Consider the following 138,941-nt stretch of genomic DNA (forward strand, 5'->3'; position numbering starts at 1 on the left):
GTACAAATTGGCTCCTTTACTGGCTTTTTTGGGTGCTTCTAAAGCATAGAGAAGCAGGGGAAAGCTGAACAAAGGTAATAAAGAGTGAGCAGAAGCAGAAAAGCATGGTCTCTGAGATAGATAGAGCGTCGGGGTGTGAGCATGAGCATGCAAACACAACCACCTCTAGCCTGTAGTCTGGGCTCTGCAGAAGGCAGCTTTCCCCTGGGAGGCAAAGCCTATTGATGCAAAGCTACAGATTGGGGAAAATAAAAATCACAATTTGGAGTAAGCATCTGTTAAATTTTCCTCCTAGGATTTTCCTGGTGCTTCTATTAGCTTTGTAAGCTATTCCCTAGTAGAGCATCTAATTTCATGTCTCTGTATATCAGTCAGCTGTCACTTATGAAAGGGCTGCCTTGAGTCAAATCCTACAATTCTGTTCCAAAAGTGCTCCCAAAAAACCAAAAAGGGGATAGCTTTGATGGACAAGATAATATAAGACTCGAGCCTTGGTTTATAATCTTCAACCAAATTTGTTTTTCCCCTTGATGTCAGCCTAGATTTTTATCATTATCCTGGTTTAAAGTATTTGGCTGAAAACAGGTTATATTTACAATTCAAAACCACCAAATCCTTAGTTGTTCAGTCCTGTTCTTAACAGTTGATATCATTACAAAAGACTGACTGTAGCAGTTCAGTCTGCTTTTATTTCCTTTTGGCTTTGAAGTGTTTCAATTAAGTTTTTCTACTTCATTAACAAAAAACATTTCCTTAGTTTGCTCTAGGCAAACCGAACTATGTGAAATAGTAATGACATGGCTTAAGATTGAAAGTCTAATAAAATGTCTTCAGTTAAGTCTGAAGTATGCCTAAAGTAAAGCAAGAATGTGAATGTAGTAATCAGCACACCTCAGTAGGAGCTTGATTTCCATTAAAGCGTCTCTATGTTCAATCTTTATTCACCACTGAAACAGGTTTAATTATTTTTACCATGTTTGAACAGTTTATGGCTGTTGCTCTAGGAATTGCACAAAGCAATTAACTGCTTTCTCTACTGTTTAGGAACTTGAAAAGTGGTGGGAAAATGGGTGTCAAGCATTCTGTTACTTGGTTTCATAGAGAAAATCCTGCTGCCATGTGGATCAATCTGACTGTGCAACTGCAACATGCAATCATGCAGAGGATTCAAATTAGCATCTTAATTTGCAACTGGTAGGAACAGAAAAAAATACAGGGGAAAAAAAAAAGCAAATTCAGGAAAGGAGTGTCTATTGTTCAGTGATATTTGAAATCAAACCAAAAAACCCCACTAAAGCACTCTGAAACTGACTGGCAAGTTATGCAACAAAAGATACAGATAAGTAAAAGTTCAAGAGATTTTAAAAATTAGAGAACTATTTTCTATTTCTTCATTTTAGACTGAGAAGAGAAAACATTCTGGGCAAAAGATTCCTGATGTGCATTTGGAGCAGACAAAACATTGTATCGTAGTTTATGCTTGCTTTAGAAAGGCTGTATGCACAAACTTGCCATAAAAATGATTAATTGGTGTTTCTCAATGCTATTTTTAAAGAAACTTTCAGTCTCTTAGTAGAGGCAGAAGTAGATTGCATGAGAGCAGATGCAATTTTTTTCAAATCAAAACAGACCTCTACACATTGTTTGGTGCTGAGGCAAGACATAGAAAATCACCTGCAAAATTTAAATCTGTTCTGGTTGCTGGCCTGAGATGCAGTTTTTCAGTTCTGCTTTAAGAGATACAATAATTGGAGATTGAAGTAGATAGTCAATGCTATCATTGGACTGGATTTGTTCTCCAACAAAAGTGCAAAGTGTTCCAGTGATACTTCATTGTAAATACTGAAGTTTTCCACCTGAAGTTATTTCCAAAGGGAACCACAAAGTATTTATTGAAAGAGTTGGTTGCTCTAAAAACTTCAGTGTTTGGAAGGTTGACTCTTTCTATTTCTATTTTCCTGCAACTATCCTAATGCTCAACTCTCCTACATCTAAGGAGTTTCTCTAGGAATGGGAATGGATTTCCCCAGGAATGCAGGAAGAGGTAGTTGCTCTTTCATGAGTTAGATGCCACACTCACTTCCCATCATATTTCCTAAGTGGAATCATACTATTGGGATGGCTTCATATATCAAGATCACAAAATACAGGGACAAAGTATTGAGTGGGATACACCTCACATAAATCCATGGACACACTTTCACACATTGTAATATAGCTGTGAAGTAGGCAAACACCATAGTGCTGTGCAAACACTGAGATATCTGATTTTTCACTGGTGGTGGGTGTGCAGGAAAGAGGATTAATAATATGAAAAGGAAAAGGCAAGAAAAGTTAAAGTTATCTTAGAGATTTCTGTAAAGCTGCAGCTGAAGTTATCCCTCCTAGAAGCAGAAATAGTAAAACCAATGGGTTTATGCATTCTGTTGTTTTATGCAAAATTGGCTTTAAAAAGTTATATAAGTCCTATGAACCAAAGTGGAATATATCCTTCATGGAATATAATCTCACTGAAATGGGATGCAATTTCAAAACCTTTGCGAAAGGTTCAGCTTTGTGTGTGTCCAGCTAACTGAGATCAAAGATCAGAAGATAACAGAACCTCTACTAACCATTGAAACAATATGCTCAGAAACAATGATGATAATTTGGACTTCTGCTTGCATACCATGTCCTTCAGAAATGCACACTGAGAAGCCACTCGTGCAGTCAATAAAAACCTACACCAACCTTTTTTAGCTGAATTGAATGTTTTATTAATCAGTATTATAAGGAAATGAAAGAAAAATAAACAAAGAGAATCACTCAGCTTTGTCCAATACCAGAGAACAGCCCTGAGAAGGTCCCTTTGAACCTCAAAAGATCATCTGGTCAAATCTTAATGGCCAAGAGAGTCTAAGAGAGTTTATTTAGCATCATGTCCAGTCCTGTCTTGAAAACCTTCAGTGATAAGGATTCCACCATGTCCCTGGAGAGGTTTCTTTTCAAAATTTTCTTTTAAAATTTCTTTTTTATACTGCATAATGCAAGTTGCACCTGGAGTCTCCTGTTCTTTGTATGTTTCCTTGTGAAGAGATTGTATTTCTTTCCTTTTCAGTCATCCTTTTAAGTACTGAAAATCTATGGTGAGCCCCCTCCACCTGAGCATTCTCGTCTCCAGGGTGAAAAGACCAAATTTCTTCAGTCTTTCCACAGAATGCAGCTGCTCCAGTTCTTTGATCTCCTTTGTGCTTCTCCTTTGGACCCTCTGAAGACTGTCTGATATTTAAAGATTCTTCTTGTTTTGACCACTTGTTGCATAACGGACGCATGAGAAGTAGGAAAATGCAAGCTTATTCATGACTTCCTCAAAGAAATTGTTCTTTATCCCTAAGAAATTGTTCTTTATCCCTAAGAGTTAAATTCCATTTACCATAAGATCAGGATTATTTGAAAAACTTTGGCTTTTAACTGTTACACCCAAATTGAAAGTGTCCAATCTGTTAGGAGCCTCAAGGCAGGTACAGCTGGAGACAAGGCTTGATAGCCATCCCAAAGCTTTAAGTCAGGCAAGTCTCTCAGCTATAGAAGCTGCTGCCAGTAGGTGCAGTATCTACACAAGAAGGGGCTAACAGTGTCAGGAGAATGGGACAAAAGGAGTTGTGCTGCCAAAAGAGAGGAGGGCAGGGAAATTTATTCAGTGCATTATGACTAATGGAAGATCTTGTAGTGGAAATGAAATTTGAACATTCTGATCAGGACACATGTGGCAATTAATTACCCATTTAATCTGAATACTGTAGAGCATAGAGTCTGAAACCACAAGATTCTGTATTTTGCTAGGGAATATAATGGCATGTTGTAACAGCAACAAGACTTAATGCTTTGTCAGAGTTTGTTACAGCTTTCCTGACCCCAAAGCTGAATGAGACTGTCACTGAAATTCAGCTCTTACTTTATAAGCCATAATTAGCACTGGTGTTTCCAGACTGCAGCTGCTCTGACACTAATATATCCAGGGTTACAACTCTAAAACACCCCTTGCCATCAGACAGTGAATACAGCTCCAGAAAACAGATAAAAAAATTGTTTTAAAAGCACTCTTCTCATAGGCAAAGCCTTGTTTTGGAAAATGTCTCACTTCATGGGGAAAAAAAATAAAAGATCTGGCTGAATATTTCTTATTTATTTTGAGTTTTCCAAATGTTACCTGGACTAAATCCTATATAAATGGAAAAGTTCATATTGTAAAAACTGCTTTGAGGGTGCTGAAGCATATTTTTTTATGTTAAAATACACTTTTGGCTGGAAAAAAGGAAGATTAGCCTTTGAAAGTTTTGAAATTTTGACTTTTCATCCCAATTGAGAATAAGGGTATTCTGAATTTCAGTAGTTTTCCCATGGTGAAAAATTGTTTGAGTATTGTTCAAATATGAAAGGAATAGTGAGATTGACAGACTTTGTAACTAAGTGCTTCAACAGTAGGTAGTAACCTCCTGAAATTGAGTACCATTGAATTAGACTCATTGAGATTCATTCCACCGTTATCAGTAAAGAATTACATCATCTCTATCCCCAAAAAATTGCAGAGAGAAAGGTTATGCCATTTTTTATTGAAGTAGGTCAAAGCTTAATAGGAAAGAAATAGCATAATTGTGCTGATACCTACATTCATAATGAGCACCCTAAAATTCTCTAAGTGATCCAAGTTATGAAACCTTTATGGTGCCAAGAGATGAAAACAGCTCATTACAATGTTTGAGTTATTTTGATTAACCAAGTGTGGAAAAGCTTCTGAAAAACATTAAAGCAAGCACTCGAGGAAGGTGAATAGGGATGAAGATGGTATGTTGATAAACACATCCTGAAGAGTGAATAAATGGACTTGTTCTTTAACTTTGTAGGGTTGTAAACTTTTGGTATTAATTCAGTAAAGGGCCTGGGCATTATTGCAGGCTGCTCAGTGGAAACTACAGCTCAGTGAGCAGTTTCAGTCAAATGAATAATCAGGTTTCATGAATGCAGGGTGTAGAAGGTGATTATGCCATGAGAATACTGGAGATGATGCAGGTCTGCTTTCTCTCCCTCAAAGGAGAGCTTGAGTTTGGATTAGAGATTCAGAGAGGGCCAGTGAGGAAGAACAAGTGCACAGAGCAATTTCCCGTGAAGAGAGACTGAAACTACTTGATTTGTTTACCTCAGAAAAGGGATAAATGAAAGTCTATGTGCTGAAAGTAGTTAACATTTCACACACATTCTCTAGCAACAGAATTAAGATGACAAACACAACCACTAGGAGGTCGGAAAATGCCAAAACTAATAATACTTTAACAGATGTGTCTCAAAAGAGAGAGAAATAATACTAAGAAAAATATTTTGTACAGAGTTTCTTAGTTGCTTTCTCAGAGGTAACAGATTTCATTCTTTGAAAATATATTTTATTTCAGGTCAATTTCTGAATCCTCTTATCATAGTTACAATTTAGAATCCTCTTACCAGAGTTACATTAGGAAAACTCTTTCTAATGATACTTGTTTTTACAGGCACCAGAGACTAATTTATGCTGCATAATTGATAAATGGACCATAATCTGTCTCAAGGACATGCACCTCAACCTTCATGTTCTTTCAGGAAATTAGCTGTTGGGACTATTTAAGATTAAATGTACCTCCAGATAATACTGGAAATTGAAATACCTATTTTCAAAACACTCACCTATAAAACCTATCTTTTTTTTCCTGCTCTTGTTTGCAGTAGCAATAATTTTATTGGTTACAAAATTTTGACATATTCCTTCAAAATATTTTATTAGTTATATATTCCATATAGAGACAGTTATATAAATACAGGGAGGATATATAAAGCATAAACATTTTTAATGATTGCAACCATCTTTGAGTCATAAAAATATTTTGCTAGCATGTTAACCAGGGAAAGCAATCCAGTCCTGATTTGTAGCTTAATCTAGTGAGATATGGAAACATTGAGATTCTATCAGTCAATTTTGCACTACCAATGACTATTCCTTACTTCAGAGCCATCCAGTGAAAACAACATAATTCCCATTGAGTGGTTCCAATATTGTTTTGAAAGGATTCTAAGATGTAATGTGTAGTAGTTTCTGATTATTAGGCCAGGGAGAAAACATTTAGGGTGAGTTTTCTCAAAAACATAGACATGAACAAGATAATGGAGATAACTGATAAATGGGACTAAACTCCATATGAAAATATTGATAATATAATATTTAGATAATATGTAATTACCTAATTATGTAACATAAACATATTTCTATTAATGTCAAAGTCTACCAATATGTTCACTATATGAATATTAAAATCTGAAATTTAAACATGTCCTACATCCTGCTGTTTTGGTATATACAATTTAGTTTTGAATACGATCAACAAATGTTTTACATATCTTTTTAAAAATTATTTCTTGTGGAAATAGATGACAGGGTGGAGGTCTTTCTATCACACTCTGTGATCTGCCTTAGTACTGCAGAGGCAATCATCTCTACAGCCTTGCAGAATGATGACCTTCTGAAACTGCTACATTAGCATACAAAATATGTTTTCCTTGCAGTTATGCAATTCCCACCCCCACACTATCTCAATTATATACTTATGGGTAATAAATTATCTACAGACTAGGCTTACCACATACAGAGTCTATTTGCTGATTGTATTCTGAATACTCAGTGGTGATTGGGTCAAGCTGCATTGCATCCATACTTTCTACTGGTGCATCTAACTACTTATTAAGGACTGAGTTTAAATTAATTCTATTTCAGGCAGTCTGTTGGTAGAACAAAGCTTGAAAGGGAAAAACCAGTGGTACATGCAAAGTGCAATTTTCTCCTGCATGTGCTCATCTTCTTTTGACATAAATTTGCCAACAATCAAATTAGATTTTCTCATCTAATTCCACAGGTCTTTTCAACAGACTGAATCTGTATGTTTTAATTGTAAAAGTAGTTATTCAAAAGATTTCCGTAAGTATTCACTACTGCTTTTTTTCATCTGAGCATTAGAAGTAAGAGATTAAATTCCATTGTTATTTGGCCTGATTTGTTGTTATTTTTTCTGTAAAATACATGGACTCCTAAAAAAAGTAATTCCAACTGCAATAATAGAATGGCATAATTAATAATAGGCAGATAGGGATTTATTTCTTATCCTAATTAAAGATGGTCTTAATTTGCTCTCTCAAACAAGAATAACTCCAGAAAGTCACTGTATCTTTTTTATTTAATGTAAAACTAGTAAAGTAGATAAGACATCAAGTGTAATACTGTATGTACTAAAATAAAAAATTGGATAGAGCAACTTGATATCAGCTACTGAATCCTATTCCTCAAAATATATGTTTGTGTTTAAAATAATTATCACAGTAAATAAAGTAAATAAATATTTACAATACAGGAGAATACTTAACAGTAAAAACATTACTTGCTTGCTTTTTGTCTATTAATAAGTCACAGCATCCATTCATTCCATTTGTCATAACCTTCATATCAAAAACACTAGGGATAGACTGTGGATAAGTACGTATATTTCCAGTTTCTACTTAAAATTAAATTAGGTAAATTAGGAGTGCACTGTCCCAAGAATCCTTGCTTAGCCAGGGAGTTTCAGTAGCATGGCTTATCTGAATGAGTAACTGAGCTGGGATCTGTATCCAGAGGAACTTCTTCACTTTATAACCTGTGAGGAGGGTGGCTGCTTTCTGTGTCATATGTAAGAAAAAGTGATAAGGGAAAGAGAAAGGAAAGACATAGCCACCTTGGCTGTGTGCAAAATGATCATGTTCCTAGAGACCAAACTGTATCCGTTTTAATACCACAACTATTAGTAACTATCTCTTCTGAGTCCATTAATGGATACCAGCTTGTTTTTCTAGAGAATGACAATTCTCTTTCTTCCATATTTCTTTGTCATAGGTTGTTTCCTTGAATGATGCTGAGCTTCCTATAACACTTTACTGGGAATCTCTTATGATCTTACTCTTTTAATCTTTTACTCTTTCACCAACATTATTTCTTCATTCTCCGCTGTAGTAATAAAATACTTCATTCCCATTTTGAAGTAAACTCAGGCCTCTTTCACAGTCCTCCTTCATTCTTAGTGACATCTCCTTCTTCCACCAAATGCCATTACTGTTTCTTGGGCTCTGAATATCACAGGTTTGTTCCTGTCTCTTCCACTTCTCCAAATTAAAACAAAGTGAAAGTTTTCATTAACATAAGTAGTCTCAAAATATAGTTAGAAATGTAGAGAACTAGAGCCCATAGTCTTCTGTATATCCCTGAAAATCTGTTAGTAACACAAGACCTATGAATATTTGGATACCTAAGTTTCATGACAGTGTTACCTAGTTATAAATGAAAGTAGGACTGCTGTGATCTGTGAGAAAGAATACATAAATAAAATTAGCAAAGGAAGGGATAATACATCTCTGTAGTTCAGCAATGGGGGTGGATGGAGCTCTGTGGTGGAGGGTTAAAAAGCATGTAATTTGAATATGTAGTGTCTGTATCACAGACTAGATTTTCCAGCCACAGAGTTCACCCCCATTATGTCACTAAGTTGAAACAAGCCTAGAAAATTTTGAAACAAGCCTAGAAAATTCAAAAAGTGATATGGATTTCAGCATGAAAAGTAACACTAATAATGTGCACTATACCAGATAGTATTTCTGGGACTTTCTGGTAAATTTGAAAGACATATTCCATGTGAGAGAAACAGGAAAAAAGTTTCCTGTTACTAGTAACAGCAGTGAAGCAGTACTTCCAGCATCAATGTGTATGACTGCCTGGGGAATAAAGAACAGAAGATGCTATTTCAATCATATTTATACAAATCTGTATCATGTTAAGCATAAGTGTGATCCAGAAAATATCCTGCTATTACTGAGTCAGCAGTATGCCAGTTTCTGTTATCTCTGTTCTGGTCATGTATAAAAGCTTTAATCAAGGATAAATTTTTAATTCCCTAAGGTGCTGTAAACCCATTGATACTTAAAAATCAGCTGTTTGACTAATAAGGTATCTGTAGGCATAACAACTGGCAAAGTTCAAGTAAATTAATATGTGATGTTTTAATCACAATTAAATTTAGTTTTGTTCAATGCTGTACAGACACACAAAAATCATGGTTATTTTTTTTTCACATCAAGAAATTCAGATTTCAGGCAGTACTTGATGCAAGATACCTGAGCTAATTAATCTGTACTGATATATCCAATATCATTAAACAGAGTTATATGTCTGTCTGTACATGCCTGTGGAAAATAATAATATAATTGAAGAGATGTGGATGATGCCCTGTGAAACAGGCAAATCCACAAAGACACTAAAAGGGCAATTAATGAACCCTTGCATAACAAAGAAAGACTAAACAGTGGAAATTAGATAAAAAATGTACATTATACAGAATAGTAATTATGTTTAGCCTGAAAAAGTACAGGAGAGGAGACTGGAAAAAGTCTGGTAATGAAAAACTACCAAATTTTGATAGAGGGAGTAAAACAGCTTCAAGAGAAATTACCACATACAGATAAGATATCTGAAAAGATTAAGAAACCTAATAATGGCTTTGAAAGCATTAGAAGGTGTTAAAATAGAAATTGGATCATCATATTGTTAAGGTTGGAAAAGACCTCTTAGATTTCAAATCCAACGATTAACCTAGCACCACCGTGTTCACCTCTAAACCACATCTAGTGCCAAATCCCTTTCCAGGAATGGTGATTCCACCACTTTCATGGCCAGCCTGTTCCAATACCCAACTCTCTCAGTGAAGAATTTTTTCCAAATATGAAATGTAAACCTCCTGTGGTGCAAGTTGAGGCCATTTCCTCTCATCCTGTCACTTTTTACCTGAGAGAAAAGACTGGTAACTGGAAGATATTGGAAGTCCTGTCATTTAAATGCTCAATATCAGATCCTATGTATACCTTAGTTTCACTGACGTGTTTGAAAACTGAAAAACCAAACACGTAATTTAGGTGATGAAATACTATGTCTTCACAACCAAATGTGCCCAAGTCTTGTAGAAACAGCATTTATGTTAACATAATCCTATTACAGCATTAACCTTATCTAATTTATCTGAAAGTAGGAAGTAAACACAGAGTTTAGCAAGTTGCTAAAATTGTTAGTGTACATTCTACATTGTAGCATGAGATAAGATGGGAAAAATCTAAGGAGAAACTGAAAAGCTGCATCATCAGTTCAGAAATGCTTTTAAAGCTTTTAAAGAAGAGAAGGAGAGCCAGATCTAAAGCTTTAATATAATTTGACTTTGTGCCATATTTGTTTTCTGTATGACAAATACTCAAACTCATGTGTAAGCAATGTAGAAGGATAAGACAATGACACAAACCATGTGGAAAAACACGAACTATAATTTTGAGGAGATTTGTGTATGAAAGTAAAGGAATGGTAGTAAATATATGGAAGTAATATTGTAATTTTCTCATTTAAAGATTTAACAGAGAAATTAATCAGGGCTGCCTTACAATTATGTCACAAGATACAATATACTTCTTGATAAGATTTCATTTTCATTTTTTATCTGAGTCAGTTTTGCAAAACTCCTGATGTTCATAACTTGCAATAAATTACCTTTTAAAGTTTTCTAAAAAAGATGAAATGTGGGAGTTGCAATTTTTATTGTTCTGTAAATAGCAGTACATAATGTACAATGAGTCTGAATTTCTAACGTTTTGTAGGCTTTGAAAAACTTAGATGAAAAATCCCTCTGAAAGCCAAAAAACCATTCTGACATTGTGAATTTGAAAAATAAAAAATAAATACTTAAATTTTACAGTAAAAATTATAAACATTTGGAGGTCTTAAAATGTTTCAGTCTGTACCATTTCATTGTGTTACTTTCAATAATTATAATATACCATATTATGCATCATTAAGATTAACTTGCAAAAATGCTAGTTAAAAAAATATAAAGATAATTACAACTAATCAAAACAGCAGTTATTCTGATTGAAACACTGAAAACATATCTTTTAACTGTATTTATAATATTTAATTTTAAATGTGCTAGGTTGTATGAATGAGAGCTAATCACAGGCAACAGACCTGTCCTGCCAGGACTGTGGGAAAAGCACAGGCAGATGGGCACTGCAGACCTGATGAGTGAAATGATGTTGTAGAGCCATCTTTTCCAAAGACCATCAGACACCATTGGCCACAGTGGACACCCCACCAGGATTAGTCAGCTAAACTCTCTCTCTTCATCAGGATATCTGTTCTGTCGGGGCTGATTGCTGAGTGGGTATAGAACTTACTACTGATGCAGGAGGAAGAGTATTTTGGGGTGCTAAAGCTTCTGTCACGGCTTAAAGGGACTATGGGAATAAACAAGGCTTATTATGGGATGCTGTACTCAGGCTGGCTGGACTGTATTTAACTTCCTCCATAGTGGCCCATGCAGTGCTGTGGCTTGCATTTGTGACAAGTAAGAGCACTGATAAAACACAGGAGTTTTGGCTTCTGCAGAACAGTGCTCTCACAGCACTAAGGTTTCCTCTTTTCTTCATCCACCAGCAGCCTTCATTACTGAGCAGCCAGAGAAACTGGATATTTCAAGTTCTTGCTGTTCAAGTTTATGTGAGTGCCGTGTCCTGTGCCATGGGTGCTCTCCAAGGCACTGTTTTCTCTCTGTGTTGACCTGTCCAGCAAGCTGTGTTAGCAGTGTGGGTGTGCTAACAGGAATGCTTGACACAGACAGGACCTGGGGACATGGGGCCACATCAGTCCTATGTCTATGAGGCTGGGACCTGAGGCTCACTTGAGCCCTGAAGTCCACCAGACGTGGGCTCTAATGACTTAAGGTTCGTGCTCTTGACACACCCATACCAGGGGACACTACTGAATTTCTGAAAATCTGGCAGTGCAACTGTTTACCTTGATGTCCTTGGTGCTCTTGAGTATTCTAGAAATGGAACACCATCCTTCTGCAGCCTTCTCTCCTGAACCTGATTTAAATTCCTTATTTAGGTACCTCTTACAGATAATACAGTCTCGTCTCTGACCTGTACAGCAAGTTCCTCTCAGCTTCAGCTGATGTGGCAACTAAAGATTTCCTCTCTGCCAGGAAAAAATCCTTTGTTCCTTCCTTGAATTAACCTCTATTTTTAGAGGTCTTCAGCAGCCCTTTGTGTGTTTCTTCTTTGTCTCAAATATTTTCCCTTTCTAGTCTTCTAAGTCTCTGAAGAGAGGTACTTTATTTCAGGTACAAGGTTTGCACATTTATTCGTGGATGTTCATCATCCTATCTGACAACCTCTAGAGATGGCAGTCACATCACTGTTACCTGGCTTACTGTCACCATTAGAAGTCCAGTGCAGGAATCCAGGACAGAACCATGACAAAAACTTGAATGGGACTCTTAATCACAACATTTAAAATAAATGGGAATTTGTCAACCTATAGAATAGGGTCCTGAATTTTATTTTAACCTGCACTTGCTCATATCATGCTAATAGATGGAAAGATTTACAAGTAAAAAAAAAACAAACATTCTAAAGTATCTGTATACTACAAGAGATCTCTGACTCTTTAGAGAGATTAATTAAATTCTTATGCCAGGAATTATGATATTACCATTTTAAAGAAGACTGTAACTTCAGTCTAAAATTTGTGTATGCTCAGTTAAGTTAATGATTTGCTACCCTACTTTTGCTTTAAGAAAGAAAAACAGTGAAGAATATATTTAGAAGGCTGTACAAAATAACACCATGAGTTAGAAGTGTAATTTGTGGTAAATTTTGGGAAAGCTTTAGTTTTCAAAAGGAAAACTACTGAAATATGTTCAAACATTTTTAATATTTCTAAATGCTTTCCAGACTATATATCAAATACTCTATGTTTAGAAGGATAGATTTTTTGTGCTTGAAATTTTTTTTTCCTGAACTGCAAATGAGGATGAAAAAAATTTACTTTTTTCCTATTTTGTTTCAATTTATCCTATTTTATTGACACCCAGAGTTGTTCAATGAGCAACTGAGTTTAGTAGCTAGCTATAAGTAAAAACAATTCAGAAGAATTACACAGGATACTAGGAAATGATCTGAACTGATTTAAAAGGTCTGTTGCAATCTGTGGATACATTACTTTTTGAAAGGTGGGAATCAACTGTGCTGTAGAGTAAGTGAACCTCATGAGGTCATGCTGTTTCTATGCTGAGTCTGATTCTCATCTGAAGCTATTTTTTGATGGATTTTTTATGACAAGAACAAACAAAGCCATCTTGTCCAGTAGTGGAGCTGGAAGATACACATATTTCTATTCATACTTTGTGACAGCTGATTGGCAAAAGTTGCTTTTCTGTGCAACACCAAAGTCCTATTGAAAAACTGTCAGGAAAGTTATACATTCTGTTCAAAAGTGCTATTGAAGTTTTTTTGTCATATCTTTTATTCTGTATATCAAGAAAATTTTTGAATTCTTTTTAAAAGACATAATTTAAGCTATTGATAGAGGTCATCAAATAGGATTTAGGGTGCATGGTCATAGGTCATAACTTTCATAGGTTTTTTTTCCTCCTGTTCAGAAATAGTGTGCAAAATAACATGATTTTAATGAAAAACAGCAAAATAATCTATGTGTTGACTTCACAATGTTGAGTCAGAATGAATTTAAAGAAGAAATAAGGAATTTACAAAGAGGGAGACAATCATTGATGTACTAAAAAATGTTTTGGTCACTGGCATTACAAATTAATTTATATAATAAAAGAAAGTTCTCACAAAATATTCTAGAGAGAAACTTTAGGTTTGAAAATAGGCTTGAACTCATTCAGGTTTCTATCAGCAGTCCCCTACATGCCTTTGACAATCCATAGCACCACTGTGGTCACAGTGCAGCAAAAAAATTCCCCACTAGATGGTAGTGGCACCACTAATTCCTGGTCCTTCATCTTAAATCTGTATTTTTCAATTGCGTTGATGCTTGTACCTTCAAGATCATAATTAAACCATGCTATCTTTTAACCCAATTAAAAACCTACAAAAGATACTGATAAATTTAACTAATACTGAAACTTCCACCCTGTTGGTAACCATTTTACTAGTACTTATTGTTGGGCAGAATGGAATAAAAAAATAAATATGAAAAAGGAGCTGCAAAATTCTGGAATCAATAAATGACACTAAATAAATATAGGGAAAAAAAAAGCCAAAATCTTTCACTTTGATTCAATTAAAGATTAAACTATAATTTTCTATGAGACCCTGACAATCATCATTTGAAGACTTAGGAGAACAGAATGGGTCTTCTGTTCTCCTAAGTCTTTAGTCCTTTACTGAATTATACTTTTCAAGACTCACTATGGTTATTTATCAAAAAAAAAAAGTTGCTGTGATTTAGAAGAAAAGGTCATCCTAAAAAGCTCATGAGAAAATTGTTGTGAGCCACAATTTTCCTAAGACTCTTTGCCATTAAAGTGAGGAGCACTCTTTATAACTAAATGGTTTCAAACTGAAAATTTATAATCAGTTCAATAAATGATAATACTTGTCATCCATCTGTTTTCAGACACAAAGAAGGGGTTGAGCAAAAATGTATACAAATTTTTTTCCATGCAAACAAATATTGCCTATCAGGGAATCATTTCAAACAACATTCCCAGACTGCTCTGGGGGATATCAGTCATATGTTATGTACTTTGACTTGCCCTAATGCTTTTCTGCCATTACCATTATATTGTGTGTGTGCACTGGCTATCTTGCTTTGCCCTGTTTTAAGAAGGGTGTCTGAGCTACTCTAGCCTCTAACACAGCCTTTATAAACCTTTTTAAAGTAGCCTTTTTTTTCTTTATGAAGTACTCCTATTCATAGTCCATTTTTTGCAAAAAATCTATATTAATCTGTATCTTCATGCAGTCATATTAGTCTGGTAATTTTAGAGAAGCTTTCAGTACCTCAGGGTTACTGCTTCTAGATTATTTGGTTCTTGAGAAGCTAAAAACAAAGGAGCCCAGAAGTTAGCAACAAGCTAGAAATTAATACCAAGGAGGAAACAAATGAAATTAAATATGTTGTGCCCATGCCTCGGGCACAATCTGAATAGCCTAAGTTGAGTAAAACTCTATTCACAAGTAAATGTAGTTCCCCAATACAGCTACAGATTAAAAATGTCTTCTTCTAGAAATTCCACTAGTTGTTTCCTGAAGGAGGATATTGATGTTTATATAAGCTGTTATGTGTGCAGGCAGACATTTTCTTTAGTGGAAGAGACTTCAAGGAAACAATTCTCTTATCCTGGCTATAACTATTGAATACCATGAAAACCAAGTCCAGTAATCTGTCCTGCCAACTTTTGTTGTATTTAATGCTCATTTCAGACTGATTTATACAATTTTCCCAGGTGTAACACATGGACAAAATGAGTTCTCTACTAAACATCCAAGACTGCTTCACAGGGTTTTTTACCCTTGGAAAGCATACAAAACCTAGCCAGGAGATGTAGAGTCTTCAGACTTCAGCTGAAATATCTGCAGTGTGTAATCTGTGAAACACTTTGGTTTCCCTGAAACACCGAGAGATATGGGAAGTTCTTGAGTGCACTTTGTTGAGTTTCTCTTTTTGAGAAAAGGACACCCTGTCATTATCAGCTTTTTTATATTTATATTATTCTGTTTGTTTTTCTGTGATTTAGGTGGTCAGAGCATACAATCTAGTGGACTTCAGGAGCCAGTTCCAACTTCATATGAGGCTGCTACAACTCTGGTCCAGCCAGTGGAAATTTCCTCGGTCAGATTTTAACACAGTTAGTGAAAATAAAAGGTCTGATAGATCATCAAAAGCAGCCTTGGACTTAGGCAGAAGTCTGAAGTCTGAAGTATGATTCTTAATTCTCTGTTTAATTCCTGACTGGTTCTTGAGGTCCAGAAACTCAAATAATGGCTCAGGTTCCCTTGGCATCTGTGTTCCATTAGTGTAAATGACCCTAATATTTCAGACCTGACTCTGTGGGGATATTTAGGCAGCATCTCCTAGATGGTGTCTAAATATATAGCTACAAACTGAAGGGTACAATGCCTATCTAGCAAAGGACAGTAGAACCAGTAGTTGCACTAGCTGTTGGATGGAATATAGTTCCTATGGAATTTAAAGGATTTATGTTAAACTCTTGGCATCTCAGTAGCTACAGCTCTCACTTGGGACCAAAAGACCAAGGTTCAGTTTTCCCCTTTCTCTGGGGGATGTGACTTCAAATCACCTGCCTCCCTGATCAGAAAGTCAACTCCTCCTGTTGAAGCCATTTAATCCAAAGAAAAGCCAGTTGGGCCAGGAGAGTTGTTATGTGTTTTTTCATCCCTATGGCAGTCTCCTGGACTGTGGCATAAACCAAAGGAAGCTCAAACCACACTAGCTTTAGCATGAGTTGTAAGTTCTATGGCTCTTTTCTTTCTCTCAACCACGTCCTGAAAACAAAGAACAGCACATTTTATTTTTCAGAAAAAGTCACAGACTTAGTCTTATGAAGAAGTTTCTGCAGACAGTCCTGCAAGGAAGTATTCACCTTGGTGAAATAAAGCACCCTAGTTCAAAAGAGAAAATTTGTAGAAGCTTATTTCAGCTTTTCTGTCTTGACATACTCAATACCTAGGCAGTCCAGTATTTAATTGCCTTCAGGCATCACGCTGAATGGTTTTATCCCTAACACACCAGTCTGTATTCTACTTGAAGAAGTAGGAACTTTTAAATTACATATTTAAAGTCTCTGCATTGTGGTACACATGTAGGGACTATAGCCCTTTGATCTTTTATTATGAAGAGAATGTTCTAGTTATTCTGAGACCTCAGTTGATTCTATTTTTTGGAGTATAGAAAGAAAAGTGCAAATTCTATCCCACAGTGATCAAGTTTGGAATTTCTCAAATTCCAGCTGCAGGTTTTAGATATACATATATCTACATATATCTACATATAACTGAAAATCCTGCTGCCATGAAGAAAGGCTGGTCATCTCAGGAATTTATTATAAATACTTTTAATCCAGGAAAAATTAATAGGGAAATTAGGGAAATTAGACAGCTTCCTGTAGTAATTTCTAATAAGCAACATTACATTATATCACATGCCAGAGAGGCAGAGAGAAAGTCAGTTTTGTTTTATTTTGTCTGGGGGCTGGGCTTTGTTTTGAGTTTGCTTTCTGTTTTTTAAAGAATCTCTTCTTTCATACACAGACAGGTTTATGGACAATGTGTCCTGGAAGGCAAGATTTTTACAAAAAACATTAATATTTACAAAATTTTGTTATTTCCAATTGAAAGACAATAACAAGTTTGAAATCTATAAGAAAGACAAGCTTGAAATCTTTAGGTTTTAATATTATCCTGGTTTAAGACCAGTTAAAATACTTTAGACAGGAATCAACCCCTCATTTTCCTGAGGATAGGAAAGTGTATCTCCCACACTCTTCCCACATACATCTTAATGTTTATACTAATCACTGACAGCAGGGTTTGTGCCAACAACACTTTTTCAGATGGCTGTCATTTTAAGGTAAAATGAAAATATAGATCCCAGAGGCCACTAGCACCCTCCATGATTATTCTTTTGAAAGTCCTCTGTGACGACAGTGTAATCACTGAAAGAATAGCAACAGGGACTCTGAGTGACCTTGAGGACTCAAAAGACTTCTGAGTTGTGATGACTTCCTTAAATAACTCTTACTGCTTTCTCTTGTTGCCACAGAAGAATCTTCTCCTCTCATATCACAGAGTATTGGAGGTCTGGAAACATAATGTTTACTGAAGACCTTACTCTGTATGAATCCAGTCCTAGTTACTTTTTAGAAACAGCATAGTAATGTGTGTGTATTAGCAGATGATGGGGTGATTGTAAACTGAGGAGCCATGATATTGGACTGGAAATTCAGATTCTCTCTGTTTGGACAAACATTGTTTTCTCCTAAAAATATATTTTTTGCACTTCTCTGACATTCCTTTCATGTTTGGGATCTGAAATTACTGGAGTGTATAAATAAGATTATCCAGATTTTTACAGTCAGAGAAACTGGGGCACTATGTGGGTAAATGGCTTGCTTAGCTTATGGCAAAGTTGAGAATTAAAACAGCATTTTATAACTGCTGCTTTCAGTAGCAAATATTATGTCCTGTGTTTGGTACCTCTTCTGGAATTCGGGGAGTTGGGATTCTTTGACTCCGTTAATGTTAATTCCATTTTTGTTATAGTAGTTTAGTAGCCTAAGGTCTAGTTTGCACTAATCCAATAGCCATTTATCACAATTTTTTATGTGTAAAGAGTTAGCCTATGGCTGTCTCATCTACGGAAGAAATGACCAGACCTGAGAAGTTTCTGATTAGCAGCTGCATACTATGTTGTTTGACTGCTCACACATCCTTGAGTTTAAAAGGCACTTGGAAAAACCTTCAATTTTCATCTGTCTTGGCTAAAAGAGTTAACTTGTTTTAAATCATGGCTTGCATAATCCTGTCCATAAGACAGGTTTATATTCTCAAAGTCTACTTGCTGAAGAAGGAAGATAATACATAATTCTTTTAATTTTTTTGTAAAAATGGAGGTTAAGGGATGTAACTGATTTTATTAACAAAAATGTTTATGTTCTATAATATCTCGCAGTTCTAGAAGACTGTTTAGTTTTTCTTCAACCAGGATGTTTGAATATACTATCAAAGCAGCTAAATAATCATTAAACTTTAGAACAAAAGAACCATGCAGCCAAGTGTGGAATTCAGAAGACATGCAGGGGGGAAAAGAAAAACAAGGAATAGAGAAACTTGATATGTCAGTGCACCTGAGCAATTAAGCAGGTAAAAAAAAAATACTGACACATCAGCCAGCTTCATATACAGATAGAAAAAGACATAAGCCTATGTATTATTACTGTAGGATAGAGTATTTGGGCATTTTACTCTGCTCTTTTCCACCATCAGCATAGCAACCACATTTAAATGACTCTATCATTTTCTGGACATGGGGGATTCACACCTCCACTGAAGTGTTTTCTCACTTATATTCTCTGACTCCAAAGGCTACCTTTTACTCAGATGGAAGCTGGAATACTTTGTCATTCCCTTGAAGTCTTTTTTTTTTTGTCCAGGACAGCTGGTGTCTTAGGAGAAGTAAAACGCAATTCTGTGTAGAGAAAACCTTTGTAAATAATTGGCTTAAATATTGTCATGAGCTGGAGTCAACCTTTTCTTATTCATGACTACATAATTTGATTTTTATCACTTTTAAAATCCAAAATATGTAAGTCTGGTGTAAGTTATCAGAGGTGTGATACAGACCTGTTCACCTGGCCAGCTTTATTTGGCTGGATATGAGCCAGCAATGAGTGCTCACAGCCCAGAAGGATAATTGTCTTCTGAGCCGCATCAACATAAATGTGACCAGCAAGTCAAGAGAGGTGAAACCCCACCTGAAGTGCTGCATCCAGCTCTGGGCTCCTCAGCACAAGAAAGGCATGGATCTGTTGAAGTACATCCAGAAGAGGGCCATGAAGATAATCATGGGATCACAGAAAGGTTTGGGTTGGGAAAGGGCCTTAAAGTTCATCTAGTTCCCTAGTGATAAGAAGAAAAAATCAAGAATGATTCAAAACACGCAGACAAGGACTGTGGTCTACATTTTAAATGACACTATCATTTTAGTGATGTCTCTATTGCTGTTTAAGATACCTTGAATTGATTTGATTTTTTGGAAAGTAGATTACTGCATTTACAATGCTGCACGTGAGAATGCTAGACATAATTGATCAATGTAAAACCTGTAATTCCTTTTTTAAATTATGGTTCCCATGCTGAAAATTAGGACAAAGAGGTTAAGAATCTTCAAAAGATTCTCTGGCCATGCAAGACCTGCATCACACTAGGCAGATCTTGGTCTTTGAGATTTAGCTGAAGCTTGCTGTGGTTCTCTTAGACTTAACACAAAGTGCTTTTCTTGCCAGGGAAAGGAATGTATGGATGGGAACTTTTGTGCATCTCATTCTGATATCAGATTAAAATGTGCCTGGAGCATTTACAGGGGCCTAGGTACTAAAATGTGCTCATGGATTGTACTCTAAATATAGCTCATCTGTCCTAAAAGAAGCCACTTCACCACTTTGCAATTCCATCTGTTTGATGGTGCCTCATCGGAATTCTGACAAAATTTTCTGGGGACTTTCTCTCTCCCAGCTGAGTCTGATAAAATGTTGGCAGACATTGGTGAGAACTTAAGTGAGCGATGAGTTAATAAGAGATCCATGGTGATTGAGATAAAAAGATCTTTTGGCCTCTATAAGAACACTGCTTCCTTGTCTGTACCAATGCACCACTATATTTAATTAAAATAATATTAAATTTTTTCTGGTATGGTGTTGGAGAGTCAGTTAAATAATCTCAAGTGTCCTTAAATGATAATTGATCAAGCTGCTTGGAAGTGAGTTTGGTTGATTTAGCTGCATCATGTCTCTTTCAAGCTCATTTCTCTGAGCATGGGATAAAGATCCCATAGCTGATCTGCTCTTGGTTTCATAGTGTGTTTGTCTTAAAAATATAATTTTGTACGTACATTTCACCAGCTCAAATATTCATGTGGGCTCTTTATTTAACAACATCCCTGACATTAGAGGAAATTATTCTATAAAGGAGATAGAGACAGAATGCTCTAAATTAGTGTTATGTGGCTGAAAAAATTATATGGAGAGGAATACTCTATTAATTGGAAAGCCCATGGGAATATTCAGCCAATGAAATGCAGTGATTGACTGCATGTTGCTAACTTACTAGACTTAAATAGATGTTGACTCATCGCAACAGTGGTCATAGCAACAGATCATTCCATTTAGAGGGGAGAGGGATGTAGAGCAATACTGTGCTTGAAATATGTTTGTGTTTAAACAGACACAGACATACAGAGAGATACAGATATAAACCTCTAAAACATGCTTTCCAAGAGCCACATAATCATTTTACAACCTGTTAGGAGCTTTGCCCTAGGCAATACTTGTAGTCGACACACTCAAAGATATAAAATGAGAACTGAGCCATTTTGCTGCATCATTTCATATGCTGACTTTGTTCTGCTTAATCTTAAAATCAATTGTAGATTAATCATCAAGCAAAGAATATGAACTGAATTAGATGAGAGTAGGTTAATACAGTTTATATTGATTTGAAATAAATGATGTTTTAAGAGTGAAATCTGAACTTGTAAACAGAAAATTACTTAATATTTACTTTCACTCCAAGTTTTGTTGGTTTTTTAACAAGAAGGACTTGTGAGAATTGTAAAAGTAACATGCCAGAGTACCACCCACACAGTGATATTTTTAACATTCACTACCACAGGAACATATTGCCCTCATCATTGATAAGTTCCTGAGGAAAAATGGTTCCAGATGCTTCATTTATAACAGAATCAATTTTTTTGGAGAGAATGACACTGTAGTGGAACCACACTCTTGTTATTGGAATAATTGTACAAGAAGCTTTTATGCTTCACCTAGTTCAGATGTTTAGTCTCCTGTAGAATCTAAATAACTTGATGTCTTTATTATTCTTGTGATAGTATTATTAATAACTTTAATGATTTATGATAGCACCATTTTACACCTAGTGATGTAAGAGTACAGATAAATGAATTGGTGGAAGACACAGTCAGCATTTTCCCTATCATAGCCCTTGAAAAGTTGGACTATTTTTCATCTGAACTGCTGCTGGGAAAATGTGGGTGTAAAATTTTTACAGGAATTTACTACCTTTTCCCACTCACTAAACAGGCTTTGCTTTAACTGGACTGCTCCTAGCAAGTTCTTAAACTGCTGCCCAAAATCCCTCTTTCTTTCTATGGAAGAACTGCCTCAGCTTACTAAAATTAGTAAAAGAATATGTCAAATACATGCTCAGAATATTTATATTTTTAGACAGAAAATGCATATTGTAGGCCAAACCTCTATCCTATGAGAGAAAAAAGAAAGGGGGGAGAGAAAAAAAGAAGAAAAGTAGCTGTAGATCTCTGTATAGAGTTTGCTTAACAGTTATTCTGTATGGATAAGTACAGCTCACTGCAGGGGAGAATATTACAGAATTTGCTTACTCAGAGATAGAGTTCAGAAGTTCTCCCAGAGGGAAAATGACTGCTGAATAAAAAAATGTCACTTCTTACAATAGTTCCCCTAATGTTCTAATGAAATTTGAGACCACATCGCTTAGTCAAATATAGTTTAAATTTATATATATATATAAAACTATAATATATAGAAGAAATATAAAATATCTAGAATGATAATTTAGAATACACATATTAAAAATTTGAACAAATTTTGCTATTTTGAAAATTCTGAATATTGCTATTCATCCCTAAAGACTAACTTTTGCTTTTTCATTTATTAGTATGCATTCCTACATATTTTTATATCTGAGGTCACCTTGTCATAATTTCTAAAATCTCTATTAGTGAATCCTGATTAGGTAAGATTAGGAAACTTTTGGAAACAGGTGGTGACAAGTGTGAGAACAATTTTAAAACATTAGTTCGTAATATGAATATGTTTGGCAAATTTCTATAATCTGATTCTATGGATAGAAACAAGCACAACAGAAAGCAGTTACCTTAATTTGTAGGCAGATGCTCTATGATTAAACCTGGGCAAAATTACACTAGAGGAGCTGGGAAACAGCAACAACATTGCCCAAACAAATCACTGATTGCCTCTTGACATTCAGACCAAGAGCTTCCAGAGATTTCTCAAAAGGAACTTGGAAACAGTGCTCACATGTGGGAGTTTTAAGAATCCCTCTGTGTCTTTATGTAGATCCTGTTCTCTTAAAGGTAAGCTTCAAACCCAGTATCCAGGAATAGGGTGCACTTTTAAAACAGTTGAGCCTCCTTTCCAGTGCTGCCAGTGTTGGAAACTACAAAGCTGCTAGGCATGCTGAGAACTGTCTACACAGTGATGCAGATTACAGCAAGCAATAATGCTTACTTCTTTTTCTGAATAATTTGTTTTTATGTGTCTGAATTGTTCTGTATTAAGAACTTAATGTAATTCTACAGAATTATTTATTGAAGCTATGTCTTCATGTAGAATAGCTCTATCCATTTTCAGTTAGAGCATCTGAAATGCCAAAATGCTAAAATGATAAGGTGCTAAAATGATCAAATGACAAAATTAAGTGGAAAAATAACCTCTAGAGTTCTAAACAGTTATAAATAAAAAATACAGTTGATGGACATGAGTTGTATCTTTCCACAGGGATGGTAATTTAGAAGAATCTGTGTTGAAGTAAACGGAATTAGAATAAAATAAAGAGTTTGAGAAATCAGAATTTGGTTAAATCCATGAAATGAAAACAGAAGAAAAATCTCAGATTTGTCTTTCAAAGTTAAAGCAAAATACAGAAATAAGTTAGCAAATATGTTGTGTGGGACAGTGGTACCAAGAGCTATGGTGTTTACATGGGTATGTGACAAAATTATACAGTACTGCAAGGAGGATGTGTGGTGATTGAGGGACACAGACCATGCTATGCAAGCCAAGCCAGTTTATTGCACTAATCACCAATATTTAGAGTTCTCTAACATCCGAACAAAATTTTCCACTTGGTCCCCTTTGCCTCTGTTCCCTTGGCAACAAAACCTTTTCGGTTATCAAGTCCCTGTTACATTCTTCTGCGCCAGCAAGGTCCTTGTTACATCTTCTCTCGTCAGAGGGGTCATAGTGACCGGACGTGATGTCTTCACTTTGGTTCTTGCCTTGAGTTAATCTCTCCCACGGCTTCCACTGCACCAGGGCCAGGAGGTCTCCGGCGCTGCCCAGCTCAGCTTCTGTAGCTCCGTGATCTTACACAAAGATGTATTCTTTTGCAAGCAATTGTTCAAGCAAGATAGGAAGTATAAAAACTGATAGTCAAGAAAAGCCAGTTGCTAAATATTGAAAAGTACTATTTGATAGTAGTTTTTGATTGTGGATTTGTGTCAAAAGACAGCGGGCACAGGATGTGTCACAGGACAGTAGCACAAAGACTTCTTTGTATAAACATCTGTAAAAACTAAAAAGCATTTATTGCTGAGTAACTGGTCTTCTGTTAGTTGGTGGCCAGTTAATTGGAAGTCAGACTATCTCAATATGAAATTACAAGGTATTAATCTAATGCAAAAATGATACTGCATGGTGATAAGGATAGGGGTGCATGTTTTCTTCATTGAGGTAGGGATTGCATGTGTTTGAACAGAATACACCCCAGCTGAGGAGACCAAAGACCATTGTACTCTCCATTATTCAGCATTGAAATCCTATGGTAGAGTTTGGATTGTTTTTTCAGAAGTGTCTTTCTCTTCCACTGACTCTCAGATTACAAGCTTGCATCAATCTTTCCAGTCAACTATGTTTTTGAATAAAAAGACTATCAAAAGGTCACGTTGTTCAGTCATTTTGTCCAAGAAATTGTAGGAAAAGTTCTGATAAATTGAGACTAAACTTCTTAAAAATATTTCTCTCTCATGGTAGATAGGTATCTGCCCAAAATTTTAGGCAAGTAATTGAAACACACAGTCACAAAGGACAATATGTAATGCAGTATAGGATATAGTTTCAGTAACAGGATGAAGCACTTTTTATATTTGAAATTCTCACACATTCCTACAGCATGATGATGTACTAATATCATCAAACATATGTCATTACACTGCAGTAATAAAGTAAGACATGCTCATACATCATAATGTTAAACACTGTCATCTGTAGAGGTATGATGATTTATATGGTTTGAGAATAGAGTCACATAAAACTTGATGTGAAAATGTCTGAACCTATACTCCATCTAAGCAATTGCACATTGAAGATTCAAAAATAATCTAGACACAGCCAATGAACGTAATTATCTTCCTAATTTAAATGCTATAGAAACTGCAGGATATTTCCAAATAAGAACAACTTTATTTTGTTAAAACCCCCTAGATCTCCTTGGTTTTTATCTGTAGATTTTAAATATTTTAATATTTAGAAGTATTCAGAATTCAGAGATAAGTACTTGATAAATCATTAGCAAATGAGACTAGAGAATACACATGAATGTAAATACTGGTGCCAAAGGCAAGTGCTTATGTTCTGCTCTGCACAGTGTAAAGCCTGGCACATTCTCCTGGTAGTGTTGTTTACTGGGCTACATTGGGAATTTATAGATATTAGTAGTTAAGGTGATTCATGGGAAAACCTGTGACAAGAATAGAAGAGCAAATTCATGCAGTTCATAGCTCTGTTCACAGCTGCTTTCTTGAAAGGGAATATACCAATTTTTGGTTTAGCCCTAGTTCACTCTTTTGCCCCTTTTATTTAAAACCACTTGCTTACAGATGTGAAAGAACAGCACCAGACTTTAGAGACTAGGGTAGAATTATTCTGCACATTCAAACAAAACAGCCAAGCACTGATTTATAGGTTTTCTGATTCTCCACATAATTGCATTATGCATGGAGCTCTGAGACATAAGCAACCTTGGCAGACTACACATTACCTAGTAATTTTTCAGCAATAAACATTAAACATAAAGTATCACTCCTCATTCAAGTAGTTCATAATGTACCAGTGCCTCAAGCTGATGAAATAATCATGTTATCAAAGTCAGCTATCAAAAAACCATGGTACTCTCTCCTTCATTAATGGATTGAGGTGAAGACAACTAATTGATGTATGAACCAATCTAAGTCACTGGTTTTATTTGCTTTTCCAGAACATCTGAAATCTGAAATTCCCTTTAAAAAAAGCAGATATAGCCAAGTCTCTCTGGACTTCTTTTATTTTTCTTTTTGAGATTGCTGGGATTTGTTTAATGCATATTGTAGTCTCCAGCCTCTCTCCGGGTTCTTATGTGTATTATAACATCTAGAAATAAAAACCTCAAAAGTCATGACTTTCCAGTAGAATACCTTAATTAAATATTTTTTCAAGTGCAAAAGCAGTAAAAGAAAATAAAAATTAATTTATTATTTTAAATCAGTCTTAGAAACTGTTCTTCAGTCCTCAGTTTATACAGTCTAGAAAGCCCCTAATCTCTTTCAAAGCTTATAAAAACAAAACCAAGAAATATTTTTATTCCACGCAGGACAATGATATATCCAGGCTCTTTTTAGTTCAAAGAACCTTTGGAAGTCTTTACTTCTGGAAATTATCCTACAAGCAATCCCTTACCATCTGATTTTAATGACCATGACCAGATATATTATCATAGATGTTTTAGATCTTTTTGCCATAAATCAAACACCTGAAATTCTTGCCAGACACTCTCTCTGAGATAAGCACATGCTATTTCTGCTAGTTACTTTCCTTAAATAACTGGCATTATTTGTCAGGTGACTAAAGCCACATGCAACTATACTATATAGGATAAATGGGATAACACAGAGGATTGGTGAATTTTATTAAATACTATAAGAAATGGTAATATAGAATAATTGATAATATAGCATCCAGTATTTGCCACCATTAAACTTTTTAACAACCTGCAATTGTGCAATTGTACAGAGATTACTTGCCTTCTCAAAAGGAAAAAATTGCTTTTGTTCTTATGGTTTTGCTGAACTTAATATAGTAAATAACGACTTAAGTTGTCATTGTTCACTATCGAAGTATGAGAAACTGAAGATCACAAAAGTTTTAGCCTTTAGATACTGCAAAGTCAGTGGAAGATACTTAAAATATTCTAGATCTAGGCTCATCAAAATAAGAAGATTCAACTAGACTTGTAAGGACACTAACTGGAGAATATTTTGCTTGTGTTCTCTAGTTAGTGACTTTTTTTTAATACAAAAGGGAAATTTAATTGATGAACATGCTTAAGATAAAATGATCAATTGTCTCAAAGTCCCTTCAGTCTTCAATCACTCTTCAGTCATTTAGTTTGGATGTTGAAGAGATGAATTGAAAAGTAGCTTCAAAACAAGTCTAATCAACAGTCCCCAGGTAATAAACAAAGTGCAACCTCAGAGATGTGTTAAGTACTTAATTATGATTGAAAAGAAATCTATAACACATATTGAATTATAATAAATAATGGAAATAAAGAGGTGATAAAAATGCAAGAAAATGGAAACAGCCTTGATGATGATTTAGAAAAGACTGAGGGAGGATAGAAAATTCTGTCACAAGCATACTGTCCTGATGAGCAAAAAAGAGTCATTAGGTTGGAACTTCAACTATAGCTTCTGTAGCCCTGTAGAGTATCCTGAACTAACTTAAAGAACACAAAGTGTTTTAGAATAGGTTACTAAATAGTTAAATCCTGTCTAGAAAAATTTCAAAATAAGAATAAGCTCTATGCTTTGAAAACTAATATAGCAAGATCTTCTGTACTGAAAAGTGGAACCGCTTTCTGTGTCTCATATTCCCTGTCTGTAACATAAACAGTGTTTATCATAATGATTTTGTCGATATATCACTTTAAAAATCTATGTTAAAAAGCCTAGATATTTCTAGTAAAAATTGAGTAGACAGCTTTCAAAACATGAAACCTAAATGTTTTAAAAATATTTAAAGAGAAAGGGAACTCTGGAAAAAAAAAAACAAACAGGGTTTTTTCTTTCAGTAGGCTATAAAGCAGTAATGAATTGAATAAATTCTCCTTCTCATAGACCTTGACACCTTCAAAGTGTCTGATGAGTTCAAGTAACTCTAAAAGAAAAAAAAAGAATCAAGACAGTGAATTGTACATCCAAAGAGAGTAACAGAAGCTGCGGCTATCAACAGATTATTCCCTGTAGGTGAAAATATCACTCTATAGATTAAGAAAGGGATTATTAAAATTACTTAGCCATAAAAATAACTCCTTTGATTATGGATAGTAATAATTCCTTTATCTCAACTCTCAGAGTAACACTTCTCTATTATTGGATCAAAGTAGGTAGGTACTACCTAAATTTCAAGGAATTACCTATATGTTTTTAGAGCAATCATCAACAAAGCTAAGGTAGGTGGAGATCACAAGATAGGATGAAATGAAGGGCAGTAACCTAGTGTTGAGGGTAAAAAGTGTGAGACAACTGCAGCCAGGAACCAGGCAGCACAAGTTCAATGGTGGTAAATACTGAATGCTATATTAACAATTATTCTACCTTACCATTGATTACACCATTCATTGAAATTCACCAATCCACTGTGTTATGCCATTTGCCCTGTATAGTACAGTTGTACTGACTTATGTCAACAACTCCTTACTGCCTGCTGAGTATATGTGCTCTAATTCCTCTTTTTTAAGTTACCTAATGAGTGTGTAGCCAGCAAATTGCTAGGCACAATTTTTGATGCAGGTTGGACGCAACAATCTGGAAGGTTATTTGCTCCTTAAAATCAAAGATGAGCTTGCCAGATGCATAATAATTGATGAAAGTTCTTACTTAAGGGACTGTGAGACAGTAGAGATTTCACATCCAGGGATGTGAGACAAGAGACTTCAGCACAGAAGGCTTTGGCATTGTCAGTGCACTGACAGGCAGGAAGCGATGGGACGCTGACGGGCCGGAGAAGGAGGTCCAGAAACAGTCACTTCATTTTCTAGGACAACCTTCACAAAGAACTCTTTAATGGTCTGTCCCAGTGTGCAAGAAGCTGAATAGGCATGGCAGGTGGCCCAACTGGTTAAATAAGGAATTGCTGACTGAACTAAAAAATAAAAATATCCTTTGTGGAAGGTAGAAAAGGGGGCAGGCTACCAATGTGAAATGAAGAAACATCACCTAGATTTGCAGCAGTGGACTTGAGAATGGCAAGGATATGAAAGGAAACTGCAAATTTTCTTATATATTTAATGAATTTATATAAATCTCACAAGTGTCCCCCAAATCTTTATTCTAATTGTCATGAAACATTGCTAAAATTGGCAGTAAGACTGCTCTCCATCATATGATGAGCATTTGGGACACTGAGTGTTCAGAAGGAATCAAAAGCTGTAGCAGCATAATCAAAGACTCTAAGTGAGTTGTGTTTGTTATATTTTCTGCAAAATATAATGAGGGGAAAAAAACATATGCTGTGATGAAATGAAGATGAGTTACTGAATCACATCATAAGATTTAGAAAGATTTTGTGATTTTTTGATACAAGAAAGCATGCATATTTTGTATGCATATTCATTGATATAGGCAATGATTGAATAGCAGTTCACATAAATTTGAATCTAAGAGAACTGCAGCTGAATCCAGGAGGGACAAAGGAAAGTTGATAACTTGACAATCTGTGATAGTTTTATCTTCTGAAAGTGCTTTAAAACAGTACTGCCCTAACCTGTCTGGACTTATCTCTCTACCAAAGGTTGCCCTGTAGAGACAGCACAGAACAGACTGTGTGTTCTTACAGTTGCTTTGGTTCACAGTCTGGCTGTGACACTCCAGCTCCTAATAAAAGGAACTATTTATTAATATGTCAAAGTGCAGCAGCTGACAAGCAATCTGTCCTACTGTAGCTACTGAGGTGGTGGTGATCTCTGGCAGAAGGGCAAGGAAACATCTTCAGCTAAATCTGCAGTAGTGGATCTGACAGAACTTTAAATTAGTGTTTCCCATTTCAAACTGGACAAAAATTGGATTTTTCTCTCTTCGAATTGTGCTCTAGATTTTTTTTCCCCCCAGATTTGTCTGCATGAAATTTTAAAAGAAAAAATGAAACATAACTGAGGGAATAATTTTTAACTACTACCAGCATTAAATAAATTTCCAATCTAATTGTTTGTGCCTGTCTTACACTTACATAATGTTAAACTTGCTGTCTTTTTTAATGTTTCATCTCCAAAGTTGTTGATACAGGCTTTGAAACAGTAGTTAACTGCATTTTGGTATTTAAATGAGCTGTGACCTATTTTATTTTTTTTTTTCTCCGAATGCCAAAAGCACTGTGTTTCAAAACAAGCTGCATCAAATCAAAGATCTGATGAAATTTATTAGGGAAAAGTGTTCACTTCTAATCCATCAATACAAGCACAGTACTGTAGTGCATAATAATGAAGATGAAGAGATCATGGGAGACTCATTTGTGAATTTGATGGACATTTTCCACACCCACGTGATCAACTTGATGGTACATAAGCTTATCACCATCCCATTCATTTTAGAAGACTTAACTGCTGCAGAGGAGCCCTATCCTTGGCCAACAAATGTAGATTTTGTAGGCAATAAAAGTGATATTTTTGTTTGTTCATTTAAAACAAACAAACAAAAAAATTCCATGGGTGATGTTTCATTTGTGAGAAATCATTCCTAATTGGGCACTGCCTTTCAAACAGAAAAATGTGGTAATAGTGATGGATTTACATAGTCATGCAGATCAGCAGGTATTACTACATATTTTGAAGCAGTTCTATGGCTGCACTGTCTCACAGACTGAATTAATGTACCAGTTGAAAGGAAGGCAGTGAGCACAACGGTATCCAGGAGATCAAGCTCTCCTCCAGGATTCCTACTGGCAATTTCTTGCAGCAAATTCTTTTCTGCATCACTTTGGTAACTACAAATATGAGATAATACCTGTTCTTTTATTCTGCCATCCTGTCTCCTTTGTTCACATTGTAAGCCCTTCAGGAGAGCAATATGCTCAGATTGATCTATTGCTCACTGTGAAATATCTTTATCTATATCACCTACACCTGTACCTATATCTATCTACATCCATGTGTATCTGTCTACATCTATAGCATTTATATCTAGATAGATAGATAGACTGATAGTAGATGATCGATAGATAGATGATAGATAGATAGATGATAGATAGATAGAGGTGGTAGATAGATAGATAGATAGATAGATAGTGATGATAGAGATAGATAGATAGTAGATAGATAGATAGTAGACACAGACTGTGTCCAAGAACTGTGCTTCTTTCAGAGTAGATCCTTTACTCACTCTTGAACTTCAAGAAAAAGGTGAATAAATAAATTAGTTTAAATTCTGGAAAAGTATGGGGATTAGAAGTATTTATTGCAACTGTAATGCAATAATAAATTTGAAATACAGTTATAAACACCTTCTGTATGAAACCATGAATTTTCAACTAGAATTTCTAGTAAGAGAACATACTTTTGGTAAATGTTTTTCCCCAAAATATTGATCAAGAAAAACAGAAACCAGAAGAAATAAACAAACTAACAATAAGATAACAAAAGGTACCCCAGTAAATTAAGTAAAAACACAAGAAAAAAAATAGATTTTGCAGAGAAAAATTATTTCAAATACATTTTAAATGTCCAGTACCATTTTATGTAAATTTTGGATTGAGATTTGTGTAAAAGGCTCTTAGGAAAAAAATAAAACAAGGAGACCTGATATTTGTATTAAATAAAAAATGGAATTTGTAATAGGTTTTTAAAGTGGATTTATAAATATTTAAAAGATCAATATAATTTTCAGGTACTGATCTGAAGGGCTTTGTATTTCACTAACCAATTTCTTCTGCCCTATCCCTGTTTTTGAAGAATTTATATTTAAGACATAAATTTGATTTACTTTTCTTTTTGGGCAGTTAATTGTGTCAAATTTTTAACTCTGGGCAGTAAACTTTCAAGTCCCTGGAAGCATGCACACAGAAATCTTTCTGCATCTCAATGAAAAATTGCTTTTAAATAATAACAATGAACATTATTTTATTATTAACAAGCTTTCTGATTTTCTGATTCCTGAGAATTTTGTTCCATACTACAGCAAATATGTATATAAGGAATATATTTGAATGAGTATTTTTGAACACAGACAGTTGCACAACCACATTGAGCTTGTTAAAAACATCTAGGTCCTTTCCTTACACTTGAACTTAAAGAAAAAAAAGAAGAAATAAGTTTAAATTCCATTTGTGGTCATCCTTGAACAATAGCAGATAAAATCTCTCCAGATGTTCAGCCAATTAAAAACTTTGGGGTTCATATTAAAGATACTCTGCAGTAGTCTTTGGGAACTTTAACATTGTGTCCTAAGGAAAGTTCACACTGCCACAAAAAGGTATGAAGCAAATACTCTGGAAATTTGTATTATAACCTGTTCATGAAAGAGCACTAAACTCACAAAAGCAGCACAGGAAAGAAGGCAGACATCTAGGTAGCACAGGGATGGACCTTCACAGGAAATACTATAAATTATACACAGATTCTGATCAAAGTAAAAAAGTATTTAAAACAGACCCTTTATGTGATAAGCATGGAAAGCATCAGTTCTGTCACTTCAAAATACATGGGCTCCACACTTGGAACTACAGCTCTTTTGATAAGTACTTTTGTTATTATTCTATCTACATTGATCAGAAAAATGCATGACTTTAATAGTTATTTCATAATTAAAGACTGTTATAAAAGCATAGGAAAATTATGTTTGTTTTTGTGAATCTGATGAATCTGTCTTTATTAAATCAAGGACAAATCTTCCTGTTAAATTTTTAGAGAAAGCACTCAGATCATTAGGAAAATTTTTAAATATAACAGTAGGTAATTGTATAAATTCAATAGTCATCTTCTGAATGTACATTTTGTTGGACAGAAAACTAATGAACTTCTGAGGAAGTTAAGCTTTAGTCTGTCTAATATACCTTCTAAATATCTGCAATAACTACTTCTGTAAAGAACTAACGTGTATCCCTCTGATGACTATTCTGTCAGAGTAATGTCAAAGACTTAATTAGTTTGCAGGATCAATTGGTTATCAGTCTTCTTTTCAATATCTCAAAGAAAACTTAGAGATAAGTAAACTCTACAGGGAAGAAAATGAAAACTTTAACTTCTTCAGTCATTTTTCATAGTAATATCTTCTAGACTTGCCAACTACAATAAGTACAAGATTTTAAGGAAGTTCATGTTATTTTTACTGATCATCAGCATCACTATATGACTTTCAATTCTGCTTTTAAAAGTTTCTGGCACACTTGAGCTTTGTACCTGTTTGGTAAGGAAATTCTCAAACTGGTGAATTCTCCTGTGTATGCCATTATGATGTAGAGTGCGAAAGCGAGAATAATTTTCCTAAAGGATTTTTCACTTCCCAGTACTGCTTTCAATTACATCAGCTTCTATCATCAGAATAAAATTTCACTGCAGAAATGCACACATCAGGAGAAAGGCAAAAAACAGTTTTCACAAGCTCATAAAACCACTTGTAAACGTCTATGTTTTCTCTCAAGGGAAACCCAGGAAAAATATAAAGATGTTTTTTTTTCTCTTCCTCTGTAGTGTCCCTGTATCATCTGCATTTGGACATGTTCCTTTATGTTGTCACAAAAGCTAAAAAAGAGCAGCAGCAAGGCCAAATGTTTCTCACAAAGATCCTCACTTCATCTCAGGAGCTGATTCTTCTCTGATGTCAGCATTCAAGCATATCACATCCACCCTGTAATTGAAAAAGCTTACTAAGACATTTTTTAAATGATTACTGCATCTCTATGATTTCAGACATTACAAATTAGTTACTCTGCTTCCAGAGATTTTACAAGTATTAAGGTTTTATAGTTGTCAAAATATCATATCTTATGATAAGATCTTTGAAAGTCATTCAACCTGCACATAAGTTGTGGCCTCCATGGGCCATATAAGCTTATTTTTGAACAATAAATGTTGAGCTTTAAGAGCAGTCACACATCTTACTCTGGCCATCGAGGAAACACTACCAAAATCCCTGGGGAAAGTTTGATGCACTCATTTGCCCCCCAAGGGCCAACACACCTTTCTGAGGATGTTGTGCTATATTACAATAATCTTACTGAGGCCAAACCTACAGGGTTTTATCCATTTGTAGCACACAAAGGGTGAGCAAAATTCTCTGGAAAAGGCTGTGAGGACAAACTGGATCCTAGCACTCCATGACACATTTGAGTAATGGCTGCACCTGAATTTAAATACAAACCATGAGGAAGAGGGAAACACGTAAAATAGCAACACTGATCTGTTTCTTGATTTTCAGCTGCTACTATCTCAGAGAGGTTGACCAACCTTCAGTAATGAGATCCAAGAAGAAACCTTCAGAAAAAAATATATCTGGAATAAATATCAATCCTCCTGCTTGAAAATGCTGCCACTCATTAAGAGGAAAAAAATATAATACAAAGGCTTTATCTTTCATTGCTGGCAATCAATGTGTTTTACTAGAATAGTTAAGTTGCCCCATTTTTTACACCTCTAGATTTTCATAATTTCCAATATATATTAGATGAGCTATAGAATTTTTATATTGGTTGGGCAAAAGCAGTAGTCCTAGCCAAAATGCAGTTATCCAGAACTGAGGGGTGGCTGGAAATCCCCGGTCCTTAGTTGCATGTTTTATAATCTTCCATCTGCTGTGTACAGTCCCATTAAATTCCACTGATAAACTTTTACCAGACCTGCTTGCAGCCACAAATTATATTTTGTGCTAGGTAATCAGATAATTTATATTCTGCTACCACATGTTACATCTAAATTGCCTCTTCTCGCTAAAAAACAATCCTATGAGAACAACTCCATATTTCCATAAAAAAAAATTGTAGCAGAACACACATTATACAGAATAAACTTCACAGCTTCTGAAATAATTTGAGCATATTTGACATCAGTATTTCATAGTAAAAATAAAGCTTTGAACCATCCAAGAATAAAACGAATTCATCAGAACAGTTTAATTTTAATTCAGAGAATAATAAAAAACAGCTACATCTGGCTCAATTCCATATGTCTTCCATAAGACCTGCAGCAACAATCAAAAGAGATGAAAAATATCCATTCAAAACGGTTTTCATAAAGAATGTGTGTTTTAGCAGTTTCTGTTCAAGATCCAGGAAACTCAGAACTGGCCCTCAAATATGACAATTTTAAAAAGAGAAATGTAAACAATATTTTAGTCAATATTATATTTTCTTGTTTCTTGTCCATACTCTCTCCTCCTTCTGAAACTTTTCCCAACCTTCCACACCAAATTTTTATCTGCTTACTGGACATATTAACTTCAGATAAATCTTGCAGTGGGAGACTAGGATGTAGTGTGTGTGAATTTGCTTTGCACATTAAACCATGACTGGTCCATTTATTTACATTTTCAGAGCTTTGAACTAAAATATATCTTGTGTTTGTTTTCCTTAAAGAAATTAAATAACTTACTGTTTTCAAGCACTTAATTTTACGACCCAAATAACTTTTATATCATTCAAATCTTCACAGTTCCTCCTCTGCTTTCTTCCTTCCCTTTCTCCTCACTCAAAAAAAAAAAAAAAAAAAAAAAAAAAAAAAACCAAAAACAAAAACGCAAAGGAAGAGAAACCATATAATTGTTTTAGGGGCTTATTATTTTTTATACGTTTTATAAAGTTTTATAAGTTTTATAAAGTTTTATCAGTTTTTGAATTGTTTCCAGTATTTTAGTACAAGTAAAGTATACAATTAAAGGCAAAAACATTTTCCATTTAACTCCAATTTCACAGTCTGAAAGATCTGAAAGCTTCAATCTCATGTCTTTTCCCACCAGATAATAAAGACTCTTTTAGTGCACAAAATAAATTCCAGTCTCAGAACATGAGGGAAACGATATGTGTTCTAGGGACAATATCTATTCCCATGTCAGCACAGACAAACTGAAAACTGTCCTAGGATCCTTTTATCCTATAAAGACATACCTGAATCTGTCCAAGACAGGGAAAAAAAATAATTTCTGCCTGCCTAACGCTAGTTGGACCTTGTTGTAAATGGTATTGAGATGTTCACCAAAGCAAGAGATATTGTTAGCAATCATACTACTTTGTTAGTGTGCCCTTAGGCATACTAATATCTACTACAAAAAAAAAAAAAAAAGACTCAATGAATTATTTATAACAAGAGATTTAATTAACTAACTTCCTTGTCCTTTCTGCCTTAGATTTGTCTAGGAACAGATTGCCACTTTCACACATTTGTTTCTTACTCAGAATAATTTTTCTTAATTAATCTTTGGGTGAGTAGTTGTTCGTTAAAAATTCATCATAAATATCTACTGTTTCTCATGAATTCAAATTAGCTTGGCTTGTTTTGGTTTTTTTTTTTTTTTTTTTGTTTTTTTTTTTTTTTTTTTGTGGCAAGAGCATTTGGTTTCCCTTCTAGAGAGTAATTTTAGAGTATTTGTACCAATGTATTTGTTAGGTAAGGTTTTCTATTTGGCACCAGCCTTAACAGTATCTGTATTAGACATACTTCTATAAATAATGCAATGACTGCATAGAAATGGGTGCCTAAATATCTAGACACCAAAGATGAAAAATGAGCAAAGAAAGTCAGAGGAAGTTGCTTTGACCACAATTGCATCCCAAAAAAAGAATGACCACGACTGCCCTTCTGTGCATTGTTTGCCTGCAATGGCTAGACAAGGTTCAGAGGCAGCCCCCACTGATGGCCTCTGTGCCTACGTGTCGTCATATTCCCTGGGAGCCAAGGGAGAGGAGGTGTGGCAGGGAGGGACCTGGCTGGGCTCTGAGCACAAAAGATGGCTTAGCATGAGTAGCCCTGCTCTCTCCAGACATATTGGCACTGCCAAACAATCTGGCTGTGATGGTCTACCTCATACCAAATCACTGCCTTACTTAAGTAATTCTGTGAGATGGCAAGACCAGCCTCTTGTGGGCCTATAGATGCAGGTTTGCTCCATGGTCCCTGAGCCAGACTCAGTGTATGTATCAGAGTTTTGTAGGTGATTGTCCAGATTTTTCTCTGCTGGGAACTCAAACTCCATGCTAAGCTGGGATGTACTCCTGTCACACAGTGATCAAGAGTGCAGAATAAATATTAATTAGGTTGCAATAGACATGACTCCAGCATCCTCAGTCTGAGGTCCTAGAATTGCATATAAGTTAATTTGATTAAGTTGTCAAGAATATGACTGTAAGCACTGTGAGATCTACATAAACATATATACATGATCCAACACATATAATGGAAAAACTGGGTTAGTGCAATTAAAAATCCTAGAAATCATGTAAGTATAAAATAGGCCATTTGCATTTTCATCTTACACAGTAATCTTACACTGAGCTTACTAAAGATTCTACCTTCATATGTGAGTTTGACATAGGATTATTTCACTGTTTTTAAATAAAAAATACTTTTTCCTGAAATAGAGTGACAAAAGAATAAAAATGATTCCATGATGCAAAGAGTGGATGACTGCTACTGTACTTATTTACAAGTCATAACATTTTAAAAGTGGCCTTTCTCTTCCAGTTTGAACTTCCTTTCTTTTTTCTTTTAAAATTGTTACTTACAGATATGTTCAGTGTCCTGCCTGTTATGAGAAGACAGCTTTGTGAAACATTATGGTTTTGATAGCTGAAGGAATTTAACATATCCTAAGTCTAGAAAATCAATTTATAAATTATGTAGTAAAAAATAAAATGAGATTTGGTGTAGGTAATAGATACTATATTTTACTACTGTGCTGTGTTGATCTCTTTCTTACATAGCAGACACCCAAAATACATGTTGTGCAGATTTAATCCCTGAATCATATATTACAGAAAGAGGAACAACAGAGAAAAATGCTATGTATTTTTTCTGTAAAATAATAAACCATAAAATTTAGTGCAACATGAATCAACAAGAATGCTTCTACATTGCAAAAGTACCATATGCCACTAATTCTTCTCCAAAAAACAGAGGCACATTTAAATTGCAATGCAGAACCAAGCTGTCTTGAATGTTGCATCCAACTGGAAGAAAAAGTAGACCATCTCTATTTTCTGAAGTTTTGGAAAGCAACATCTCACATCTCACTGTGGCAGAGCCCTCTCTTGCTCAGCATCCAGTGTGCAATAAGGGCTTCCTCAAAGGATTCTTGGTACAGCAAGTTTCTGGCCAATCTCAGTGCGGACTCTGACTGACAGAGCAGCAAAAGTGGTAGAGCAAAAAAAAAATAAAAGAAAGGAAGAAATAACTGCTAAAAGCAGAGCTGTACAATGACAGTGCTGAGACCACAGGGCCAATTAAGACTGCTGCCAAAATATTCCTCAGGAGGTTGGATAATATCCTAGAACCGCTGGCTCCCTTGTTAGCAAGATCAGTTCAATCTTCTTTTACAATCCAAAACATAGCACATCCACACACGGTATAAATCTGTATTATGTGTGCAATTCTCATCAATAAAAAAAATTAAGTGAACTGACGTGTGCAATGACTGAGAAATAATTACCTTTATGGACTGGCTTCTCTTCTAGTTTGTCTAGTTTAGGCCTCGCACACACTTCAGAGCTACAGGGATCAAAAGCCCCATTTTAAATCCCTCTTTCACTTCTCTGAAAAAGAACCTTCTTGTTCTCTTCAAATACCAAATACTAGCATAGGCATTACTGAGCAGAATAATATTTAAAGCAATCAAAAAACCTGAACACCTCAAATATCCAAAAGAGGACATTTTAACTCCTCCAACAAAACTTTGTCTATATACCACAAATATAAGAAGCATCTACCTAACGTGTAATTTAAGGACCAAACCAACATTTCCTAGTACTGTTACCTCTTTCCTTTTTTATTAATAGCTGCACCATTTAATTAACTCCATCCTGATTGGCTATGACCTTCTTTAACTCTTCAGAGTAATAGTCTTTGAACTCCTTTTCTTCACATTCTGCCCAGTTGAAGGTTTTCTGTGCAGTTGAAAGTTCTCTGTGCATGGTTAAACATTTCCTCCATTATCAGAAAGACAACTTTATTAGCCTCTTTTTGTGACAGAAATTTTAAAACAGTCTCTATAAGCAAGTTCTTATACCTTCAGAAATTTTCAGGATTACACAATCCGAAGTCTCGTAGCAGGACATATTTGTGAAGGCTGTGATTAAATATGTCTTTGTAAATGCAAGCAACACACCAGATATTGTGGTTGTAAAATATTTCTACATGCTAGAAATTAAATGCTTTACAACAAAGTTTTTGCTTCGGTGTTAATTTCAGAACTGTGAAACAATATTACTTTACAAGGGGCTTAGTGACACATTCAAAAAAATTATTCAGCTGTGTCTGGCATTGTTTGAATTACTTTTCCCTCAATATCTCACTTATTTAGACTTTTACAGATAAGGCTCAGGCAAGTTTGGCCCCAATTTGCATAGTTATAAAGACATCATAGAATCATAGATTATGCAGAGCTGGAAGGGACCCACAAGGATCATCAAGTCCAGCTCCTGGCCCTGCACAGGTCAGCCCCAAGAGTCACACCATGTGCCTGAGAGCATTGTCCTAACACTTCCTGAACTCTGTCGGGTTGGTGCTGTGATCACTTCCCTGGGGGACCTGTTCCAGCGCCCAACTATCCTCTGGGTGAAAAACATTTTCCTGAACCTTCCTTTTCCTAAGCCTCCCCTAACTCAGCTTTGTGCCATTACCTGGAGGCACTGGTCACAAGGGTGAAGAGATTGCTACCTGCACCTCTGCTTCCCCTTGTGAGGACATTTATGCAATGACTGCAGTGAGGTCTCCCCTCAGTCTTCTCCAGACTAGATATTTTAAATGGAGAGCAATTCCATATCTACCAAGTCAACACTTTGTGGATAGGACAGCTGAAATCTTTGTTTCTTTTACAAGATGTTTGCACGTATTTCTCTAGATATCACACTCTGAGACTCGACATACCACTTTCAGCTTGTTTGCCAGTTGTTTGAGGCTTCTGAAAGCCTCAGAGAGCAAACCATATCCTTGTGATTGCAGAAATAGTGTGGAATTTTTTCCACTTCTCAAGTCTGTGCAAAATCTCAGTCTTTTCCATTTTCTTTCTGGCAGCAGGAATATGCAGGGCAGACTGCAGCCTACACTTTTCTCGTGGCACCAAGCCTGCCCTTCTGAAAGCCAGCTCTGTGTGAAAAGGGCATCTCTTTGTATCTGCTTTCTGTACAGGGAATCTTATATATGGAATGAATCTGTTTAGCTCATTTCTTTAGTTGACATTTCCATCCTAATACCGTACATTCTCTTAGTTTCAAAGGTCTAATTGCAGGCCTGTGACCCAGACAGGAGCCTGTTCCTTTCTGACTGAGGCTGATGCCTAATATAAGTGACCAAATAAGCTCCAGAAGTCCCCTTCAGTCTCACCAGTTCTGTGATTCTCTGATAAGGACTATATTTTGCAGTGCTGATTAAGAATATTCTGAATTATGATGTTAAAGTATAACCACACAGAAAAATAGGATATTGTGCATGATATCAGAGTATTCAGCAAACACAGTGTATCAACATCCCCCTGGTGTCTGTCACAGCCATGCTGATACAAAAGTGCTTTTGCCATTTTAGGTTATGTTTTGCAGGGTAGGTAGTGTTGCTATGACAGCTGAAAAGGTTCTCCTGTCAGCCTATGCTGCATCTCTAGCAGGAGCTCTGCCCAGTGTGGCTGTGCTAGAATTGGCCTTGTAATGTAGATGTGTTCTGAAATATCAATGGAGCATGATGCCTGGAAACAGAAAAGCTCTGGAAGCTGGTACTATTGTTAGCAGAAAAGGGATGTTTTGTGTTGTAAATAAAATTAATTTTTTTCCCAGAAAATGTGGAGCTATGAAAATGTGGTTGCCTGATGAATGGATGAAGCCCTGTGAGAAACTCAGGGCATTGCATAATTCTATCCAGATAACATGCCTTGCTGCAGGATAAGCCCATTTTAGATGGCATGTATAGAGGTATATATGCATTTAAGTGCCTACTGCTTTGAACTCCAAGACAGAGGTATTTGCACTAGAGGCCCTCCTTCCAAAGTCCTTGACAAGAATGGAATTTTAAATATTTTGTGATTGTCAAATGTGATTTGACCTTTCCATCTATTTTACATTTCCAGATCTCTTTAGAAGCTGGAAAGGAAACTCAAACTATATTTTGAAGTTGTGACAAAAAAACCAAAACAGAGTAAGGAAGGAACTGCTCTTCATTATATTATGCCATAAGCATGGAGAAACCATGTCTGAAATGCTGTTCACTAAAAGGTTCAAAATATAATCAGTAAATTCCATATGCACGGATGCTGAAAATACTGATAAAAATCAAACAAAACTTTGGTTCCAGTACAAAGCAAATTATATGAAACCTTTACAGCTGCAGTATAAAACATGCATAATGGAAAAATAGATTTGAATTACAGTACTTGTGAAGTTGCATAGTTAGTCATACGAGAGAAAATCCTCAAGGTCAGCAGATGTGTGAGAGCATTCCAAAGTCTTTGAGTCTTTTACAAAAAGAGGAAATCTGAAAGTTCACATGAAACTTAAGTAATGACAGGTAAACATTAAAATTTCTGAGACAAGGTGGATTATGCAAAGAAGGCATTCAGTAACTCTACATCCTCTGTTACCAGGGTCCCCTCTCCATTTAGCAATGGACCCATATCATCCATAGTTTTGCTTTTGTTGTTGGTGTAGTCAAAGAAACCCTTTTCATTGTCCCTATCATCCTTGGCCAAATACATTTCCAGATGGGCCTCAGCCTTCCTTGTCTTATTTCTGCTTTCTCTGACAATCTCTCTATTTTCTTTCCAAGTGGCCAGACCCTGCTTCCACCTCCAGTGCATTTCCTGCTTACACTTGAGCAATGACAGAAGTTCCCCATTCATCCATGAAGATCTCTTGCCCTCTTTGACTGATTACTGCTTACTAGGATGGACTTTTCTTGATCTTGGGAAAAGTGATCCTTGAATATCAACCAGCTCTCTTTGATCTTTCTTTCTGCAGGGCCCATTCCAACAGGATCCAAGAAGATCCCTGAGGAGTTTACTTAGGTCTTCTGAAGTCCATAGTTGCAGTCTTACTTGCTGCCCTGCTTCCTCCTCATCTATTATGAGGAGGAAGCAGGGCAGCAAGTAAGACTGCAACTTATGAGCAGAAATTATGAGCTACAGAGAAATTATGAGCTACATAATTTCATGGTGACTACAGCCAAGGCTGCCCTCATCCTTTGCATCTCCAACAAGACCTTCCCAGTTTGTTATAATGAGGTCAAGCAGCACACCATTCCTTGTGGGACTGACCACTGCCTGTGTCAGGAAGTTGCCATCAACACTTTCCAGGAATATCCTGGGCTGTGTGGTTGGCTGTGTTGCCTCTCCAGCAGATGTCAGGGGAGTTAAAGTCCCACAAAAGAACCAGGGTCTCTGGCTGTGAGGCTGCTTCAAGCTGCCTGTAGAAGTTCTCATCCAATTCCTCATCTCAATCAGGTAACCTGCAGCAAACCTCCCCAACAGAGTCACCTTCACTAGTCTGATCTCTTATCATAACCCATAAGCTTTTGGCATGCTCATCATTCACTTCAAGACACAGCTCAGTACACTCCAAGTGTTGCCTCATGCATAGGGCAACTCCACGACAGTGCCCTCCTGGTCTGTCTTCCCTGAACAGTGAGTGGCCTTTCACAACAATGTTCCATTCATGTGAGCTATCTCACCATGTTTCTGTAATTGCAGTGTGGTCAAAGCCCTGTGATTGCACACAGATCTGCAGCTCCTCCTGTTTCCCATAGTGCATGAATTGGTATACAGGCACTTTATAGAAGTATTTGACTGTGTCAATATCCCAGGAAGATTGCAAAGGGATGCCTCATAGCCATGTCTTGTAGTTATATTTTTGGCTGCTTGCATGTGCTGGAGCTATCTCCTCTTAAGCCATTTGGGTTGCCACTAAGCTCTCACCTTCCCCCACCTTCTTCTCTTGTCATTTACCCTAACTGGCAATATTAAGGAGAAAACTACATTTGCAGAGTTTACTATAGGCATTGCTGGTGTCACTAGCTGACTGAAGCTTTCAGCCTCCCCAAACTGAGGATTTCAGTTTCAGCTCCATGAAATCTGCCACAGCAACATCAATTGCCAGGTCAGTCCTGCTCCCAAGGGCTGCCTGTTCTTGGTGGTTCCCTGGCAGGTTCTTGGTCAGTCTCTCAGCTCTTTCTCAGGCTTCCCTGGCTCTGGAAACCCCCTGAAGTGTTCTTTCTACTGCTCAGCCCCACGGAAGTTATCATAGCCACCCAAGTCTTTATATCATTTACAAAAATGATTCAACAAGCAAAGTACCTTGAGTCACAGCAAAATTGCTGCAACTTACATGCCTTACCTTATAAAGAATATAGAGTGCAACAGCAAATAAATTCTTTTTTTAAGTTTATGCTTTAACTGGCTCTTCCATTATGTTTCTGAATATTTTTGCTATAGTATATTGTACATTCCTAAAGTATGTGCAATGCAATTTGATGTGGTTGGGAGCTAGGGTAGAAGGCAGGTGATATATCAGAGTGGAGACAATCAAGAGTACCAAGATCTCAGGAATCCATATTGAAAGCAATTGAACCTAAAAAGCCACTGAGTTCCCTGTCTGGTAAAATGCCCATTTCTTTCAATCAATCAATCAATCAATCAATCAATCAATCAATCAATCAATCAATCACATAATACATTGAAAGGAAAGAATAATTAAAACTTAACTTAAAAAAAATGCTCCCTATTCAACATAAGATGTGAAATAAAAATAAACTCTCATTTCTCCACTGCCACCTGATACACCTCATTTTTAATGAGCATATGAAATTTGTATCCCACACATTTGCTGTTAAGTTCATTTTGCTGGAGCCTGCTTCTATAGCTGCAGAAGCCCAAGAGAAACACCACACCACAGAATATAGCTGTAAGGAAATTATAAGCTTTTCTAAAACTATTTATGATACTCTATTGGATAATTTTTTTTTGCTTGTATACCTAATATTTAGCACTTTATAGCAGTGGTAAATACATATACACAGTTCAAAACAGAAGACTTCTATTCACTGTCTCAACCCAGAATATTTACCACTTTATTTTTGAGTCTGCTTATATTGCAGTCGACAGCATTTCACAACACATGATCTTTTAGGTAAGGGAGAAACTAAAAGGATAACTGATACCCTATTAGGCCCTGTCTAGGCACAAGGATGACATGGTTTTTTCTTTATTGATATCATGTTATGACTAACTATAAAGAAATATATGTTTAAAACTTTCCTTGAACTGTGGCATATTCTTGCCTTTTTATGATCTAGTATAAGAGCAATTTAGTAGTCACTGTCAAAATTCCTGAAGTCCTGTGTACTCTAGCTGGTGGTCTGTGAGCCATTGTCCTCTAGGCACTAATACCTAGAGGTATTAGTCCATGGTCCACTTTCATTAGGCAATGATTTCTTGCCTTAACCAGGCTGCATAATAAACTGATGAAAAGATCATCAGTTCAATTAAGAAACAAAACTAAAGATAGGTGAAAACTACATTATATATGTCACGTAAAGGCCCTAGAAATGTTAATGTCCTCTATGAGTTTATAGAGGATTTAATACTAAATCTGCTTAAATGAAATATTAAAGTTTTTCATACAAGAACTACAGGAACCCAAGGGAAGGAGAGAAAAACACTAATAATGTCATTATTTTCTGACATGCAAGAAGAGTTGGAGAAACTATAAAGAAATCTTTTTTTTTTTTTTTCAGGCCAAAGACCTGTGATCAAGGCAACAGAATACTTTGTTTCCCTTAGAAAGGGCTTTTCTGCAGAGATACAGAAGTCATGTAATTTGAAACAATAAAGCTGCATTTTACATATAGGGAATATAAATTAAGCTAAACCCTAGTTAGAAAAAGAAACATCTCAGAAGGAATTCTCTAGGTGATGTCTTATAGCGCTGAAGATGATGATGAATAAGTGCTGGTGTTTCCACAGAGATGACACTGTCATTCTAGTTGCTTAGTTTTTGTTGCTATTTCCCTGCTGGATCCATTAAAGTGGTATACTGTGAAGAAAATAAAATATCATCCTAATGAGACCAGGTGCTCTTTAGTAGTATTAGCAATATGCCTAGTTTTTGTTCCTTTTGTTCCTTAGTTCTTGTGTGTAAGTTCTCCATTTCTTTTTTTTTTTCCCAAATGCTGAAAAATATGTTTTTAAATTGTGATTAAAGGTGCTAAATGTTCCAGATCTTCTTGGATTTTCTGGTTTCCTATGGAGCTGTTCATTTTCCTCTTCCTCTAAGTTTATGAAGGAACTGTATTTAGAAAGAGTAATTTAGCTGGAGGGATTAAATGTGAGGAATTAGTTTACCTATGTCCCATGTCTGGTTATGCGTCTAAATATTTGTTATGATGAACAGTTCTTGATGAAATTGTTTGTAATATCCAGGCTACATAATTTCTTGCCATTACTGACCATTTTGAGAAGTACTAGTATGATTAACTAGTGCTCATTCATTTAGGCTGTATTATGCATTTTTAAAGTAAAATAAAAAAGACTACATTCATATAATTTCTATAGGGCATTTCCATCCCCCAACATGAATAATGACAGGCATTGATGAAAGCTGACAAACAAAATAAAATCATGACAATCATCAGGCTGCTGCTTTCACTGGTGGTGGAGGACAATGGACTCTTAAGGCTGGGACTGAGTCTTGAGATGATGTGGTGGGGAAATATTTGATGGCTGTAAGCCACTCTAAGTATTGTGATTCCAGCACAGCATCTGTAAGGTTTCAGAATATTTTATACCACCTTTGATGAGAATGTAACTTATTTAAGTCACAGAGACAGTGTACCTGGTAATTCTCCCTCACAAGATGGATACACACACCCAATCCCACCATCAGTGTCAGCAGACTCAAAGCTTACATGACAAGGGAATTGTATTGATAGCTCTGAGATCCTCTGCCACCCAAGACAGGCCTTTGCATTGCTTGTGATGGATAAAAATCTTAACTCAGTCTATCTGGTTCTTTATTCCTGGGTCACAGGACAATCCTGTAAAGCAGGCTCTTTTGATTAGGTGCTAAAAACAAATGGCAGAGCAAACAGGGTGCTGCCAAATTACTGCTGTCCTTATGGCACCCTATACACCACAGTACACCCTTTGGGAACCACTGGCACTTGGGCTGCATTTACCTTTGGAGATTTTGCACTTGCTCCTGCAAAGCCACAGCTTTAACCAGGGACATTGGAAGATACCAAATTATAAATATAAAACTATAATAAATTATAGACTAAATCCAAGTATACATATCAGCAAGATTCTCACAAATGGAAACTGACATGATTTAATATCCACAGATCTATGAAATAAAGGGAAACAATGGCATATCTGAATCAAATTGTAATATTGATTTTTGTTTTAAAACAAACACAGATCTATTTTCTTATTATTACATCAGCTACAGATTCTACACTTGCATTTAAAGTTAATAGAATACATCTTACAGAAAAAAATTTTAAAAAAATGTGTGGCCTTCAAAATGACAATCATTTTTTCTAATTATCTTTGTTGTTTTTTTTCCCTAAGCATAAAGTATTTGGATTAAAAAGATGACTTAGCAGTCCTTCAAGGCATGGTGGTTATAGATAATTTTTTTTCTATTTTAGCTAAGGTAACAGTTTTGAAATTGTAGGGAAACTGATTAATAGGAGCCTTGGAAAACAAGCAATCTGTTCATGTGCATAGACTTAAACTGAGAAGGGCCAAGTCACCTCAATCTGGCACATCTAGGACCTAGTAATAGCCCAGATTCCCACTTGGAACTGGACATTGACATCTAATGCAGGAAAAACAGGAGCTCACCAAATCAGGCAAAATGGATCTGTTGAACCATACTTGTCAGAGAATTTTGTTCAGGGGGAACAAACCTTAGGTCAGCAGGTAATGACAGTATTTGTAAAACTGTGGAACTAGTAAGGCTGGTATCTCTGATAAAGGACAAGTGTCTCCCTAGTGTCAGGTGAAAACTTTTCAAGACTAGAAAGAAATACGGTGTATGTCACAAACCTTGATTTAGGCAGACCTGTCCTGATGGCAGCTAAGGAGAATGAAATTTGGTGGCAGAAGCAGTCGAATTAAACTCATGAAGGAGTCCTGTGTGAGTGAACACTATATGTGAAGTAATTGAGCCAGCACCAACTGTCCAGACTTGACACCCATTTTATTAAACCTTACTGATTTCTGAGAACAGTTTTAATGTCCCACTCGTCAGTGTGGTGTTCATCTTTCCGGGAACTACTAACTAGTTTGAAAGTAAGAACAAAACATTCAAACTGTGGATTAAGAGTTGAAGTTCCAAGAACCTGAGAGTTTCTGTTTTAGGATTAAAACTCAAATGTTTTGTTTCATTTGAAATAATAAAAAAGGAACTGCTGGACATAATACTTGGACTGCTTCTAATGACACCTAATAACACCTAATAAAAAAAGAGTAGGCAACGTGGTTTGCTTGATTTCTTCTGTTGTGAGTGTTGTGGTTTAACCCAAATCTGCAAGCACCACGCAGTTATTAACTTCCAGTGAAAGTTTGCATTACACATAGGCACAACTGGTATCCATCCCGAACCATTCAGCAAAGAGCACAAAACATAAGAAGCAAGGTCTTAGGTAGATCTTGCCTCAAGATCTACCTAATGAGGCAACTGCTATTTCTTTTCTCCCAGAGATTGTTGTTGCAGTGGTCATTTCACACATGGAAACTGAACTGACTTCGTTGAGGTAAAATGCAGAACCCACACAAGTGCAAGTCACCATTACTTTTGTAATATTTGGGAAGGCATCTGGGAATCAGACCAGGAAAGCAAAGGCCAAATGTGTTGGTTCTTATCACACTGCAGCTGTAGAGAAGGTTAAAATCTAATGTGATGAGGAGGAAAGATGAGGCAAGGTGAAAACAACCTTCTAGAGCCTGAGACAGAAGCTGGAAAACACTTTTGAAGAGGGCAAGAACATGAAAATGAAATGTGTCTTTGGGTAAAATCCCTTTTTTAAAAGGGAAATGGACAATCAATTAACACTGTGTATTTGTGTTTGGTTTCTGTTGCCTGATTTGTAACTCATGTTTGCAATGTCATTCTCTTCCTTTTGGTGGAGAAATCAAAGCCTCTTTCATAACTCTGGGAGAGAACGTAGTGTTTCTCTTAAAGCAGACTCACTGCTGGAAGCTGTCTAAAGAACCTGTCATAATACTCTGTAACAAAGACATGGCTGAATCACCAAATATAATGAAGAGCAAGAGCAAACTTATCATTCCTGGAAATTAATGATCTGTTTTCTATTAATTCTGTTTCTCATTAACTCTAGTTTATGATAGATAAACAGCCTTTACTTTTCCTTTAAGACAAGAAAGGCTACTATAAGTAGCTTTTCATTTCAAAACTATGGCAAACAGAAAACATCCTACTGGGTATTGATTTTATTGGATGGCAGGACTAAAACCTACTTTCAGATGGAAGTAAGGAATGTGAGCTTGGAGTCACATGCAGGGGCTGTTTGACAGAATGACGCGATGGATACGTCCTTTCGTTGCTATGGCGATGGCTCATCTGCTTATATGTCCAAGAAATAGGGCTTTTCATTTTTTCCTCTAAGAAGAAAAACTGCTAACTCATAACAACAAAGTGATTTGTTTTTGCACTAAAGCATAGCTAATGCAAATGCCACTGCCCAGTTTTAATTTGGACATGAAAATAATATCCTAGAGCAAATAATATGAACAAATTATTTTCCCATCCTCTACCTACTTATGCCCATAGAATTTTTCAGCACAGCAACTGTTTACCTCTTTCATGAACCTCCAATATATCTGCAACAAATTGGATTTCTGGAATAACTGACACAAGCTCCCAGAATACTGTGGTACCTTTAATAAATTTATTTCAAAGTGGCATTTAATTTTATTTTCTTTACTCAAGCCATCCAGATGTTAGAGCTGAACAGATTTTACCAGCATTTTCTATCAATAGTTTCCTGAATATTTAAGTGAATTCTGTTCAGCTGTGGCCATATTCTATTTCTGTTTATTTCCTCAAGTGCCCTCTGACCAGTCTCTGTTAGTGGGAATGTTTACAAGAAGCTCATACAGAAACGCACAGCTGAAGCTCCTGAAAATAACTTTTTTTTTTTTTTAATGTACACAGGGAATATTTTTTGTTAGGATTGCCTGCATTCACAATTCAGGATGAGCAACACCAAGATGTGACTAATCAGATCAATTTCATGTGTCAACCAAAAGTACCTATTTGATAACACTTGATATCTTAACTCTTTGATTTGAGATGCAGCACTATTTTTCCTTAAGCAGTAGAAAAATCAGGAGAATATTAAACAAACAAAAAAAAAAAAGCCAAAGGAAATCATGTTCTGTCTCCAACAGTTCCAAATGAAAAATTAAATTCTCAGTTAAGATTAATTGCAGATACATCAGTCATGCCTTAATTAAATGTAGCTGTCGTTTTATTGTAGTAGTCCTCATGCTGTGTCAGAAACCCAAATAAAATAAATATCAAGAGCAACCTGATATGGAAAGCATTACAGAAATTACAGATGTATCTGTGAGGCATTGAAGTCATCCTCCCATTCAATTCATTCGAAATCAGAATGCATGACCATGTTATTTTATCAAATGCAGTAGGGGCTCTATGGCCTCCAGAAAGTATTTTTGTAGGTTACAATAACAGTAATTGCAGTGTGACACTTAAATCCATGTGATACTTATTTCCAGATGTCCCCTTGATAAGTTTGCCACATAGAAAGACCAAAAAACCTAAAAATACATTTTAGTTGGCATGCAGCACAGATCTGCAGGTACCTGTTGAAGAATAAGCCTGTTTGCTTTGAATTAATTGTGATATTTGTTTTGAATGGTTTTCCTCCCAGAATATTGCATTACAGAGTATATTATAAAATCCTTTGTTAGAGCAGTGCACAGCTATACATTTTGAATAGCAATAGTCTTTCCTGATATAACAGGAATTACATTTTTTAAAGGAAAAATAGAATGCATGAGTTTTCACAAATGCCTGTGAGCACAAATTTCCAAATTATCATCTAAAGTCCAGAGATGCATCCTTATGTGTCTTCTACAGATGGTCCATTTTATTATACTGATGGTTTTGAGGTTTGCAAAAAATACAACAGCTTTCTGCAAGTAGTAATGGTGATAATCTACACAAGGAAGCAAGGACTAAAACTCATGGAAGCATTAACTGATATTCTACCAGAGCCATTCCCACCACAAAATATTTGTACAAATTCTGTGACGTGGTAGGCTCCCCAAGGTGTTAGATAGGATCTCAGTCTCTCTTCCTGCTTTGTAAATTATGTTTATGCTTATTTAAAAATTCGTGTTTATAAATTTGGGGTCTGTTTTCATGCGAATTTTTTCACCACCGATTTTTGAATGTTGGTATAAGATTGATAATAGAAGTAGGCTAATAATAAAAGTATGCTGAGTGCACGCTTTCAGAAATAAAACTAATTAGCCACAGGTAAACTAACAATCTGCTTTATGCCTTAGGAACTATTTCACACACTGCAGCTCTTATAAACTCACCCATGTTAACTCCACACTAGCAAATAGCTAAATTGAAGTGAACAAATTTTAAGGCTTAAAGGTCCCTTGCCATCCAAACTGTCTGTCTCACACAGTTCTAGGACTTTGCCAAAGCTTTCTCCAGTCCAGATCCAGTCACCCTTGGTGCCATCACTGTCTGGCTGAATTTCAGCTGTTAGTCTGGAAGCCAAGCCTCTGGTCTGGCGAGGGAGCTCTGCTGAGCACACCGACCACGACCACCCTGGCCTTGGTGCTGGCGCTGGCAGACGCGCACCGGGGACGCTCTCTGTGGCACCGCTGAGAGATCCAGGGCTGAGAGATCCGTGCCTGCCTCCCAGCAGTGACATTTCTGTTTCTAATCCAGCCTCAGATCCTGCTTTAGCCAAGGTGACGTCGGTCACAGCTGGCTCATCAGAGTGCCTCTGGGCTGCAGCAGCAGGTGCTCCGCTCCGCCTGCCGTGTTCTGCCTGAAAGAATACGCTGAACTTTAATTGAAAATTACCTTCCTGTAACAGACAGAACTCGCCCATTTTTCTGTGATCCTCATTCTCTTAAGCACACACACACACCTCCTGCACCCCACAGAAAATATTTATAATTAAGATATGCCTGGTCTGTGGCTTTGTTCAGTCTGAAACCCACTTCTCCTTGGACCATGTTCCTCACTTGCTGCTTCTCTTCAGCAAGTGCTCATGGATCTGCACTGTACTTTGCCTGCTGGGTAATACTCAGCTGCTACAGCGCCCTGCAAGGAACCTTGGCCAATGATTTTACCTTCCTCATAGTCTCTCACTCCATGCAGGGGGTGGATGTGCCAGGCACCACACATGAGCCTTTTGCAGCTGTCTTGATGAAGGAGAAAGGCGAAGGCCTGGTGCAGAATCATGGCATGGACAGCTGAAGCCAGGTGTTTGGCTGGACAGGGGAACTGAGCCCCTGGGAAAAGGGTGGAGAGGTGCTGTTTAAGGACCACTGCCTGGCAGCTGGATGCCAAGGAAGCCCTGGCCCCAAGTCCTCTGAGGGAAGACATTCTGCTGTCCTTCTAATTGCCACAGTGGCAGGAGATGCTGGCAGGCGGCACATTTCAGCTGATGGTGGCCCTGTGCTTTTGGCTTGGGTTGTGGAGGGAGCTGGAGCCACACAGCCAAGGCACCAACTGCTGTCTGTAGAGATAGTGACACAAAGTGGTGGGATAAATTACTTAGATAATGGCAAAAATTTATATTCTGCTGGGGTAGAAAGTGCCATTAATCACCTACACTGTGACTGAATTTGGCCTCTCCTGATACCTCAGCATTGCTTTGATGTTAAAGCAAGGGATGTTTCAAAATAAAACAATTGCAGAGCATTCCTTCCTACTGTGTTTTATTACATAGCTTTCTGCAGTTTCTATGTCTTTCACCTTATGACTGAAAATAAGCTAGCTATAGATAAGTTTCTGTGAGATCTTATGCACGTTTGGTTCCTTGAGAGGGGCAAGCTCATCAAACCTTACTATTGTCAGAAGCATCACAAATCTGGAAGCAAATATATGCAGTTACAGGCAGACTGATGGTGGTAACATTTTCTGTGGCCTCTGAAAAGAGCTCTAGCAATTTAGGTAGCTGGGATCTTTCCAGCACTCCTTTGAAATTAGCTCCCTGGAATTAAAAACTATTATACCATATAATTGCTATCCATTAGATAAAAGTGCATTCTGAAATCAAAATAACTCATCCCTGGACTGAAACAGAGAGAGTTGCATTATAAATTTTGAGGAGGACATTTCACTTTTAAAGTAAATTGCAGAAAACGCAAACTGAACTATTTAAACTTTTTAAAGATTTTTTTTTGTTCCATATATCTTTAAGAAAAATAAAAAGTCATTCCTATATTTATTATTTGAATTTAGCTAGTTTTCTTAGGGAATTAAAACCAGAAAATTTTGAACCTTGTATTTAAATTTATCACAAAACATTTTTGCTATAACTCAAATAATCTTATGTGATAACATTTCTTATGTTACATTAAAAAAATAGAATTAAATAACAATCCAAATTTCATACTCATTGCCCTCTGTGTTCTAGTCTGTACATCATGCTGTGATGGAAATATGGGCTACAAGTTTTATAATTGCACACTGACCTAATACATTAAAATAACAAAAAAACACTTTAATTAAAATAGGGAACAGAATGCAACTTACATGACAAGTTTATTAGAATTGAGTTTCAGATGTAAATTTACAGAAATTTTCTCCAGTCCAGTATGTAAAATTTCTCTCAGAGACATGTCTCTAACCTTTTCTAGATTAGGAATACTCAATTTATGCAGGCTCTATAAAAAATCATGTGCTTTCATGTAATCACAGTGGTGTTCCAGTAAGACAAAATTTTTCACTACTCAAGCACTTGACAAACCTATACCTCAGTTTTTACATAAACCAGCTTGGAGTCCTGCATAATATTCTAAGGACTCATAAAATAACTAAAAAATCATAGCTGATCTTGTGACAAATCATAGCTGATCTTGTGACCTGCAACAGTGTGACAGGAAGACAGATGGTTTACTACGCGCAAGGAAAACTAAGATTTCAAAAATTATAATTTCAGGCTAATAATGTTAAAGTTTTAAAGTTTCATTTATTTTGTAAAGTTTTGAGTGAGTGTTGGTTAGCTTATATGACATCTTTTATGAGATTATTAACATTTTTATGACCCATTAACATCTTTTGGATACCTACAGTTAAATGGATGTTTTCAGATTGCCACTTTAGTAAAAAAAGGTGGGACAATGATATGTACCTTTGTTTAAGTATGATGCAGAATTCATTGGTATGTAAACAAAAAGAAAAAAACCAACAAAAAGAAGTTTTTAGTTTAGTACCAATAGGTCTAAGATCCATTCTGTTTGTGGGGTTGGCTTAGAAAACTTTAAACTTCCAAATTCCTTGTACCTTGGATGCCTCCAGCCTTGAATAAGTTGATTTACAGTGCAAGAATCTGAGTTTAATGTTTAGTGCACTGTGTGAGGTGATACACATTTGTCAGGTGAAAGAATGACCGCCCATGAGTCACACAATAATTCCATGTGCAGTTCCATACTGGAGAGGCTGCACTTGTGGGCCATTTGCCAGAACAACTGACTCAGCACATGGCTTACTCCTGTTATTTCTGGGAAGGTCCTACGCAAGAGCTTGGAGGCTTCTCGTCTGCAAGAGGCACAGGACACAATTATCCATGGGAATTTGAGTGGATAAAAGGAGTGTGGAGTGCTTCCCATAAAGGAAAACTAAAAGGGCTAAGAAAATTATTTGAGAGTTTGCTTAAGGCTAGGAAAAAAATTATGCTGCCTCATGAATACATCTTAGTTCTCGAGAATTAACCCAAAATTTTATATCTTAAGCAGGTTACACTGCCCCCATAGCAGAATTAAGCTTTGTCAAAACCAGACTGAGCAAAATAATAATTTTTTATTCATTAAGGCATCCTGACTCTGGTTTATTTCATTTTGAATTCTTGCTTCAGTTCCTCTATTTTTAAAGCTATTTCTTTTAAATGTGGAGTTTTTTCAGGATTTCAAAAGTTTAGACAATGTTTTTTATGCATATTTGGAATGTCTGTGCATTATTAGGTTAATTTGGTTTTAATTTTCAAAACAATAATTTGGAGACAATTTAAAGGCAATCAAAATACTGAAACTTTTTGAAACAATTCCTAATCCTGAAACAGTTATGTAAGTACAGATAGAATTGTCAAGAGTTGTATGCTGCTGTAAAATCCTGAATGATGTTATTAAACCAAATCCACAAGATTAGTTTATTCTACTGGCACATACATCTTCTCTGCTGGTTTCCACTAAAGACTGTTGCCATGTGGAGTCCTGAAGAGCTCTCACGCTTCTGCAGTCAGACCTCTGGTTTTGACTTGCTATGAATCCTTCCTAAAAGGGAATTTAGCCAGCTGTCCCTAGCTGCTGCTGTAGATTTGTACAAAAGGTTGTACAGATATGCACAAAAAGGGGTGCATGTATTCATCAGTATTTGCTCATCCAGTCATGCATGTGTTGGAGGTGGTGTATAAGCCAGCTGAACTGAAGCCTTTCCTCCAGGTCTTCTAGCTGGCATGCACTCATGATGCCTTGAAAGCCTTATAGGATCTATAGGATCAACAGTCAAAATGAGTGAATTTTAGGGCAGGAAAAAATAGGATTAGAAAATCATCTAATGGGAAAAAAGCCCTGAATACTTGGAAGAATTAGCTTCTGTGTTTACTTTTTATGAAAATATGGTTTTGGAATATATGACCTGATTCTTAGGTCACCATTTCAGTAGTAATATGATTTTTTTTAGTGTATTTTAATATACAAATTTTCCTCACTACTGAATAGCAATAAAAATCTCAGTAAAGATATTATACATGCAATTCATTTACTGTGCTTTCTTCACTCTGCCTGATCCTACCTGGGATTACTTGCAAATAATAGAGGAAAAGACTGACAGAGTGGAGGTGTTAAATAATAGTTGGGTGATTTATCCTCCCAACTACTCACAAGCTATTTTTGCATTCAAGTGATAGAGGAATACCAAAGCTTATTGAACCTTCTTGTGCTGTTGAGCATGGGAGAAGTACATGGGGACTGCTTTTGCTGATTTTCAAATAGGTACCTGACTATTCACCTTCTAATTTCCTCTTGATTATGATATTTGGTGATTTTCATTTAGAGTTACAGGAGAATATCTCTCTTATTTGGAAATGTCTTTATTTTAAAGGAAAATCAAAAATATGACTATGATGCATTTTTAAGACGTGAAAATGGAAGGCAGATTAAAATTATTATTTGAAATCACATTTTTATTTAATGCCATTCTCAGGTTTTTGTGTGCTTGATTCATGGTTTGTGAATGATTAAGGCTGGTAATGCCAACTTTCAAAGTGATCCAGGGAAACAACTCCAGCCTACTTCTTTTAATTCTGAATAAGTCTAACTCTTATTCCAGAAAGAAAATCAAATTCATGGGTTGGACTTGAGTGGGGAGAATATGTCCTATATTATTTGCAAGTAAAGCATACGTGTGTTTGATGGCTGGTTAAAGGAACGGTTTGTGCTGCCTCTGTCACTTATTACAGAAGTATAACCATGCTGGGAGTATAATTCCTGTTGCCATGGAGTAGCAATGCATATCAATGTTAGACAAATTTTAGGATATGAAACAAAAAATATACTGGGCTAGCTCTAAAACAGAGAAGGGGCGTCTAACCAGAAAGAACATAACAACTCAGTGTTGAATTTGCACAAAACTTACCTTTCTTTCAGAGTGTGTCCTTTAAAAAAAGACAAACAGTCATACCCTGATGATACATTTCATCTAAGTGAAATCACAATGTCCTCCAATTTTCCATAATAAAATTGAACTAGTATTGACTATCACAAGTGCATAAAATTCACTGGTAACACTTGAAAAGTTCAGATGTCCAATTCAAACACCAACCAATTCACACTGTCTTTACTTGCAAGATATGGTGTCATAAATGTGAGAGAAAAATTTTTAACATAAGGAGTGGTGTTGTTTTATTACAAATTACTTACATTCTATTTCATTTTACCACCAGAGTTAAAATACTTGCTTCTTTAGAAGCAGCAAACTCAGAAAATTCTAGATTTCAATGTCTGAAAGCTAAAACAAAACAAAACAAAGTACTGGCAATTCAATTCACTTTCTTTTGTCACAAGTTTCAAAAATAAGAAAAAACTTCACAGAACCTACCATCACAACTCCGTTGAATTCCATTAATACCTTGATCCCTGGTATTAGCAACTGTGCTCTCTGTTGCCTAGGGAAGAAAAATTAAGGACTAGTGGGCAGTAAAATGAAGGAGTAATGGCTTTTAGTACTGTGGTCCATTCCCACCAGCCATTACTTCATAAACACCAGCAAAACCTTTCAGGGATGTTTCCTTCCTGCACACAGTATTTGTGTGTGGGGCTGCTGCCAGCACCAAGGCCAGCACAGCTAAGCATCACATCAGGAGGTGTTCCCTGGAGTGGGAAGGTTGCTCTGCCTGCAGAGTGGCCTCTGTGGTGGCCCAGAGCTGGCAGAGGCACACTTACAGAAGACCAGGCTAAGAGAAAAGAACGACCCCCTCTGCAGGGTGATTTAGAAGAGAGTAGCCATTCATTCCCACACACACAGACATGGGTAGAGTGAACTCCCAAATTTTCTGCTGGCATATCCACCACTTAGAAAACATGATGGTTAAATGAAGTCAAATGAAACGTAGGATACCAAAGGGAAATGCAAATCCAATGGTTCAGTATAGCTCACTTTGTTGACATTTGGTGTTCACAAAACAAATAGAATACATATGATTTTCCAAAGCTTTAGTCATTCCCTACGACTGTTACATTCCTTACTGAATGCAAACTTAATTTTCATAGATGCCTGCAATTATGTATGTGCAGCTGTATCCAAACATATTTGGAATGTGTTATCAGGGTTCTCCTTGAATGCTTTTTTTTTTTTTTTTCCAAAGTAGAAGAAGACCTGAAACCAAGAATGTCATAGAGAGATGATAAACAGCTTTTCTCAGCATCATGGAACACTGTCCAAAGGTTGTTGTTCTGAAGACTGAAAAATAAAGTAACTGATGAGGCTGAAACTGAACTCCATTTTTAAGAATGCTTTCATGTGGCTACAGCCTCTACTCCCAGTTTCCTTATTTGTGTATTTTTGCAATGAATAGAATGTTTTTTCAATCCATGATGACACACTGGCATCATCCTGCCTTTAACAATGATTAGGTGGTGAGTTGGCACTACCTAATATTCATCTTTTGATGTGACCCTGCACTGCAGTTATTCAGAACATTCAACAGTCTCTTGGCTTGTCTTTCTGAATAAACATATTTATCTGCAAAAACCACTGAGGGTTTTTTGTTTTGTTTTGGGGGTTGGTTTTGTTTGTTTGTTTTTTAATAGGGTATTGGTTTTTACCTGCCAACAATAAGAAGAGCATGAAAAATTATTTTTTGAAAGCTACACTGGAGGTTTCATTGTATTTTATTTCAAATTTCAATAGAAATTTTACTTAAGACTGATTGTGTCTTTTGTTTATTGCTTTTATGGACATCAGCATTCTAGGAGTACGTGAATCAAATCCAAGTTCTACCTAGAAGGTGTAATCCAGAAACAGTGTAAGAAGGAAGTAGGAGAGCCCTGTTTTAGATCAGCCTGACTGCCTGGCCCAGCTAACTGCAGACATCTGTCTAACAGACCTTCAAGTCTGTTTGGGATGACAAAACACCTGTCCTCTGTGTCCATGTTTCATGGACCTTCTAGGGCAAAAAAATATCCCAATGAACAAAAGATTTTCCACTATGGGCAGTTGTGTTTCACAAGCTGTTTCCCATAGGATGAGGGAGCAACAGTCCCACTACTCCTGTCAGATACGCTGTCAAGAATAAACAAATACAAACAAATTTACACAAACAGAAACTGCACCCATGCTGGTCCTTTCCTTCAGGCTTGGAGGTTTTTGGTGGCATTATAGCTTTACAGCTTACAGCTTCTTTATGGCTTCACCATCTCAACAAATAGGAGCATGACAATAATTCAGAAGTATGAGAAAGGGTGGGTGTTATAAGAGGAAGAAGGTCTAGATGTTAGGTTCTGTGTATAAAACTATACTCCACATGTGGTCACATAAATTACTGGAATCTTGTAATAAATAAATAAATAAATATTTTCTACAATGCTTAAATAGTTTGTACTTCAAGTGTTAATTTAATTGTAACTGAACTAGGAAAAACTTGCACTTTTAAAATAGGCCAATAAAACATTAGTTAGACTAAAAGTACAATCTTGATTTATTTATAAGACAGGCTCCTTTTTTCCAGTAACAATCTTTTGATGGTAACATCAGGGCTGATTTCTTACTAACTATTCTTTATTGCTGAGCTCCTCTTGAAACAAGGTCTATTTTCTTTCTTTAAAATCTTTGGGAACAGACACTTATTGTCAGATGCTTCAATACTTAGTGTTGCCTATTCTGAATTTGATTTCCATTCCTGACACAGTCCATAGGAGACTTCAAGTGCAACTCTTATTCTAGCAGCTATTTAATTCCTCCCTCAGCACAGAAGCTGGGTTCTTGACATGTGTGGAAAAAGATAAGGGATAAATGGGATTAATGAGCACTTAAAAGGAAAATAATTACTGTAAAGGTTATAAATCAAAGTTTATATTTAAAGAATAGAACCCCTTGGGGGTTCATGATGTAAAATTGTATGCTTGTATTAAGTCAGAGATTTTTCAGAGTGACTAGTACTAAAACTATTGTATTTCATTTGTCTGTGAAATGGTATTTAATTGAATTCAAACTACTGTTAAAAAACACAAGTGGTCATAATAGATCACAATAGGATAGGGACATTTCAGAGTCAAGAGCACTATGGCATATGTTCTCTGGTATGAACAGGTAAGAAAGGGACAGCCAAGCTGTCAGAGCCAAGGAAAGAAAACATGTTACCTGGGATTGAGAAGAGAAGTGATTATTTTTGGAAGGAGACGTATTTCTAACAGTTGTTCTGCAAAAAGTGAATCGACATCAAAGTTGGTTGGGAGAGATGACTGGTATGAACATAAATATTAATGAAACAGTTAATATTTCTGCTTTCAAGCTAGGTGAAGTTTATGGTAAGAGAGATATTGTATGTTAATAAACTATCAGGAAAGGCCAGACCAGAGTGAGTAAATTATTTGCATATTAGCAATCAGCCAGTCTGAAACAGAAGTTTGGGGATCTAAGTAACCTGTAGTTGGTTTAATGTGCTTGTAGTAGCTGTGTTTCTTTATTCTGGATGTAAACATCTTGAAACTTGAATATAATAATATGGGGGACATGTATTTTTGCATGAGTTGAGATTTGTAAAGCATGTATGTGTAGCCCATAGATCTACACAATATTTTTATGTAACTTTAAAAACTATCACAAAGAGCTTGATGAGGTTTTTCCATGTTAATTTTTAATTTTTCCATGTTAATTTTTGATATTGTACGATTAAAAAGTAAACAGAATACTCTTTCTGTGAATCAGTGAAATTGTTTCTTTGGGTTCATGTAGGCAGTGATCTGTGACAGAACGATTCATACCTTAAGTTGTATGGAAAAATACTTTGGTCTGAGACATACACCTGATAATATAATTGTATTTCTCTGACTTTTATAAACTAGCTGGATATCTGTATATATTGAAGAAGAGTATGTGCTTTAGTATAAAAACTTTTAGAATCTGGAAACAAACATGCAAAGTAAAATTCTTGGTGCGATTAAATGAAATCCGTGTGCACACATGCAATACAAGCAGAAAGAGTAATGGCAAGTAGACTTCATGTCTTTAAATCTCTTAAGTTTGGTATAATTTTGTGCTAAAAAATTGCTACTTATACAATTAAGACTGAAGCTACATAAAAGACTTCTAACTTGTTTTATATTTGTTTATGAAAATGGCAAATCACAGAAAGAGGTCGGCTGGATGAGGTTAATTTTGCACATCATTAGCAGGCAGATTCACATTCTCCTACAACCTGGACATCTGACAGTTGGGGAATTTCACAGAAATAAAGTATATATTTCTTGTGCAATAGTGTAAAATTGCTAATTTTTAGATTTATGAACTCTAGTATACCAAAATCCTCAGCTGACATAAGTCAGTGAAGTTGTACTGTTTTATGTGAGATGAAACAGACACTGTGTCTTAAAGGGTATTTGGATATAACTTTTGGAATAATCTTTTGGAATAATGTATATACTTTTATGAATAACATGGTTCTCAAAATGTATATATGTTGGTCGGTGGTTTGTAGCTGGGATAGTTTGAGTGATGAGTATTTCATTCAATTGGGAAAATATTTTCTATAACCATTATTAAGATATGTACTTTGCTGGATTTATTTTTGTTTCTATTAAAAACTGTAAAGGCTATTGACTTATACTGTGAGTCTTTTCCACTGTATGCACAATGCAATCTCTCAGACACATATTTGAGGTAGAAATAATATTTTTAATAAGTAAATTCATAAAACCACATAATGGAATTCTTATTACAGGCAAAAATTTGAGAAACAGTACATGGGCTATAAGCCAGGCCACTACTTGAATATTTTTTCTGCTAAGAAAGTCAGCTTCAGCATGTGTGATTTCCCAAGCCTCAGTGACGAAATGACAGACATTTGTAGCTCTTAATTATTCATAAATCACTTTAATTATACTTAGAAAGTGCATTTATTAGAAAATAATTAAAGAATAACATTACTACAGTTTATGAGGAAATTGTTCAAATAAAAGGAGCTTTTGAAATTATATTTCAGATTGGATAACCACATATATTTATGTAATTGTGCATTACATTTTAAGGATTTTTTATGATTATTTCTCAGTGCCATGTGAGGGAAATTACAGTTCCCTTCAGTATATCATAATTAATCAGCTCTAACAAAATAAAATTTCAAAAGTGGTCAAAAAGGAAAAAAAGATTTGATGATTATAGAAGGATGCACTAAACACTGATACAGATTGTTCATTATAGTATCTTTATTATGGATGATTCATACACCTGCCTTCTAAAACAAATTAGAAGAAAGAGAAGTAAAATCATTGCTACATATTGTGTCTATTGAAATAACATATGCTTGTTTCATATCTATGCACTTGCACTAGTGGTAGAAGAAAATGTGCAAAGAGAAAATGTGCAAAGCTACTCCAAATGAAACTACATCGTTGCATACAGTTACAGTTTAAATACAATGACTACCCTGTTTGATATTAATATATTAATTAAGATTTTCTTTGCTGGTAAATATTCAATAATGCCAAGCTTCTCTGTAAACGTGAAGTTTGCAATGTAGATGACCACCAATAAAACTCTCTGTCTGTAAGGGTTCAGGGTGTATTGATAAGATCATAATCAGATTGTCAACATAATCAAGATTGTGATATAGGAAAGGAATTCTTGCAGGATTAGGTAGCGTTCAATAAGGCTGTAAGTGTGTTGCATACAGGGAGGGGGACAGAGGTGTTTCACTGCTCCTTCACAGAGGTCCTTTGGCTCCACTGGGGCTCAGATCAGACGTGGATGGGAAGTAGGAAAGGGATGGGCCTTTTCAGATGCCACAGAATAAGACTCGTATTTTAGGACTAAATCATCAGCCAGGGCTGATGGCTGCTATAGGACGAGTACACTAGCTAAACCACCCAGATGGAACTCTTAATAATGCAGTTGTGCTATGCTAACCTTTCAAACAGGAGAAAACTGAATGACTTGGAATATAAAAAAGCATACCATGGTTCATCCGCTATCCCAGAAGCAAGCAATCTCAGATGTTTCAAACTGCATCTCCTTAGAATGGACAGAAATCATTATTATTTTCACCAGTCATCTTTATGTTGACCATAAAGAGTCAGAGCTTGTGAGGGGCTGACTTACATTGTCATGCTCATTGTCACTGAGCAGCTGGCAAGGCTGCTGATTGTCTTGCATAAATCACTTTGACTTTTTTGAAGCAGTAGACTGGAATTAAAAGAAACCATTACTGCAGAGTTAAGCATCATTCATTATTCTTCTACTTTTGCAATGAGTAGTTTTGCAATCCTTACCTAAAACATACTTCAGAGGGCAGCAGATTTAATCCAAAGTTTTCATCCATAGTAATTTAAGCAAAATTATCAACTCTCCCCCCAAAGAAGAACAAGAGATAAATTTCTTAAAATTATTGCTATATTTAGCAGCTCATAACATCACCAACATGCACATTTCTGTGATTTAGATTTAATACAAATATTTCAAAATACAGATCTGAAAAATGCACTCCATTTTTAATACAGGCCTATTCAATAAAATATATACCTTTGGTATAATATGTTCTGTTGTATATAGCAAACCATTTTCATTGTCATCAAAAATATATTTTAGCACTTGCGAATTACAGGGGACTTTACTTCCTCAGATAACCCATATATTGGATACAGTATCCTGACCCAGCTCATAAACATGTAGACATGATACAGATGTACATTTTCTTTAGGAAATGGAAAGTGAAGGGTCTTTGAGAATTCTAAGCTTACTTATGATTAAGCTACTTTAGCTGTCTTTATGCTACTTTCATAGATATATAATAAGACATTATTTTCATTGAAAATATGCTTTAATAAGGCAATTTTTGTAAGAATTTAAATAGTATTTTTTCTTGCATTAAAAACTCATTTATTTGTAAGGTGGTCATGCCTCCCTTGCTATTCTAAAATCACTACACACAAAGCAATAAAATTACAGAGCTAAGCATCCTCCAAGGATGAAATCACAGTGAAGAAAGCTGTGATATACTTTATGCTGTAAATCATGTTGTATCATATCATATGATGATACCCCAGTAGAAGAGAGCTGGTTATTTACACAGTGGTTCTGACTGGAAAATGTAAACAAAGATGAGTCAAGCACCTCAGCAATGCATTGACTTGCTAGTTCATATCCAAGGTTTTACAATGTTGTTTTCATTTAGTTCCATTGATAACTTGACATGAGGCACCTGTTTTTAAGGTAAGAAACTGGTCAGATGATGAAGTGTCAGTGGGGCTTTCAAGCAAATGTGAATTGATTCCCTTTAGTTCATTAGTAAACCAAGGGTATGCTAGTCTATGATCCAAGAAAAATGGAATGCTGTTAGGTTTAAATGCAGTTTAAGGAGCTCTGTGACAGAGTGACAGTTGTTTTCTGAGACATAAGCTCAAGAAAATCTCCAGTAAAGTAAATCATATTTTAAAATAACTGTTTAAGTAAAATTCACATTTTAACACAGATGAACAAAAGTCTGATGGCTATTCAGAAGCTCTTTGTCCCACTGACATTGTTGGGATTGGCTTGGAAAAGCTCAAGTGTACTTGAACATCACTGTAGGTATAAACAATTGAGCATTAAAAGGTATGACAGTTGGAGCTTCTTTCCAGAACTAAATGCTCTTTCTTTTTAAGGTCAATTTGAAGGTGAATCCTATCGTTGTGAATTACTTTTCTCTGCCAGAGGACTTCATTATAAAGAGAGATTCATTGTTACAGGGACAGCCTGTCATGCTATTCTTCCTCACTTCACACTGTACTTCCCCTTACTGAAGAGGTCCCTGCTGTCTGTGGAAAGTCCTGAGAATCACATGTTCCTCTTTGTACCTCTGTTATAAGTGGTATCTTCTCTTTTCTGCTATTTAAAGGTGTCTAATTCTTCTAGGTTATTATACTATTTTCATAATTGTGGTAAACACCTAATTATTAATTTGAAAATTTTATCTGTGGCAGATTAAAACATAACTGCTAGGCTCAAGTTATTCTCAGGAGACCAGTTTCAGAAAGATGTTAAAATACTCATCCTGCATACATGTCTTATTTCCCAGCATTTCATGGGCTTAAGATTCCACTAACCAGACAAAACTGTCATACTCAACTATCATTCCTATTAAATGCATTAATCTTCTCACAGAGATTTAGAACTTCTCTCTTGTACATAAGTGAGATATAACAGTTCTTCCTCACTTATGTTTCTAGAAGGTGTTTCCCCAGAAACTCCTCTGGGATACTTCCTGATTTCATGAGTAATCGTCTCTTCAGAATTAATGGTAATTTAAATTTCTCTTCCCAACCCTCCTACACCTCTTTTTCATGCTGAAACGGCTTGAGCTGATGAATCATGGCTCTTTTCCTTCCTTGCTGTTTATCCTCCTGCCCTTGGAGCTTTGAGGACAATCATTCAGGCATTTTTCTCTTCCTAAAAGCTATTTTAAAATTGAAAAGTCAATTGAGAATGTCATTTTTAGAAGGGCCGGTGAGGTTTAATATCCAAAAAATTATATTCATGTCCATGTTAGCAGCAAAAAAATATAGATAGAGGTACTTTTTAAAAATCCTAATGAATTTTCAGTTACCTTGATTTTTCACCTCACATCTTGTAATATATTTCATAAAGGTCTGATTTCATTTTTTAAAAGAAGTTTTCAGAGATTTTAGAATCAGGACTGTAACATGGACAGAAAGAGCATGTGGAAAGTGACAGGAATTGTTTTATGATTTGTTTTACTGAACCAGGAAATATGGATACTTCTGATTCAATCTCCTTCTAGGTGCTTATCTCCATCTAAGAAAAAAAGAAAAAAAAGAAAAAAAGAAAAAAATAAAAAAAAGAAAAAAAGTAGTCATTGATAACTTTTTATTCCCTTGAGGAATAAAAATGTCATTATACAATGGATATACCTTTGTATAAGAGGATCTGTATGTCAAGGCTCTGTAACAAGCTTCCAAACATCATGCGAGGGATTTGATCAAAGTGCTTTCAGTGTAGAAGGTATATTTCACTAAAACATTTAACAGGAGGGCTAATAAAATGGACACCTTTTTTTGGATGCTGTTGAGTGATAATAGTAAGATTCCCATTTTCAGACAGAGTCCACCTTCACTTGATTGTTGTTTGTAATCAGTGGAGAAGGTTTGCTTCTCATCCTGTCTCCTGCATCATTAGAACTATCCTGGAAAAAAACTTTTGCTGTACAAAAAGTGACAATAATTCTCTTGTATTCTCTTCTGAAGTTCTGGTTCAGGAGTCCATATACTATAGCATTAAGGCAGCTGTTGAAATATGCCATGTAATAACTAGACACAAACAACCACTCTGGAATCCTAGGGATTACAGTTTTGGGGTTGACAGCCACTGCAATGCCTATAAAGTTCAAAGGAGCCCAGCAGACTGCAAACAGTACAAATACCACAAACATGGTTACAAAGTTTCTGAAGTCATGTGGTTTCAGCCTGGGGTTGTTATCTGGTTTAACCCTTCGCCTTACCTGGATAACGAGGATCCATATTCGCAAGTAACAGAAAGTAACCACGGCTATGGGAAGCAGGAAGTGGAAAAACACAACCGCTATGGTATATGCTGAGCTCACAGACTGTGCAAAGGTACAGGAGTAAATCCTGGGGTCATACTGCAGCGATCCCACAAACAGGTTGGGCACGATAGCGACAAATGTGAGGAGCCATATGAGGACAATATAGCACAGAGAATTCCTGTCGCTGTACAGCTTGTCATATTTGAGGCTGTGGCAGATATAGCAGTAGCGATTGATGGCGATGCCTGTAATATTGAAGATTGATCCAATGACACTTAGGCCCATCAAGAAGCCACTAATCTGGCAGTGTAGGTATCCCAGTTTCCATCCGTTGTGAAACACAGATGTGAGGACCAGTGGATAAGGGTAGATAGCTACTATCAAGTCTGCAACTGCCAGGCTTACAACAAACACATTTCCTGTAAAATAAATATAAAAAAGGCAAGTATTAGTTTTTCTTTTGCTCTTTCCTGTCATTTCTGCTCTCGTTATATTAATGAGCAGCCTCAGCAGAACACTTTAAATGTAATTAGTTTCTACTTCCTAGCTCAAAATTCATTGCCATATATCAGAAATAAGAGACTCATCTTTAGTTTAAAAAGGTAGCTTAACTTAAAGATTAACATTTTGAAAGTAAACTGTCTTTAAGCTTATCTACCATGACCTATTATTTTTATCACGCTATTTCTTTGGATTCTTTCAATCGCACAGACAATCAAATCAAAATATTCATAACTTTAGGACTTGCTTTGGTTTTAATAGTCTCTCTTGAAAAATCTGCAAAAATAATGTTTCTAATAAATTTCCAAACTCAAATTTACCTTCTTTATTTAACTTCCTTTCATTACATTACTAGCCCTTAACTTGTCCAGTCCTGAAATTAAAATCTCTTTTCTCCCATTTATATTTCAAGCTTCCATGACTTTAGTATGACTTTTACATTATTCTCTTTGAATCTGCTGCCAAGTACTTAAATAATGTTAACTTCTAAGAGTCTTGTTGAACACAGACTCAGTTGTCTTTCCTAAAGACGTGCTCCTCAGTAAAAAAAGAGATGCTGGGCAGTGCCCTAGACAGCTCCCAGACAGTACTGATGCCCCATTTTTCTCTGCCTCCAAACTGGAAAATTAGAAATGGAACATTCTGATGATTCATTTTTAAACAAAGAGAGATTATATTCTTCAAAGACAATAGAATCCATCCTGTTTGAAATTCATTTTTTGAGAAGAGATTACATTTTCTTTTTTTAGTCGCTTAAATGATAACCCACCTGAATACCTCCCAACCATTCTAATTTCTAAGAAGAGGCTCACAAGAAACATTGATGTAACTTTTATTAATTTATTTAAAATAACTATTACATGTAAAGCTCTAGGTTTTCATGTCAATAAGTACAGAAAGCTTTCAATTTTATCTTTACATGCGTGTTTGTAGGTATATAAATGTACATATGCACAGACTTTTGATATTCTACTTTGTAGTTTTGAGATTACTCATGGAAGATGAAATACAAGCAACCTGTAATAAAATATAATATTAGTTTCAGATGTTGTACAATTTCAGTGCTAATCCGAGATGGGCTTGGTGAATTGTTCTATGCATTTATTCTGAGCATATAGCATATAAACAGATAATAGCAGGTTAGTAGGAAAGGCAAAAGGAAAGGCACCCAGACTAATAGGGTATTTTAGCTGTAAAATTTTCAAAACTACTTTTTAAATATATTATTTCAAATATCTTCAAATGCATAGTCCCTTACCAATCTCAGGCTTTAAATGTCCAGTTAGAAATGCTCAATCTGCAAATACGCTCAGAGAAAAACAGAAATTCTCTTTCTCTGGATGCTACCTACGCTGTTGTGTTTAAATTTTGATACATGCACAAAGTACCACATTTGCTATTTATACTAATGGCACCTGGAACAAATGGCCTCCATTAAAAGACTGCTGCACAAGTTCTTCTTGATTTAGTATCTGGATTTATAAATAACTTTCTTGTGATGGTGTCTGTAGCTGTTTTGTCTTTGACTGGGGATTCACTGCCAGACTGAAATATGCTTATCCTGAAGCCTTTGGCAGAATTCCAGATCATTTCAGCACAAACATCAGAGCTTCTTTAAGCAGAAGATGACACAGGAAAAAAAGCACTGCTTTCAGAATTTATCTTTGACGTAGTGACAACTGATACAAGAACAAGAGACTGTATGGAACTGAGAGCTCTTTGTTTATCTGATGAATCAAGAAGTGGAAAGTAAATGAAAAGGTGCTGTTGGCAGGTTTTTTTCCCCTGTCCAGAATAATTCAGGATTGATGGCAACATATAAACCCCAGATACTTATTAAAATGTAATATTTGAAAGAATACTATTTATATTTGCTTCTTAACTTTCTGCTTAGGTGGAGACTGTCCATCCTAAAGTTTTTTATCTGCCATCCACTAAAGCTTCTGCTACTGCTCGCCATTATTATTGCTAACATTGCCATTATTTACCCACTTTAGCCAAATGATAAGGACAAAGTTAAAAGGGCTTTTTTTCCTTTAAAAGATGTTGTACTGAAAGGTGACAGATGGCATACATTTCTCTGAATAGTTTTAGCTTTGGAAAAAAAACGAGTTTAGGAAGAGTAGGCATTCTGTCTCTGAATCAGCCAAATTTCAGGCTTCCATAAACTCATGCACCCTGGTTGTTCCAGGTTTTTTCAGCTGTCTGCTGGAGAATGACAAACTGAAAATCTTGGAAACACAAGCTGTTTCATGTGAAAATTGGAGGCCAGCATGAGGATAAGAGGATATCCTACTAGTCTATATTAAAAAAAAAAAAGAAATCATGAGTTTGGAAATCAAGCCCCAAGCTGCCAGCTCATGGTTAGCGTGTCAGCTGAATGAGTAAAGCGTTGGGGGTGGAAACTGCTTGGAAACCAGATACCTGTTTGCAGACTGGACTTTTAATTTGCCTTTCAGGAAGGGTTATTTTAAAACTTGAGTTCAGATAAATTTTTGTTATGAGCATGGAAATTTTTTTTGCTAAGACAGAAAATTGAGCTCAAAAAAAATTGGCATTAGTATGATTGTTGAATATTTGGGGTTCATTGATTCAGACCCTGAAGTTGGATCAGAAATGAAGTTGAGCTTTCATATGTTATATAATAAACAATTTAAAACCATGGTACCAAAATCACTGGAAAATATTGCTAATTTATAAAATTCTCATATTATAATAGCATATTGGGAAATTATGTTCTTATGTTTGTAGCATAATTGGTATTTTAGAGGTGAGTATCATAAAAAATGTATATACCAAAGGGCTAATTTTTATCTTCAGAGTTAGGTTTGAATAGAATACTATAAATGAAGCCTGAAGCTCTATAATGAACCTTTCAAAAAGGCCACAAAATCAAAATCTTGAATAACTCTTCCTTGAAGAAAAAAATTCATTCTTTTTAGAGAGTGAGATCACAGAACTGTGAAAAAAATATGATTTGTGTACCTAAAGAATATATTATTATGCATTAACACCAGCTGGCTGAACTGAGAAGGCAGAGGTTGAATTTCTTGACTTTGACATAAGCCAAATAAGCTTTAATAAATTTAAGCAAACGTTGTGCAGTGGATGTATGTGGGAAGAAAGATAATCTACTGCTAACCAGCTTGAGCAGGTTATGTTTTTTGATGCTGTCTAAAGCAATGTTCCACTAAATATTTTCACCACCCTTACTGAAAAAGAAGCCTTTCTGCTCAGCAAACACATAGCAACATCAGATCTACCTGCTGAATATAAAGCTGCATTAACGCAACAGAAAACAAATAAGTGTTTTCCTAGACAATGTGACTTTTCCAAGAGCACAATACAACATTGAATGAGTGTAAAAATTGTGACCTTGACAGATTATAAGAAGAAATGCTTATGGGATTGCCAAAATATCAAAATGAATTTAAGAGCCTCAATAAGAGCTACATGATGTCATTGTATCAGTAGCAACTTGTGTTTGCAGAACATATACAAATTACTGTGTGGGTTGTTAATCCCTAGATTTAGTGCTAAGTATGTCCTGAATGATAATTAAAAAGCTTCCAGAAATTTCTAGCAACCTAAATAGTTACAGGGTACTAATAGAAAAAGATTAAAGTTACATAGATTGGATGGTGCTGAATGCCTACCCTAGAGTTAGAATGCAGGGCTGAACAGTTTGCCAGCAGGTCAGAAATGACTTCTGGCAATTTTAGGAGAACTGAGGGTGATGTGGTCTACAGAGCTCTTACCTCTCTACAGAGCTCTTCCTGTGAAGTACTCTTACTCTTCTAAAATATTTAGTCTGGGGAAAACAACCTACCATAAAAAAGGGAAAGAGCTTATATATGGAAAAAATAACAGTGTTTTGAAGCATTAGGGGGATTCCAGCTAGAATATTTGGGACTCAGAAAGTCTGAGTGAATTTTAGAAAAGATCTCATATTGCTAGCAACATCAGCATGGATAGCTTTTCTTCTTTTTTGCAAGTTATTTCTATACCTTTTAATATTGGTTGCTAAGTCACTATTCTATTCACTTTTGTCAAAGTTTTTCCAGGGTAAATAATGCTTTGGCTTCTTACAACAAATGCTTTTCACAAGCCCTCATGTTTTCATCCTGTAGTGGCATTTTGAAACAGATACCATCATGTTTCAAAGCAGCCATTGAAGTCATATACAAGGATTTATTTCAGTGGCCACTGTCTCAGACCTCTGATGTTTACTTGCTAAGTATGTCTTTAAGGAAAGAGGATAGCGTAATTTGTCCAACACTTAATTTTTAGAAGCTCAAACTTAGTTTTTAATGATCAGATTCATGTCATTCTTATTTACTGTCTTTTCACCACTTGTAAGCTATTGCTAGATACATTAACAGTAATTTCCAATTGTTTCATAACTAACCTTAATTAAAGGGATGCTTTCCTATAAATTTTCATCATGTTTTGTAGATATTAAACAGTATCTAAATATCATAAAAGTATCGTATCATACAAATATCATACAAGTTTGTTATGTACATATTTTTTACACATCTAATAGCACAAAAAAAATCTATTTGCGTTTTTAAGCACTGGTTTCTGATCATTCTAATACTTCTTCCAATTTTCCTCAAGGATAGCTTACAGGTTTTTTTGCATTATGAAATCTTTCTGATTATCCTAGCCCTTGCTCAGGATGTTAATTTGGGAGCTTATGCTCCTTGCTGACAACAAGACTGTGATAGATGCTCACCAGTGAACGCCTGCAGCATCAGAAACTTTAAATGTAATACCTCATAACTGGGTACAGCATCAGAGAGAACTTCTTTCTTAGAGAGGTATTTTGTCAGGCCTGTGCTTATTTAAGGATATTTACATGCACAAAATGGTGTCCTAATGACAAATATTAAAGCTAGATTTGTTTCATATTCCATGAACATTTTTGCCCTGAAAGTTGTTCCATTAGCACCAATATTTCACTTATAAAACATCATAAACAACTACAAAATCAATGAGTGAATGCTGCTTTTGTGAGTACCTAATAAAAATATAATAAAATTTCCTGTACATGTATCCAGAAACAGATTTTAGGCCTACTCAGTGTTTCCTCTACCTGTGAGATCAACCAGTCAGAACGTTTCAAGAAAAAGATCAGGTCATAATCTTTCTAGCATTAAATTAATACTGGAAAGTTGTTGCACCTGGCAGCACAGTTTGGGTATTCACAGAGATCATGCACAACAAAAATTGGTGAATTAAGATAGTTGTAAGTGGGGACAATGACCATGGTTTCTTAGGAAAAATCCCAAAGTCAAATAAGGTTACCTAGACAAGCAAGTGTGCAGTCCTAGCTTCACTGAAGAAAGATTTGAAATGTCTAAGAAACCAACAGTCCTTGCAGCTCAGCATCAAAATGGCACAAAACAGCTGAGCAAAAATGTAGGAATAAATATTACATAAGCTCTAGTGACTCCTGGGAGCTTCATTCACTTTACAGATCATAATATCAACTCCCCTAGATCTGAAAAGCCTATTTTTAAACTAAAGGCACTATTTATAAACCTGTCCTGAATCAAGAAGTCCACGTGCACATTAAATTTGAATAGCGTGATGGGCCTGTGGGTTTTTCTTCTCATTAGCAGGTTAACCCTGATGGTGCAGGTGGTGATGCAGGGAAATGTGAAAGGTTTAAAGCACGTGGTAAACCTTGTAGCCTTAAGCATATGTAAGAAAACCTCTCTCTTTCCTTTCAAGCTGAGAAAAGACCTTGTATTTGTCATTTTCATCAAACCTCATTCCAATGTACACTTCTGTCTCATCATAGAAGGGATAGAAAGGACTTTCATGCCTTCTATCATCTCGTGGGGATGTTAATAAAACCAACAGGGCAATTAAAGACATTGCCACTGCCTATAGAGGTAATGATGATAGGGAGGTAACTTGTTAGCATTGAGTATTAAATATTTGTGGTTTAAACTGATTTACATTCTTACTAAAGTAGAAATACTTAGTGCCAGGTAAGTTCAGATACTGAAATGACCGAAGTAACCTCAATATTTAACTCCAGTTTATAGAAATTCAGGGTCTGGACAGCTGGAGAATAGTATATTAGAGAAATATTGAAGAATAGATTTGTTAAAGAGCTATCAGAATAATCCATATTGTAATGTTTTGTTTCACTGTGCTGAAAGCTGAAGACAAATTTACATAATCAGCACAGCATAAATGAAAGACTACTGATGCATTCAGAAAAGAAAATGCTATACTGTATTTAGATTAATTATCACACAGAATCTTCCAGCGAAGCTGCAGCAACAATTAAATTTGAAATGCCTATGCCATCTTCTGGCCAAGAAAATCAGACACATGAAAGTGTAATTGGCAGAAAATGGCAGTGACAAATTATGTAGTATTCAGACCAAAGGAATGGTTGTGTATCAGGTCCAAGTTGACTGCAGCCAAAGAGTATGCAGATGAGATGAGTGCTTTTACAGATATGCCAAACAACATAGAGCTTTCTGTGGTTTTACCACCTACCATCTTTGTCTGCAGTCCCATGGTACACATGTGAGTGAGAAAGCTCCTGCTCTCCTTCTCACAGTCTAAAAATATTTGTTGCTGCTATTTTTGGTGGTTCAGTCATAAGAGGAAAGTGATGTGAGTTTACTCTCAGGCACGGAAGGGAATTGAATCCATATGCTGGATGAGTGCTACAGACTAGAGGATATTCCTTGCCTCTGGCAGCTTTGTATGACATGCCAGGGCTGCTTTGAAAATATCTCTTATATTTGACCTCTCACATGAGAAGCATACTTAGTTTGCACAATGTGGCAGAGGTGCATGGGATATTGAATACCTCAGTACTGATGAGACTGAGGTATTTCTGGGGATGCCAAGAAGGGCAGCACTATCCAGTGGGATGAATTTACCTGTCATGAAATATAAAGCACCTGAGGAAAGCAGCACTAAAGAAAAGGCCTAGACAACCATTGCCTATTTAGGTGCCTAACACAGGACTAGACAGGACTTGGCATTGACTGAAGATCTCTTGGAAACTGAACTTAAAAAAATCTAAAAGTGGCCAGGGTCTGGGTCTTTTTTAACAACTTTTAAGAAATGCCATTTTAAAAAGCACTTTAGATAGCTCTCAGAGCTACAGTGCACCTCAGGATATGATCATCTTTCTGTTACATTATGCAGCGGCAAAAAATGAAATATTTTGCTTTGAGATTCTACATAGTTGATTCATGTCCAAGATATTTTGCTTTAGAAGCAGCAGCAAATTGAACAAGACTTCTATTCTTTTACAGAAAAGTCTAAAATTTTATCACAGCTATCCATTTACCTTGGTAACAAGAGTATATTAAACTGGCACTGTCATAGGGTTTTATACTTTTAAAACATAGAAATAAAAGATAAAAGTGACCCTTTTCACCCAGCCAAGACCTAACATAAAATATAAAGAAGGCTTAATGTGATTCAACAAGTTCTGCCGTCTTACAGGTGAAAGTTAGAAACCAGGGCAGGCAGACATACTGGTAAATGTCTCAAGTTCTGTGACCCTGCTTTTGGCTCTGATATCTGCCTGGCCTGTTCTTTCTACAGTTCACTGGGTGGGTGTCTTTTCAAGGTCAGAACATCTATCCCCCTTGAACATCAGCTTCTTCTATCATGATGACAATATTTCAGAGATCAAATAGATTTGCCTGAATAACTTATCCACTTGTACAGAAGGGAATTATATTACCACTTCTGACTTGATCTCTTCCATCTCTAATTTCTACGATTCATTTGGGAGGAAAACAGTCCTGTGGACAGCCTGTTCTCCAACAAGGTATTGCCTAGATGTTACAGAACACTGAGGTTCAGCAAGCTGCATGAAACCGATTAGAATAACAATACTGCTGATGTCAGAGGATCACGCAGCTGAGCTGCATCACAGTGGAGGCAATGTGAGAGTACTTCTCCCCCCTTCAACTGTATTTGCACTCCAGACTGGAAATATATGGAAAGACAAAAATTATACTGTTCACAGTAATATCAGAGCTCAGATAAATAAAACTAATAATATAGTTCGAACATAGGAACAGGCAGAGATGGATGCTTATGAAATATAATTACATTTTGTGTCTGTACAAAATCTCACAGATCTGACAGGACTAGATGATGTGAAGATGCAGTCTAGTCCCTTCCAAATTCTAATGTGTATTTTGAGAAAACAGAGGAGCGAAGTTGCAACCACATAACTGACAGGAGAGCCTGACAGGAAAGGCCTCTATACTGCATAAAACATTGCAAACACAAAATCACTTTCCTGAATCTCTTTGAAAGTCACACTTTTATGTAACAGGATTTTGTGGTTCAATTTGTCCAGAATTTTTCATAGGATGAAAAAGAAGTTTAAAAATTCTCAAGAGGACAAAATAATCCATTTTTTTTTCTGTTATGACTAATAACTGTATAGCTGATCATTCAGCTAATGTAGACACTAGACAGCAAAGCTAGTAAAATGAGTTTATAAAATAGTCTTCCCAGTTCTTTCTCTTAAAATCAGCAGTGGTAAAACACCTGCCAAGAAAGTCAAAAATAGCATTATAGAAAAAAAAAATCACTTCTTTAGAGTAGCACGTGTGTTTACTCTCCCCTCCTCTATCCATTCTCTATTTCTCTATTCCTCCTTTTCATATTTATTCCATCACCATGTTTTTTCTCTCCTCACTGACTTACAGCCCAAAATTTTTGTTTCTGACAGAAGCCTTTTTCCTCCACATTTCCCCCTCTTTTCCTCTTCTGTTTGTTGCCCCAAGTTTCTTAGAAGACACAGATGATTATCATACTCATTCCCACCTTATCAGTTTGAGGATTTTTAGAGTGCATCACAGACCCAGGTGACTTCAATTCTTCCTCCCTTCCTTTCAGTTTCCAATATTTTCTATTTGCTGTAGCAAAAGTCAAGTTGATTGGTCCCACATCAGAGTGGAGCAAGTGATATGGTATCAAGTATCACAGGGAATTCTCCAGAAAAAGTGCTATTTTAATTGCAATATTAGTGGGGTTTTTTTATGAAAGTAACTGATGGTAGCAAGAATTCTTGCTGTTCTATACCATCAAAAATGCATTACCACTGGAAACTGAAAAATAGGCACATAAGTGTAACTTCCATATGCATGGCAGCAAGGTGAAGGATCTTAATTTCCATCTTCTCCACTGTCTGTCTTTTCCTCTTCACGATGGACTAACAAATCACGGAAACAGGGTAAGGGAAAACACCTCTGGATTAAAAGAGAGTAAAGACCCCAAGATGTGCAGTTCCTTTCTTCTGTAAAAAGATTTTAAAACCTTGTAAATCCCTCCAGCTATTGGACCAAAATACACTCCTCCAGCCCAACACAGACACCTATGCTATACTCCTTTTTCTGTTGTTTGTGTATGTCCACAAACTGCCAGGAGAAACCTTTACTCAACACATACTTTTGTCATTTGATGGGAACCCACACCAGTTGCAGGGTTCTGCACCACCCACAATGGGGTAAAAATGAGGCAAGAAATACAAATAAAACTTGCTACACTGAGTTTCAGGCAAATGCAAAATATGACAAAACAACAAAGCAGACAACTTTCTTAGAGCAGAGATTCTGGATTGTTGCAGCCAGCAATGAAATTATAGCCCTGGCAATTTAAATCAGTCAAATGCTTGGAGTGGTATATTTTTGCCCCTTGTATTATCCAAAAAAATGGATTTAGATATACAGTAGATTTATAAAAAAATAATTTTTTAGGGAAAAATTAAGGAATAATGAATATTTAAAAATTAATATAAGAAATGTATAAGAAATTAAGGAAGAAGGTAGTTTATTCATTATTGCCCTGCTTCATTAATCATAATTTTTATCTCCTGCACAGTATAATTGACTTGGAAGCAATGTTTGTTTGCTTATCCTAGATATGTACTTTAAAATATGTTGCTGATGAAACATACAATTGAAATTTTGTATTAGAGGAGAAAGCATGAAGACGTTGCACTACCTCAAGTAAAACCTGTATTTTAATTGGTATCAAAAAAGTTGCAGGAAACATACACTTTATCTGCACCTAAAATCCCCTCTTTTTTTTTTTTTTTTTTTTTTTTTTACCTAAAGATCTAATTTCTAGTGTCTCAAAGAACTAAAATAGTTATGAATGAATAAAATTCTAAGTTTTCTAATGTTATCCTCATTGCTAGTAGCAACAGTCTATAATGATTTTAAGACAAAGCTTAACATTTGTGGCATTTGAACAACCATAATTATTTTCATTTATTCTAAGGCTCCCCAGCATGCTTATCTTTGTACAATTTAGTTTCTTCATTACAAAAGCACCTGTCAGAACAAACAAAACAATAGAAACAACCTGACTATAGATTTTGCAGAACTTTAAATATAGTCTTATAAGTAATTTTTCCTGTAATTCTTCAGACAAATAAAGATATGAAATTTTTTTCAGCATTTCCTCTAGATGGGCTAAATTAGACACTGTGACTTTACTGCAGGCAAAAAGACTGAGCTATCCTAAATTAGTGCCAATACCTTTTAAGTACATAATTATTTGAGAAGTACTGATGCTCATGTACATCACCTAGTTATTATTCCGCAACTGGATGCACTAATGTTAATTACTTGTAGGTAATTAACATACCTCCACTTAAATTTTAACTGAATTATCTATTTTTACTATTTTCCTGAATGATGAAACTCTCACAGAAGTTGGCTCTGGGTTGACCAGATCTCTGGAAGTCATAATAAGGAGACCTCATTTATTGCTTGTTTCTTTGTTTTTGGGTTTGTTTTTTCCTTTTTCTCTTATAATGGGAGTTTTCATACAGAACAGAATAAAATTTTCCAGCAGTAATAATTTTAGAGAAAACTTGTTAGACAAAAAGTGAGGTATGGCATCACAGAAGAGTTCAGGTATTTCCACACGGAGCCTTGCATAAGTGAGGTTAACTTGAAGGATTTTTCTTCTCTTTAGTAACTACTGATATGGAAGTAAAATTTTTTTCAATATCCTCTTGATTATTTAATTAGAAAATACATTACTTTTACATTTAATGCTTATTAGAAATAAAATGGAGCTTGGATTTGTGCTTTTATCTTAACAGTATAAAATGAAGTTCTTTATTGAGAGCTCCCTTACACAGAGACATCTAATTCAGCACACAGATGAATTTGCCAAACCATTGAATCCTTAGAAGTAGGCTTCAGAAAAGAAAAAAAAAAAAAATAAAGGCTAAAATAATGATTCAGCTAACTCTACTGACAAGTTGAAGTAGTGGAAGTGAGCAAATAAGTAAGTCTTTGCATTATCAAATTGTTATTCCTCTCCATCTTGTTTTAGTTATTTGCCTTTTCTCTGGGTTTTACTTTCATGAAGAGTGGTGTAGAATTTCTCAGGAAGCTTTTTTTTTTTTATTGCTTAAGACCAAACTGCTTGTTTATCAGTAAATATACTCAAAAAACTAAGAGTCTGTGGCACTAGCTGATATGAAAGAAATATATAAATGGTGTTGACTTTCAGTAGCTACATATGTCTTCAGAATTTATCATTCAGTGTTCTTACTTAACATGTTGCACAAGACTGTCCAGCACAATAATACAAAACTGCTGAAACCCACACTTGCTGTCAAAAGTATTGGATTTTGTATTACAGTAATTTCAGTGTGGGTGCATTTAAAAGCTGTGTTATGATATCTCATCTGAATTATTTGTACCCATTGATTTTTGTTCTGACTCAGAAATACCCTAACTGAGCACTTTGAGAAACCAAACACAATTTGTAAAATTAAGTTCAATACCTCCAGTGTAAAAATGTGAACCCTTTCACTGTGTGAAAATAAAACAAATCTGGAAAACTATACCACCATTATAAACCTAATCTCATAATGTTATGTATATAATATCTTAGCTGTGGAGCTCCTTTCCTTTTATAATGCCTATTTTTTTTCTCCTAAACTCCTTTCTATCTTTGTTTAAATGTTAGCAAGATTCTTAAAGGAAAAAAAAAGCTTTTAAGCAAGCTGAAAAGCTATATATAGACAGCTAAAGATAGTATCCTTTTAAATATTCAGTAAAAACATTTCCAGCTCTCCCTCTGAACCTTACTGCTCAGTTCTTCATCTTTTTTTAGGCACAAGCTTTCTGTGTGCCAACATAATTCATTATTTAACAAAATTTAGCAAACCAGAAGTCAACACTACTACTTATGAAACTAAAAATAGGAAACCCAAAGAAATCTGGGATAACTATCTCAATGAATATTAATAAAAATTATCTCTATGTTGAAAGGATGCCAAAAGAGTAGAAGTTCTGTACAATTAGTGTATGCCAAAGATGCCATGTACTTATGTTGTGTTACAAAACCTGACTCGAAGTTGATTGTGAAGAATGGGTGGTGAGGAAGCCTTAGCTTCAAACAGCACTGAACAGTGCCTTCACATTTCTTTACTTTGTTCTATTAAGGAATAACCCCCTCATTTTTAAAACAATGTCTTTGTAAAACATTCTACAGGTGACTGAATGCTAAAAAAAGGTGGGAGGGGGGAAAGTGTCTTTCACACCTCATCTAAAACTGCCCAGATTTTCTTACTTTAGTTTTGGAAAGATGGGTATTTAGCTTTGTAGGTGAAAATATTTCTTCAAATTTTTTAAAAGACAGCTTGAGCTCCTCAGAGAGCCACTTTAGCCTTTTCCATGAATGAGCACAAAAATGTCTGCTTTAGCACATTAACATATTTTTTAAACTAATAGCAGAAAAGCTTCCCCTAAAGATCTGAATAATAGCTTTAATTTGTGTTGTGTAAAGCTGGTCAGTTCTTGAATCAGAAGTTAATTATTTTGGTAACAGGTAAAAAAAAAAATCTCCTTCTAAATCTTTTATTGAAATTATGTGTGTCAGTTGAAACCATTGATAGGCAATGATAGAATTTCTTGGCATTATAGTCACTTCCTGATAGACTTGAATTCACATTTTAGGAAAGTCCAAGTGGATATCTTTGTTCATAAATTCCAGTAGCTGGAATAGGACTGTGTCAGTTCTTTACAGTATTTTTAGATATATTTTTTAACAAGCTTTCTTCCCTGTAAGTTTGTTGTGGAAGGATGCTGATCTGGTCAAAACTTTAAAACAGATCAATCAACCTTCTTATAGCGAGCTCAGTGAGGAAAACCATGTAAGACAGAGAACAATAAAAAGAAAGCAGTTTCTCCCTGTATTTCTAAGGCACCTCCTTTCTTCCAGAATTGATTTCTGTCAGTTCCATACTCTGATGGTCTCCTGTGGTCCTCTTCTCCTTTCTTAGGCCTGATGTGTTTTCTGTTCTTCTCAACCATCCCACCTCCTGCTGTAGCTGCAAGATCTCTTCTCGATGCCTTCCTGTTGGCTGGTGCTTCCTTTGATTGACCCTGCTCAGCTGCTTCTGGGGGAGAGAAATTCCCCCTTTATTCTGGGAGACAAACCTCACCCACATATGCCTTTACTAACAACGTGTGGCAAGCAGAGTGAGAAAAAAGGTAACAAATATCCTTCCTTATTCAGACTTAAGGGAGAGAAGAACAGTAGTTAAACTTTTCATTCTAAAGACAGTCCCGGATAACGTCTTTTGCAAGTCTGCAAGGAATTAAAAATCTATGCCAAACCACTAAGTCAAACAAAGGAACAACCACATCCAACTTTATTCTTCCAGCATAAGGAAGTACTTAGTTATGTGAGATTTTCAGTAGGGGTACAGAAGTGAGAAGATGTAAGAAGCAGGACCAGTATCAAAGGAACAAACCAAGGTATGGTTTAACATATCCATCAGTGATTTGGATGAAGAGGCAGATGCCTTCTCACAAGCTCAGTGAACACAAAGCTGGGAGGAGTGGCTGATATTCCACAGGGCTGTGCAGCCCTTCAGAAGGACCTTGACAGCCTTGAGAGATGGGCAGAGAAATGGATGCACTTTTGATAGGATGATGGGGAGAGATTTGCTCCACTTCCCTTCTGCCCCAGAGAATTGCATTTTGGAAATTTTCTCCTCAGGTGAAGCATGAGAGCAGCCAGGTTCACTGTGAAATGCATCTTCTCATGCTTGGATTCTACCATATCTCAACAGTAGAGATATGGTGGAATCATGATAAACATTTGTTCATCAACAGGTTGATGAATAAATGTTTATGCAATTAGTTAGTATTGCAGTTGTGATTTTTACTATAAACTGCAGAAGTATACCTTCAGTGTCCTTTATTAATAACAAAAAAGAAATTATTTTGAGGTAATTTATTTCCTGTGCATTTTAGCCTGTTTTTGCTCATGCAGATCACAGAATCATCAAGGCTGGAAGAAACCTTCAAATTCAACCAGTCCAATCATCAACCCAACACCACCATAATAACCCCTAAACTGCATCCCCAGGTGCCACATCCAGACCTCTCTTGAATATTTCCAGAGATGGTGAATCCACCACCTCCCTGGGCAACTTATTCCAATGCCCAATCTCTCTGCCAGTGGCTTGGTTTGTTTTTTGCTTTTTTTTTCTTAATATGTAATCTGAACCTTCTCTGTACAGCTTAAGGCCAGTTGTTGTCATTCTTTCATTTGAGGCATGGCAGAAGAAATCATCACCCACTTTACCACAACCTCCTTTGGGGGCTTGTAGGGAGCAGTGAAGTTGTCCCTGAGCCTCCTTTTCTCCAGACTAAACAATCCCAGTTCCTACAGCCTCTCCTGTAAGACTTGTACCTCAGCCCTTCTCCTGCTCTGTTGCCCTCCTCTGGACTGGCTCCAGCCCCTCCACGTGTTTCTTGCAGTGTGTGGCCCAAAACTAAACAGAGGATTCAAGGAGCAGCCTCACCAGTGCTGAGTACAGAGGGACAATCCCTTTCCTAGTCCTGCTGGCCACTCTGCTGCTGATACAGGCCAGGACACCATTGGCCATGGCCACCTGGGCATGTGGCCAGCTCCTGTTTAGCTGGCTCATATCCAGCACCCACTAGTGGGGCACTGGCTGGGTCACTTACCAGCTGGGTCAGGCTGTTCTGTACTCTCCAGGAACCTTCTAGATTGCCTCTTCTCTGCTGTGCTGTATTTCCAGCAGACATCTAGCAAGTTGAAGTCCCCCAAAAGAACAAATACAGGCTACACAAGGCTAGAAAAAATCCTAGCTATATGGTGGAAAAAAGTAGTGACTGCCATGGATTTGTGTTTCTATAAATAGGGAAGATTATTTGAAATCACTGTTGCCCCTAGTTCATAATAAAAATTTAGATGTTGATGTAAATTTGATTACAGTCCATTCAAGATTTAAGTTTTAAAAGTCATGGTATACATAGCTTCAAATGACAAATCAACCTCACATTTATTTCAGTTAATTGCACAAATACAGAGCATTGGGACCAGGGTGTGTAGTATTTAATGGCTGCATTAGTATTTTATCATTTATAAGCACATTGTTCATACATAAAATGATTCACTGAGAACACATTATTATATAGTGACCTTTTAGTGCTCCCTACAGAAAGGGAGGGAGCACTAAAAGGTGCTCACTGAGATTATTGAACTTCATAGAAATGAGAAGAAATCTGAATCCCCAAAAGAGCCAATGACAGAAATCTACCAGAATTATCAAACCACCATAAATACATCCTGTATTGCATATTATTCACACATTATTATTGGACACAATCAAGCCATTCAAGGAATGCACATGGAAATTTCCAGTAGCAGCTATAACTGCATTTTATTATTTTAATAATTTCATTCTCCCCCCCAAAAAAACCCTAGAGTGTAGTGATATCAAAGCAATGATTTCCTAGAAGAAAATTCCAAGAAGCAATAAAAATATTTTAAAAAATCAAATCCAGAATAATTAGCATAATTATAAAAAAAGTGTAATGTGGGCTTAGTAGATTGGTTTTTTATTTTCACATAATATCTCTTTATATTTCTATTTACGAATTCATTATGATTCAGTTTCCAAAATTAAAAAATCAGCATAACCTTTTTCCTTGTAAAGTTAACTGTTCTGAAGACTGAATTTATTTCTTTGCAGTCAAGTGTTTTTAAGAATACATGTTTTTAAGAATACAATAGATTCATTCATATAAGGTTCTGAATAATCCTTTGAAGTAAATTCAAGGGCAAAAAACCAGATATCTCAGTGCTTTGGTTTTCATGACAAAGATTAAAGAAAATAAAATAATCCTTTTACAGAAAGCAGAAATATTTCACTATCTGGACTAAACTTTGTGTATAGAAATAAATTGAAATTCTGTGTATAAAACTCTCGTACAACATAGCAGAGAAATTAATTATGGAGACATGTCCTTCAGTCTGCAAAATGTTTCAGAGAAAAAAAGTCATTAATTAAGTTCTTAAGTGTCTTTTAGGCTGATGGGTGATGCTTTGCCTTGCTATACCATAGGATCAGTGTTTGCTGCAGAGTCTTACTTTCATTTTCTGAGCAAAGGGATATTTTTTAAAAATCTCACAGTTATGAGGCTGGATCAAGAGTTTAATTTAAAAAACCCTAGCACCTAGGAGAGACCACTTTGTGTGTTATAGATTTTGCTAAAAGGTCAGAAAAGCAAAATTTCTATTTTCAAAAGAATGGCTGCCTTCATTAGGACAGGGCTGTAGCTAATTCTGGGCTTCCAGAAATCTTGAGAGAGCTGCAGTGTGGTCATGTCCAGCCTGACCTGAGCCAGCAGAAGATATTGAAGATATGTCACTTCTATAGAAAGTAAATTGATGGATCACTTCCAAAATTATACTGGCTATTATTTTTATTATTCTGCTTCTTTCTCTGTTCTTTGATATTTTTTCTCCCCTTCTTCTACCCACAGTTTGAGGCACAAATAGTGGAGGACATGACAGCTCAAATTGACAAGCTCTGCTTTCAGTGCATGGATACTCCAAAAACAAAAAGAATGAGGCATTTGAAGATAATTTAATCACATTAGGACTTTTTTCTCATAAAGATACATTGATGTCGGATGGCATATGGGGAAAGACAGCCTCTGAAGAAAAATGTTTCATATTCCTTAGTCTAGTAGATACATGAAAAGATACCACTGTGTCCATCACTAAATGATGGACAGCTTTTTGTCCTGAAGTTTTTATGCCATTAAGTTAATAAAAAATTGGTGCCTTTGCCAATGGCAAGTGTAAACTAAAGTGAATTTGAGTGTTTCTTACCTAGCTACTGAAATCTTCAGAAATTATAATAAAAATACCCTATCCTGGTGATCTTGACATTATAAATACATAGCAATGTCTCATGGAGGTTGTACTAGAATTTCTATAAAAACTAAAAACAGGAAAAAAACCCAGAACCATTAAATATTTGAAGTAATGAAAAAAAAAAATGCTTATGTCCTTTATCAAAACTTTACCATTAAACCTACTTCCTACTTCCAATCTTTCAGGTAATTCTAACTGGCCAATACTTTTTGTGTCATTAAATGTTGGTGCATTTTCTCCTGCAAAGTTGACTGTTCTGGGAATAGAACTGTCTTATTTGCTCTTAGTTGTGTTGAGCTTAAGAATGAATGCAAGTTACACATTAGATTTAGTAGCCTGAATGAATCTTCCATTTATAGCCCTGTATTCCTTTAGCAAAGGCCAGCTATAAAAGAACGTAAAAAGGGAAAGGGCCAGTGTCTGTGCTAATATGCATTCATCTTACCATCTCTAAAAAGGGTTCTGTGTTTGAGAGAAATTGCAACTGCAATGATCACTGTAGGGAAAGTACTGCTGCTGGATATGTGTTCATCTTCTGGCAGATGGAAGACAAAGGGCAGTGACTGTTCTGTGCAATTTCTCTGTATTTTCTTCTGATTGTATTGGAGGAAAACTTCCAGGTCCAAATATGTTAAGTTAATCCACATAATCACAGCAATTTTGAGGAAACCGTACATGGTTACAGGCACTGAGAATAAATCCATTTAGTGGTTTCCAATTTTAAAGTCTTATACATTTGACAACGTGTCCTTATCAAGGCCTAAAATCAATCATTACTACTCTGTGGGATTTTAAATAACCCCAATTTTATTATATTGAAATTTATCCAATAATTTCAGCATAATGCCTTGGTAAAAATAAAACTCTTACTAAAAATGATGATCATATGCTTAACAAGGTTCGGTTTTAACTTTTATTTAATTAAAAAAATAAGTTTTAGCATCACATAGCAGGAGCATTTTGAGATCTGTGCATGTTGCATTTTCAGAAAGCTGACAGAATATAAATAATCTTCTGGTTCTATGGCCTGTTTCTCATCTGTACTGCTCTTTGTATGTGAAGACTGGGTGAGAATGTTCTTTAAATCACCTCATCCATCATGATGCAAGATATCCACATTTCTAGCTTTCAGATTGCTTGAACAATGCACAAACAAAAAAAGGACTAAAAAATGAAGCATGTGTATTTCCCAATTCTTAATGATGTATATTATCTACTGTAATAAGTATAACTTCAGAAGTTACAATGTCTACATTGTAAGGAATGTAAGGAACAACATTCTGTTCACAGGAACAAACCTCTGTTCCATAACCTGAACAGATATACATTTTATGAGACATTGAGCTTTTAGAGGTCTATTTATTTCTCCTATTCACAAACCTATGCTATTGAGGGACATAGCAGTTCAGCAAATATGAAATTTCTGGCCATTTGTTTGAGATACAGGTCTGTGAAAAAATAATTTTTAGTTATTTTCCATACATATTAAAAATACTACAGTATTTCAGGAGATATTGTAATTGTCACCAGCCAGAATTCTGTTTGTTAGCAACATTTTATTTTGGTGCAGATCTTACTCTGTACATTTGAACTTGAATTAAAATAATTATCATTTAGAAAAAACTTTTATTTTCTCAGCTATTATTGCTAATTGTCAATATTTTTCTGGGTAGATGATTGTGAACTTGAACAGAGGTAAACACTGAAAATAGCAGACAGCTCTTGTAGCCAGATAAATCAGAACCACTGAGTGTAAGAAGATCTGCATAGAAGGGAAAGGTAAGTTCTTCAGAGTCCTGAAAGCATGTCTGTGAGCCAATATGCCCAAATATTTGATATAGACAGGGATCAGACTTGGAGGAAATTTACTTAAGCTTCCATTAAGCTAGAAAGTGTACAGATAAAAGCTTTGGCTCAGGTCCAGATCATATCTTTATGCAAAAGATGGCTCTGGAATCAGTCACATCTAAGGAGAGCAACTTCTCAAGATCCTCAGTTACTTCTAAGTTTTTCTGAGACAAAATTATCAAATCCATCTGGATTTTCATATTGGACACGATATTTCTGCCCACTGACTTTTTGAGAGCTATGATCATACTGCTTTGAAAAACTCTGCAAAGAGCCAGTCAACGTCATCACCAGGAATATGCTTGTTTAATTAAAGGATGCCATTAATCCAGTGAATAATGTTGGCATTGAGAAAATTTCTGTTGCTTCACAAAGTTAAAATTTGCATTTGATATATGCTTTAAAAATATTTTAGATACCTTTCAAGTGTGGATTAAAACATATTGAGAGAACCATATACTAGGTACTTTTTTCACGCAATAAACTACACATAGTATTTACATGACTGTCAAGCTCCACTCATTTCAAATTATATTAAAAACCAGTCTGCTCTCAAAATTCAATACCCAAAGAAAAGTCAAGTGTAACATTCCAATGACATCTTTAATTTTTTTTTTTTTTAAAAAAACAGATGGGTATCCAAGAATAATTTCTGAGCCAATGATCTGTAAATTTAGCATTTCATATGTGCGTCCATGAATTAGCCCACAAAAAATATCTTAGTAAAGTAGTAAGGTAATGACTTGAATGCAGTGCAGCTCTCTCCTAATGCTTGCATCTGTAGTCTAAATGCAGCCCATCTTCAAAAGTTAATCAGCATTGGACTGATGATTACAATGGTTGCTTTGCTTTTGTTCCTTTGAGGTCTGGTGGACAGCAAGGTCAACGTGAGTGAAGAGTTTGCTGCTGCAGCAGAGAGAGGATGCTGGGCACCACGAATGGGGGCATCACCAGCAGGCAGAGAGAAATCATTGTGCCACTCTGCTCAGTGCTTGTCAGGACATACCTGGAATGCTCTGTTTGTTTTGGTCCCCACTATAAAAAAAGACGTGTACAAGCTGGAGAGAGTCCACAGAAGGGCCACAGAGATGATCAAATGACTTTAAGGCTGTGAGGAAAGCCTGAGGGGACTGGTTTTGTTCAGCCTTTGGAGAAGAAGGTTTGGAAAGACCTTATCACCATGTTCCTGTATTTAAAGGTTAAGATAACTCCCTTTGTACAAGCAGTCACATAGAAACTATGAGGGGTGATGCTACAAGTTACTCCTGGGAAGATTCCAACTGGACACAAGAATTTTCACAATGAGAACAATCTGGACAGGAATAATGTCCCCAGGTAAGTGTGGAATACCCCACCATTGGACATTTTTAAGATTCAGCTGCACATGGTGCTGAGATATATTGCCTAGACTGTAGTTTTAGTAGGCTCTTGACAATAAAGATTAATCCCCCTTGAGGTCTCTTCCAACCTAGTATCCTACGAGTCTGTGAAAATATCTCAGTTAGGAGAGATGACTTGGGGACTTGGGAATACGCAGAAGAAAGTAACTGGACATTTTTGATTTTTTATAAGAGAAATGATTACTGGAGAAGTAATCAGCTGATCACGTAGTCACCAGTCTTCGCTTTCAAAACAAAACTTTAACTTAAGTACATACTGCTTTAAAAAAAAAAAAAAAATTACTAGAGAGAACTCTTTTGTAATATTCCAAAACTGACCAAAGAAGTGCACAAGCTAGCCAACCAGTGCGTGGCAGTAGTAAATCTTTACTGTCATTTTTTAAGCTAGGTTGTTATGAAAGTTGTCTGTAATATTTGACAATGGTCTATTCTAAGGAGTAAGCAAACATGCTTTCTGCACTGTGAGTTGCAGTGGAAAGATGGCTGTACACATTTAAAAGAAGTACTTTCCAATCTACTTGCTAGTCCAGACACAGAGACTTGTGTCTCTTTGATTCTTACTACTCTGTGGGGAACTGGCTAGAACAGAGTCTGCAGTCAATTTAGCTGCATCTGAAATGGCCCTAACATACAACACAGCCCCTAGAAAGGACCATCCAGCTGTGCTAGGAATATACATAATGTAGGCTTTAATTTTGTTCATCCAGAACTGGTTGTGTAGGCTGATTACACAGCCAACACACACCATTTGAAGAGGAGGTTCAGTAATGATTTGACAGTAGAGACAACAGGAACAAGAAGCTGCAGCAGATTCAATCATAGCCTTTTTTAATAACTTTAGTTCAGGTTTTCAAAGCTGTATTTAATGTTTAGATTCACATTTGGTACCAATTGAAACTGGAATTGGCCATCTAGCAGCTTGAGGTGGCTTTACAAATATTACCCACCAATTACAATTTTACTCTATCAGCAGCTGGTGCTAAAATGTCCCAATTGTTATACTAGGCACTACCCTGGGCTTGTTGGGTTAGAACTGAAATGAGGGAACAAGAGAGAATAGAGGAAAAAATATTTTTCCATCTACATGAAGAAAGCAAAATCAAATGGAGACAGACATGATAAAGGCCTCTAGGAGTATCAGAGAAGTTTAAGTTTATATCAAGTCAGTTTGTGGCAGAAGTCTGACTCTGCTACACAACTGACTTTTTTAGGTGCATTTTCTTGATAACTCATAGTACAGACAAAGTTGTTGATTAATAATGTTAGAATGCAATGTGATAGAATAGCAGACATAACTACTAGTTAACATATTCAGAAATCTCAGTGACAACCCTCATTCATTAGGGATATATTTTCCTCTTGTTGAACATACATCAGCCTGATTGATATTAGCAGGAGTGATTTAATCTTCTTTAAAACTGAAGGCGACATTTAATAACTGCATCAGCAATGGATATGTTTTCAGATAATCCAACTACTCATTTTTGAAGATCATTGTCTGGAAATTGTTTCAGTTTTGCTAAGCAGTCACATTTGCTATAAATTATGAATGAAAACTGTCCAAAACATATGAATGGCTCCCTTTATCATTCATCGATCTATCACATACATTTACACATATGTAAAAGTAATTAATCTATAACGGACTCCATCATTCCATTATAGATGTATTACTTTTACATATGTGTTGCTTTGGTTTATCTAATTAATTGCACATTTTTCTTAAAAATAAAGCCTTTAATTTAAGAGAGGCACAGGAATTTTGAAGCATTGCTAAGAGAATTTTCCGAAAAATTTCTATAAATTTACATTTGTAGAAGAATAAATAAAAGCATTAAATCTTCTCAGTTATTCAATTTAGCTGTATGGAATCCTGTCCAAACTCTGCATTTGGCTGTCTCTCTATAGAATTGACTACTTCCAGATGACTAAGCCAACCAACATGGTTTTAGAGGTCTTTTCCTTCATGCTGAGATATACTTACACTTTAGAATATAATCTCATGAAAAATTTGGGGATTCCTGATAAACAACAAACCAATTAAACAATTTTGGAGAAAGGTGTCACTCTTTTGCTTGTTATGATCACCTTTTTCTACCTTCATGGTCCCCAAGTATACTTGCAGCCTTTTCTTCTCACCTACCAAATGAGTATCAAATAGAAGTTCATATTATTCTTCACTTGTCAATTCATCTTTTGTCACCTAGCAGAACTAGCACAGCATCATTTCTCACTGTACTGTAGCACCCAGACAAGGGGTAACCAATTATATTGAGTAATTCTCCTGGCTGACACTCCTATTTATCTTTCCTCCCTTTTACTCTGTTTCTTGCATCTATCAAGATGAAAACAGAACAACACACATCTCTGCCCTACCTGAAGTATTCCTACACCTTCTGACAAAACTAACCTGCTGAGAGTCAGCAAAGGAAATAAGGTAAGAGATGTCTTCACAGGGTAACCTGGTCTGAGCTTCTAAAATGGACCACAGGGACTTGGATGCCCAGACCTCAGATTCAGGGACAACCAGCAATCCAGTTCCTTTGGGCTACTTTGAGAAACTCAATCACATTTGTCAGCAGTACAAACTTCAAGTTGTTTTAAGGAGCTCTAACAGGAACATAGAGAAAAGAAGCAGGCAACAAGCCCCTGGTTCTAACACTGTCCTATCATGCTATGTGCCCTATGGTACTAAAGATATTTCAACACCTGGCTCAGAAGGTTTTTTGGCTTTTTTGTGGAGCATGCTTGCACCCATCTGTTGTTCTACCTGTTACCGATCACTATTTAACATTTCTGCTTTCTGGGCCTGCCTGGGAGAAAACACCACAGAATTTTCTTAAAAAAATCTGTCTTTTTCCAGTAAAAAGTTTTGTGAAATATACTTGGGTATGAATATTCAAAGTATTTGGAATTTGCAAAGTTCTAAGTATTCCAATTTTTTATTTTGTTTTTGTGGTAAAGCAGAACATAGAGAGTGTGGAGTTCAAGAAAAAACAAAACTGTCAGACTTGTTTTAAGAAACACAAACATAGAATTCTTTGTGCTCATGAAAATGTGGATACATTTCTTAGAAAAGAAAAAATGCAGTTTCTGTGAATGAACATGCTCACAAGAACTTATCCATACACAGAAATTAAAGGAACCAGCTACCATCCCCTGGACAAAGTTATTACATTCTAATTAAAATACATTGTATTTTAATGGATTTTCATATCTGTAAGGATTAAATAATCACACTGTATCACATCTTGATGCCAGCTTACTATTTAGTGACAAATGCTGTTATGAACCCCATGCCTGAGTGCTAATTCAGTGAATCAATAACAATATGAATACAGTATGATTAATCATTTCCTGCTACAAATAGAAAATCTATAACAAATGTATTATACTCTGCACTCTTATTCTGGGAATGATGCATAAAATGGAATACATTATAACTTAGTTTGCATCTTAATGGTCTAAAAATATGGAACATTTTTCCCCTCTAGTGTCTGGTAGTGGAAATGACAACGAGTTGAATACATTTTTTTTATTTTAAAAACAATATTTTTTTTAATCTACCTTTTTTTTTTTTAATATGAACATGTTAAAGTCTAACCTAATGCATGGTTTTGAAATTATTTTCTAATGAATAACTAATATCAGATCCAACTCATAATGAAGTTTTTACTAAAGTTTTATTTCTGATGTCAGTGGGCTTTTAATTCCTTTTTAAAATGAGAGAGTGGGGAAAAGATGAGTCTTCAGAAGTTTCAGATTATTTAAACTCACATTGTAGAACTCAATTAAAAGCAATAAGATCAGATGTAGACTGGAACCTGCATTGACAATGTGAATCTTTACCTTTTGGAAAAGCTCTAAAACTTCAGATGTATCAATACAATCTTCAGTACAAAGAAAGAGATTCTGGGAATAGCCAGGATCTGTTAACTTGCAGGCAGAGCCTGATCTGCCCCATCCAAGCTTGCCTCTAAGCTTTATACATTAAACACAGTGAAGCCACTAATTGATCCTGGCACTTTCTAGAGCAGCCAAAAATTCTAAGTTCAAGAAATGGAGAAGAGCCATTCAAGGTTTCTGCTATCAGTCACCCATCACAGGTGAGTCCTGCAGAGTCAACAGAGAACAGCAGGCACGTGGTCAGGGGGCTGAGAGCAGATGTTCCACATGTGGCCTTCTCCTGTGTGGGGAGGGGGCTTTGGGGAACAGACAGGACCATTCATTGCTATTTCCAGTGTCACTACAGGCCTGAGAGTGCGTTCTCTGAATGCTCCCAGCAAGTGGTAAATATTATTAAATCTCACTAAACAATGGAATGTTTCTAATTTTCTGCACTGAATGTATGTTCCTACAGATTCTACAGTCCATTGTACAAGTATATTAAAATAAAAGCCTTTGTGTGTACATGGGACTTATCTGGATTTTGCTGGTTTTTCTCAGCTCTCATTAGAGGACCCTACATTTGGAATTCTGTCTGTTTTCTCCAGGCATTATTTTCGTGAAAGTTATCCCTTTGGAAAAAATTTAACTCAGATAACTAAATTTCTGTAACTTTACCAAATTGGTTAGAAATGGCAGAGTTTGAACATTGTTTCCCTTGGAGTTTGGTTTTTTTGAGTTGGCTATGGGGATTTTTTTTTTCCTTTGTTTATTTCTGTGTTGGTTTATTGGTCTTTATTTCCTAAAGATTTGCTAAGTGTAAAGGAGAACAAGCTAACTCCTGCACACCCATATTCCACAGGCAAAAAATAAGCATGACAGCTTGAATTATTTTATTTTCTAATCAAGTGTTTAAAAAAAAAAGAGGTGAAGAGAAGCAAGAAATTGTGTTTTTCTTTTCTTAGTGCCTCTGTACCAACCTGCAAAGACAGACATTCACTGTTTTAGCTTCTGTGTCTCCATAATGACGTTCCACACTGCAGTGTATCTATTGAGAAAAATTAAACCTCATACCTTTCAATGAAACTGCTCACGTTGTTCCTTCTCTGTTATAATTAATAAGCCTCTCTCTTCCTCTCAGTGATTCAGATACACTGTGATGTTTTTAAGAATGAGTTGTTAGCCCAGTAACCAAATTGAAACCCAGAAAGAGTTACTAGGGGAATGGAGCAAATAGCAACCAGATGTTTGATTAATGAGAAAAATGACGTCTCTCAGAAAATTCATAATAGTGCTCATTATTATCAACATTCTCTATGGCACTCTAATGAAGATTTGAGACTTTGTGAAAAAACTTGATGGGGAATTCTGCCTCAGCTGACCAGCTTCCTTGAGGCATTTCCATTGATTTGATCCTCGAATACTCTTCTCCTAACTGAGGTATTTTGATTGCTACTTTACAGCAAATTTGGTTGGTACTTTAATCTGTAGAAATTTTGGTGTCTAGTTCTCTGACACAATAGAGTAGACCTCCTGTTCAGAAAATTGTCTAGGCATTTTTGGCCTAGAAAATATTCATGGAGGAGAAAGAACTCCTGCATATGACAGACTGTTTTATTTTGACACTCCTATAAAGGCAAAAAGAAAAGATGAAAAAATTTTAGAGGAATTTTATTAAAAAACTTTAAATAATAATGGATTTCAGTATTTTATTTAAGTTTTTTGCACTCCAATATAAGAATGAAATCAAGTAGCTCATTTCAGTTGAAGAAGATGCTGGTCATCCTCATGGAAACATTCTTACAAAAGTATGCTGGGTTTAATAAAAATTAATAAATTACATTCCAAAAAAAGGAAGTTTCAACGCCCTGTAGCAATCTCAGAAAGATATGCTTTAGGTACACCAAGTAATAATAGAACTTCCAAACTGAAAGATACTGCAACTTATTATTTTTAGTGTACTTAATTGAAGATAAATTCCCTACAGGGAAAAAAAGAAGAGTTTTAAACAGCTTGATGGAATAATATTACATGATTTTTATTTTAGTATCTACCCACTGCCAGAAGCATTGCTACCAAAGCACATTACTTTCAAAATCTCAAGAAGAAAAAATCTTACCAAGTGTGGGTGAGCTTTAAAAATCTGACGTTTGTTGAACCTTTGGCTAAATAGTGCCAAAGGAAGGATAAGTCAAATATTTTGCCTAAAATGGCTCTTTAACAAAATTCCTCAGAGTTTTCTGTAGATGAATTAACAAACAGTTGGTTGCAGAGGGAGTTCTCTGTAGATGGCATGCTAATGAATTCTGACAGGCTGAATGGTGCAAAGATAATGGGCTGAGCTGTCCACTGACTGTAAAGCAGAAGATGATTAAGGTTAAGACTTCAGGAAAATACCCCCCCCAAAAAATGGATCAAAAGGAACAATTTGACTTAGGGGTTGAACTGCAGGGGTCCAGTGTCTCTACTAATGATTGATGTGTTAGTCTATGTCAAGCATCTGAAATTTTACAGCAGTATCACGACTTGCTGTATAATTCATGATTGTTCTAATGTTGCCATTCACTTTTCTTCTCCAAATATAAAGGGTCAACCAACACTTACTTCATCATCTTAATACTGCCTTTGAAATAAATTCAGATTCAATTAGATATAGAGAGTTATTATTTCATAATTTGATGGAAAACTTTTTCAAAAGAGAATACCTGAAATTAGATTTCAGATGGAAAAAGATTAAATAATATTAGAAATATCTTCCGAGGAATTGTAACGCACTTTTTCTTCCAGAAGAATTGTCATTAAAATCATGGCTGATGAAATGAGGACTTCATGTAAGAAAGGTGGCATGAAGACATGTGAAAAGGTTGGAAGACTTTTTTCAAGCCTATAATCAGTAAAAATAAATGTAGTACTTGTTTGGCAGAAAAGAAAGTTTTGCTTCTAGAGATATTAATTTCTTTGTTTTATGCACAAACTGGATTAAATCTCTCAGAAATTGCAACAGAATTGCGCTCTTTACCCTTTCTATCCTCAGCAGAATGCTATCAAAAATATATTTACTCCTCTCTTTTATGTAACTTGTTTAGATGTTGCCTGCAAAAAGCACACTGAACTGTTCTAGGCAGTGACTTGTGTATCATCCAAGGTGAGGTGCTCTTATCATTACTCAAATATCACCAGACCAAGGTGCTTTTTTGGACAGGTTTACAAAGAATAAATAAATTCTACAAGACCAAACCAGGAAAAAGGAAACAGAATCTGAAAGTGAATTTGGCAACATACCAAACTTACTAAGCTTTCATAATTAAGCTCTGAGAATTCTGAAAGAGTGATGGATCATTAACATCAGTAGGGTGCTGGAAACAACTTTCAGGGGAAAAAAAAACCAAACTAAACTTCATCAAGAAGATAAATACTGTTTTCAACACACAAGTATGGAAACCTCATTGTTAAACCTTACCTTGTTACTTTCAAGTTACAGAAAAAAACCCTTATTTTTTAACTAAAAAATATTATTTTTTTTTATTTTTCACAAAGTTATAATCTTATCTTGAAGCAAAACCAAAATCTGATATAATTTAAAATTGAAGATTTTGCCTTCAAAAACTTTAAACATTTCAACATATGTAGACATTTTCTGCCATACACCTCAATAAGACAATTCACAGGACCCAAAGTAGATTTCTAACTGGTCAAAATTATTTGAGAATTTTCTTCATAAAGTCTTGGGTGAAGGATAAAGGGCAATTGAATATTTCTCATATTATGTTATTGGAAAATGATTATATATTTTTAGTCTCTGTATGCCTCACAGACATGTGCCAAAGATAGGCTCCTCACAAATTGATGGCTATGCTTTTGAGTTCTCTTCATCAATTTCCAATGTCATTAGAAGCAGGAAGAGAAGCAACTCTGAAGAGAATAATGAAGTAGTTCCTGTATGCATAGATGTAAACTCAGTTTTTACTCCATAACCTTACAGCACAGAATTAAGCAGAAAGATTCTGAAATCCAGTAATGAATTGGTTGAGGAGATCCTTTTTTAGGGTCATATTAGTACAGCTGATGCTAAGTTAGGTAGGATAAGAGGCAGATTGATTCCTTGACATTCTCCTACAGTTGTTGTCTCTCATCCCTACAGAATTTGACAAATCCAGTATTTTGGGAGCTATTAATTCTGCTTTCTAAATTCCCCAAAGACTAAACGGTTGAAGAGACACATAGTGGAACAAAGCAAAATTTCCAATTAAAAACAAATGTGTAAATATATATAGATATATATTGTAAGTACTCAAATGTTTTATATTTTCTTTTTAAGGTCACGTTTATACATTGCATTCAGTATTCAAAAGCCATTGTAATGTCATAGATCATTTTTTAGCCACTACTGTCTGCCAGGCAAAAATCAGACAGCAATCACTGTGGCTATATAATTTGTAAACTGTTGAAAATACTGCTGTGAGACATTTTTCCATCCTGGATAACTACACTGCAGATGGAGTCTAAAGAGACTTTCTGCTTCATGCAGTTGTTAATGATATTATTCACAAAGCATATACATCAGGCAGATTTGGCTTGACAGTCTCTGAGGTAGCAACCTCATCTCATTTCTAAAGAGAAATGATATTCCCTTATGACAGTCACACTCTGAAATTTTGGGAGGAAAAAAAAAAACCTGCAAAAAGTGCCACTTAGCTTAAAAGATGTGATTAGGGGAAGGAATCACTGACACAAAATAGTCAATATTTTCTTGCTGGTAATGATCAAATTTGTCACTTTCAAACCATCCATTTGCCTTTAGAAGCCAGAAAAAACCCTGGCTGTTTCATATCATTCATAACATCTTTCATATGAAAAATATTGAAAGACAGGGTAAAATGTAGAACCACCTGGGAATTAACTTAAAAAAAACCAAAAACATATACACCCTAGAAAATTTAGCTGAAATGTCTTTCTGAATTTTGGACTGCAATTGATGTGCACAGCTTTGGCCTATCAGTACTCAAAACACAGCATCGCAAACTTCATTTTGATGGAAAGCAGCTGCCTTTATGAATATGACTTTTGTGACAACTCAAGCAGCTAAGGATAAGCCAAAGGGGAATGCAGTGTGTTGGAATAAATTTTGATTTTAGATAAATCCATGTATTTGAGTGACTGGAGTAAGGGCATAGGAGGCATGTATACACAGGGACACAAGAAATCTCTCAGTCACTATTGCTAGAAAACATGTCTTAGGAACTTCATCTTGAATATTTTGTTTACCACAAGAAGAGTTGAGTCATTTGAGCAGAAAGTGCCTTGAGTATCTGGATAGAAAACAAAATACTTTTGCCTCTTCTTCTCAAGTATAACTGGCACTGAAGCTTTTTCCCCCTAGATGTTTAATACATCAATCATGTTCTGCTTTTGTGGAGGTGTTGCAATAAGATGAAGACAGAACTACCTGAAATAACTGAAGTATTCCTGGGACTTGTAAATTTAGTGTCAGCACTCTGTTTGTTTACATTTTAATCTTAAATTCAGTTTAGACAAGAAAGAAAAAAAGAAAAACAAAACAAAAAAAATCTTCATAATGGCTTTCAGTTCCAGACACTTCAGTAGTGACATGCATAGCTAAGCACTGCAAAAGCATTTCAACATATGTTAGCTTCAGGGATAAGCATTGTTTGACTGGGGCATTCAAAATCCTTAAGATGTTTACATGTTTAAACGGAACTGCCCTGAAAAAGAATGCTGTCTGAAAAATAACTAAACCACAACAACCCACCAGTGACCACCTTCTGTCCTCTTCACTTGTACAAAAATGGTCATGTGAAAAATAGACAAAAAGAAACATGATGGGAGTTCTCTGTGAGGTGACTATATTTGAAAGACAGCAGAAACTGAATTTCTAAAAAAGTCCTTACAGCAAACTGTAAAGCCTTGCCTACCTATCCAGGTTTTTCTGAAGAGGAAAGAATGAACTATTTCCCAGTCAGTAGCTCCCAAAACACAAAAAAAATCTTTTATCTCAAGGAGAGAAAGAGAAAATTGCTAATTCTTACAGATCATCACAACTCTGTGCTTGCCCATAACAGTACAGGAAGGATGTACACTGTACAATCTTCAGCTGGAAGAAGTTGCATCTCAAAAATGCTCCTGGGACTCCAACTTTCCTGCTGTCTTCTCTACTCCAAAGTCAGGGTAGAGAAGCTGGTACTTGCTTTTCACCCCTCTGTTTTTCTGAACTGCAGTCTTGCTGTGCCAATGCCCTTGACTTACTCGGGGGTGTTGGTGACACAAAGCTCAACACGACCCAGCAATGAGCACTCCCAGCCCAGAGAGCCAAACGTGCCCTGGGCTTGTGTGCCCAAAGCAGCAGGGACAGCAGGGACAGGGAGGGGATTCGTCCCTCTGCTCTGCTGAGACCCCACCTGGAGCACTGCATCCAGCTCTGGGGTCCCCACCACAGGAACAATGGGGACATGCTGGAGCAGATCCAAAGGAGGGCCACAGAGCTGACCAGAGGACTGGAGCACCTCTCCTAGGCAGGCAATCTGAAAGAGTTGGAGCTGCTCAGCCTGGAGAAGAACAGTTCCCTCAGCTTTAGGTACTGGAAGGCTAAGAGGAGTTAAGGATGTGTTTTTTTGATTTAAAGCAGATTAAGGAGAAAACTGCCAAATTCCCTAGTGGCACAGACAACCTACTTTCACACAACAAAATGTGGGCAATACCACAGCTATCAAAATCCACTGAGAATCTCAGTTCTAGGTAAAAAATCCACACAGCTGAATTCAAGGGAGCAGATGGCTCTGGATTTTCATACAATAGATGAAATATGACACTGAATTGATCAGAACAGTTTGAGATATTCAGTCCACCTGAAATTAGGTTTGAAGTTAAATATATCACGAGGTGTATTCTCACATACAGAGAGAGCAGAAAATTTGCAGCCAAAGCTATGCAGGTGTTAATGATAAATGAAATTATTATTGTCACGGGTGCTGCTCTGAGCAATACAAAAGATATCACATGATAGGGATATATTTCCCTCTGTTTATGATACATATATATGATATACACAGTACATAAACACCAAACAGTCTTTCAGTCTGCCATGCCTTGTCCAACTGTAATACAAGTTATAGCTTTGACACACATCTGGAATGAATGACTAGCAGAGAAATCTGGAATACTGCTTTGATCAGACTTCAAATAATAAACAATTGCACAAACTGAGCTCATAATGGCTCAATTGTAACCCTTTTAAGAGGGAAGTCTTTTTTTTTGGTGCTTTTGCAGCATTTACTACATAGAAGATCAGTCCATGAAGAGCAGTATAGATAAAAGCATGAAATTGGTATTATTCCTACTGCGATGTAATTTAATTTCTGTTGCCATAAACATAAGCCTATTTCATCCTTTTCCTCTGGTTTGAAAGATACTTTTTCAAATTAGTGGATAAGGCTTTTGGAAATGAAAGCAAGACTCTTTCCATATTTGTGCTTTCCCCTTAAAATGGCCAGGGGAGTTTCAATTTTTTTAATCACTGCACTATAAACAGAGGGACCACTGAAATGCTTTTTAGAAAATTTCTGTTTACAGTTTACAGCTGTGCTAACAAATCTTTGAGCCATGCAAGTGGCTTGATTTGTGGTTTACTCTGTGACCTCAGCTCTGCTGCTTATCTTCTTCAGGGACAAGATTTTTCAGGAGTCTTCTCTGATTAACTTAGCTTTTATGAGAGAGAACATTTGGCTGCTAGAACTGGACTAATGTTTTAATGTAAAAAGCTTTTTAATGCTCTCTGATGATAATACTTCTAAGTCAAAGTCACTCATTAGCCCTTAAAATTAACATCAACATATAAACATCAGTGTCAGCAGAACAGAAACTTTCCAGAAAGTTCTGAAGTCCACAATTTAAGAGGCAAAGACCATAGCTAGAGCAGCAAACAGTATTAGCTTTTCTTGTAGTGATTTTAAAGCTATGCCAAGCCTATATTTTATGACTACTTTATGGCTGTCAGTAGAATTTTCACACATGCATGGTCACCACTGACTGGTATTTCACCTTGTTTACAAGGACATAAACAATTTTATTAGAAGTTTAAAAATTCACAAGCTAAAGGAGACCTGTAAAATTTACTGTAAATCTATTCACAGGTATCCTGCAGTCTTCTGAAAGTGATCATCAGACATGCTGGTCTTAAGAGAAAACAGAACTGCCTGTGAATAAGCAGCACTGTAGATTTCCCAGCAAGTACAGAAGAGTGCTTTTTTTTTTTTTTTGGATAAACACTTTAAAACAATGGCAACTTCTTTGATGGGGGCAATCTAGCAAGGAGAGATGCAACTCAAACCCATCTACTGCTTGTGACAGCACAGTGTCTTCTGTGAAGCTTCTGATTTCAACAGTATGGAAAGCTATGGAAGTGTAGTGGAAGAGATGACACTCCACCTGGTAAAATGAAGATTTTAAGGCCAGCTCAGTGAAGAATACCTCAAGCTTTAGGTACTGATGCAAAAAGTGACAGAAAATATATTCTGGAACATATGAGTTACTTGAACTGTCATTTGAGTGAAACTGTCTAAAAGCTCTATTTTCATTGAAGATAGGCAATATGAGGCAGAAAAGTCAATTAAACAGCATGGCTTAAAGGGCTGACTTAAAGCTAAAGGAATTCCCATGACCTATGGGACTTGTATCACTAGTGAATGATCTTCATGACATACCAGATCAAAAACACAAATGGACACGGGAGTTTGAAATGGTATTATATGAAAATGCTGGAAATTAGGATGTTTTAGAGGGAGGTCACAGTATCCAGTACCTGTAATCCAGTAACAAATGTTTAGCTACATCTGTATTGTAAAGACCATGCTGTAGCTGAACCAAGGATCAGCTGAATCAGTCTCATTAAATCCCCTAGCTTTGCCTAACTGATGCCTCTCAAAATGACACATTTTGGAACAATCAAAGAAAAAAAAAATAAAAGCAAACATCCCCTAATGTTTATCTTCACTTTATCACCTCACCCAAAACCAGCTGTGCAACTTTGGTTGTGTCAGTACATGATTATAAAAAAACCCATCTAATTATCTGAATAATTTCATTTTTTGAAGGGGTATTGGACATATTCATTGAGGATTCATATTAATTGACTTTTGTAAGCAAAAGGAATTTATAATAAAGGATGTTTGGAGGAAAATTCAAGTGTTTTAAAGTTGTTTATGCATCATACAAGGTATATTTACAGAATTTCACAGGCTGCACAAAAATTGTTAAAAAATGTCTTGGAAGATCAAGACTGATTTGCATACTGACAGACTCATAGAACACTAACAGAAGAGCAGGGAGAGTATAAAACTTGAAGTTCAGAAATTACTATATGCAATGATATAGCACAGAATATACTGAGTTGAAAGGGACCAACAAGGATCATTGAGTCCAGCTCCTGGCCCCACACAGGACAACAGTCTGAATTCTACATAAAGCCACAAGTCTTGAAGTAATGGGTCACAATGGGGGAAATAAAATCACAATTTCCCATATTCAGAACAGCTGACTTACCCCAAACACAAATTCACAAATCTCTGCCTCATCTCTAAAGTACTATGGAATAAAAAGCATATAAGGCTTGGGATTCAGAGAAACTTAGCACCTCTCACAGTATTTAGAGGTTCTCTCAAGCTTTTTAAAGTGACTGAAGTCAACATACTGCCTTTTTATGGATACTCACTTTCCAGAGATAATAGGTCTCACTCAGGTAAGACAGTCTGACATTGTCTTACCTGACATATGTAGGATGTGAAAGGATCCAAAAAGCCCAAGGAGAAACGACCTTAGTGAAGCAACAGTCCAGAATAAGGATAGTTCTTAATAGTTTCTCTCAAAAAGTATTACCATTGAAGTTGAAAAGCTTCCTTTTTCCTATCCCTAAATATGCTAAACTAACCATGCTAGGCATGGTCAGAACATGCAGCCATCACTCAAATAAATCTCATTATGAAGCACCTGAAACTCCTCGAGAGGCTGTGGGCACTGTATAGGTCTTGAAGATCCTAAGACAACTATTAAGAAATAAGAAGAGTCTATACACAACTTAAACAACATTTAGGATCAGATGATGAAACAGGTGATACAAAAAATTAACTGTTCTGAAAGAAAGAAAAAGGATATTTAAAAAATACTCAGCTGAAATGTGCGTGCTAGACACAACATAAATATTTTTTTATTCTTTTTGGGGATAAAATCAATAGTGGATTAGTGCAACACTGACAAAAGAACCAGGAGGGACACTACAGGCATCCATGCAATAGCAAAAGACAGGATACAAATTCAGAAAGAATACAAGGAAACACTGAAGAAAGTAAGTGACAGAAAGCAGAAAGATGGATCAGATAAAATTGGGGAAGTAGTAAAAGAAATTAAATGTATTAAATATGTTCATTCTATGAAAAACCAAGTTGGAAAAAAAGCTGCAGTTATAGTTTGGTACAAGGCTTCTTTATGGCACAGAGGTGCTGTGGAAGATATCTTCTGCAGTTATTTAGGATAAAGAACTATGACTGTCACACTGGGGCAAAAGACTCTTCCAGAATGATGCTGAGAAATGTTCATGAGAACATTAAGTATTGGAACAAGTAGATCAATAGCAGAACTATAATACTACAAAAAAAAAAAATGTCAAACATATAAACAGTATGGGTTCAAGCAAAACAGACTGATGTCAGTTCCAGATAGTATTTAATTTTCTTGGAAAATGTATCCCAAGATAATAATAGAATTCTGAAAAAAAAACATGTGGTTGGAAAATTTTGTTCCATACTTAAAAAGGCTTTACTCTTGTTTTTTCATTACATACTTCTGTCATCTTTTTTTTGTGTCAATGGTTTGCACAGTGCATACACTACTACTGCTTGAAGGGCTTTATAGTGTTATCAGGGAAATCAGTTAAGATCCAAGCAATAGTTACCTGTATCAGTAAAAGTCACTAGTGACAGAAAAACATGCAGTGACTTATTTTCTGGATTCCCAAAACTAGAAAATGGGAATTTTACATTCAAAATTATTCTACCATTTGCTTCACTTCATTGAGATTAATTTCAAAATTCCTATTAACTCCCTTCTCCATAGCCCCTTCTTTCTGAACAGTGCCAGTACATGAAATTTTGAAGGCAATGCTGATCCACTAAAAGAAGCCATCTGTCTGGACAATTAAAGCAATAGGTACTGATTTAAACAACTTAACTCCAAGCAGACTGTATTGTCCAGTGTCCAAAAGCCAAACAAAAAGTTGAACAGCAAGAATCAGCAAATACTTATCAGTAAATCCTAAATGCTACATTTCAGATTGTTCAACTCTTTTTCTCCAACTTAATACAAAAATTCTGTCTTTGGAAATTGTTTTGACTGAAGTTGCATTGTTGTTGTACTTTCTTCCAGATACTATTAGCAGTATCATTAACTGGAATGCTATCAAGCCTATCTGTACATGTAGAAAAGACTTCATACTGAACATTCCTGGTGTTTCACAGTGATTTGTAAACTGAAGGCATTTGATATAGATGCAGACTATATGAAGTGATAAAGTGTAATCCTAAAGTCATAGTTTCCTAAACATAGTCACAGTTTAAAATGAAACAGAGTTTGATATAGAAAACACATGTAGACAAAAAATTGTCTAGGGACTGCAAAAATCAATAGAAACCAATGGATTTATATACTGATAGCCTGAAAATCATGCCATAAAGTAAGACCTATGAGAATATCAAATGAAATGTAATGATTTATAAGCTTTGACTGGGAACAAATATGGAAAAGCATTCATGACAGATAGAAGAACAAAAAGGACAGTCTGAAAAGCAAAAATCTCAGGGAGAACAAGATGGAGGTGACATGTATGCAAGTGCTCAGAAATTTAGTATTCAACATATGGATAGAGATTGAAAGATAAAGGTCACATCTGAACTTTGAGTATGGATATGGAGTCAATGAAGTCTACAGAGGACTGGGAAGATGGTTCTGGAAGACAGGAAGGAAAAGGGCAATTAATGCCCTTTCATTAGGATTTCAATAGAAGATTTTTTTAAGTCTGCTCCTCCAGAGGAGCAAAAACAACAGCATTGTTGCCATTTGCTGAAGAGCTGGAAAAACAACCTAAAGCTGCTTAACACTCCAGAGAAAAAAAGGGCAAGAAAAAAGGACCAAATTAACTATGCCTACTCGTATGTATTATATAGACCTTTAGGACATGCTGGATAACATGCTGGATAACATGCTGGATAACATGCTGGATAACATGCTGTTTTGTTTTACTTATGAGCAACAAAATGTTTCATTATCCCTGTCAGATAATGATCAAGTACAAGAACTGAATCAAATGCTTTCCCTTAACAGTGCAATCTAAGATGATGAGAAACCTGGTGGAAGCAAGATGTGAATGAAAGTGAAGACCTCTTTGTTACATGTTTTTTTTATGATAGCATCTAGCTCCATGCACATCCATTTTGCAGATGGTGCAGAGGTGTCCTTGAGCAGGTGTACTGCTCTGCATGGTGGCCAAGAAGAATTCCAAGTTGGAGCTAAAAACTAAGTTGAATAATTAAGTTCAGGGCAAATAAGTCAGGGTACTTATCAGCTATATCTATACTTACCAACTATACTTATCAAATGACACTAACAGCAAAAAACTCATCCTGAAATATTCTGGACTCTGAATGGGTCCCATTTCCTTTCCCAAAGCAAGAGAAATTAAAGCAAGCATGAAAGAACAGCACCATTTTGAGGCTGCTAGCTGAACAACATCCTGTGATCTGGAATCACCTTGCAAGAATGAGAGTTTGCAGCGAGACCCCTTCTGCTCACCAGGAGCCCCAGAATTACTGCAGCTGTAATCACTGGGTGTGGGGTGGGGGATCCCCAGAATTACTGCAGCTGTAATCACTGGGTGTGGGGTGGGGGATCCCCAGAATTACTGCAGCTGTAATCACTGGGTGTGGGGTGGGGATCCCCAGAATTACTGCAGCTGTAATCACTGGGTGTGGGGTGGGGGAGCCCCAGAATTACTGCAGCTGTAATCACTGGGTGTGGGGTGGGGGATCCCCAGAATTACTGCAGCTGTAATCACTGGGTGTGGGGTGGGGGATCCCCAGAATTACTGCAGCTGTAATCACTGGGTGTGGGGTGGGGGATCCCCAGAATTACTGCAGCTGTAATCACTGGGTGTGGGGTGGGGCCTTTAGACCTGAGAGCAGTCTCTGCTAAAACAGAGAGACTCCAGCCCCAAACAGAGAGGAACCATGGAGAGAGTAGTACCTTACTTCTAATAACCAACTCAATAATTAGATGTGTGAGAGGAAGGATGGGTTTAGGATTAAAGACTAATGAGTGCCCTACTGTAGCTGACATAGTAATCCAATTTTTCCATTTACACTGCATTCCTAATTTGCCAGCTCATATGACTCTTTTCTTACCTCAGCATAGGCTCAGAGTTTCTGAATATAGAGGTCACAAAATAATTTTACCTTACAGATGATCATTAGACAGTCATTTAATTCCATTGCACTAAAAAGACAGCATTTTGTGTTTCTATAAAAAGTATTTGATCACATACTGTATTTGCACTTATCAAATAAACACGTAAAAATGTTCCAACCAAATAAATCCTCAAAATAATGCTGTAAATATGTCTTCAGAATAGGTACTAGCTTAAATGAAACATACTGGAGCTGCCTTGCAATGTTACTACTGAAAATTTCATTTACTTCATTGGAATACCTGTATAAGAGAGTAGAACAAAAACAACACAAGCAAATCCATGATTTGGAGATTTATTTGCAAGACAAGCAAGTTTCTTGGTTTTGAGTAAAGTAAGCAAATATTCTGTCCAGTCATCACAACGAATGATCAGCAACTCAAAAGACAGAAACAGGTGAAATTTCTGTGAAATTTGAATTTGATCAAGAAAGTTTTCTGAGTAAATATTGGGACAGGAGATAATATGAATACCTATAAAAGCAAAAGGTCCTAGAAATCAATTCACTGCTTTGGTGATAGTTATGTCTGCACTAGAAAGACGTGCTCAGGCAGCTTTACCCCAGGAAACATTCTGGCAGCAAAGGCCTGCCACTGCAATAGTTTGAGAAAAGGAAAACAGAACGCCCACTAGCAATGAAAAAAAGCTTGCAATGAAAAAATGCATCACTCTTGTGACAGATGGGACATCCCAGTACAAAACAAGCACCAATAACAAGCAGACTGCAAATTCTACACCCACTAGGTTGCCTTAACTTATCTTGTACGCCTTATTTTTTTCCATTCATACTTCTGCAAGTCAGATTCAGCCACCCCTTTAGGTCATGGTGCAGACAAGAACAGCTACAAGTGGTATTAACAAGGTACAAGTGCAAGCTTCACACAAGTATAGAGTCTCCCCTAGACCGTCACAAATTATGCATTAGAAATTCTTACCAGGAATAATTACAAAAGCAGCACTTAATCTAAAGTGATAGTATTCCTAATGCTCCTAAGAATTCTGGAGCGTCTCAGAATTCTATTTTTAGAGTGTATAAATACCAGTTTTGACAGGACGTGTAAAGGAGACCATGAGGGAGAGACCAGAGTCAACAACAACTCTGAACTAAAAGCCTTTCAGAAAACACCTGACATGCACACTCAGTGGAAAAATGTAGGGGGGAAAAAACCAAAAGGAAAACAAAAAATCCAGCAGAAAACAATTTAGCAAGACTAGTGAAAAGTTGTTCTTCAGTACAGGAGTGGTCATCTTCATGCCATCCTCAGCAAAATACCTAATGGGTATGGATCGTCCAAAGAAAAAGTGCAAATGTGTGATGAGCAAAGCATATCAAATTCACAGGAACATGCAGAAGTCATTGAACAAAAGTGGATATGTTAGGTAAATAACCCCGAAATATATTTTCTTAATTTTTGTGGCAGAATAATTGTCTCCTTTGTAGGCAATTATTCTGCCACAAAAATTAAGAAAATCAAGGCAGTTTCCCACCAACCAGCAAAATGTTCATAGTGATTATGTGCAGTAGTGAGATGCACTGAAGGGGCAAAGGAAAAAGGAATCAGAACAGCTGCAAAAAAAAAAAACATAATGCACACAAATTCCTAAGTGAAAATAAAATGCCCAATTATTTGCCAAAACATTGCTCAAAAACCTTTGCTGCAAGAGCAAGAATATCTAACTGTATTTTAAGCCCTACATTAGATATTTAATATATGCTAAGACACAAATTGCTCTCCTCTTTATACTTACCAGTATACAGGGGAGATGAAAAGCTCTTTTACTGAGCTTGATGAGGATTACTTTGTTAACTCTGTAGTCCTGAAAGTCTGCATCCAGAACAATTAGAATGAGCTTGGCCAAGGAAGATTATGTGTACATGACACTCACGAACACAAGAATTCCCACGGGAAGCTGTCTCAATAACCATGAATTAAAAAACACCAAAATTCTTCTAATTTATCCTAAGAACTAAGACCATCACCTGTGTCTAGGTGCAGCAAAGGTAAAGATTAATATCCTCCCTCCCCTCAGAAATGCTGAATATTGTTCTCCTGCGTATGAGAGACTAATTTCTGGAGTGTGTGTATCCACAAGAAATAGCAAAAGTATGAGTTACTATGTGCCAGCAGATGTTGCAGTAGGAAAAAAAAGGTTAAATGAAAAGGTCCTTTCTGCAAACAACACCAAATTAGAGGAAATGTTTCTGGATGTATCTGGATCTGTAAATTCATGAACCCAAACTACACAAAATTAAGCAACCTTTGGTTTGAATAACTTCTGCAACATGGTAAAAATCAGTAGGATTGACATGTGCTTTAATACAAATGTGGTTCTGTACATACCCAAGACAAAACACAGCCAATGCCATGAAAATCCTTAGTGACAGGTGTTGGAATGTGTTACCTCATCAGGAACGGAGAATAAGCACTGCAGAGATTCTCAACAGTACAGTTCTTCAGATGAGGGGAAAAAAAAACACACAACAAAAAAAGCCAAAAAAAAAAACACCTGAAGAATTAGTGGTCACAGCCAGACTGAGAAATTTCCAAAGGAACATCATACACATGTGATCCTATAATTCACAACAGAAACATCCATCTAGACAGTTAGGCTACAGCAGCAAACCCCCAACTTACTCTGATTAATGAATGCAATAAAGAACAATGTGTTCCTAGAAAGTAGAAAAGGACAAATACATCAAGAATATACTTGTGTGAGCTAACCAGACAATTCTAGTACAAGTAAAACTGTCTTTGTTCTAAGTAATCATTCCCATTTGTAAGCCTACAAAGGACAGCATTCCCATCTGTAACCCTACAAAGTAGCAATCATTGGTGGTCTCTTGTGTTTTCTTGATTCCCAAGTGTGTTCTTGAAGCATCAATTTCCAGACTTAATAGCTTGCATACCTACTATACATGAAATCATAAGTGGCTTCCTACAATGCACCCACCTCAGGATATACAGGTCAGGCACTCATGACCCTTACCTGCATTCAACTTTATTTCAACACTATCAGTGATCCAACAAAAATCCTAATCCAGCTCCAGAGTTATGGAAGACTTCTCTGCTTACCACACTTTGCGTTTAAGGCTTTGAGCAGTACACCAGCCTACTTCCTCACTGGCAAGTATTGCAGAGATAAAAAGTTAAGCGAGACAGGGACTGGCCTTGGTCGGAGATTTGCTATTGATTTCAGTAAAATCAGGATTTCACTTTTAGGGAAGTTATTTCCAGAGATCAGGCATACTTCTGGAGATGGTGTGTCCTTGCAAAGGGGAAAGGTTATTTTGTAGAAAGACTAACAGAATGTGATATCAACCTTTCTTTGACTAGCCAAGCAACAGTCAAGAGGTGATACTTTCATTCTCATTACAGGAACAGCAATGCTATTTGGTACAATAGCAATGTAATATTGGTACAACAGCAAAAGGATATCAACTGACAGAAGATACATTCAGGCAATGGGAATCATAGAAGGGTTGGATTGAAAGGACTTTAAAGATCATTTAGTTCCACCCCCCTGCTATGGGCAGGGACACCTTCCACTACACAAAAGCATCATTGAACTGGCCTTTGCTCCATGTTGCTCAAAGCATCATTGAACATGGCCTTGAACGCTTCATGCAGCATCCAAAACCTCACTAAACCACCTTCCAATGTATCAACACTCTTCTTCACTTGGGCCAAGGTGATTCCAAAAGGATTTCTGTGAATATGCACCACAGCTGAAAGTTGTATTTGATGACTGAAAAGGTCCCATTCAATCCTGTGTTCTAAGTGAGAGCTAATTCAGTGACAGATTCAGGGGAGGTTCAGAGATGTAATATGGAATAATGGTAATGTGGGGAAGAACCTAGGATTTAAAAAGTAGATTAATATTATGTGAACCTGCATGTTAGTTGATGCACATTCCAATACTCAAATTACAGAAGGCAGACCTCAGCATTACACTGTCAGAGAATCTGGAGACTCCTTCAATGTAAATAATTACTATAATTAAGATAGGGCATTTTAATGTAAAATACAAACTATTTAAAGACCATGAATTCTTCATCCAAAATAAAAGAAAAATGCAAATGAAGTAAATTATTAATTTGCATTTATGCAAACTTTGATTCTTCATAAGATGCAACTCCTATATTTTCAAAGCATTCTTAATAAAAATGTCGCACCCTAGCTGTACTAGACTCTTTCACCTGTGAAAATGAAAAATGTCTCCCAAACACAGACAGGGAGTCTGTGTTTGGGAGAAGGTGTCCTTAAAAATCAAGTTAAACTAAGGCATACAAAACTGTTTATCAGTCATTCTGGAAAACAGAAACATGAAATGAAACCCATAGCCACTACTAGGGAAAAAGAATATTCATAATATTTTTTCCCAGAATGCAAAGACTTGGTGGAACTTCTGCATGGTATGACTGGATATCAATTTTCAAAGCTGATCCCTGTACTCTTGCCCATTCACCACGTTGGTTAATTCCACAGAGCTGGCCACTTTGTCTGGCTGAGTAGAAAGTTCTGGCAGCTGCACCAAAAACTCAATAGGCTTTTACTTGGTACAGCTGAAACAGCTGACTAAAAAACAAGTCACACTGACCTCAATACCAAGCATGGAGCTGACCTCTGTCAGCACAGGGGCAAACCACCTCTGCTTGGTGACCTCACTGAATACAAATCAATTTTGCTAACCTTGCATTTGCAGCCAAAACCAAACCCCAAACAAACATACCACCCCATGGTGATTATGTCATAAACAGACCTTATGCTTCAGCACCACAGGTAGAATACCACGTAGATATCATGCTGAATGGGGTTTCTGTGGGCCTAAATGAAAAAAAGTACATATCCAGTCCAACTTGCACAATAAAGGTAGCTGAACAGTCAGTTTAAATGTGTTAACTGAAAATATAATTAATCTGAAAACATCCATAAACCATTACAGCTACTTAGTCTGTGTTTGACTAGAGAATTTCAGTGCTTGGTCATGCAGATATGTGCCTAAAATTGGCTGCTTCTGTTGTCTCTCATTTCAGAGAACAGGGGTTCTTAGCATGGGTAGAGAGTCCAAATGAAGTACTGAAGGACTTTAGTGGAATTCTTGCAATGGAAAAGAGGAGTCCTCCACCACCAAGAAATCCCAACCCACCACCCTGCCCAAAACCCAAACAAACAAATACAAGTTCCTAACTCAAGCACAGGATTCTCTGATATAATCAAGACCTGAATTTTTATGAAGGCCAGTTGTCTAATATGTATTTTTCAAAAAGTATATCTAACTATACAACCTGGTACTGTATTAGGAAATGTATAAAATGAAAAGAATGAGCTTGAAATTTTTACTGCTGGTGTTAAACTCTTCTTTAAGGAAGGGAAGTCTGCCTCCTCATTAAAAAAACCAATAGAACATGAAACTTTTTACATATACCGGTCAGTGACTACCACAAAGCTGCTTAGAAGCCACAGAAGTTAAAATCTAAATGTTGTCAACAGCTTTGCTGATTACCTTCTGTTGCTGCTCTACTTGAAAGCTTGATTATGCCACCTGTCTACCTGTGACTTCAGGAGGGCTAGATTTGGAAAGAACTTGGGACTTGTTTACTAGCAGCATTTGTATTACAGTCCCAAGCATCACTTAACAATGCACATTAAATACACATTCGTTTGTTCATTCAATAGGCAAACTTTTTTTGCATTGTTAGCAATATGTTAACAAATGTTTTTTGTTATCCTGAGGAATTCTTAGTAACACCTGTCCTCCTGAAACAGGTCTGTAATTGTTTCTCAGGTGTAGATACATGGTATTTAAGGCAGCTCAGAGATGTGTCTAGAAGAAAAACTGCCAACAGCAAAGGGGACAAGTTCTTATTGATGCTGCAAAACTAAACTGAGATGCCTAGCATTGAATTGACACTACAAAGTTTTTACTGCCCTAGGAAAGCAAGCCTGACCAGAGAAATAGAATGGACATTGCCACTGGATGCCTTCTCTTGGTAGCATTTCCTGTCACTAACCTAGACTTGCTGATGTCTGACTGCTGGAAAGACATGAAGTATCTATGTTATGAAAGAAAAGTGGATAGCGTGAGAAGATATAGGAAAGAGATAAGAATAGAAACAAAGCAGATATTCCTAATAAAAAAATTAAAGATAAAAAAAAACTTCATGAAAAAAGTGAAAACTCCTCAAAAAAACCTAAAAGAGACAGGAAACAGTAGAGCATATGAATATCACTGCCCACTGGCAGCAGCTACACTAGAAAAAGCAATGTCTCTAAAAACTTCTAAATGAATAATCTTGCAAAAAGAAGAAACACCTTAGCTTGACAGACACATTAGTAAGATTATTAATTATTTGGTATACTCACCTCTACCTTTGGGTCACTAACAGCACAGGACCATTTAAACAAGCCTTTGAAGCAAATTTTTGATTCAGTAAATTATTCAATCAAAACCAGTCTGAGGAACAACTTTATTGAAACTGTATTTTTATGCTCACTTCTGTTCAACAAAATTCAGTATCTCCTCTAGACACTTTCCCTTCTCCCAAACAGCTTACCATTTTTAATACTGGAAGTTATTAATTTCTGAAATAACGTTCATTGCCATCAACATCTCAGTTTTTATCAGAACCCTGAATTTGTGCTATAACTTGATCTTCTAAGCTCTCTTCCTTGAGTCAAGGATTTGTCGGGCTACCCATAGTCTCTCAGGGCACAAAATGAAGTCCAAGGTTCACCTGTGACAAAAAGAAGGATTTCATCAGTCTCAATTCACAAAATGAGTTTCATTTATCAGATAAAACAATCTTTACTATTGCATTTGATATTACAATTTTAAAACTAAAAAACAAAACATCATCAAGAACAACATTTTTCTGAAAAGGCTGATGATATCTCCAATCTGGTTATCAAAAGATAGCTCCATCCTTATTTTTAAAGTTTTTATTCTAGAAAATGCCTTAAGAGAGGAGCACTCTTCAACTAGGTTCTTTCACTGCTTAAATCAAAATCCAGGGCCAGTTTGAAAAGCCTCCAAAATTAAATTCTTACTGAAAGATTCCCAACCCTGATTCTACAATGGTTGTAGTATTCAGCAAAGAATGGGAAAAAAAAAAATCATAAGTAGCTGTGTTTGTTAGTTCTTTCAAGAGTGCCTTCACTGATCTGAAGAGATTTTAAAGAGATTACCCCTACTCAATATTACCCTTGAGTTCATTGTATTCTTTTGAGCACTCACAGACCTGTCTTCACAGAACTCTTGGGATCTAAAGCAGGTGAGGTAGATTGAGCATACAAACATTGGGGTTTTTTTTCCTTTGTCACTGCCATCTCATTTACAAAAGTAGTTACCACCCATAGGTAAGTTTAAGCATGCGTGCAGTCCTAGTGAAATTCACTGTATCTTGTTGCCCAGGGCCCTTAGCAATGTCAAACTTCCTCTATGCCTTCTTCACTAGTAACAAAGTTTTAGCAACAAAACATTTGGGCCCAGGACCTGGAAAATCATAAAAAAGTACAAAACCCAAATACACCTAGCACAGAACAAAGATCAGTGAGAAGCAGCTTTCTGCCCTGACTTAGCAGGTGCTAGTTACCACCTTGGCATCAGTCCCTGGATTATCCCAACCCATGCCAAGTGTTAGCAGACAGGACAGGCACACAGGAGTGAGGCTGAGACTGCTGGGCCTCCCTTCCCACACTGGACTCCGTGGGAGGGGGTAGTCAGGGAACTTTTGGACCTCAGCATATGAAGCACCCAGAAAAAAAGCAATGCGCCAGGCCAAGAGAACGGATTCAAAAGGAAGAGAAAGAAGAGCAAGAGGTGTAATACCACTCAAGAAAACTTTTTTCGCTGACTTTAAGAATGGTCCAGTCCTGCAATCACTAAATACCCAAATCCACCTGTACCAAAAGAACAGGCGTATACTGACATTTTAATGTCATTAGCAGAAAACTAATCTCCACGGTCAAAGACTTAGAACTGCTCCCTCACCTTGTTCTTGATGCATTGTTTTTCTTGGTGTGGGTAACAACAAAGGCATAAGGATACCAGCAATCAACAAATTTGTCTGTAGTATTACATAGATCACTTTAATGGTCTCCTCAGTTTTCTGAGATGCTCTGATTCGATGTTGACAGTTTCAAGTAAAAATTCCACTCATTGAAAGTACCAACAGTTTTTTAATACACCTTCCCTAAGGCTAGTTATTGCATCTTCCCAGGGTGGATCTGTTGAGTGACCTTATTTCTGATCTATGAATATTTATAAGGGTAAATGAGACAAGGATTTACACAAAACTTCTTTTTTTAAATGATCTGTTCTCATTCTTTTTGAAAATTAGCTATTAAAGGAGGCACATCAGTTTAAAGTTCAAGCTGCACGGATACGCTACCAAGATACGGTCATTAAAATCCTTATGCCTTGAATGTTTCCCTTGAACTTTGTTTCAAAGTTAAAAGATTACAGATATCATAAACCAAATTCAGTCGTTGGGTAGGTCAGCTTTAAATTGCAGCTGTTCCCATCAGGACTGAATTGGTGTCAGGCACCTCTTGGATTACAAGCCACCATAAAAGAAATAACAGACCAGAACTATGAAACTTATTACAAGTCAAGTACATTAAATAAAAGAGGATCCTACCAGTTGCATCATCAGCTTCTGTGTCTAGAAGAGCATCTATTGAAGCCATGCTTGTGCCTATGAAGGAGTCTGTAGTATCAGACACTCCTGGCTTGCTGAGACAAACTTCTTTGAGTTACTGACTTCTCTGCTTTGATCAGTGTCTTTTACTAACCTTCTGACTGTCAGGAAGGTTACACCACTTGTTGAGAAGGTTTTTCTAGGCCTTCCTACTATTCCCCAATGCACTTTTTAAATTGTAAATCCACAGGTTCAATTTGTAGTATCTTCCAATACATATGTATATAATAGAGAGTAGGACAGAGATGAAAGATGTTTTCCCCCACCAAATCCACCTTTTTGTGAAAGGGTTAAATACTCCTTATTTCTGTTAGTCCTCTCTTGCAAAGAGGGAAGAAAATCTTCAGGGAGATACATTTTCTTCAGGAGGTATCTTCTGTTCCTCCCTGACCTTTTTCCAGTAGAATTTTCATTCTTTGTCCTTTTTCCTCAATAAATGTGCCACCAAGACTTAATTAATATAAATTGTTGCAAAAGTAGAAGTTTCTTTCTTATTACATTTCTGTAAAAAGTCATAACTGCCTTTGGCATTACCAAGTTACAAATTAGTTGTATGGATAAATCAGATTATTTTCAATGTAATCTCATCCTGAATAATCTGAATTAGGAAAAACAAGACTTGGGAGACTTTAGTCTTCAAATTTACAAATATTAGGCCAGGGTCTTCTAAATACTTACTCCCTGTTACAAATTTATTTGCCTGAGTAAGCCCTAATAAAGTCCAATTAAATAGTGGTGCTCACATAAATAAAGTTATCCCAGGCACAGGTTTTTGCAGGATTAGTCAAGAACCCTTACAACACCTTTTTAAAACTTGTGTCATTTCCAAAGAATCCTTTAATCCATTTACTAAACCCCCCAATATTTTAAAGAAAAAACCCCTCAAGCTTAAGAGCTTTAAAAGCTTGCTCCTGTTTTCTTCTAAATCAAGACTATAAACTATTCACCACACTGTACCAAGTATGTACTTGTTTAAATTAATCCTTAATTTCAGAGGGTCAAGCAGTATCTAGTTCATGTTCCAGTCTCAAACAATTTCTGTCCAGATGAATGCTCTACTCTCCTAGCTGTTGCCAGTTTATTGCAGTTCTTTACAGTCACTATGACAGAAAAGGCAAGAACAAGAAATGCAGTGAGAGTGAGCAAGTGAGCAGGTGTCGAGATTCAGGAGGGACTACATGATATCTACAGCAGAGAGTATGCACACACACAGAGCCCAAGGAGTCAGTTATGTCTCCAGAAAAAAGACATCATGCTTGTTTCAGACTTTACCAGACTCGTCCATACTGCCAACTACTCGCAGAAGTGCTAAAGCATAGAATTATTAATTAAGAAGGTGGAGAATATCACCCATTCCCCTAGAGTAACCCAAGTAATATGCCTGTCTCAACCCCTTCTCCCTCCATCTAAAGTCTGCCAGGGAAGAAGGGTAGTCAAGTGCTCACTTGGACTTCTGGAGTTGGAGCCTCCTCTCAATTACAAGCACGTGTTACCCTGCCAGCTCCAGTGAATGAAATGTCTCCAATGAAAGCAGGAAGATAACAGAGCTTTCAGAATTTACATCAGTGGAAATTGTAGGGAGGAAAAAAATTAAAATCTGGTATTCTTCATTTTGATCTTGTGTGTGGCATTCCACTGTGGCTGAATGAAACTGAAGCAGACAATCCACTAGAATTACCTGAATTAACCTCAGAAAGATAAGCACGCCACTGTTTGCCAGAGTCTAGTACTAGATACCTTTCTTAGGCTAGCTCAAAGCCCAGGCTCAAGTTCCCCCTCAGGTGAATTTTAAACCACTAACTAATGAACTTAGTGCAGTAGTAATGAAGACCTTGACAGCCCAGCTGTGAAAAAAATAAAAGCAGCTTCTCAGTTGTCATGGAGTGAAATTCTGCTTTCATTACCAGTACAGCTCTCTTCCCATGCTCCTGTATTTTTTTCAATGAAAGATGCATAGGGTTTGGAGTGCACAGATTTGGTACACGTGCGCAGCAGCTGGTCTGACATGATAAAGCAGAATGAATCTGAAGAAGTTCCTGCCTGTCTGACCAATAATCCATGAACTAAGAGGGATTTACTCAATAGACCAGCACAGATTCTATCCTGTCAAAATTAGAGACTGATTTTTTTTTTAAAAAAGTGCCTAAAGCTGTTTTCTGTTAGATGTTTTCCATTCCCCAAAGACCTAGACAGCAAGTAGGAGGCGAACAAAGGTGGGGGGAGGGAATTGTCTGAATCCTGCAATGTTTATAACTTCGTATTCGCTTGATTTGAAGCTCCAACCATAGAATTTGTTACTGAAGACATTTCTGTAACTCAAAGAAAATCAATCAGAAGAATAGCATCACACTGTATGCCAAGGCAGCATCCCCAGTACCGTGTCTAAATTTCATTCTTAAATACGACTTACTTGCCATCCTCTTTTGCTAGGTGGGAACCGCCGAGAGCTAAAAATAGCACCAGGATTCAGTGGCGGGAGCTAAAAATACCCTTTCCCGCTCGATTACCGACTCGGCAGGAGAGACGGAGCTCTCGGCATCTGTCACAGCCTATAACCGCCAGCTGGGGATGGAGACAAAGAGCCCAACCCCGGAGTTCCGCGCTCGGGGAAAGTTTCACGGGCAGACGAAGAGGCCACGGCGCTGCACCCCGGGGCCACGGGACCCCCACCCACCCCAGCCCGGGCGGCGCCCCCGGGCCTCCCCGCCGCCCCTTACCAGCGTTTCGCAGCTTCTTGTTGCGATAGACGGAGAGGATGACCAAGAGGTTGCCCAGCAGGTCCACCGCGATGGTGAAGATGAGGATGGCGGCCAAAGTGGAGGTCACCCAGGGCTGGCGGCGCGGGGCGCCCTCGGCCGGCGGGTCCCGCGGGAGGACGGAGCTGTTCAGCTCGCTCTCGTTCACTCTCATCCTGCCGCCGAACCTCCCGGGGCACAACCGGGTACGGGCGGGGCGGGCGCGCTCGCCAGCGCTGCCTCCGGCGGGGGCAGGTCAGGTCGGGGCGGGGGTCGCGGCGGCGGCCGCCCTGCGTCGCGGGGCTGCCCGCCCTAGGGCGGAGCGGGGCAGGCGGGAGCGGGCGCACCTCCCATGGCGGCCGGCGCCACCACTCCAGGCAGGAAGTTTCCCCGAAGTGTGCATGTGCCGCGGCGGGACACTTTTATAGCCCGCCCGCGCCGCCGCCCCGCCCGCCGCCACCGCTGCCGCCAGGTGACACCGAGCCGCCCCCGCGCCGGCACGTGCGCGGCCGGGGCTCCAGCTGCTGCCGCGCGGCGCCACAGCGCCCCCCCGCGGCGCCCGCGCCGCCCCATTCACGGCGCGCTCCGCTTCCCCATTCATGCTCCCGGCCGCTCCATTCAGCGCCGGCCGCTCCATTCACCGGCGGAGGCGCGGCAGGGATCGACGGGGCTTGCTGCCTGCGGTTGGGTGGTTTGCAGCGCTCGGCGCTATTTTTAGCCCTCCTGGTTAACGCCGGCTCTTAATTAGGCGCCCGCCGAACTCCCCTCCCCTCCTCCCCCTCCTTTATTTAACATCGCACCCGCACGGTAACGTGAGTGCGGCGAGAAACCTCCCATCGGGGAGCGGGTCGGGGCTGCTATAAAAAGCTCCTCGCGAAGGAGACTGGCTGGCTGGGCAGGGGGGGCGTCTGAGGACCCGCGTCCCGGGAGCACCACGTGCTGCCGCAGCGAGGGGGCGGCGGGGGGGACACGCACCGCCTCGGCAGCCCCCCTCCTTCCTCCCCTGCAGCCTTTCTTCCTCCCCCGCACCCTGGGCAGCGGGGGCGGTCTGCACAGGGAAGACAGAGAAAAAGGTAGCGGGGATGCCCCGTGCCACCCCTACGAGCCCGGTGAAGTCTGGATCCCCTGTTCCCAAAAAGCAGCATTTGCTTCAAAGAACGGAGGGAACAGGGAGCCATTGCCCAGCCGCGAGGAGGACCAGTTGACTGAATAGGGTACCCCCTTCACCCCCTCGTGCGGTGGGCGCAATGGTAAATAAATTAAATTTTTAAAAAAATGCACTTTCTTCTGACTGAATCTTCTCGCTCGTATGGCATAGAGCAGTTGAAAATCTCTGAGCAAACTGGGCGTGGGAATCGCTCTCCCATTCAGGATAACGGGCTGCGAGTGCGGATGGCAGTGCGCGCTGTGTTCCGCGGAGCGCAGGGCTGGGCGCGGCGCTGGCGGCCAGGGGCGGCCCCGCGCACCCACCGCCGTCCCGCCCGGAGCCTCGGCTCACGGGGCTGCTGCGACTGCGGGGGCGAGCGGGGGGTCCGCAGCGGGAGCGCGGGGCTCCTCCTGGCGCGGCGCGGCGCTGGCCGTGTGAGCGCGGCTCTGCGCGGGGCGGGAGGCGCTCATGCGGCGCAGCCTGCGCCCAGCACCGGGCTGACGGCGCTGTGTCCCGTGGCAGCCCGAGGTGAGGGATAACCAAAGCCACCGTTGTCACCAGCAGTTACGTAACGCGGCGGGTTTGACAGGACAGCGCGGGAGCGGCCGGCCCGCAGCCGCGGAGGGGCGCGGACAGGCAGGGCGGTGGCGGTGGAGATGGAGGCAGCAGCGGCACCCCCGCCCCGGCAGGCGCCGCAGTCCCAGCCTGCACGGCTGAGTGCCAGGGAAACCCCGAGCTTCCCATTCACCCACGGTTTTCTTACACCACCCTGGGCAGCGGAGCGAGGAGCACCGCCGCTCAGCCTCCCGCTGGTGAAGACCGCTTGTGTTTGGTGCGGGAAGTGCTGATTTATTTGATCACTTACTGACTTATTAAATGCTCAATATTCCGGCAGCGTGTTTTCCCGCCGCCCCGATAAACAGTAGTCCCGGAGAGATGTGTCGGCACTACACAGCATTCCTTCTCACTGCTTCCCGAGCAGCATCCAAAGCCCATCCATCACGGGAGATGGAGAGCAGCAGCCCGCACCACAAGAGGAGGTTGCAGGAGGACCCTCTCAGTGCGGCGCCGCAGCTCCTGGGCAGAGGGGGGTGGTGTGCACACACCCACCCGTGACAGCCACATCCACCCACCACCAGCCCCCGCCCTCCATCCCCCCGGCAGGTTAGTGCATGTGTCCGTGTAGGTGCATAACAACTAGGTTATCAAGCTGTGGGAGAAGATTAAAAATAGGAGGAGCCAGTATCAGGGGGATATCAGATCAAGGGCAGCCACACGTGGAGACAGACAGAACTGCCTGGTCCTCAGTAGACCTCCACGGGTGTTTGACTGGACAGGGAGGGGCTGGCTGCCCAGAGACGGCTGTGAAGTTTCACAAGGTCAGGTATTTTTAACTAGAAGGTAGAGCGATGATGAGGATCAGCCCAGGATTTTGCTTCAAAGAAAGGGAATCTTGTCCATGCAGGAACTGCTGTTATTGATCTCATTCCTGGGATGTTCAGTGACATATTTGTAATTTAGACCCACAGGGGAATAGAGATATCACTCTATCCATTCCATTTTAGTCTTGTGAAAAGAACGTGCTCTGGACCAAGGCTGCTTGTGTGGTGGGAAGGGAATGCTTCTTGAAAAGGGGACTGAAGATGTCCTAAGGCATCACTACCAGAAAACCCTGTATGAGAGCTAAGGGTGACCCAAGCACCAGCAAGGGCCATGATACATTGAGAAGCCTTGTGCTGCTGCTCTGTGTGTTGGATTTGTTCCCTGCAGAGTGGGAGATGGGCATCAGGATGTGGGCCAGGCTCCAGCAAGAACCACCTTCCCACTGTCCCACCAAGGAGTGGGACAGCTTTCTCTTTGCTCCCTCTCACCTTGACAGAGACACCTCATACTAGAAAATGCTGCTCTTTGAGGTTTTGCTTGTGTTTACTCACATTCTGGAGAGTTAGAGACTTTAAGATGCCACCCAAAACAAGCAAGCTGTGAAAACTGTAGAGGAGCAGATCTAACAACATCAGGCTCCTTCACACTCATCAACATTCAGAGTCAGTCAGACAATCTTAGAGGCAGTTTGGTATTGTTTCTTACATCATCTGAGGCTGGTCTCTCTGCCCTCACATTTTCTACTCTTTTTCTACATATGCATTTTTAAAGCACAACAGAGTGAAGTTAAATGATGCTTTAGATGAAAACAGCGTAAGATAAGATCAGGGCAGAAGAACAAGCAAATCACTTGGGCAAGCCACCCCATATTATAATAATTGAAATCAGAGTTGACTTCACTGTAGTGAGCAATGTTGGCAGAGATCTTATTACATGACAAAATACGGAACTTGTCTGATCTGTCATAAAAGAATCCTTGGGTTTGCTTGAGTTTTTTGGTTTTGCTTGAAGTGTTTGGGATGTGCCTGTTGCTCATTCTGTCTCCGGCCAAGTTTCCTGGCGGATCTTGAACTGGTGTTGTAGTTTTCGGTAGGTTTTGGTCCTGTCTCCTGTTGCTTCAGCCTGGTCTCTCTGGATGAGTGCAAGGCCTGAGTCTTCTTTGTGTCCTGCCTAGGGCTAGCAGTTAAGCCTGTTGTCAGCATCTGGCTCTGCCTGCTGCTCTCAGGCCCTGTGAGACTGTGGTCTGGGCACAGCCTGGGTTCAGGTTTTCCTTGCGTCCTGGTTGGCTTTCCTATGGAGAAGCTCTTAAAACTACACAGCCGGGACATTAGATGAGTTGAGGGAGCACCATCCATCTGAAAAGATAGATGGAAATACAGAAAACATGAGAAGAAATCAACAGTTCAGCTGGTTCTTTGAGTAAGAGAATGGAGACTGCCTGGCAGATGGGGCTGAGATGACCAGTAACAGGGGAAGGTACTGAGAGCATCCTGGTGTGGGTGCCTGGCAGAGAATGGAGTGGGAAGGCAAAAGGCAGAACATTTGTCTCCTTAAGGAGAAGTTTTCACCATGGTACAGTGTGGTTTTCTTACATCAGAGGAAATAGCTGTGGAGACTGATGGCAGATAAGATATCTTAGAAGGGGCTGACTTGAATACAAATATGGGAGGAAGGCCTTGGAGGGCTGTACTGGAACAGGGAGGTAAGTAAGTTGTGGTGCCTGTGGCAGAGAAGCAGCAGCTTCTGATATCCTTTATGTTTTGGTGCCCTTCTCTCCTTCAGAAATGCCCAAGAGCTGCGTGAAATATAGAAATGCAGACTCTATTCTGCTCAGGCACAATAGGTATTTCCGTAGTGAAAAGCTGAAACTATCTTAGAACTGAGGTGGAAAAAAATGAGGTAAGCCAACTGGCAGTGTGTTTCTGTGGTGAGCAATAGTGTGGAGAGTAGGAGCAGCTGCTCATTTGAATGCTAAGCATTAAATTAAGTGGGTGCAGATTCTGTCTGGTGCTGTTCCTTACTATTTTGAGACCTTCGTAATTCCCCTGTTATGCTGAAGAACAGTTATGATGCTGATGGTTCTTGAGCACTCTAGGAAAGAAAGGAAACCCACAGGTCCTCTCCACTGTGGTGCTTGGAGACATTTTCACCCTTACATTTGGCTGCCTCTTGGGCTGCTCTCCCAGCACACTGACTCAGTCACTTAGCTCTCCCCAAAACCCTGCTTGACAGCTATTGTTGGGTACACAGATCTTGCTGATACACCTATGGGGCAGTTCCACTTCCCTCACAGCTGAACTGCTGTGGCAGCAGGCTTGTTGCAGCTCATCCCGTGGCAGGAGGTATCTACTCTTCATTACATCAGACCATTGGTTGTGATGCTGCACTACAAAAAAAAAAAAAAAAAAGAGCTGGCTGTTGTTCCTTCTGTCTTTTAGAGGAGTGATTCAGAGTGCTGAAATTTTGCCATGTTTTATTTTGTGATGTGCAGCTTTCTTTCCCTGACAAGTCTTTTATTTCAGTGGTTTTTTTCATAGTTGCAATCTGTGGCATCTCCTACCTACATGTTTTAAGTCATAAAACAGCTCTGTAAATTGCATCCTCTCTATGAGCATTGTGTTTGGGCAGATGATGTAAGAGATTGATGGGAAATGTGCCAGCTCTTTAATTCTTCATTCAGCACTGCCTTAGAGCACAGTTTTTGTATTCAGAGTGCTGTTATGACAATTCTTGGGCAACACAGTCTGCTTTTGCTTCTGGCTTTGGGGTTTCTAAGGTGAGATGCTATTCAGCACATGGCTGGGACAGGGAATTTCATTTAGAAATGAAACTACATCCTAGGACTCTTCTCTGCATTAATACTCTCTTCTCCTCCAATATGAAATGGCCTCAAAAGGAAGAAATAGTAGCTTCTCACTGTAGAATGGTATGTTATATAATTGTTAAAGGATTCTCCAGGATGATTAGAAAATTATATTTGGAACTTTGCAAGCAGAAAAGATAACTAATCTCAGCTTATCTGTATTTTAGGGTAGGAAAATGAAATGCTGTAATTGACTGTTTTGAGCATTTTACTTCATAATTTTGATTTTAAAGATTAATTTGGAGCTGATTTTGAAGTTGGGGGGAATGAGAGTGGTTAAGGTTCAGGGCTATAAATCCTGATCAGAAACTGATACTTTTTGATGCCCAGGCACACACCACAGTTGCTGAGATAAGTGAGTTAATACTCAGCTTTGTCTTTAGACTCCAAGACCTCTAAATCAGTGCATCTAGTGGCAGATCACACTAAGAGATCTACTTTGCTACATATAGAGTGAGGTTGCTTCCCTCAGACTGTTCTTCTGGTCTATTTGCTTGCCATGTCCATTTCTTTGTCCTGTGATTCTTCAGGATATTGGTCCCCAGCCACTGCTTTTGAGAGATGATTGATGTAGATTGTTCCACAATGTGAGTGGTCCAGCAACAAGCAAGGCTGCTGGAGAGAGGGCACTCTGTGTGCACCAAGGAAACAGAACTGCCCTGTTATTTGTGATTGCCTTCTGCTTCCTTCAAGTCAGCATTTAAAATGTTAAGGATAAGAATTTCCATGGCACTAGCATTTTATAGTGTCATGACAACATGTCACTCTTCTGCCCTGCCCTCTGAGTACAGATCCACAGTTCCTGGTAGATACCATTTACTGGCATTAACCGTGGAGGTTTAAATACTCCTGCAATAAAATAAAAGCTCTGCCAAAAGCCAGAATGTACCTGCACATTCAGATTGTTAGCTGCTATTCTTTTCTTGAAAGGCAGTAGTCTGTTTTCTTATGCTGTTACAGTGCTTTTCTACAAAGCAAACCCAGAAATCTGCACTGACTCCAGCCCACCCATTTCTCTGGTGTTCTCACTATGCTGACAAAATTCAGCCTATCTACTTAACATTTAAATTTGCTTTGTATTATTTTTTCTATACAGGAATCTATTACAGTAAGGAAAATATCATATTCCTTTAACAAAGCATACAGAATGGTTTAAAATAGAAATCACATTCACTTTCTTGTTGTATATTTTTATATTTATCTTTGAATATTCTGCCGTTGTGTGTTTATTTTTTTCCTCCTTGGCAGTGACTTTAAAACCTTTCAATATCTTCTTGTATTCTTTTATATGACTCTTTTGTCAGTCTGAGTGAATGTTTTCTTTGGCTTTCCTTTTGTTTAAATATGGGGAATAGAGGGAACATGTCTTGAATTGAAATCACTGAACTGGAAAGGGACTACAAAAAGAATTGACTGTAGTAAAGCTGAAGTATTAAAATCCAGCCAGTGCAGTTCTTACCAAGTGTAGAAAAGCAGAAAAATGCTTACAGCCTCAGAGAATGCATGGAGAAGTTGCAATGGAAATGTTTGAAATGAATGGGAAAAATTGAAATTGGTAGTCTTGAAATTGGTAGTCTTTGACGTGAAGCTAGATGAAAAATGAGCCAAGGGCTGGGTAGGGGGGATTGGAAGAGGTCAAAATGCTTAAAATGGAGAAGCATAGGATTGTTTTGCATAGTCAATATTCTAGTTTTATATGGATGCCATGGGACAGGGAGAGAGAAACGGCAAGCGTTTCTCACAGCGGCTTGTGAGAAATTTTAGGGAGCAGTAAAGATGTGATAACCATTGACTATAAACAACTTGCAGGTGCTGTTTTTCTACCTTGTTTTTCTGTTCCTCTCAAAGACAGTGCATGAGGAAGATGTTTCTCTTTGTCAGCCAGTAGACTAGAATCTCTTGTACTGCTCTATAAAAACCGCCCGGTTCTTTTGAGTAAAGCCTTCTTCACCTTTGCTGTGATCCTGCCTCTCACCTGCTCCTGCCCTGACCCTGGTGCATGAGTGACAGTTTTAGGCTGTTATTAATGAACTGAAATCAGTGGAATGAAACTTGGTTGAAACAGTAATGACACAATTCCATGATGTAATGCTAAGGTGCACTTCACAATGGGCCTTTTAAGAAATGTGGAATCATTTGCAATTAGAATTGATGGGAAAACACAAAGATTTAATCTGAATTGAAATCCTCAGATGCTGTACTAGCTATTGAAGGCTTTTGTTACTACAGAATTTCACCATAAAAAAAAAAGAATCAGCAACATAGTTGCTTTTAATTTTTTATTCAGCAAATACAGGCTGAGCCATTTTCTTCAATTAGAGTATCATCAGCAAATCCAGGAAGAGATTTTTAAACAGTTTGCCTTGCCTGCAATGTTTCCAGAAATCTTTTCAGGCTTGAGTCTACAAATAACTTCTAGGTTTGGGAGCTTTTAATTTGTTTGTTTCTGTTTGCACACACCCCCTTCTTCCCCTGCACACACACTCACACACATAAAGAGACATCCCCTCCAGTAGTCCCAGGGGAGGTTTGGATACAGTTCGTAGATGATAATAGGGTTCATGACAGTGATTTACCTTCTCCATTTGCCTATGAAAATTACGAAAATCCCACTAAATCATCCAGATGGCATGCCACTGTGAGCACTTTCTAAACTTGAATCCTAGAAGGAAAGAATGTTTATGAAGAAATAAAGGCTAGAAGAGCCAAGCAAATAATTTTTCTGAGCTGGCAATTGTGTACTGCTCAGCAGCTCTTTATATTAATTTTCCGTACTTCTTTCAACAGGTTATTTCATACTTTATCTAACTTATTTTTATTTTCTACTCTTTTCATTTCACTAATAAACAAAAATGGATTTTGTGACAATTTCTGCTGTAACCTTTTAATTCCCTCTCAGTGTGCTACACTAGACTTCATCCATATTAGTATTAGTAACTCCTCGGGTAGTTAAGAGTTGGGTCAATATAAAACCTAGTCACAAAATAAATTATGAGTTCAACAAAGGTTACTTAATCTTCTCAGGGATCTCAAAGCTTGATGTTTTCCTCAAAGACAAAACGAGTGACACATCAGAGGTTCTTTAGAAGGGATTGGACACATTTAGTATTGCTCAGTAATCAAAAAACGCTTTTGTGCTTTCAATACACTGCTCTTCAAAGACACAAGTAACAGCTCTGAGAAATGTTTCCTCTATGTGGAAAAGGTACAATACATCCAGGGAATAGAAATGCTGTCTCTATTACTCTTGTACCTGAATATATATTTCAGAGGCAATGAGGCGTGAGAGGGCGATTCTGCCTTCAGAGGAAGAACTTGCTATTTTTTTTTGAAACTGCAACCAGGGTACATGCTATATTGAGATGGTTAATATTATTCAGAACATGTAAGACATGTCTCTATTCTTGTATCTGCTCAGGAAAATCTGAAGTGGTGATGGGAGGCTGTAATATATTCTTGAAGTCAGTGGTCAGCACTACATCACTCTGTCACTTGGTCCAGCTTGTTCCAGGTAGCATGACCTGTGTCGTGTGATTCCTCCTATTCAGGGCTGATTGTATTCATTTCATCTGCTGGTTTTGCATCCTCATGTCAAGATATTTGTGTGGGCTTGTGCTTATCTAACTCTTAGTAATCTTGCAGCTTTTTTTAGTATTTGTGTTATCTCCCTCTACATGTCCCATCCTCCTGCTGAGAAATCCAGTTTGTTTGTCTGACTTAGTCACAATCCTCAAGCTCAGCCACAGAATTTCTCTTCAGTTCTGAGGCAGTTTCACCCTAACATTTGATTTCTGCACTTACAGATTTCATTTCACTTCCGTCCTTGAATCCTCAGCCTGGGACAGGAAGACAAAGGTATTCATTATTTTGTGCTCTCTACTGTTTCAGAGCATGCTTTTCCCTGGTAATTACTCCCCTCTTTCAACAAGAAACTTCCCATGTCTCTTAGAAAAGATGAAGAAAAATGGGAAGACAGTAAAACAGAATAAAATAAATCTAGTGATTAATCAGTGAATAAGCACCACTTGTAGTACACACACTCACTAAGGGGATAACATTTTAATCTATGGGCTTAGAAATCTGACATCAGTAATCCATGATTAATTTTTGAAAGTAAAACACTCGTTTGCTGAAACTGTTTTGAATTCTAAAACAAAATTGGGAAAAGTGACAAAATGCAAATGAAAACTGCATGAGAAGGCAGCATGCATAATGAAAGAGTCAAAAGTAATATAAAAATCTTTACTACTTGAGAATTTTGATGGTCAAATAAAGTGTATTTATTCTCACTAGCTTATTAAAAAAAGGTGCCCAGTTAGCTTCTAGTCATGAATATGCTAGAAACTATTCACAAGAGTATAATTATTTATATGCACCAGGCTTCTGGGCTAAGTCCTTTTAAACTTTTATATAAAATCAGAATTTATAATATTCATAACTCAACCTGTGATTTAATTAGTCTGACATGGTCAAATGATGTTTTTTACAGCTCTTAAAAAAAGTTACTTCACTCTTGGTGGAAAACCTCAAAGTTATAAAAAACTTAGGGAATTACTAAATTCAGAGCATGCACATAAATAAAATGCTAATGGAGGATTTCTTAGTAATTTTCTTCACTATGAGGGTAGTGAGGCACTGGCACAGGATGCCCAGGGAAGTTGGGGGTACCCCATCCCTGGAAGTGCTCAAGGCCAAGCTGGATGGGGTCTAGTGGAAGGTGTCCCTGCCCATGGTGGGGAATTGGAACTGGAGGATCTTTAAGGTTCTTGCCAGCCCAAACCATTCTTTGTTGTACTGGGTGAAGTGTTTGATCAGTTTTGTGTTGCCAGTTTCACCTTATCTACATTTTTTACCTTCTGGGACTTCAACTGTGAAAACTTCTGCAGCAATAACCCATATGTGAAAGTGCAGACCTGTTCAAAAGTCATCTATGCTAGGTAAAGTTATATATTAGCCAGCAATTTTTAGTACCATCAATTTCAATTATGTTGATTAGATCCACATCTTCTTTGTTGACATGAGATTAATTTCAGGAGTGTTTTGCTACAAGGCCTGCTGAAGGTATGTTGTCTCTAAAGTTTGATAAAATTTCTGCCATTGATAAAATCTCTAGAACTCTTCATATAACTTTGATCTCCATTATGAAAAGACATGTTCCTTTTAGGCTTGTTTTTAAATCTAAATATAGTAAAACATCATATAAAGTTGTCATATACTTTTTATGTGATCTAGGACATAGAATAAAGGCTGTCACTTTGATGCTGTGCATTGGCTTTGTTGAATTTATTGGAATTATTCCTGAAATTGATATAATGATCCATTTCAGAGAAGCTTTTTGGATTTAGAATTTCATAGAAGATTTCAGCTATATTTATAGCGTTGTGATTTCTTAGACAGGTGCACATGTCCTTTGAATTTATTTTGGAACAAATGTGTAATTTCATTGCTGAAAATGGGTGACCAAAATTTTGACTGTGATTCCTGTGATATTCCCCTGTTTATGTGTTAGGAACTGGTCTACAGCCTGTTGTAAGATATAAATGCCAGTGATGCCAATCATATTTATTATTTCTTCAAGAGAGAAGGAAATAGAGGAGCTGTTATTAAGAAAGAAGATTTCCAAAGTTGTGTCTTTTTTAATAATTTATAAAGTGGGAGGAATACAAAATAACACCTCAGTGGCATTAAACCCTGAAGCTTTTTCTAAACTCCAGTAGTTGTGACATCATATAAACATATCATTCCCTAAAAAGACTTATTTTCCTTATCTTCTATCTGACTTCTTTGATAAATGTTCACCATTCAGTGGTTTATATGAAATAAACTAGTGCTTTTCATCTAGGTAATGGATCAAAGCAATGTTCAAAGAAGAAAAACTCCTTTTATTAGCATTTTGTAGCAAATTCAGCTGACACAATAAGAAAGCAATAGAGGTGGAAAATTACTTGCTCTTTTATCTGTGAGTGTACTCAAGGTTGCAGCTAGCATGTGTGAGTGGTAGTTATTAATATTTTTAATTAGTCAGTTGAGAAATTTTCTATTATAGAATAGCTTGTGACCTAACAATTTATTTGTAAACTGAATCCACTTAAAATTATCTTTGGTGAACAACTACCTGACTAATAAAGAATGCAGATATAATACTTAAAATGTTTTAATTGAGATGGTTGAACTTGCAGCTATTTCATTATAACTGAAGAACTCTTGTGATTTTATGGGGAAGAAGTAATCTAAAAGCAAACTCTTGAGTTTTTTACTTTTCAAATGATGTGGGATAATTTGAACACAATACAATTTTTCTTGGCAAAACTTATGTAGAATTATTGACTGGTTTTGTTCAATTGGAGTACATTTTTAAATTTTATATCTGGAGGAAATGACCCAAAATACAAAGCAGCAAAAAAAGCTGTCTTCTGAATAAAGAAAAATAAACAAAATAAATGGTACAAAGCCTTCTGGTACAAGTTTGGTGATTTGTGTGGATTTTTTATTTCTTTTTCTTTTTTTACTTTCTGAGAGAAGTTTGAGAAAGGTGGTTTGTTTATTGGTTTGGGGTTTTTTTAATAAAAGTTTTAAAGTCTTTCATGGTGTATTAATTTATCTTTGTATGCAATCTCTATGAGCTTCTTTCACTCCTATTAACTATCCCTTCTATTTTTGTCTGTCATTTTTCAGGTGCTGAAGGTTTTTCCTTATATGGGAAAACAGATTGCCAGGTTGCCCTATCATACAGAAATATATCTGTCATTTTGCCTGTCATGTGGATTGTTAGCTATGAAGAACTGTCTCTCCTTTCATACAAGAGGATAGATTTGTATCTCTTGCTTTGATTCTCTCCAGACATTTGGGCCCTGGTCTGAGTGGTATTTCTTGGGATGGGCATGTGCTTTATGATGAGTTTTGTTTGCCTGTAACAAAGGATCCCAGATAAGAAAATGAACAAAAAAATTAAAATCTGTTGTAACTACCTGTCCCTGTCAGTACAGAGAGGAGATCCATGGTTAGTAAGATGATGGTCTTTTTTTTCTCTTACTGATTAACATGCTGAAATAATTGGTAAGTTATATAGTAGGTTGAAGATACTCTTTTTTCCATGTATGTTCTTACTAAGAACAATAATGTTCACTAAGTTCAGGGCTGAGATTTTTCTATTATTTATTATTTTACCTTAATTTGATATATCTCTGTGGTCTGCAAGTAAAACAAGTGTCAGGCTCTGTTTGTGGTGCATTTGTCTTGTGCACTGTTAGTAAAATTTTTGTCAGCGCTATTAAAGCCTCAAGAATCACTAAGAAAATTCACCATGTAGTGCTGAGCAATCTTACTGTATGGACTGCCAGAGCTTTTGATATTTAAAAATTTTAAGGAGTAAACCAAAGAAACAGTGGAAACAGATCTGTAATTTAAATGACTCATTAAATCCTTAGCATGGTTTTGGATTTTCCTACTTCATTGTTGGATGCCTGTTGCATGTGAGCAACAGTTTTATAGAGAGTAAAAGAAAATGAAATGCATTTGATTTCACAGTGTCTTTTCTTATTTCAGTGGGTTTTGTCATCTATAATGTGATTTTTTTCAAAGGAAAATTCCTTTCCAAATTTTATTGTCCCCCTTTCAGTGATTACTAGAATTGTTTTCAGGTGTGTTCTATTGTTGTGCATTTTCTTGATAGCAAATAAAAATATGGGCAGCAGCAGAAGAAGAACATTTTTATTTAAACATTTTTGAATCTGAAAGCTTGAGTTAAGTGTAATCTGTTTCCAACCTAGTGAAGTCTGCATAAAAATTACAATAGGTCTGATGGAATTGATCACGATATCACAGAAGTGGGGCTAAAACATGGGTGGCCCTTAAGAAGAGAGCAGAGCCATTTCCCCCACTGTGTTCTTCCCCATTTGTTTTTTGCAGCAATGGCAATCACTAAATGTAAGGTACACTTCTACCATGCAGCACAGAAACAGGAAATGGAAATGTCTTAAGAAAACAGGGCAAAATTAAACTCTTAGGCTTTCCTGACAGGCATACATGCTACTGGTGAGTCCAGACAGAATCTGTGCCTTATTTTATTCTGTGCATAGGAGAGACAACCTAAATTCAGAGGACTGTCTAGTGAAGTCGTGTGTGTATTTTTCCAGTATTGTAAGACATGTTCCAACATCTGATCAAACTACATACTCGAAAATAAGTTGGGTTTTTCCTTTTCTTTTTCACTGAGCTGTTTAATGTCTCTTTTCTGTGTGACTGTTCAGGTTAGCCTGCACTTGCATGGCCAGGTCAGGTCCATGTGTGGCATTACCTTTAAATAACATGCATTGTGAGCTGTAGTTGCATGACACTGGCTTATTTCAGAGCACAGCTGGAGGACACAACCCAGAAAATATGTTGTCATTGAAGTGCAAGGTGAAATTCAGTGCAGTGGAATTAAGAATGAAGATGATGACACATTCCCAGTCTGCTGGAAAACCAAGGAGGCATGCATACTGTCTGCAGGGGGTATTACAGAAGGTAATACCTGGGAGAGGAGGAGCTTGTCATTGTTTTGTCTATGTTTGTTTTCTACCAATTCCATTCTGAATTTAGGCATGAAGAACACAATGGGTAACTGGGATTTGGATGTATTCATGGACCAGCAAACAGAAGGGATCCCTGGGGTTATGCAGAGCAGGGTGTGAAGCCTGGTGTTGATTAGAGATCAGGGTAGGAGGAGTTACTGTCCCCTGCAGATAAAACCAGGGTCAAGGCACAGCTAACCCTGTGCTGCTGGGTCAGTGTAAAGCCTGGTGCCTTCCTCTGTTAACGAGCAAGATAGTGTTAATGGAGCTTCAAAGGGCAGCTGTAGGATTGCACAGGAGCTCTGAGACCCTGAACTCCACAACCCTCTCCTTCCTGTCCCCATTCTAAGAAAGGATATCTAAGTTTTGCCAAGATTTCTTGAGGAGTGCATGTTTTGTTCTTAATTTAAATTTTGTGTGAAAGTAGAGAACCTGTATTTCCAGATGCTTTGCTTGTGGTTCTAGGCAAGATCTATTCTAGACCTAGATGCCAGAGCCTGGAAGTTTTGCTTCAATCTTCTCATTTCATGTATAGAGTTCGTGGACATGAAATAGCACCAAATCAAGGTAAATTCTCTTTTTAAGGTCCTTTCTGCTTTTTAAATCTGTCAGGAGAGGCAGGTTAAAGAATCTGGGAAAGCTTTCCTCTCACATGAGCCCTTTGTCATATGCCTTGTGCTGAAATCATTCTGACATGCAATAACTTTCTTTTGGGAGACAAATACTCTTTTCACATGGATTTGAAAAAGGGAGTGCTCAATTACATAACAAAACTGTCTTTGTCACTGGCTAGACAAGATCCAGCTCTTTTTTTCCTTTTTACTTTTACTCCTTTTTGATATCTGTATCTCCTTTTTGAAATCTGCCACCTGGGTTACATGTTCCTGTAGTGTTTGAATAAGTGTAAAAGCAGATGCCTAAAAAAAGGGATAAAGTAATATGGTTTATGTGACTGGACCTTAAGGTGACTTTTCTGTGGACACCGCTGTGGCAGTCACATTCTCTGAAAAAATGCCTTTGCCCAGGGTTTTTCTCCTGGGAAGCTGAAAGACAGCAAGAGAGCCCTCAGAGAAAAGGAGAACAATTCTTTTCTCATTTGCTTCTTGTGTGGAATGTGTTTGGAGATTGTTTTCCCAAAGGTGATTGCTTGATTGGACTCTGGTGTGAGTTGTTTTGACTCATTGGCCAATTAGGGCCAAGCTGTTTGGGACTCTGGAAAGAGTCATGAGTTTTCATTATTATCTCTTTAGCATTCAGTAAGTATCTTTTCTTTATTCTTTAATATAATGTAGTATAATAAATTAATAAATTAGCCTTCTGATAAGATGGAGTCAGATGCATCATTTTCCTGCCTTTGTCAGGGCGCCCTGATTTTACAATACACTGCTACTGGGAGAACCTACTCTAGAAGGAAAGGAGGCAGATCTGCTGTCAAAATATGTGATTCCTGTCATGCTTCAAGGAGTGGGATCTCTTTGGACAGGAGTGGTGTTGGGGAGCCTGGCACAATTCCATCAGGCAGTCAATTGTCTTGATGTCAGTATTGCAAGGGAAACCTCCCAGTGAGGTAGAAGAAGAAGAAGGATAAGCCCTGTATATGTGTCACATCCTCTGATCTCCCTGCCTTTTCTGTTGTATTCTTCCTAACACCTATCCTGTTAGTTTAGGTAATAGCAAATGAAGTAATCATCATGAAATCCATCTTCTGTGTGATGACTTATGGCTTTAATAGCAATAAAATGTTCTTGGTACCATTGTGAGAGCCTTGTTATGGCTCTTCCTTAGTAAGCTAGTTGTGTTCTGGTTTCGATTAGAATGAAGGATTTTTAAAATAGAATTTGGATTTAAAGAGGCATTTGGATACACTGGGACCATGGATCTTTTAATCATCTCCTCTAAGGCCCCTCTTGTGCTTTGGGAACTGAAAAACAAAGAAGTAGATAGCTGAGTTAGAAAAGAGAATCCTGTGCTGTGTGAGAGGCAGTTAAAATACTAGATACATAAATGCATCTCACTCTAGACAGCTATTGTATTTATGCATTTCTTAAGTCCTGGAGAAAGAAAAATAAAAAAAGTAGACAAATCAAGGAAAATGGCTTCCTGCTTAAACCAAGAAAACAGCTGAATCAGGGAGATAAACCCTAGTATAAATATATATTTAATCATAAGGAAAACATTGTCCATTTCTTATTACCCTGGATTTTGTTAGCTTTGCATTTTTCTCCAGAGCTAAGGAAGAAAATTTAAAGTACTCCAGATGAACGTTAAAGTTTGGATCAATACACACAACAGAATTCTTGAGAACAATTCTTAAAATGAGCCTTAGCCCTGTTATGACATGTACTAGAAGACACACTCTTTCTTGGAGACATGAAGCAACCCATGATTTGCAGATGTTGTATGTAAGGAGAAAGAAGATCTCATCCTCCACAGCAGAAGAGTGTGACAAAGAGCTCTCAGTAGGTACAAGTGTAGTGTGCTTGAAACAAGGTAGGTGTAGGGTGGAGAAGAGAATGTCTTTTCTGATCAAATACTTATGAAAGGTAAAAAAATCTCAGTGGGTTATAGAATCAAAGCAATGCTTCACTGGGTTAGAGAGTGCCAAAACCACACTATTGCTCTTCATAAAGAAAAATGGGAATTAACTTGAAGCCCTCAAACCACCCTCGTTTGTTCAGCCCTTTGATGTACTTGTTTTTTGTGGGCAAGTTCAGCTGCTGTCTCCCATGGACTCCTTGGTTTGGTTCTAAAGGCTGTACAAGCAGAAGGTAGTGGAGAGGTGGAGAGCTGGATTTCCCAGGGGAAGGTGAGGGAAAGGGCAGCAGTGCTGGCCAGGACAGACTGTTGGTACTCCAGCACAGCCCACTGCACATGTCTGCTCTTCTTCATTACTTAGTCTGAACACATTCAGAACTGGGAAATTTTGTTTGTTTGTTGGATTTTTAGGGGATTTTTAGGTTTTTTGTGAGATTTTGTTTTGTTTGGGATTTTTTTTTGGTTTGTTTTTCTTGGTTTGTTTGTCATTTGGTTGTTTGGTTGTTTTTTTTTTTTTTTGTTGGCTTTTTGCTTGTCTGGGTGGTTGTTTGGTTTTTTTTTTTTTTCCTTTGGTTTATTTTGTTTGTAGGTTTGTTTCTTTGGGATTTTTTTTTTGGGCAGTTATGAGATTTTTTACTGGCTTTAAGGTGTCCCTGAAAATGTAGTATCCATGTGTCTTGCAAGACTGTCTCCTAGAATAGTTCTGTGTCCTTTCTTACAGGCAAAGCCCTTTGGGCACAACTTAACTGTAAAGAAGTTACATAATATAGTGAAAAGCTTAAAAAAAAGTATGTTTTTCCCTAGTTGATGTAGTTGTCCCCTGCAACAGCACATTATTAAGTGTTGGTGGGTGCTCTAGAAACTTATCCCATTTTTCTGTCTTTTTCTATTGATTTAACTGTGTTTTTAATGGACTGTTATTACTGTAGCCTTTTGTCCATCTTTGTATTTGCTTTTCAAGGTAATTTTCTCTCTCTCTAAATATGTATTCACTGTGCACCCTGAAGGATGCTGTTACAATACAGTAAACAGATATCCTTCATGGTGGAAGAGAGTATTAGCAATTACAGCAATTACAGCAAAGAGCTGATGAAACCCTGAGGTGCCTCTCACTCAGCAATGCAGCATGTTTAAAAAAGGATATGGACAAACAAACAATTTACAGACCAAAGAAATGCCCTTATGCACACACACACAAATCTGCATGGACAAGAAAAGACCTCCAGAAAGATTTTGTGTATTTTTTTCTTCAGAGCACATACTATAGAAATACTATGCTGTTTACAACCAATATTTTACTATTTCAGGAAAACTCTTCTGCATTTAGTGTCATGTGCAACTGCACAGCATATCTGGTGTGAAAGAAAATGTGCTGTTAAAACCAATGAACTGTATGTTTTAGAAGCTGAATCAGTCACAGGAGAATTGGTATTAAGATTTTTGGAGGTTTATTTGCTGGCTGACAGAACTGGAAAACTGTGAACTTTCAACCTGATGGTAAGAGCCAGTATATGTGTGATGAGTAAGCAAGGACAAAGGTGAACAATTTAAGAAAAGGATTTCTAAACAAACAAATATGTACATAAAAAATGTTGTTATTGCTGACCCAAATTTATCTGCTGTTATAGCAGGAAGAGAATTTCTTTAACAAGCTAGATGAGTCTAACAAGGGGATTTACCAGGGGGTAAATCTTCAAGGATAATGTGATGTTGCTTATTGTTCTGTGAAGACTGCAAATACACAGTGGCAAGAAGGATGTGTTCAAGCTGGAGATTAGCCAGAGTGGGAATTCAAGCAGTGGGGTCATGGTTAAAGGGAATGCATAGAGGCTTTAAGAGAGCTGCAGTGCATATATTTGGAAGGGAATTAGTCTGTCTCATTCTGACATCAGCTTCTGTCTGTTTAGATGACTAATAAAGCAAAGGGCTACACTTTTGTCTTACAGTTGTTTTTGAGCTGCTTGTGCACAATCCTAATTGTAAAAGGCCTGTAATTTCTTCCCCTTGGAAGAAACTCTACAAACTCTTGAAATTCCTTGTTTGCCTTTCTTGCCCCCCATCCACATTGTCATGTGAATTTTCTTGAGACCCTTGCTGAAAATTTATTCCTATGAATCTTTGCATGAAGCCCTGCACGTTGATATGAAGGGTTAATGAGAGTGTCTGCCCTCAGTGTCTGCCCTGCATTGCACCTGAGGCTTGGGCAGGATCAAGGTGAGGATATGGGAGGGTCGGCACTGCCTTCATTTGGGAACAGGCAGAGAGGAGAAGTTTTGTTGGGGGAAATGCCTCCAACAGAAGTGAGCTGCAAAAGGGCTGCAAGTCTGGCTGGAGTTGTGTGGGAAGTGGGAATCCTGCCAAGAGCTGAGCTGCTTTGAGGGCTGGCTTGAAGGAACAGGAGCCTGTATGAGAGGCTAGACTGACCAAAGGATAAAAATATCTATATTCCAATACAGTTTCCTGTAAAGGAGGTGGAGAAGATGTGTAAGCATAATGTGTAAGCATAATGAAAGAACAGATATTGTCCAGGTCTGACTGTGATTTCCTTGTCTTGGTTTTATTATTGTCCTGGAGAAGAAAATTCACCATATTTTTGGATATTGTTTACTAATGCAGATTCTGGACTGACTACTGCTCCTTCTAATGCCCACCTCCAGTCAGTTCGTGCAGCAGTCAGGACTGTGGGGCAACTTTATAGAAGGCAAGTCTTTAATAATTTGATTTTCAGTTTAGATCCTTGTTACCTTGGAGGAATAATGTGATCACTTGTTTCACCCTTACTGATGCCTGGTTCTCTAAAATGCAAGGAGGGATCCCTCTCTGCAGCTGAATCCAGAAGTTTGCTGGTATGTGAGCAGCAACATGCACTGAAGTTCAAAACAAGCAATGTTCTGTAATCCTAGTTCTTGTGAGTATCATCTTGGATGTTTCTTCTACCCAAGCAACAGTGAGCACAACCAGAAATGTAGTCCAAAAGGCTGGGTGCAGGCTCCTACAGCCTGAGAGGCTGACGGTTCATTTGGGCAAGTTCTGAAGTTAATAGTATAACCAGAATAGCAGAGACATTTCTGAACAAATCCTTTCAGCACAAGAAACCAGGCTGGTGTTGTGATCACAAGCTGAAGAGAAATTGCAGTCATTTTAAAATCCATTTATATTTTAATTTGAGCTAGGAATGCATACTTTTTTTAGATGCTCCAGAGAATAATGATGAATCAGGTTCAGACTAAGGTTACCTTACTGTCTTGCTGCTTTAGTAAATACAAATAACCATAAAGGTAGTATTGCTATAGGTGTGTCAGACTAGGTGATAATTTCTCAGCTGTACAGTTTGATGCCATCCTAAGATCTGAAATACAGCAGTCCCCTGGGTTTCTTTTGTCTGTCCAGTGTCATTCAGCATCATATCCTATAGTTTGTCTATGACTGAAGCTTGCATGCACATTACTTTAAAGTCTTTATGTGCTTGTTTTCCCCAGGGAATAGTTTTCCTCACTAATTTGTACACTGGGCAACCATGACAATATCCAGTTTCACTAATGCAGCCTGGCATGCCATCTGCACTATCTAAAGGTCAGTTCAAGTGTTGTAATTCCGTGGCTTCTTAATAAGCAGCATAGTGGTACACTGGTTCCACTCCCTGACAACGGGAGCTGTAATCTAAATCCTGCACCAAAAAAAGAAAAAAAAAAAAAAAAAAAAAAAAAAAAAAAAAAAAGAAAAAAGACGTTTCTCTCCTGGTGGAAGAAACCTATATGTCTTCTAGTTCAGGAGCTGTTCCTGCATTTTTGAACGCTTGGTTTCATTGCTCTGAGAATTCTGCTTGCTGCTGATGCGTGGAAATCTTCCCAAGCGCTGCTGTGTGGATTGTAGCAGCTAACAGCGGCCCCTTGTGACCGCGAGGAGAGTTTTTGGCCCTCGGGCTCTCTCCATCAGCAGCGTTGTTGTTAAACAGGTCCCAAGGTGCTGCTGGATGGAAAGCAGGGTGAGCTCTGGGAGATGGCTCCTGTTGCTGTTTGCAAGATCCACAGCTGAGTTAGGGGCAGCAGTATGGGTCGGAGTGGAAAGGGAAGGGATTGTGTCAAAGCCAGACCCCCAGCTGTTCCCCACATGCTGATCTGCTCTGGAAAAGAGCCTAGAGGTAGAATTAGAAAAGTGAAATACCTAAAGGAGAGACTGAACTAGAGTTCTAGAGGGGAGAAATGTGCGCATAAGTGTCATAGAATGGTTTGGTTTGGAAGGGAGCTTAAAGATCATCTAGTTCTAACCTTCCTTCCATGGGCAGGAAATCTTCCACTAGACTAGGTTACACAGAGCACCATCCAGCCTGTTCTTGAACACCTCCAACCTCTCTGGGCAACCTGTGCCAGTGTATCACCACCCTCACAGTAAATTTCCTACTTATATCTGGTGTAAATCTATCCTCCTTCAGACTTAGTTCCTTCTATGATTGTCTAGTGTCACAAAGAGAAGTGTTTTGGAAGGCAAGGGCTGCTTTGGGGTCCTGACCCCTCCAGGAGCAGGCACAGTTAGTGTCACACCTAGCACTGAACCCTTGAAAAATCTCCAGGATTCCTGTTGGGCTCTTTTGTTGGTGGGTTTGCTGGTCCAGCAGTGTATTTTGTAGCACTTCTGTATCAAAGGAAGATGGTGTTGGAGAAATGTCCCACCTTACCAAGTGCAGTAAATATTTTTCCACACACTGTGTGTTTTGTGCCGTGTGAGATGCTTCTGAAATACTCAGGAGGAAGCAGTAGCAATAGATCACAAAAGAATGGGAGCTTGAAAAGGTGGGAAGGTCTTTGGTCTTGAGTGCCAGTGTTAGGTTTGTCAGTGGTTTCCAAACCTGTGCTGCTAGTGCTGCTCCATTGCCCTGTGTGGCTGATCTGCATTTGTCACAGCATCCCTTTGAGTGAAAGTGGAGCTGAAATATAAAGATGTTGATAGAGAAGGTCTGATCGAGTCATGAGTGTGTCTAACATTGTAGCTATTTATTGTTAGTATGGAATAGAAGGTAGATTTGACTTTTTTGTAAATCCTAATGAAAGGAAACTACCCTGAGTTTGGATTAATTTCTACCATGTAGAAATAGAAATACTTAGAAGGAATAATATGAGGAGACAAACTCTTCCTTTCACCCATGATGTTTCCTGAAAGGGGAAGTAGACATAATTCAGTTTTATTTTATGCATCCTCATAGTCCATATGCTTTGGAGAGACTGCATTACTAACTTCAGGCTGCAGTTTTATACCAACTTCACTGGTTTTTTTTGCCCATGTAATGTTTTATATTTAAAATTAGGCAAAGGAGGGGTAGTAGAAGGTGTGATTAGAGCCTTGAAGTACTAACAGAGGTTTTAAATTACAACCAATACTTTGCTGCCCATGACTTTAAGACTTGACAGTGCAAATTAACACATTGAGGAAACTATGCCAGAGTGCTCCAGCAGCAGTGATTTCTACTGAAGGAAATAACATTTCTTCAGTGTTGGGTTGCCTTTGCTTAAAAAAGCACAGAAGGAACTTCATTGTAGGACACAGCTGACAGCACTGCCATATAGTAAAAAAGATGAAGAGCAGTTTCAGAAACAGGGCAGTAAAAATAACTTCTGCCTTGTTCAGACACCAAACTGAAAACTTCCTTCAGTACAGCTGTATAAAAGCTCCTGTATCTTGCTGAAATGAACACTGGAAAAAATCAATCCAAAACACCCTTGGGTCAAGTTAACTTTTAGTCCATCTTGAAAACATCTTTTTTCATTTATTTAATAAAGCAGTGAAGGAGCAGAACTAAAATAATTTATAAAAATTGAGAGAAGGCAATAGTGAAACTCTTCTACACTTTTACTGACTGCTCCAAATTGCTAAAATGGTTTTCCTTTTTGTGGGAAGTCTTGGTAAATAACCTGTTTTACATAAAGAACATTCCACCCGCCACCCTTTTTTTTTTTTTTTTTTTTTTCTAGAACTGGCTGCTGTGTAAACCTGTCTTTCAGGAAATACTAATCTGGCTATGTTTAGGCAGTAATTACAATCTACTTTTTCTCACTGAACCTGAATTTCTGTCCCTGTTCCATAACTGTCTGGCTGACAGCAGAAATGAATAGCTTTTTTCCCCTGATGTTGATTATACTCCTAATGTCACTGTGCCATGGGAGATCTGCTTTTTTCTTAGATAAGACCAAGCTTATTCATCTTGTTTGGATGAATATTTAAGATAATGGTCATGTTGGCAGATGCTCTTTTGTCTCTTATGTTTGGGAACAAAGAAAACATTAAAAGATTGTACAGAGAATGCACAAATGCCCAAACTGGTGCCATGTGATATGATTCAGTTCTCATTTTACAAGCAGTGGACCACATTGATGGTTTAACAATCTCAGTTTAACAGTCTCAATTGCTCACTGTTGCTATTAGTGTTTTCATTCTTTCTTAAGAGAGTATGCATCTGTGTGAAGCTGCTACTGGGTTCATCTGGCTCAGTATCCTGTCTTTGCCAGTTTTTAGTCATGTGGTCCTGAAGAATTTTTAGTTAGCTGTGGCTCTGAAGACCTGGGTGTAGGTACACAGTTTGTGGTGATTGGGAGTGGGGCTTGTCCCCAGTGGGTACAGCTGTGAGCAGCACTGACAGCAACAAGCCATGGAGTGCCCAGGGCACTGACCAACCACAGGGAACAGAGGGCACACAGGTGCAGTGCATGAACGTGAGGGGTATCAAAGGTTGGGCTGAAGAACAAGAAGGGTTGATGCTTGCAGCCTTCTGATGGGGTATGGTGTTACTCTGCATGGGTGGAGGCTCTCTGAAATTGAATGGTGGTATTTTGTGTATCGGGGCTGTCTCAACTGCGACATGCTGCAGCACCTGGGTCTCTCTCTTCTAAATCCTTAAGTGATTTAGAATTGCTGAGCCACTGCCATATTGACTTTGAGACTGTTTACTTCTGTTCACTAATATCTTTTTATTGTGTGGGTTATGTGTTAAGCCATTTGGAAAGCAGTGGAACATCTCAACTTTTCCCTCGGAGGGCACAGACCCAGTGAGGAAGATATCTGCTAGTCCTGAATTCTCCAAGGTTCCTGTAACACCTTGTAACTAGTTTCATATTTATATCTTCCACTGGTTTCATATTTATAGTTTCTCTGGCAGAACTTTCTGCTTTTAATGTATTTTAAAATAAACTTTAATTTTTGATGTCTGCAAATTGGTCCTCAAACACTTCTGGATTATCTTCCTTGCCAGAGTTTGCTCCTTCTTTTCCTCATTTTTATACAATTTCCACCTCCTTGAGATCATAGCCTTCCTTGCTTTCCTGTTGTACTGTGCCATTCTCCTTTGTCTTTCAGCTCTTGCTGAAATAAATAGTACAAGCTTGCCAATATGACATCTTTGTACACTCTGTGCTCCGTTCTAAGAATTGCCTTTTTAGTTGCCTTTCTTGGCTCTCTTTAAAAAGTTTATTCACTT

At 37.3% G+C, this 138,941-nt stretch overlaps 1 protein-coding gene across 1 annotated transcript; it reads right to left on the reverse strand.

Moving 5' to 3' along the window:
* Nucleotides 1–64,716: 64,716 nt before the first annotated feature.
* MTNR1A (melatonin receptor 1A) lies at nt 64,717–115,256 on the reverse strand. Its single transcript, XM_009100717.4, has 2 exons — nt 114,979–115,256; nt 64,717–65,585 (listed from the first exon to the last, which is right to left on the reverse strand). The coding sequence occupies exons 1-2, from the start codon at nt 115,169–115,171 to the stop codon at nt 64,717–64,719; spliced, it is 1,062 nt and encodes a 353-aa protein (XP_009098965.1). The 5' UTR covers nt 115,172–115,256.
* Between the last annotated feature and the right edge of the window lie 23,685 nt (nt 115,257–138,941).

Source organism: Serinus canaria, chromosome 4 (assembly GCF_022539315.1).
Source record: "Serinus canaria isolate serCan28SL12 chromosome 4, serCan2020, whole genome shotgun sequence".
Classification (NCBI taxonomy): domain Eukaryota; kingdom Metazoa; phylum Chordata; class Aves; order Passeriformes; family Fringillidae; genus Serinus; species Serinus canaria.

Coding starts and splice junctions, on each gene's coding strand:
- MTNR1A (XM_009100717.4), bottom strand. CDS start 115,171: ATGAGAGTGAACGAGAGCGAGCTGAACAGCTCCGTCCTCCCGCGGGAC. Junction 65,586..114,978: donor CAAGAAGCTGCGAAACGCTG/GTAAGGGGCGGC, acceptor TTTATTTTACAG/GAAATGTGTTTGTTGTAAGC.